The 144179-nt window shown below is 35.6% G+C and overlaps 9 protein-coding genes and 1 long non-coding RNA gene across 10 annotated transcripts; 4 read left to right on the plus strand and 6 right to left on the minus strand.

Moving 5' to 3' along the window:
- Positions 1 to 12184: 12184 nt before the first annotated feature.
- LOC141706523 (apoptosis inhibitor 5-like protein API5) lies at positions 12185 to 20333 on the plus strand. The gene is made up of 16 exons (XM_074509253.1): positions 12185 to 12383; positions 12501 to 12662; positions 13386 to 13485; positions 13573 to 13638; positions 14056 to 14153; positions 14254 to 14328; positions 14953 to 15102; positions 16414 to 16479; positions 16562 to 16627; positions 16854 to 16964; positions 17298 to 17384; positions 17468 to 17574; positions 19169 to 19283; positions 19382 to 19447; positions 19518 to 19621; positions 19694 to 20333. Exons 1-16 carry the CDS (start codon positions 12297 to 12299, stop codon positions 19896 to 19898), a joined length of 1665 nt encoding a protein of 554 aa, XP_074365354.1. The 5' UTR covers positions 12185 to 12296; the 3' UTR covers positions 19899 to 20333.
- Positions 20334 to 23347: 3014 nt separating this feature from the next.
- On the plus strand, positions 23348 to 27834 carry LOC141706524 (sodium/calcium exchanger NCL-like). The gene is made up of 7 exons (XM_074509254.1): positions 23348 to 23755; positions 24691 to 24876; positions 25500 to 25681; positions 26203 to 26348; positions 26422 to 26701; positions 26786 to 27088; positions 27391 to 27834. The coding sequence occupies exons 1-7, from the start codon at positions 23386 to 23388 to the stop codon at positions 27637 to 27639; spliced, it is 1716 nt and encodes a 571-aa protein (XP_074365355.1). The 5' UTR covers positions 23348 to 23385; the 3' UTR covers positions 27640 to 27834.
- Positions 27835 to 28804: 970 nt separating this feature from the next.
- LOC141706525 (uncharacterized) lies at positions 28805 to 30970 on the minus strand. The gene is made up of 5 exons (XM_074509255.1): positions 30350 to 30970; positions 30130 to 30246; positions 29591 to 29760; positions 29322 to 29499; positions 28805 to 29207 (listed from the first exon to the last, which is right to left on the minus strand). Exons 1-5 carry the CDS (start codon positions 30962 to 30964, stop codon positions 29049 to 29051), a joined length of 1239 nt encoding a protein of 412 aa, XP_074365356.1. The 5' UTR covers positions 30965 to 30970; the 3' UTR covers positions 28805 to 29048.
- A 5193-nt stretch (positions 30971 to 36163) lies between these two features.
- On the minus strand, positions 36164 to 38156 carry LOC141706526 (transcription factor TCP4-like). Its single transcript, XM_074509256.1, has 2 exons — positions 36598 to 38156; positions 36164 to 36507 (listed from the first exon to the last, which is right to left on the minus strand). Exon 1 carries the CDS (start codon positions 37776 to 37778, stop codon positions 36636 to 36638), a length of 1143 nt encoding a protein of 380 aa, XP_074365357.1. The 5' UTR covers positions 37779 to 38156; the 3' UTR covers positions 36164 to 36507; positions 36598 to 36635.
- A 7348-nt stretch (positions 38157 to 45504) lies between these two features.
- Positions 45505 to 51692, plus strand: LOC141706527 (protein SEEDLING PLASTID DEVELOPMENT 1). The gene is made up of 9 exons (XM_074509257.1): positions 45505 to 46039; positions 47319 to 47533; positions 47893 to 48043; positions 48903 to 49094; positions 49241 to 49403; positions 49527 to 49759; positions 50475 to 50651; positions 50755 to 50871; positions 51252 to 51692. Exons 1-9 carry the CDS (start codon positions 45587 to 45589, stop codon positions 51549 to 51551), a joined length of 2001 nt encoding a protein of 666 aa, XP_074365358.1. The 5' UTR covers positions 45505 to 45586; the 3' UTR covers positions 51552 to 51692.
- Positions 51693 to 55708: 4016 nt separating this feature from the next.
- LOC141706528 (malate dehydrogenase 1, mitochondrial) lies at positions 55709 to 58904 on the minus strand. The gene is made up of 7 exons (XM_074509258.1): positions 58568 to 58904; positions 57733 to 57906; positions 57454 to 57622; positions 57299 to 57360; positions 57082 to 57203; positions 56442 to 56559; positions 55709 to 56090 (listed from the first exon to the last, which is right to left on the minus strand). Exons 1-7 carry the CDS (start codon positions 58808 to 58810, stop codon positions 55950 to 55952), a joined length of 1029 nt encoding a protein of 342 aa, XP_074365359.1. The 5' UTR covers positions 58811 to 58904; the 3' UTR covers positions 55709 to 55949.
- A 2382-nt stretch (positions 58905 to 61286) lies between these two features.
- On the minus strand, positions 61287 to 64386 carry LOC141706529 (uncharacterized). Its single transcript, XM_074509259.1, has 4 exons — positions 63928 to 64386; positions 62778 to 62875; positions 62594 to 62659; positions 61287 to 62233 (listed from the first exon to the last, which is right to left on the minus strand). The coding sequence occupies exons 1-4, from the start codon at positions 64332 to 64334 to the stop codon at positions 61479 to 61481; spliced, it is 1326 nt and encodes a 441-aa protein (XP_074365360.1). The 5' UTR covers positions 64335 to 64386; the 3' UTR covers positions 61287 to 61478.
- A 23922-nt stretch (positions 64387 to 88308) lies between these two features.
- LOC141706487 (uncharacterized) lies at positions 88309 to 91791 on the minus strand. Its single transcript, XM_074509229.1, has 2 exons — positions 91671 to 91791; positions 88309 to 88844 (listed from the first exon to the last, which is right to left on the minus strand). The coding sequence occupies exons 1-2, from the start codon at positions 91789 to 91791 to the stop codon at positions 88309 to 88311; spliced, it is 657 nt and encodes a 218-aa protein (XP_074365330.1).
- Positions 91792 to 93879: 2088 nt separating this feature from the next.
- On the minus strand, positions 93880 to 98031 carry LOC141706531 (protein DJ-1 homolog B-like). Its single transcript, XM_074509260.1, has 8 exons — positions 97903 to 98031; positions 97599 to 97799; positions 96462 to 96611; positions 96165 to 96347; positions 95486 to 95566; positions 94914 to 95114; positions 94679 to 94819; positions 93880 to 94327 (listed from the first exon to the last, which is right to left on the minus strand). Exons 1-8 carry the CDS (start codon positions 97924 to 97926, stop codon positions 94130 to 94132), a joined length of 1179 nt encoding a protein of 392 aa, XP_074365361.1. The 5' UTR covers positions 97927 to 98031; the 3' UTR covers positions 93880 to 94129.
- Positions 98032 to 128149: 30118 nt separating this feature from the next.
- Positions 128150 to 128892, plus strand: LOC141705153 (uncharacterized). Its single transcript, XR_012568225.1, has 3 exons — positions 128150 to 128284; positions 128444 to 128654; positions 128757 to 128892. It is a non-coding gene; the product is annotated as an uncharacterized LOC141705153 (long non-coding RNA).
- The last annotated feature ends 15287 nt before the right edge of the window (positions 128893 to 144179 follow it).

A 144179-nucleotide genomic window follows, 5' to 3' on the forward strand; every position in this document is an offset into this window, starting at 1 on the left:
ATTCTGTGGCACCCTTCTTCTCAACCAACAATCTCAAACCAATCTCCTAATGCAGCTGGCAAAAGCACAAGGCTTGACCCCTCTCCTTGATGATAACAAAAAGGGGGAGAATAAAAGGGAAGGGGAAGGAGAGCCCTCTACAAAGATTCAGATATCTAAAGTGCTAGTTCCTGCCATCACTACCTCTCCAATCATTCAAATCAAGGGAAAATCTGATGGAATTGATTTGATTCAGCTAGCAGCAGCTGAAATTCAAGTGAAAGAACAAAGGAGGAGAATTGATGAAGGTTGCAACTGTGTTTGGTTCTACACTAGACAAATCAACATCTGTGAAACACAGCACAAAAATTGAACCAATCAACATGGAGCTCATGCCAGTAGGGAGTCATAAGGATGGAGAAGCTTCTTCCAAAGAACTACAAGCTATAATCCTCAAGCCCAATGAAAGATCCAATAAGGACTCAACAAAGAATCCTTTAAAAGAAGTGGACTTTCCTCCTCCAAAAGATGATAAGAACAAGATTTTGGGCAGGAGTATTGCCTATCTCAAAAAGTCCATGGATGAGGCTGTAAGGAGAAATAGAGCTATTATCATTAGAGAGGGAAAGAGCATATGTGTGATGCAAGGACATCCCAAATTCTCAATAGCCAAGAAGGAAGAAGACAAGCAATTAAAGGCTGACAAAGAGCACAAGCAAAGCTTGAAAAACAGCTAAAGTCAAGCCAAGTTGAAGAAATGAAAGGAATTGAAGTCAGGGGTGAAGAAAAGATTGCTAACTTAGATGAGGTTCTTGGGAGCATATTTGGTGAAAATATGGAGGAAAGTGAGGAATGGCAGAAGGGAAACAGAAGAAAAGCCAAGGCACACAGAAGGAGTGAAGATAACCCTGAAGATACCAAATCTATATCTAAACCACTACCTTCCATACCTGAACCTTTTGTTGCTGATCCCTCTATAAATATCCATGGTGAACCAATCATTCCAAAGAGGAACCTATTGATTGGGACAACATCACATTGCCTACCTTTTTAACCACTCTACCACTACCAAAGAAACAGAAAAGAAAATCTAAATCTACACCTCCCCTAACCTCTAAGAAATTCACTCAAAAACAAAAACCTAACCCTAAGCCACCCATTTCTAAAGATGATTATGTTCACATCTGTGACATAAAAGAAGCTTCAGACATTAATCTCTATCTGGATGAGCTGGAGGAAGTAAGGGGAATAGCTGCCTACAGACAGCTACCAGAGAGATTGGTTTTCAGATATAAGGGAGCTGGGGAAAGAACATGGCCTCTCTACAGGATTCTAAATGAAGGCTACTCTACCTTGATCAGAGTCTTTTCAGCCATCAAAAAGGATTCTGGCTTTACCAGAACAGCCAAGACTGAAATTCTCAACAAGATTGCCAACATAAGGAAGACTTGGAGGGAACCAAATGCTTTGCCCAGAACCTTACTCATACAAGAAAGGGGAACTAAAATTCACAAATCACCTCATTGGTTGATGGAATTTAGAGATGACAAAGGAGTCAGAAGATTTTTTCAGACTTGAAGACCAACTCAAGATTGCCAGCAATGAAACTCTCAAGGAAATGCAATCTAAGTTGGATATCAGTGATGAAGATGAAGCTGAATTCTTCAGACAACTCCAACTCCAATTTGAGGAAAATGACAAAGGGCTAGGAAAGAAAACCAGGGAACAAAGAAGAAAATGATGATTTGCTCAGGCTAGAGGAGCACCCTTGGAAACACTGTAAATCTTCAATTACCTCCTAGTACATACACTTTTGCAGCACTTTTATATTTCTACTTAGTTTCAATTCAAATATTTGTTAAGTGTTTTGTTATCATCAAGTTAACCCTGAATTTATGCCTACAATTCTTATAGACATAAATAGGGGGAGATTGTTAGGAATATATGTGCATTAGTTTGATGATATGTTTAACAAAACACTTAAGTAGAAATTTAGTGTCTGTAGCCTCAACGGATAAGACCACTTTGGCTATCCGTTGATGGTGTAGCTTTACTTAGAAATAAGTCTAGTATTGTAGCATATTTCAGTCTCTGTATTTAAAATGTAATTCTTAGAAGTTGAGAGAAACTATAAGTCATGTTGACTACTAGATGATATGCAGATAGGAAGGCCAATTGTAAATATTTCATGCCTTGTAATTTTGTATAAATGAAGTGGTATCAACGGATGACTTAAAGACCTTCAACGGATGAGAAGCTAAGCTTCAACGGATGTCTCTAAAGCTTCAACGGATAACATCCTTCAACGGATGAGAGCATCAACGGATAAATGCATCAACGGATGAAAGCTTCAACGGATAACATCCTTCAACGGATGAAGTCATTAACGGATGAAAGCTTCAACGGATGTTCTGCTAATTAGCCGTTGATAAGTGGTAGTTGTACCTACAGACAGAGGCACATGGGTTGACAGAGAAAACTGAGATGTGGTAGCCGAATTTCAGGATCAACAGAAAAAGCAGCCGTTCTTCTTTAGTACAAAGATGCAATAGTCAACAAAGTACTGGAGTGAACATGAAAAGAAGCAAGTGAAGAACTTATTTTACTATTGTAATTTTATATTGTTTTTCACTTGTACACTTGGTAATATATAAACCAAGAAGAAGCTAGTAATTAGAGAGAGATTTTCCAGAGCTGTTAAGAAATATCTTGAGAGAAAATTCATCTAGTTTGTACTAGGATGCAGCTGTGATCAACATTGTTGAACACAGATTTTCTAATATACCATCTCTGGTGGAACAACAAATCCACCAGAAAAGTTTTTAAAGTTTGTTGTGTTCTTTACATTTTGTGTTTGAATATATATCTGTCTGCATTAGCTCAAAGCAATTCATACACTTGTTCATCTAGAACACACTGCTTTAATAAACTTCTCAAAACCTGAAAAAGTTTTGAGATTTACATTCAACCCCCCTTCTGTAAATCTCATTGTTAGTCCTCTAGGAATAACACTAACTAACCTTGATTAGGGTTTGTTAGTGGTTTTTACCTTATAATTAACCTTGACGAAGGTTAAAAGGTGATTAACTCCTGACACATAGCTCTGATTAGGGCAATTTAGCACCGAACGCTATCCAGTTCGCCTCACAACGGCCTAAAAAGTGAAATATCACTTAATAATGAATAAGTCATTGTGAATGTGTAGGTCTCTCCACAATTTATAATATGACTGAACCCAAAAAGGGATGAAAATACCCCGAGTCGCGATTGGACCATTCTAACTTCCACGAAAACTCGAGAAGTTTTCCGGAAATTGGGGCAAATGATATGGATGAAGAGTAATATATAAAGACACAATTAATGCTGAATTAATTGTGTCTTAAAGTTGATTGGTCAAATCCGTGATACCACGGACCAAAGTAGGTCGTCACGGGAATGACCCAATAATAGTCTTCATAGTCCGAGTAGACCATGACAGCAACGACCCAAGATGGGTTGTGTCGCCCACGAACCAAAATGAACTACATGATAGGCCCGCCGAAAAGACCTTAGAATGAGGTTCACAATGACATCAACGTCGTATCCAACATGAAAACAGACTCCTCTTATGAAGGATCAAGAATCTACCATCTTGAGGAGTCCTACTTACCATATAAGTAGGAGACTTGTCCATAAAGTCTCCCTACCCTAGTCTAACCCTAGATTCAACATCTATATAAAGGACTCTACCCCTTAACCAAGAAAATTACGTTTTGGCTTAGTTCACTTACATAGAGATACGTAGGCATTTTGTAAGGACCGAGTAGTCTCAAACACAAGCGCAACCATTGAAGCTCGAAACTCAACAACCCTAGCATTAAATCCAAAAGAAACCCTAGTTTTTATTCCACAATAATTATCTTTTGGGGTTATCATAATTCAAACTAAATCGTATAATTTGTATAAAATCGATCCGAAAATAAAATTAATATTAAATTCATTACAATGGTTCAACTATTTAAACATTCGCGGGTGATGGGTGTTCATATCGATTTATCTTAATCCAACATGATTCTACCACAATGCAGGGGGCAAGGGATTTATCTCTGCTAGTAGTATAACTAATAGAGGTATTTTACCGTACAAACTCTATTTTACCCATGCTAACTCTAATTTTTTTACCTTATATTACTAGTCGTAGAGCTAGTAAGGTTGTTACTTGTTAGGGATTCAAGCAATAAAACGCAACGGTAAAACAAAAAATTCGAATCCCTACCGCATGATCTATGTATCATGACCGAATAATTATGGAGAATTGATGTTTACCTTAATAAAACTTTCCTTCTGATTGTGATGAACCAACACAGCAGCTCTCCTTTCGAAAATCTGCTCTCCAAGGTATCCACACAAACATCCGATCGTCCAACAATCATCGGAGCCGGTACTAGCCGATTTGATTGCCTCTTTTCTCTCTCTCTCTCTCTCTCTCTCTCTCTCTCTCTCTCTCTCTCTCTCTCTCTCTCTCTCTCTCTCTCTCTCTCTCTCTCTCTCCTCTGTAAGATGTAGAGCTGCTAGAGTTTTTTAAAAAATGTGATATTTCAACTAAACCCTAAAAATTTACATCTTAATGTATATATAGGGAGAGAGGGGATTCAGGCCTAACCTAATCATAATGGGGTTCTAAAAGGACCCATTCTGATTTTGGATTTATATTATTATTAAATTCGAATTCTAATATATATATACAATTAATCAAATCTCACTTAATTAATTTAATAATTAAATTTGAATTAACAACAATAAAATATTTAAATTCATAATTTAAATAACACTTCGTTTTAAACGTTCTTTGTGTGTGACCCTTTAGGTTATTATTACGTTGGCAATAATTTTATTTTCTAATAATAAAATTATAAACAATGAGTGACATCTAGTAATACATCATTGTTCCCCAAGTAATAATAATAATTGGTGATTCAATTAAACCTTTCGTGAATAATGTACAGTGTGATATAATCCATTTAGCCTTATATTATAGATCAAACTCGAGGCATGCATTGTGTCATCCTCTGTTAACGTTTAATCCTTCTTTCCTTAATCAATGAGTAAACTATTAAACAAATCAGTATTTGAGCACGACCATGCATTTTATAGTCTTACTCAATCAAGAGCCCAGTAATATCACTCCTTTAATATAGGAGGGTTAAATCTCATATAGATCATTCATATTTCTCATACGATTCATAATATATCCAATGTCTACTTTTATTATTACCCGGTCAATGATAACTTTTAATAGTATAAAAGTATATTAATTCTCGTATAGAAATATAATGATTTCAGGTCAAAGGACCAATACATCATTATAACTGTGAGATTAACTTATGACACTTTGAACATGTAGTATCTCATAACGGGTCAATCCAACACCATGTATTTAATACATGTGCCTGTGTTTTGACTTTAGTATCACCATACCTATGATCAATGAGATGTGTTCATCATTGAACAAACAAACTAATCTCAACATATTTAGTATCATCCCTTAACAATAATACTTGACTATGGACCTTTAGGAATATCAATACAATTCTCATAATCTCATTTCTAAGTCATGTGCTTAGAGATATAGATTTACATATCATATTCCAAGGACATTTATTAATCTAAAATTTTATCGCAAAAAATAAAGATATAATAAATTACTAAAGAATAATCCATAGAATCATAATTAATAATCCAAATGTTTCATAATATAAACATAATAGTGTTGTCTCTAGGACACAAACACTAACATTACCATCACCAACCGTAGTGCTAGTAAGGGTTATACCCTACTCAGTAAGGGCCAAGGGCTAATAGCCCTATAACTAGTAGCAGCAAAGGCTTAAGCATGGTAATAAGAGTAAAGGTTTTACCCCTACTAACTATATTGCTAACAGAGGTAAGGGTTTCTACCTCTATTAGGAGTATAGCTAGTAGAAGAAAAAGTATTATCCGTACTAACTCTACCTTCATTATGGGTAAGAGTTTTATCCCTACTAACTCTATCGTTATTATGAGTAAGAGTTTTATCTCTATGAGTAAGAGTTTTAGCCCTACTAGCTCTAACTTATCATGTATAAGAGTTTTATCCCCGTTAGCTCTAGTTTTATTAATAATATCTTTTGTTTTACCCCTAATACTTTACTCTTACTAGCAAGCCCTACTGCAATAAGGGTAAGGGTAAACACATTACTCTCACTAGCCCTACCTCTAGTAGGGTAAGCGGCCTTACTCCGAGTAGATGTAAGATCTTTACACTTAATATCCCTAATATTGGTAAGGCAGTGGCTTACCCTTACTAGTCCTACTAGTAGCGACGAGGTCTTTACTTCTACTAGCCCTCGCTTTATCCCTCTAGCACTGTTTCCCTTGTATGGATAAATAATGAATCTGAATGTTATATGTCCAATATATGAGTTATGTAATTGTTAATATTGATACAAGTATGTCTTGTTAAGCTAATAATTCCCTAATTTATCAAAGTCTTATATATATATAGTTAAAACTTTGATATATGTTATTTACGTCCGGTTAAATTTATTTTACAAAAAATGTAAAAATTAAATATGAAAGCCGACATATTGAATACAATAATTGTATAATTCATTATATGAATATTTTTCCTGAATTTGGTCTATATAATCAAACATGATTAAAATTTTGAATATCTGACTACAATCAAACCTCTTTATAATAATAGAGTCGGTACCAAGAAAAAATATTATTTTAGCGAGTTTATTAAATTTACTAGGAGTAAAAATACTTAGTATCCTATATATCGGGATAAATGAAGATATTATTTTAGTGAAATTATTGGTTGTTATTTCATCGATAATTACAACTATATAGATTGTCGATGTTGTTCGGTGTTTTTTTGGGAACAAGTAAAAGATTCATTAAAATATTTAACCCACCCGGAACAGACCTCCGAATTTCAACTACAATCTGATTGTGAAATAAAAAATAAGCTATATAAATAACCATTTTATTTTCAAATCGCTTAGCACATAAAATATGCAAATTCTTCAATTTAAAAAGTATTACAATGACATCACGAATAATCTAACCTGCACCATTTATGAAACTAGTAGCATCATAATTGACCTTCACATGTGTATCATGTGTAGCCTAATATTCGAAATTATCAGTTACATCAACTTATATTGGACATAGGGCGGTCAATGGATCGGATATCCGGTCTGATCCGATCCGAAGGCTGATGGAACGTGTATGAATCACTTAAAAAATATCTGATCCGAAAAATATCCGATATGATAAGTGAAGACATGGATTTGATACGATTCGATCCGATTATATATATATATATATATATACATGTATTATAATCATAAAATGCTTAATATTTTTAATAAATGTACTTGACACTATATGTAATATAATTTCTAATAACCAAGGTACTAGGCATAGTGGTTTACTAAAGATAAATTATACATTGGTTGTACTTCTCCACTTGCATAAGTAGTACTAATAGGAGCTCCGGTATGTAAGAGCACCCGCAACGCATGGTTGCTTAGTGCCTCGGGCATTTGCCATTGGAGGAAAGAGAAGAGAAATGGGCAGTCCCTCCATGACGGGACTGTCCCATTTGATTACTTTAATATATATTAATAGCAATCATGTACTCAAAATCATCCAGCTTGCATTGCTTTTTCAGTTTACATCTCACTAATTACTTTTCTAATGTTAATATAAAGTAAACATTTCTAATACAAAACAGTATGTCAAATGCGTGATAAACAGATACATCGTCATCTACAAAATGACTTGGTTGAACATATCTTCCAGTTCCATAATAATCATTAATTTTTTTATATTGTAACATTTAAATTTATATTTTATTGTGTATTATTTTTATTTTGATATTTTTAAATTATATGTCGTACAAGTGCACACCATATATAACGTTTCTTTACCTTTTAAATTTTTTAATAATATGAGGCATTTTAAATTACGGGACCTTTTTTATTTTAATAATATTTTTAAAATTTTTAATTACTTTAATATATTTATTAAAATTTTAACACTAATAAATTAAATTTAAAAACAAAATAAAATCATTTTTAAATATATATTATATTAAGAATACAATTGGGTACTACAAATTATGGGAAGTGGGCTTCTACCATTGGATGGGTTGAGTCCACTTTTTTAATGAACCCACTTGGGGGTGAGGTGGCAAGTATTTGTTAGTTGGGAAATGAGAATTGGTTCCGGGCGTTGGAGCTGCTCTGCTCTAAGAGCAGCTCCAGCGGGTGGACATTTTCAGCATTGGGACGCGTAGGGCAAGTAAGATAAATGGCCATCTCCATTGTAAAGTTTTAAAAAAGTTGTTCACGGATAGGGAAGTGGGCATTGCCCATTTGATATTTTTATAATTTTAATATTTCTTTAGTGAACTTTTATCTTTGTTTTTTGGCTTTAAGTTACAATTTGCAATTTTTTTTTATTTTTTTATTAACTTTTTTAATAATTAATCACTTTAATTTCAGTTATTAAAATTAAATTTTATTTAATTAAATTAAAGTTGCATTATGAAATAGTATTAAACATAAGATAATATACAATATAATTAAAAAGTGCCCTACAAAATATAGAAAGTGGGCACTTGAATTGGAAGAGTTTGGCCATTATATTTCTCTTGTCCAGTTTTTACACTTGGCTTGTAGATTTTGATTAAAAACGGGAAGTGTCCCTTACACACAGTAGCTCCAGCCTCCAACGTGTGGACATTTACAACATTGGGACGCGTCAAACGACTTGGACAAGTAAAATAAGTGGTCATCTACATTGTAAACTTTTAAAAGAACTATCCACAGGGGAGTGGGCACTGCCCATTTGATACTTTTTATTATTTTAATTTTTTTAGTGAACTTTTGTCTCTCTTTTCTGTCTAGCTTTAAGTTACAATTTACAATATCTTTTTATTTTTTATTTTTTTAATAATTAATCACTTTAATTTGAGTTATTATAATTAAATATTTAATTAAATTAAAGATGCATTTTGAAACAGTATTAAACATAAAATAATATATAATATAATTAAAAAGACTCAACAAAATATAGCAAGTGGGCACTTGGATTGGAGGAGTTTGACCACTTTATCTCTCTTGCCGAGTTTTTAGACGTGCCCTGTAGATATAATGAAGTGTCCATTAAAAGCAGTTGCAGTGCAGGCCACTTGCTGTCTCGGGGCACGCAAAATGGTCACGGGCTTCAACTTTTCACCTAACACAACACTAGAACATTTGAAAAAAAGAGGGTGTGACCTCTGTACTGGCCGCATCCATTTGCTTACTTTTTATTATTTTATTAATATATTTCTGTCAAAACCGAAAAAGAATGATATGTACATAAAAGTAGTGTAACATTATAAATTGTAACGTTAATATTCTGTAAAGTAAATGTTAGTAACGGTAATATTTGTATCCCTATATATACATAACTTTCACACTCTTATTATTCATGCTCTCCATTTCTAAAAAAAATTAGACTAAAAGATGAATCCAAATAACACTCCTCCTACAAATTCTCAAAATTCCAACCCTCAATTTTCATATCCATATCAAAATCCCTATTTTCCAAACACACAAAATTATAATTTTAATTCTCAAACCACAAATTCTCAATATCAATTTCCAAATTCACAAAATTCTCAATTTCCTTTTTCGTATACTCAAAATTTTCCATATCAATTTTGGAGTTTATGAGTGGTCACAAAGGAGTTGCAACAATTATACTGAAAGCGGTTGCTTCATCTGATCTATGGATATGGCATGCATTTTTTGGAGTTGATGGATCAAATAATGACATAAATGTGTTAGAACGATCACAGGTATTTGATAAAGTTCTACAAGGTCGTGCTCTGGAAGTAAATTATACAATCAATGGAAATACTTATAATATGAGATACTACTTAATAGATGAAATATGTCTTGAATGGGCAAACATTCGTTAAAATGATACCACGTCCGCAAAGTGAGAAAAGAAAATTATTTTTAAAATATCAAGAAAGTCAACGAAAAGACGTCGAACGAGTTTTTGGTGTGTTACAATCTCGTTTCGCAATTGTACGTGGTCCTGCACGTTTCTGGGACAAAACATCTTTGAAAAATTATAAGAGCATGCATCATAATGCATAATATGATTGTTGAAGACGAGGGGGACACTTATACCACACAATTTGGTCCTTTACCAATTTATGATGATGCAACAAATGGTTTATCGCAACCAAATTTAAAATGCGTGATAAACGGACACATCGTCATTTACAAAATGACTTGGTTGAGCACATCTCGCAGTTTCATAATAGTCGTTAATTTCTTTTTATTGTACTATTTTAAATTTAATGTTTTCTCGTGTGATGTTTTTAATTTAATGTTTTTAATTCAGTTAAATGCATTTTGTTTTAATATTAATTTTCTTAATATTTAATCATTTTAATTAAAATAATTATAATTTAAATATTACTTAATAAATTAAATCACATTATAAAATATTATTTAACTTCAAATATAATATAATATGAGAAAGAATGGCCCCGCAAAATGTGGCAAATGGGCACTTGGATTGTAGGAGCTTGCCCACTTTTTTCCGTGTCCAGTTTTTCCACGTGGGCTGACCGAATTGACATAAAAAGAAGGAAATGGGCATGCAACATTGTAGCTGCTCTAAGGTTAGGGCTTTGAAGCCGTCACAAGTACTTCTAAAAACTAACAATCAAGCATACATTCCTGTTTATATAACATCATACTGAACTTGTCGGGAAGAGAATTAAAAGACGGCTTGTAGATTTTTTTGTTGATTGTAACTATAACATAGGCTATCACTCTGCATATTATGAATTTGTTAGTATAAGTGGTTTCAATTGATTTTCTAGAAGTTAAGGATTTTTTATAAAAAAATAGTAATGGGTCAGAGATCCGATCCGTCAATCCATGATCCTAACATATCCGGATATGGATCGGGCTGTAAAATTCCGGCTGAAATCCGATCTGAATCTGAATTCGGTAAAATTTAATGGATCATGATATTGATCTAGGCCGATCTGATCCAAATCCGATTCATTAACAACCCTACCATTAATTGGAGTAACAAATACCACCAAAATATGATCAATTTTTTTTTTGTGAGATGTGGGTTTTTGTGATTTTCACTAGCATCAAAGATTCGATGAGAGTCTTAATAATCTCCCAAAATAACATATAAGAGGTTGTTTGGTTAACAATAAAATACCTAGGAACTTGAAATACACATGAAGTGTCATTTGATGGAGTTGTTTGGTTAACAAATGTTAGAGAAGTTAAACTTTCTTGGAAGATTAAATACCCGTCAAACACAAGAAGTTCACCCAGCTAACCCTTGGCATCTTACACTTTCCACGATAAATAAGTACCCATATGTCAAACAAACAACATTTCCTACTTTCCGGCTATCCTAATTTCCTTAGAAAATACAACTTTCATGGTAAATAACTTCCTTTACAAACCAAACAAGCACTAAATCTTTTTCAAAAAAATTAACGAAAGCCGTAACAGCACACAAAAAAAGCTCAAAACAAAATATACTACCATTCCAAAAACATTGGCGCGAATTACAATGTTGATAACAAGGTACTCAATAAAATTAAATCCAAAAAGGATTAGATCTCGATTTATTGTTAAAACTGATAAATAGAAAAAAGTACGGGAAATCGAAGAAGAAGGGATAAAGATCGAAAAGTGGGGGAGTGGATGCTAAAATCCTAGATTTAAGAGTCAACACCCGTAAGCTTATCACAACGATGTTAAATGTATTTATTTTTAAGATGGTCAATATTTTTTTATTTAACTAGGCAAATGAAATTAAATTTTTTATCTCGTCAAGGTTCGGTTCAAATTCAATACTTTACACCAAGAATATTATGTTTTTTAATCTGTTTGCGATTTTACCATCATTTGAAAATAATTAAAAAATACGATATGCAACTAAAAATAACCACATACGCAACTTCTCTAAAAAGTACTGAATTTTTTTAATTGCATTTGAGGTTATTTGAGGATTTTGCCAAAAAATTAAAAAATTTGCATTTTTACAAAATAAAACTTAAAAAAGTCTTATTTTTACAAAAAAACGTATTTTTTGAAAAAAAAACTCAATTTATAAACGCCGGTTCCCAATTCCATACGTAACAAACAAAGCCCTAACACACTGTTCACTCAAAACCCTAACTCTCTCTGTTCATTATCACATCTCTCTCTCTCTCTCTCTCTCTCTCTCTCTCAAATCTCTCTCCAATGGCGGAAGCTTCCGAAGCTTCAAACGACATCGAGAAGCTCTACCAGTACGGCGAGCGCCTCAACGAAGCCACCGATAAGTCACAGGTAACATCTTATCTTCGTCTCTGTGCGTCTCTGTGTGTGTATCTACCGTGTATTCACCAATTGAAGTGTAATTTAAGTGAAGTTAGTGTTGATTGTTTGCAATTGATAATTAAACAGAACGTGAAGGATTATTTGGGGATAATTGAAGCAGCAGGAGGAAGTGTGAAAGCGAAACAGCTCGCGGCTCAGCTTATTCCTAAATTCTTCAAGTTTTTTCCGACGTTATCGGTTCAAGCTATTGATCAGCATTTTAATCTCTGTGAAGACGAGGAGCTCGGGGTTTGTACCTCCGCACTCGTTTATTTCGTTTATAAGTGCTTTAATGTTATGCGTGTATTTGTATATTTTTGTGTTTGTGGTTTACAGTTTCAGTTGCTTTAGCGTTGTGTATTTAATCGGTTGAATAGTTCCTTGTTCAGAATAATTAAGTTTGTGTGTGTGCAAGGTGTGTGTGTGTGTTTTCGCGTTTGTGATTCATAGTTTAATTGTCTAGTATTATGCTTTTAATCTTGTTAATAGTATTGATAGTTCCTTGTTTGAAAATGGTGTTAGTGTTTCTAATTCATACTTAAGTTATACTAGTATGTGATTAACTGTCCTAATATTTTTAAACTTCCTTGTTTGAGTCTAATTGAGGGTTTTGTGTTTGCATGTGTGTGTTTCATACTTTAATTATTTTAGTATTATGTTTTACTTGTGTTTATAATTTTGATAGTTCCTTGTTTGAGAATATTAAGTGTGTTTGTGTGTGGTAGATTATAGAGTTATCAGCGAACTGGTGTTTTTCTGTGATTAATTATGAACAACTTTGTGTTTGAACTTGTCCAGTCTATTTTGCTTTGTGCAGCTACAAGATTAATTGCTTAGATGGTAGAGTCAAGATAAGAGCTAGTTTTTAGACAGGGATTGTTTCATTTTTGGTTGTGCTAAAAAAATGAATTCCAATATTGTTTTTGGAAGATTATGTGAATTCTGGTTTTATGCATCGAATGTTTGGCTCAGGTGCGTGTTCAAGCAATTCGTGGACTTCCACTCTTCTGCAAAGATACTCCGGAATATCTTTCTAAGATAGTTGATGTGCTAGGTCAGCTGCTTCCAGCAGGTAATATGTGTTCTTTGTCCAACCCATTTTTTCCAATAATTGTTTAGACTGTTTTCCTTAATGTATACTTTCGTATTTCAAAATTAGGAGAAAATGTGGAGCGTGATGCTGTCCAGAAGTCACTTATGCTATTGTTACGGCAGGACGTGAAGAGTAAGTTTATTAAATGTGGTGGCTGAGAGCTTGTGGGATTCTATATGTTAATTTGTATAGGAATAGGTTTTCCGCATTTGATCATTTAGATTTTGTGGTGGGAATTCATAAATTTTGGCTGTATTAAAGTAAATTGTATCATGAGAAAGGTTTCTTATCTGGATACTCGTCTTCAACAATAGTCTTGTTTCATAAATAAATATACCATGGTATTTACTTTTGCAGAAAATAGGCACTTCGTAGTCTAAGCTTTTACTTTTGCAGTAGTTAGTTGCTTTGTTTTCCAAATTTGTACAACTTTTTCCTCCTTAATATTCTGATTTACTTTATTCCGCCAAATAAGTATATCAAGTCTTTTGTATTGTTACAATTGCGGATGACCACCTTATAGTTAATTTTGATGCGTCTCTGCTACAGCTTCTATTACTGTTCTATTTAAGCATGTTGGAAGTGCTGAGGAGCCTGGCAGCGATGAAACTATACGTGAGAAGGTTTTATGTTTCATTAGAGATAAGGTGAAAAATTTAATTGATTTCTTATTTATTCATATGCACACAAACGACATGCACATCAGTGTTTGGCTGTAAACTAACGCACAGTTGATAAACTCAATAGGTTTTTCCTCTTAAGGAGGAGCTATTAAAGCCACAGGAAGAAATGGAGAGGCACATAACCAATTTGGTGAAAAAGGTACACCTCAATTTGTCAGAATCTTGTATTCCTTGTGATGCCCGCACCCTTGAAGTAGTCATTTCCTTCACTGTTTAAGTACTTTTATATTACCCGGACTGGGATATGGGTGTAGATTAAAGCGTTGGATTCTTAGTTTCCAAGCTTTTTATATAACCCGGACTGGAATATGAGTGTAGATTAAAGTGTTGGATTCTTAGTTCAAATATTTAAGATTATTGGATATGGATCCCGTATTGGGCAGTGTTGCAGAGACTTGGCATGCCGGTGTAACATGTAGAGTTTAAGATATTCTTCTTGTGCTGCATGTTCTATAAATATTGTCTATTACCAATAAATTAGATGGACATATTGTGAAATGAAATTTAAAGGATAATTTGTAAACAAGTTGTAAAGAGGCCTTAGATCACATTTTGGACCCAACAAGAGGTTGAAGTGACATCTTCAACCTGAAGGATCTGACTCGTATTGCATACCCACACAGAAAGTTGTGTCATGTCTGACACGGTGTGAATGTATGATTGCAACGCTGAATAGTCCTGGCTTTTGGGCTACCAATAAATACTGAACTTTTGCCATGGGCATATTTCAATATTTTGACAAGTCAATTGCTTGCATGTGTAGAGCCTGCAAGATGTGACCGCAGATGAGTTTAAGATGTTTATAAACTTCTTGGGGAGCATGAGTTTATTTGGTCCAGGTGCACCAGCAGAGCGTTTACAAGAACTTGTTGAAATTATTGAAGCACAGGCTGATCTAGATGCACAATTTGATGTAAGTGTTTTATGTTTGCGGCAGTTATCATTCAAAATCATGACTAGCATTCTGGAGCAATACAATTTTATCAAACATGTTACATCAACACTTAGTCTATAAGCGATGTTCATTTGATTTTGTGAATCTATATTTTTAGAAGATCTATATTATTAATATTTTCATAGCTGACATAGTGACTTTCATAGTTGTTAAGGCGACGCCTAGGCGGTAAAAAACGGGTAGACGTCCGACCCGTCTTCCTTTTTAGTGGGTAGGCGACGCCTAGGGTCGTCTAGGCGGCTAGGTGACCGCCTAATCCGTCCAGATCCGCCTAGGCGGTCTTATTTTGACTTGGGCCAGCCCATTTTATTTTAGGCCCAGTCCAACCCAGTTTCATATTACTTGCTACAGGCGTCACTACTTAACCCTAATCAACCATCGATACAAAGAGAAGCGATATATTAGGTATTCTTCTTCTTTCTTCTTATCTCTTATATATACATACACATACACATACATATATATATATTCTTCTCTTCTTCTTTTCTTCTCTTTTCTTTTCTTTTACTCTTTTACAACGATGATGAAAATATTGAAGATGATTATGGTGAAATACCAAGTTCCAAGACAGCGTGGAAATAAAAACCTCCCTGATCTCGATAATTTTATCTAGTTTAGCTAAAGAAGTTGCTTGATTTGTATGCATCAGACCTATTTTCTTTTACCTACGCTATAAAATTTCACTTTTAGTATATAATTATTGCTACTCTATTTTATTATAACATATAAAATGTGTGTACATATAAAATATATACAATTTATATAGAAACCGTATAATCCGCCTAATAATCGTCTAGGCGAGCGCAGTGTCGTCTAGCCTTGTCATTACCTCTTAACAAGTATGGTGACATTGCTTTCATATTCTAATTGAACTTGTCCGAACATCCATAAATTACTTGATGACATTAACTACTGGTTTCTTGATGATATTTATTCTATTAAATTTTTATTTAGGTCTATAGAATTCCATTTGATGTGCTATCAATTTGTCTACTAAGCGATGTTAATTTGTTCTTTTTTTGAATATTATAATTTAGAAGAGGTAAAACACCCAGAAATCACTTGATGACATTAATGACTGGTTTTTTTTTGGGGGTAAATTAATGACTGGTTTCTTAATGATACTACATTCTATTAATTTTCATTTAGATATATAGAGTCCCATGTGATGTGCTATCAATTTGTCCGAGTCATAAATTGAATAATATTCTCTTGTGCTTCTAATTTGTGGTGTTTGAACCCGAATAAAACGTTTGCTTTCTGATATAGGTCTCAGATGGGGATCACATTGACAGATTAATAACCTGCCTTAAAATGGCCCTTCCTCTTTTTAAGGTATTGATGTATTGGAATTTTATTTTATTTGGGCTTATTCCTATGCGAGATACATGTTTTTAACCATGTTTTGTTTTTTCAGAGAGGTGCATCAAGTAGCAAATTCCTTGACTATCTGAACAAACACATAATACCTGTATTTGACAAGGTAATGTTTAGATTATCTCGTAGCCATTTTGATCCATTTCAAGTTCAATTATCCTTGGTAGTTTAACTTGTATTTAGGTTTTTTGTTCTTTTAGTTTCAGTTTTCTACTCTGATTGATGGACTTGTCCATCTGGTTATGTAGTCCACGTTTTTAATATCCATATCGCTGCCCTAGCTGACTAGTTCCTTTACATAGCTATGTATCTGATGGTTTTCTGTGTTTCAGTTCCCTGAGGAGAAAAAAATGGACTTGCTGAAAAACCTTGCGGAATGTTCACATCATGTATCACCACAGGAATGTCGTCAGCTTCTTCCTTCTATTGTTCAACTTCTAAAGGTTTGTCCAAGGCTGATTTGTTAGACGATACCAGTCCCAGCTACCCTCTCCCTTCCCACCCACCAGCATTTACGAACATGATTCTCATATACCCCCTCCCCTCCCCTCCCCTTTTTGTATGCTTAATATTTCGGAACACTCTCATCTCAGTAAACATCTAAATTAGAAAGTTGCTATTATCAGTTGCTTAATGCGTACAATCTATCTTGTGGGTCATTTGAGCGGATTCACTAGTTTTAGTCCTGATTTAAATATAAGAAATCAATTATTCTTAACAAAATTGAGTTTATTTGAATGTAGTTTTTGTTTACAATCATTTTCATTGTTTGTCAGAAATCAATGGTCAGAAAAAAGCTTGAGGATATGAACTTTACTATTGTGGAATGCCTGTTGTACACCTTTCACCATCTAGCCCACAAGGTAAGGAAATTGGTTTTTTAAATTAGGTGCCCTATTTTCTTAAAGATTTTTTTTATACATATGTATGTCGGTATCTTCTGCAGGCTCCTAATGCTACAAATAGTCTATGTGGTTACAAGATTGTGACTGGCCAACCATCTGACAGGCTTGGGGAAGATTTCTCAGAGCTTTTTAAAGATTTTAATGAAAGGTGCTACATACTATTCTGTTCTTTTTTCATTATCTTTTGCTGCACTTTTCTTTTATAAATGAACCACTTTTGTTCTATGTTAGGAAAGATATTAAACCGAAAGATATTAAGCCGGAATCTGGATCTTTTACAATATAACATGGTAGTATCACACAGTGTAAAGTCTGTTCTAATTAAAATTTCAATTCTTGGATTTCGTAAACTTCTAAATCCTGCCACTACTGAAGTCAACTCGATGGAATTTCAAATTTCGGGGTTCAGAGGTTCTCAAACTGTTGGTTTATAAGTTGAAATGTGGGGAAGAAATCCAGTGTCCTTCAATATTTTTTTGATATTTTATCGACTTGGATTTTTGAAGAGAGTTTTGATGAATGTTTGTGCCGAGGGATATATGTTTGTAGTCTGGAATATAAGCATGGCTTTTAAGTGGCTCAGTAAGGACATAGAAATTTGTAATTCAGAAGCCAATTACTTCACTCCTATCTATAGCAGTTGTTCACTGTTCTGGCGATCTTTTATCATAAAGTTGCCCATAGGAAACAACGAATCCAGATTATTATCGGAAGAGGGTATTTTTTTTTTAAAGAAACAGATTCAAGAAGAGGGCCAAGGAGCTAGGGAAGTAGACAAAATGGGTTACTTGAACGGAAACATGAAAGGAAAGCGTTTTGAGGTGTTGTTTGAATAAGGGAAAAAATAATCTTTTTTTCCTTGGAAGCATACAAATGCAGAGAGAGACAGGGACAGTGATTAGGGGTCTAACGCATGCTTGTAACTAAGAATGTGATACCTATGATCTAATTGAACCTGGTGTTTCTTGTTTCATTTCAATTGCTTGGTAACCGCCCTTTCTGAGCTATAACTTGAGAGTTGAGTAGAGAGAAATAATGGAGTGGGAACTGGAGTTAAAATGTTCCTCGTCATCTGAAATAGGAAAAGGAGTTGTTTTTTGAGACCGAAACATTCATTCGTCAAACAAAGTATACATATAGTCTAAGGCAGGAGAGATGAGGAAATTCATTCTCTCTTTTTTTTTCACCATAATATCTCCGCGATGTTGGGAACAGAGCCCTCAGTTAAGGAAAGAAAGTTAAGAGTTAAGAAGCTTCTGATAATGCTAATACATGTCCGACGCAGCTGGAGAAGCTTCATATTCTAATATGTAAGATTTTGACATGAAACTGCTTTTCATATCTATAAAGATCTGAACAACTTAATATCAACCCGTCAGGCCTTGTCTCACTGTAAAGTGTAACCTCTTCTCTTGGTGTTGGATTTTAATACGTAGTTAGCTAAAATTATTTTAAGCAAAGATATGATCTTAATATGTAGTTAGCTAAAAGTTTTCTGCAACTCAAGGCTGTAGTGTGATGCTTTGTCATTTACTTGTCTCTTTTATTTTTGGTTATGGTCAATTACACAAATTCAAATACTCACACGCCTTATACCACTGAGGTTTGAACCCTCAATCTCTTGCTTCCAAGCAGAGAGGGGTACCGTTAAGGTGGCTTTTACGCACTTGCTTTGATAATGTCCCTCTGGTTGGTTCTTTGACTTGATTGAGCAGTCAGCTCGGTGGTTGTTCATGATGCAGGTTAAGTACCATTGAGGTTTTAACTAGAGCTATGTTAAAGAAATTAACCCAAGGGATGACAGAACACAACAAGGACATGGCTGCTGCTAAAACAGACGAAGAAAAAAATATTGTTGTGAGTTATTACCACTTGTCTGTCAAAACACGGCTGTTCTGGACTCTTGTATAATAATACTTGTCCAGTTTATTAATGTAATTGGTTTTTATCTGCAGAAATTACAGAAACAGAATGCTACTGCTGGTCTCCGTAGTTGCAACAACATAGTGGCAATGACTCTGGTAAATGATTTATTATTGCTCTCTTTCCAGTGTTGTTTTGTATGCCTTTCTGACAGTCATGACAACTCAGCCCTTGCATTCGAAAATACCTGCATTCATTGGGGATGGAAAAATTAACTTGTCATGGAAAGAAGCCGCTAAACCTTCATCCCGATCATCTGCTGCTATCACAGGGTAAGGAGCTACAAATTTTCCCTTATTCTCCAGTGCAGAATGTTAGTTAATAACTTGTCCCTCCGAATGCAGCGAAAAACGTGCTGCTACTGCTGGTAATGGTTCTGGCGCGTACCCTAACAAAAAGGGTAGAGGTGGTGGTTTCCCACAGAATCAACTTGTAAACAGGGCACTAGATGGGGTACGTGGTGGTGGTGGTGGTGCTGGTGGTGGGAGAACCGGTGGAAGGGGTAGGGGATGGCGAGGCCATGGAAGAGGGAGAGGTTACCGTTACTAGGATTTTGGACTTTCAAGAGAACTTTGTACAACTAAAGAATAGTGACCGTATCCGTTGTATTTTACATTGTCTTGTCTTTTAGAGCATTGTTCAAACACAGATCTGTAGTAATCTAGGTAGTAGTCCAGCAGCATAATCATAATTCATTACAACTACTTATCAATCTAAATCTGATTTGACCCCAGTTTGTCGGCATGAATAATCTAGATCCATAAGCCCTGTGTGGAAACTACATTCTTTTCAGCGCAGCTTATGTCTTCTCATCACCGCCTACTGACAAATAGCACCTTCTGTGATACCTGGATCTAAATGCTGTAAACTAGTTACTACTCCCTTTGATAGTTGTCTCATTCATTTCTATACACTTTCCTTTTTGGATGTTTCATTTATTTTTATACATTTCAAAACTTTCAAAATATAGTAAAAGTTTTATAATGTACTCTTTCTCTATCACTGAATTATTTACATATTTTTGTCTTTCAGCTACTTTATGCCTACCTTTATTTCACGTTTCCGTGAAATATATACTCGAAACACCTATTATAAAAAATAGTTTTAAATTTTTTTTTTAAAAAAATTCTTTTTATGTATAAAAGTTTATATATTATATTTTTATTTTTAAAAAAAATTAAAATTATTTAGGAAACCATATTTTACGAGAGCCTTAAAATACGTGTCGATCACCTGTCACCCAATATAAACATCCGAGTGGGATGGAGAGAGTAAAAATTAATTACACTCACTTACATCCATTAGTTTCTTCCACGACACTAACCTTATATGTTAAATATTGATTTAATCCACAACTTTACCCACTTTTCTTATTTTCTTCCACAACATTTCATTTTTTCTTAATCTGCATGACCAAATCAAATGTATAGAATTTAACGGACAAAGCTGAGTATCAGATTTTACTTTTATTTCAACTAACTTAATCGTCTGTACAAAGTTTAGTCACCATAGTACATTTTGACTCTTACCTCCCCTAGAGATGGTAACGAGTTCTTGAAGGGTTCACACCACCGCAATTTTTGTATACTCCCTCCGTCTCGTATTATGTGTCATATTTCTTTTTATAGAAGTCAAATTGATCAACTTTTAACCAACAATTAAACATTACTCGTATATTATTTTAAAAAACTAAAAATTATATATTAAAGTAGATTAAATCTACTTTCCGGTGATATAATTTTTTTATTTTGTTCAATTATAAATTATTAATAAACTTCGGTCAAACTTAAGTCAATTTGACCGGCACAAATTCAAAGAAGACGCATAATATGAGATGGAGGAAGTATATGACATTTGACTTTTTTACACGCATGTTTAGGAGGTTTAACTAAATAGTTAAAAAAATTTTTTTGAAAAATTGTTTTTATAAATAAAAGTTTTGATCTCATATTTTTGTTTAAAAAAAATTTCTTAAAAATAATAATTATAAATATCAGGTCAACCCTAATAAATATGTGTGCCAAAAAATCAAACGTCATATATTAAAAAAAAGAGGAGTACGATAGAATGATGCATTATGTGTGGCCGTTTATGGTCCACATATATTCGGCGCCATGGGAATTTTGTAAAACGTTTTTAAAGTAGTTGAGACTTGAGGCGATGAATAAAATTTCATCTGCTCACCTATCCAAAGTTTTTAATATTTATTTCTTCTCGTTGACAAACAAAAAATATTTAATATTTATGCATAACATTTCAGAAATATTTACATCATATGTAATATTCCCTTTGTCTCATCCAATTTTTTTTTAAAAAAATATAAATTAGTAATAAAAAGTAAGAAATACAAGTAAATTGGCGAAATCGATTAATATTTAATATATAAAGTGAATATAGTGGTGAAAAATAGTGGGAATGGTTAATTTTCATATTATAAAAGTTTGCTATTTCAGAAACTTTGTGAAGGTAAAAAATGAGAGACGTTTTGAAAAAAAAACCGTAAATGAAATGAGTGAGACGAAAGGAATAATAAATTAGATACACTATTTAAATATTGAAAGTAAAGAAGAGTCACCGAGTCACGTATTTTTCGTAATATTTACGTCATTCTTTCGTAATTAATAAGAGTACTAGTAAACTAGATTATGAATATAAATTTTAATCAAAATCACATATTCAACGTTACCCTTGTATTTCAAATTAAAGATCGTTGCCGACATAATCTGAACGTTGAATTGATATGTAATAACTATTTCCCGTTATCATATTTGTGTTGAACATCTTTGTCAATACACACTTTTAATTGTTAATATTTTTAATTTTATATTAATATTAAATATAAAAACTTTAATGTATTAAAATACTCATAAATACGAATTCAACAAAATCACTCATGACTATATTTAATTTTATAGATTACACAATTTTGATTGTTAATTTATTTAATTTTGTATTAGTATTAAATATAAAAATTTTAATGTATTAAATTATTCATAAATACGAATTCAACAAGATCACTCATGACTATATTTAATCTTATAGATTACACACTTTTGATTGCTAATATCTTTAATTTTGTATTAGTATTAAATATAAAAACTTTAATGTATTAAAGTATTCATAAATACGAATTCAACAAGATCACTCATGACTATATTTAATCTTAAGACGTAAATTAATAGTCAATCACTATTTCAAATAGGAAACGTATAACGAGAAACAGTCCGGAGAACTTTTCAAGAAGTGGAGACCAGAGTGTGATAGGAAAAGACATGGATCAGAAACAAACAAAATTTAAAAAGAAAATACAAATATAAAAAATGGTACACACTTCCAAACGTCAAGTTGCTATTGAAAGACACTTTAATAATTTATTTAATTTTCAGATCCAACCTTTTGAAAAAAAGGTCAATCTAGAAAAAATCTAATAAATCGCATATCAAATCTACACATATAAATACAAATTATTAATCTTCCCTCAAATCTTATTTTACTTCAATTAGGCAGATACATTGCAAGATTTTTGAACACCGAATTTAAGATGCGAATCAATATTATATTTTCAAAAAACTTTATTTTAAACAATTAACAACACTCATATATTTAAGCTGTTAAATATTTAAACCCCTACAAAAGGAGCTAGATACACGGACAAGCTTAAATGCTTAATTACAACGAATTCTAGATTTTTTTAAAAAAATTTATCATAAATTTTAATATTTTTAAATTTATTTATAAAAATACGGTCAATATATTATCGCATACGAGATTATAGAGATGGTTGAAAGATTGCAATGTTGAAGAGAAAAGTTAATCGAAGTTGCAGACGAGATTATAAATATTATATATAGTATTTTTGAAAATATTTTCTTCAATATGGAATAGGTGTATTTTTGAAAAAAAAACTTTTTTTTAAATTATTCAATTAATTATGTATTCAGACAAGCTTAAGCATAAAGTATATTATCACTACAGTACATAAACAACATAAAAAACACACACTTTCCTTAACATCAACTTCACTTGACTAACCACCATGTCACCCACACTCCCTACTTTCTCTCTCCTCATCCTCCTCTTCTCTCTCTCCTCCGCCCGTCACCTCCCCAACACCACCACCACCACCACATCACCACCCTCAGATCTCATCTCCGATGACTCCACTCAGCTCATCAAACTCTTCACTGAGCCAAAAGTGTGTGAAGAAACGTACGGTTTCTTACCGTGCACGACAACAGTGTTGGGGAACTTGTTTTTGATACTAGGTTATGGATATCTCATGTTCCTTGCTGCTACTTATCTTTCATCGGGAAGTGAGCTTTTGTTAGAGATTCTAGGTCCTGGTATTGTTGGTGGTTTGTTTCTTCCTATTCTCGGTGCTCTTCCTGATGCTATGCTCATTCTCGGTACCCTAACCTTACTCTTTTCAGTTATCGTAGTTCGATAATTTATGTTAAGTTACCGGTTCTCCTGAAATCTCGAAAACTGAGTATTTAACATGATATTATATTATACTCCATTCCATTAAGTCAAATGGAGTAAAGTTTGACCGAAACTTATTAATATTTTATAATTAAACAAAATAAAACAATTACACCGGAAAGTAGATTTAATCTACTTTAATATACATTATTTAGTTTTTTGAGATAATATAAGAGTAATGTTTAATTTTTGGTTAAAAATTAGTCGATAAACGATATAAGATATTAGAAAATGCATTGACCGGATTTTAATGCCTTGACTGGATTTTAGATTATATTTTAAAGTAACACTTTCTAGCTACGAGTTTAAGTAATCAATTTACCTAAAATTTTAAAGTTTTTAAAGTGCTAGAGGAGTGCTGTACAGGATCTTATGTTATTTTAACAATATTATTGTTATGTTTAATGTTTGTGGTGTGCTGTTGTTTAACGAACTGGTGTGCGTTAGGCCTGTGTGCTTTAGGATGGATAGGGTTTACCATTAAATTAGTTTAGTACTTAATTGTGGTTTAGAGTGAGAGATAAATGTTTATTAAGTATTCGATGATTTGATTGGTTTAGTACTTGATTTTGGTTGAATATGGATTTGTTTTTGGTGAATGATTGACTTAAGTTTTGTATACGGTATTAATTGGTAATGGCAATGTAATGTGTTGACTGTTGCCGAATGCAGCCTAGAATAGGACATTTTACGAAGGATAGTATCTTATAGGCCCTCTTATTCCGTTGTCTCTTTTGTTGAATTTAGACTCGGTACTTAGTTTGGTTACTAACCAGTATTAGCTAGTTGAGTTTATTTTATTTATTTATTTTTTCCACCCGAGTTAGTATTTGTTCGTTTGATGTGTTGCGATTTTCAGTTTCTGGGATGTCTGGAACTGTGGAAACTGCTCAAGTTCAGGTTTCAGTTGGAATGGGATTGCTAGCTGGTTCCACGGTTATGCTTCTTACGGTGATATGGGGAACCTGTATTGTTGTTGGCAAGTGCGACATAGAAGACTCTGTTGCTATAGATGGGAAAGATACTAAAGGGCTTAGCTTAACAGGTTTTCCCTTTTATCTTGCTACGTTTTGTGGGATTAGTATATATGAAAGTTATTGACATGCTAGCTACTTTTTATATTCAACGTCGGAATCCTTATTGCTAATTGGTGATATTACAGTAAAATGTCAATTACTATGCCTTTGACATTCTAGCTAGGATATGTTGTTAGAGAACTGACTCCTGGAAATGGCAACTGCTGAAATAACTCCGCCACACACAGTATAATTGAAACTCCTATTTTCAAAAATTTACAACTATTGCATGATTCGCATATTGTTTGTGTTAGCATATTAAGAGTTAATCATATTCATAGTTAAGTTCAATAATACACCCTGACTGATTCATTAATCATTGAGAAAGCCATTTACTCGCACAGTATCTTAACATATGTACATGCTTCTTCAGATTTTGATAGGATGGCTGAAATGAATATTGATATGAAATTGAATACAGTAGTTTCCTTTGTTATGCTCTTTTATTATTGGCTTCTTAAGAGTCAGTACTATACAGACCTCTTCGGCTATTGGATAATTTTGATTGGTATTCTGCATCTTTTATTTTCTTTTTTGAATATTTTAGCAATTTAAGAAGCCCTGTCAATGAAAAGTTTCCCCACTATTGCAGGTTCTGGTGTTACCACTGACATCTGGACAAGCTATGCTGCAATGATAATGGCTATATCTCTTATCCCCTTTATAGTTGTACAACTTCCTCAGATTTTGCATTCAACTTCTGGTAGACATTTGGCAGTCTTGATTGCACTTATTATCTCTGTCTTGCTACTGATCTCATATTGCCTTTATCAGGTAATATTTTCATGTATGCCAAATTTCCTCATGTCTATTTGTATGTTTATATATCCGTATATGGCCTATACCATGTAAAACACATAAATTAGAATTATATATCCAAATTTATCTGTAATTTTGTGGGAGAAGTATACTCGAATTTTAAGTTTTCAACTCCTATTAATTCTGTTTTCAATTATTCCATTTGAATTGTATTAGGTATTTGACGTGAAAGAAAGAAACTGTAAAGTAACAAAACAGAATCAATTAATGGAATAATAGTATATGTGTGTGTATGTATTGCTATTATAGTTGTATAAGTTTCAGTTATGAATGCTTCCACTTGGATTTAACTGCATGGTCTATTCGTCTCAACTAATAGAAGAAAATTTGCATAATTTTTTTACATAATATTCTTGTGTAATTTTGTTTTGAAAAAGAACACATGTCCGTCCAAGTTGTCCACTATGGTAGCTACTTTTATCATCTATTTATACTGGTTCTACTTTTGGTTGACTTGATCTGTTTGTGTTATGCAGGTATTTCAGCCGTGGATCCAGCGAAGAAGGATCGACTACGCAAAGCATAAACATGTAATATCTGGAGTTCTAAAACATCTAAAAATGCGCGCACTAGGGAGGCTACTAACTGATCAAGGAGAACCTAACAGAGAAGTGATAGAAAAGTTAGTGTCCTTTCGTTACCTTTCTCCCTTTCGAAAAATATCCCTACTGACTTCATTGTGGATTCTGTTACAGGCTTTTTACGGCAATAGATACGGATCATGATGCATATCTTTCAGCTTCAGAATTGAGAGCCTTGATTGTTGGCATTCGGTTTGATGAGATAAATTTGGATGAAGAAAATGCAGCAGCAAAATTATTAAAAGATTTTGACTCATCGCTCGATGAAAAAATTGATCTGGAAGAATTCATCAGGGGAATCAAAAATTGGCTTGATGAGGCCATGGGCTTAAAGAGCTCTCCACATGACGGTGCTGGCGGTGAAACAATTAAGCACCTTACGCGCTATCATGAGGTATGGCGCACTCTGTCGTCATTCTTGTAATAATTCTAATCTTTCTGTGTTGCTCAGATTTCATGTCTTTGAGTGAATTTACAGCAAACAAAGAGAGATCATTTTCTTTTAGGGGACCAAAGTGATGAGGTTGTTGAGGGTGTGGAAAACCCCCAGTGGACGACCTTAAAAGCTGTACTACTGTTGCTACTGGGAGCTGTTATCGCAGCTGCATTTGCTGATCCTCTAGTAGATGCTGTCGATAATTTCTCTAGTGCAACAAGCATCCCTTCTTTCTTCATATCGTTCATTGCTCTTCCTTTCGCAACTAATTCCAGTGAGGCAGTGTCGGCTATAATATTTGCTAGCAGAAAGAAGTTGAGATCTGCATCTCTGACGTTTTCAGAGGTTTGTTTCATTGTCCATTTCCTAGCATATATTGCCGATTATTAGCACAGCTTGCTACAGCTCTTCACAGCAGTTAATTGATATATATTTTTTACCTACATCTACAACTAAAGCAGTGTACCATCAGATGCATAATTTTATGAATGTCTAGATGCTAGGTGTTAGGTTTAAACGAATCATAATTCGGAATGTTATGATTGCATAATTGGAGTGCAGAATTTTGACACAAATTAACTATATCAAATTGTTGCCTTAGTTCTAATGAAAATCTTCTTTCCTCCCTCTTCTTCTTTCGAATGCAGTTGTATGGAGCTGCAACTATGAATAATATTCTTTGTCTGTCGGTATTCTTGGCCCTCGTTTACGCTAGAGGGTTGGTGTGGGACTTCTCCTCAGAAGTGCTGGTTATCCTAATTGTGTGCATTGTGATGGGCGCCCTTGGTAGTGTCCGGACCACCTTTCCTTTGTGGACAAGTTCAATTGCGTTCCTACTTTACCCGTTCTCTTTGGCACTCGTTTACATTCTTGACTATATGTTCGGTTGGTCATAACTACTAATTATCTAATACCGTTGTGCTATTCTGTACTTCATCTTAAATGTGTGTTTGGGTGACAGTAGTCACGATAGTGACTAAGAAAAAACAGCTAGGATGTGTTACGGCAATTTTTGTAGATACAAGAGAGCCATGGCATCTGTATTGAAAACTTCTAATACTGTCACTGTTAATGAATATGTCTTTGTTGAACTGCCCATCTACTATATTGGATACTTTTACTTGCTAAGTTAGACCTGGTATAGTTGTGCATAAAAAGGTATCTTTAGTTTTATTTTCGGATGGAAATTCTGCGAAAAGCATTGATATTGTATTGCAGTTTTTTCTTAGAAACTTTCCGAATGAATGTAGTATATACCTAGGTTACTCGGACTCGGCTAGAAGAGTCCGAAACGGACATGTGTCCAAGTATCGGATACGACAACATTTTGAAAAATTTACATGTTTTTGGGCTAAAATAAGTGTCCATGTCCGAGTGTCGAGTGTCCGACACGGACTTGTAAAATTAAAAGTCCGAGTAACATAGGTATATATGGTAGGTTTGTCTCTGGAGTATAGATGAAGTGATGAACCTATAGATAGACCGTTGATGCATAGGAGGAGGTTCGTGTCGATAACAAGTAGTCTAGTCGAGGTTTCAGACCGTTTAGTACAAGTTAAGAGTTCAGGCCAATCTGACGGTTCGTGTCCGATAATAAATCGAGGGACATATCTCTTGTGTTCCTTACTAGATCCGTACCGACCACGAGTACTGTGTGTCCCATTGGCTAATAATTAGTCAGTTGAGCCCATGACCCATGTGAATATGTGATGTTTACACTTTGGCCATGCATTTTATCAAAATGAAAGAGCCAAGAGGATAAGTTCTCAAAAACTGACCTCTTCAACAAGTCTCTCTGGTCTGGACCATAAATCTACAGCACATAATGAAGCTCAGATTTCCTGACCCACCAGAACAAACACAGGACCAATCACTCAAAAATAATGTACATAATTTGGGCGTTTGATTTAGCTTATTCGAGAAAATAAGTGCTTATAATTTACCTCACCGGAAAACACTTATTTAGGTACTTTCGGATAATAAGTACTTATTTTGCTAAGATAAGCTGAATCAAACACAGTAGATAGTAAAGGTGACTTGTAAAATCTTTACTACAAGCTATGAAAATCAACCTGCATTTGCTTCATCACTTTCATAAAAACCCGAAAATTTAAGTTCTAGACCTTCAAATCTCCTCTTTCTAATGTGAGTAATCTCATATGACAGATATTTAGGGTTCTTCACACTCAACCTTACAAGAGATTCATCTCTCATTACCATACTTAAGTCGAATTTAAAAATTGCTTACGAAAATTGGGATGATCTAGACAGAATGACCAAGCTGGACCGAGAAAAGACTTGGCCTTCATAATTTTAAACTCAGATCAACATTTTCTACTACATCATTGCTGTTACTTTTGGTGACCGTTGATCGAGCATTCTGCGATGATGGCAAAAAGCTGAAGAATGGCTGCTCAGCTGGTTGAATTAGTCCTGGCAAGCGAACTGGATCATCTGGTACTCCCTGAATACTCATACGATAAATCTGATTATTATTTCTTCGAGATAAAATGAATGTTCAACTAGTATTCTGATGTAAGCTCAATAATCAGAGCAATGGCAATGTGATCAGGTATACCTGATAAGGAAAAGCATCAAATTCAGGAAGTTCTCGAATGCAAGGGTCTAGATAGGATGGAGAATCCTTTGGTATTGGAGGCGCCAGCGTGAGAAAGTGATTATTAAAGCCTCCGTTTTCTTTGATAATATTCTTCTTGTTGTGCTCAGGTATTCCTCTTGAACCAGAAGGCCCTTCTCTGAGAAGGGGAACGCGAAAACAATTTTATGTTACAGAACAACAGCAGTGGTATACTAAACGTGGGATCTACTTGTGAAAGTGTAGCTTACATTAGAACCGGATTGGCTTGTACAAAATCAAATGTACTGTCACTAATGAATGATGCTGGTTCATCTGTTCTAGGGATATGGGATGCATATGTGGGAGGAAATTTGCAGTTGAAAGAGGGGACTGGTGCATCATCGATAGAGAAGGGATACGATCTCTTTAATCCAGCCACCTGTACATCGTCACGTTCAATTCACCATAAGTGAACAAGATAGGTACTTATTTAAACTCCACCATTACCAGGAAAATTGAATGCAAAGAGTGTACACATCTTTAATCTTTTTACTAACTTCTATGTACTGCATTTGAATGCATTGAATTCACATGTTTAGTACCAATGTTAGGGTGGAAATTTCGTGTTCATGATGTTATTCGAGTGCTCTATAAGACTATAACTATATATCATCTAACAGATACATATTCATTTACATGAACAGTGGAAAGTTAGATTGCAGATGTTCTACTGCATGTGAAGACTAGATAAGCAAAGAAATGCAGTGTAGAAAAGTTGGACAAGGGAATAAGATCAAGAGAAGCTTACTCTCTCTTCCTCTGGCCACAAAAGCATGGATTTGTTACCACGATATCTTTGGTTTGAAGGGGGCTCTGTCTGAAAATTCATAACAGATGATGATGAAGTCCCTATTGATACATTCACCTGCAATTTTACACATTGTCATCTTCAGTCACAGCAAAAGGATCTACAACCCTACAAAAACTGACTATGAAACAATTCAAGAAACAAATTTGACAAGGCTAACCATGGAGGAAGGACAAGCTTCCTGACTCGGGTATGATCTTGGCATAACATCTGGCAAAGGCCACGCAGGGTTTTTGGTTTCAGAAAACAAATTTACACTTGGACGTAATGCACTGGATCCATAATGATCCGTCTTGAAATTGACATTCCCTTCAGGATTATATTCATTGTCCCATAACTTAGACCAACTACCACGCCCTGCGCTTGTAGTGTCTTGCCATCTCATTTCACATTCACCGCCATTATCAATTCTATTAGGGATCATGGGTGGCAGTCGATGTATCTTATTGGTTGAAGGGTGATCAATCGGAGATGTGGATGTCAAATACGCAGAAACATCAGGCCTGAAATTGGAACACTGAGAAGCCAAGCAAGAAGAGGAGTTACTAGGTGAAACAATTGCTCCAGGAACTTGAAAATTTGCATCTCTTTTTTGTTGCTCTTCCAATCTAATCTTCTCAAGTTGAGCAACACCAAGTCCTCTTTGTGGCACTTTCTTTTGCTTCAACTTTTTCGAAGATCTAGCAACACCACCACCAGTACAGCCAACACCACCACCAGTACAGCCACCAATACTAATGTTACTATACTTCTGGTTTTGTTCTTGTTGAGCCATTCTTGATTACAGCCATATATCTAAACTATATATCAATAAAAGCAGATTCTAATTCTGTTTAGGACTAATACTTAAGAGGTGTGACAGACCATATGTCCATATCTAAGATTCATATAGTACATTTTGAAACAAGAACAGCCTATAAATGAGCCCATAATTCAGCAAAGATTGTAACTTTATGTGAAATATTGTATAGAGGGAGAGATAAAGAAACAGAGTTTCTGATAGTTTGGGATTCTTCTGAAGAAGCAGTTGGTTAAAGCTGTCTGAGAGAGAGAATGATGAGATGAGATCACTAAATACATGGAGAAAACAAAACCATTTCAAAATTCAAAAAATAGAACATTGCAAATCTAACTCAAATAAACAGCATCTGTTTGAATGCCTATTTTTTCTCTGACTAGTTTATCGCCCAAATCCTAGCTCCACTCCTTTCCTTCCTAGACCGACTCTCAAGAATTATAGTACCATATCTCTCTCTCTCTCTCTCTGTCAGTATACCAACATGAACAATCTCTCTCTCTCTCTCTCTCTCTCTCAATATACCAACATGAACAATCTCTCTCTCTCTCTCTCTCTCTCTCTCTCTCTCTCTCTCTCTCTCTCTCTTCTCTCTCTCTCTCAACATGAACAATACATTATGCATGGTTTGCACAAACATATATACTCATAACAACACCATGACAGACCATCCCAAGTCAGACACATATATATCATGATTTTACAAAATCAAACTCACCCTTCCAAAATTAGTTAAATGCCAGCAAATCCAAACTTATATTACCTCAATCTGTTTTTTTACCTTTTAGGGTATGCATTATTCATGCCTTTGCACCTCTTCTTGGACCACTACCCGTAGTTCATTCCATTAAAATTGCAACTACATATTTATCTTTTGTCTGATTTCTTGGGAATCTCGAAATACCAAATTTCATGCACGGCTAATTTAATTTTTCATCGAAAACTTATGATCAGGCTAGGAAGCATGAGTGCGGGTGCGTGTTACGGGGATACGGAAATTCGGTAAATTTAAAATATGGGGATTCGGGTGCGGGGATTCGCCAAACATTAATACATTAAAAGTTAAAACTATATTTTTTTATATTTTTCAGGAGTTTCGGTCAAATTAAACTGAATAATAAATTATATAAGTTCATTATGAGTACATTATCGTTAATTGATAATCCAACTGATGCATTTTAGCATAGTTAATTGATTAAATGTTGAAGTATATGTATTATCTTGTCTCACTCGTGGATGAGAGAAGAATCCCCAAGAATCCGGTGTGCGGTGCGGCAAGTGAGTGAAGAATCCCTGCTTCCAGGATGATTTAGAACTAGCCGGAGCTGAAATTCTAGTAATAAAATTTTTACTCATCACCTGAGGCTTAAAAATCAATTTATACTGATTTTTAAAAACGACACGAGACTAGGAATCCGGAAATTAAACTAAGTTCTCGTAGCCGGGGCTTCAGCCTAGGTTAATCCGCGGTACTGCCATTGTTTACAACAGAATGCAGATCTTCCACTGACTGCTGAATATATGTTGTTGGGCCACAAATGGAAAATATACAAATGAAGAAATAAGGTTGAGCCCCATTATAAAGTTCAGTTACAAGAAGTGCCAATGCCACCAAAACTTAAGTCACTTTTGTGCTTCCTCGTTAAGCATTCCCATGGGGGATCCTATATTTTACCTCTGCAAAACCTAATGAATTATCTATATATTTCAAGAAATATGATGAAGGACAAATTCAGCCTATTTTTATATAAAATTAATAAAAATGACCGATTTCTAAAAAGTTGGCCAACTTTCGCTTTATATGAGATACCCAACTGTCAGTGGAGTATCCCATATATGAAATACCCAACTACCGGTGGAGTATCTTATACAAATTGAGATACTCAATTGACAGAGGAGCATTCATCGGCTAAAATTGGTCATTTTTTCAGAATGACTATTTTTGTTAATTTTTTTAAAAAACATACTATTTTTGTCATTTTTTCTCATAATTTCTCCGATTTTGAACCATCAACCTCTTTGATAACAATAGGAATGCCCTCTACTTTCACATTTCTTGAACCTTTGTCTAAACCAGTAGGCTAATACCAGAATAATGTATCACATTTAATTATTGTTTACTACTTATTTGAAATACCATACAATAACCATGAAATTTTATTTTTTTTATACTTTTTTTTGGCCGCAAGGTTGACTCAGTTAGTTAAAGAGGGGATAATTATCCGCAACCGAAGGGCAGCGGCTGCGGGTTCCCTACGGAAAAAAATTATACGGAAAAAAACCATGAATTTTTTTTCTGCACTCCTTTCTCTTTAGAAGGCATGTTTACAAAGTTCTACACTTTGTAGAACTTGAGTACATAAATTAGAAATGTCTTCAATCTCCAAAATACCAACTAGATTTACCCGAAAAGAGAAAGATTGATAAAATCAACTGAGTATTATTAATACAGAAGCAATAGATCCTCAAATGAGCAAAGCAGATTGAGTTTGCAAAATTATTGGGGACTTGAAGATGACAGAAAGAAAAATCAAATCTTTTAGCATTATACTAGGCACATGGATGATGGATATGCCTTTCTCAATGACCCCTCTATAGTTGTCCATAGTTACATATGCACAAAAACTCCTAAAATCTGAAACCAAAAAAAAAACCGTTCGATCTTACCAGGTAAATATTCTGAAAAATTTACAGCCTCAAGAAGTCCGCCTCCCTCAACGAGGCCTAAAAGAGTAAACCACTTGCGATTTACCATAGAATTGTAAAAATGTCCTTTACCAATCTATACAGTCTGCTATTTGCATGAAAATTGAATTTCAAATTCAAGTGAATTGTGCAGATCCTGAAATTACATTACCTGACTACATATATTGAAGTTTCATCAGCCTTATCAGAAACTTCTGAAACTAATTTATAACACAATTTATTGAGTCTTTATTTCACTGAACAAGTACTAGTACTTTCTCACTTCATAACTCTGCTTCTGCACATATATTATGTACTCAATAGAGAATACATCATTCCAGATAGGAAAAGAAACTAATTACCTGGCAGCTGTATTCAAAATCTGACTACCATGTTTTTAGGCAGTTAAAAATTAATTAAAGAAACTAATCACATGCTTAGTGAGTAATGCATTGATTAGTAGTGAATCAGGGGCTGGCTTGTGAAGAATGTTGCCACCTTGGAGACACATAGGTTAATAATAATTTACATTATTTAATCCTTTAATTTATAGTATGTGTTGATATCACAAGTGTTTGGGTTGCTAATACTATATAAAATATGATGGAGGCTGTGATAGATACTTCTCTAACATGTAGCTAGATGTCATTGAGGATTTAATATTATATATACAATCAACTCTTTAACAATGCCCCAATTACACAAGGAAAACAGATAGCTCCATTTTATTGTGTATCAGCTGGAGGATTAAACAAGTGAAATATAGTACAATCCTACTTAACTTTAATAATGGACAAGTTTAATATCTTTACAATGTTTGTCCAATTCTGTGCCCTAATCACTATCAAAGCAAACAAGTACAATTATTAAGAGTTAGAAGTTACTTATCTTATATTTATAAATCCAATCCTAATACCCAATCAAATTTAGCTCATGCTAGCCACTAGTAACAGACTTTTTGGCTCTTGTTTATTCACTAATCATGACCTTACCACTAGTCATACATCCAAAATGAATAAAAAAGTTCTAGTAGTCAAGTACTTTTTTCTATATTATATGTGCAAGAATATATGATATATAATTCTCGTAAGCTCTCCTCCTAACGTTATCTTGAGATTTTAGGAGAACCGTAACTTGAAAATATATATTGAAAATTTGAAACTGGTTCCTCTCCTAGTATCTTAGGATTAATATTGCAAGCTAAGACATGTTCCTTAAAAGATTTTTACTTTCTTCTGAGTTTGGAATGTTTCCTTCAGACAAAGTTAGCCCTAAAGGAAACAGTGAACATGCCACTGAAGAAATGGGAAGAGATGATATAGATACAAGATCCAAGTACATCTTTCTAGCATGTTGACACAAGTTTATATGCAACTATTTTGTTGGATGAGTGGTAGTTATCAACCATAAAGAAGTACCAACAACCTACTAAGCAATTGTCACCATCACAATACAAGTGAAGTGTTATATTTACATGCTTAACTTAATTTGATAATAACAGTAACAATAATAACAACAAAGATTACAAATTTCCAGCTAGAGGAAGAGCCTTTTGATAATTAGATGCAGAGATTTTCAAGGGTAGGGGACCATGGTTTGAGCAAGTAGCCAAGTACCCTATATTGGAGGTATTCTTATTCTATAATTGAGCTTGCTTTTAACACTTTTTACCTTTTTATGGCTTTCATTGGGTTCCATTCTCAATTCTTCCCTCAGCAGACTCCACTTAGCCCCACTTGTTCTACCTTTGGTATATCCCATCACATTCAAACCTCTACAACATGATCTTAATGCTCAAGTAATCTTGTTGGGGACCTAATGTTTCATATTCAAAACCTAAATCTGAATTTTGAAAGTAACATATGTTTCAACTCACAAGGATTGGTGTGAGAGGAATAAAAATTATACCTTTATGGATAATAAGGTTTCTTGTAAGAGCACAATCAGATTGTATGAATGTGATGAGGCTGGTTTCTACTTTGCCTCTTACTAATATGGTTGTCAATCCATCAAGAAAAGACTAAATCTAGATAAGTTTTAAATATTCAGGGCTCATATCATATATTCACTTGTTCACTAACTAGGCAACAAAATAGTTTCTGTTGATAGATAACAGTCTGCCTGCTTGGTTCTTTCAATACTCTTAGCAAAGAAAGAGATGTAAAGGACCATTTATTCAATCAGTCTAGTCTAGGTTTTCTGGAACAAGAAGTGTTGTTCCATTAAACATATAACTCTCTTATTCATCCACATGAAGCAAGAAAGCTCCATCTATATATCATTTGTCAATTTGACCATCCCTTAACATGGAAAATATCTTAAACATTTCGCATCAATATAACATCTTCGACATTTTTAAAAAAAAGGGCAATAAGGGATTGAAGAAAACACAACAGAAAATGTATTGGAAATACATCAGGTGCCTAATTTTGGGAACATCAACAAGTGCTTTAAGATGATGAAATGAACATGGTAATTGAACAAAGCAACACATTTTAGCAAGTGTTCCAGTCAAGAAAATGAGATTCAAACAAACAAGACAAGATGAAATACAAAGTCTAACAACAGAATTGAACAAACAGAGTGCAAATAGTAACAAAGTTAAGAGCTACATAAGCTCATTAACATCAAACTGAAATCAAACACAACTTAAATATAGAAATGTAGCTAACCACAATACGAAAACCTGAAAATGCACACAGATTTGTTCTTATCGCGGTAGCTGCCACTGAATAGAACCAACTTGAATCACTTCTTCCTCTCCATCTTTTTTACGAAATCAACAAGCTCCCATCACATTAGGCTTACTTGGATTTTACTTAACATACATTTAAGTCCTACAATAGAACACAATACAAAAATACTTAAAATGTATATAACAACAAAGTATTAAATTAAGTACTTGATAAATGTGAATCAAGAATCACCTGGTAGAGGAGAAAAAAATCAAACTTTCGGGACTAAATCAATGTGGAGAATCGGATGAAGCAGAGGACGGCTTGTCTGAAACGCGGTCATGCTCCTCCTCTTCGCCTTGAATTCGTGCTGGAACCCGAAACCCTGAGAATTCACCAGCAGAGGCAAATCCAATTCCGGACATTGTAGATGGATGATATGGAAATGATGAAGCTGCTTGATGATCATATGCTGACGGGTCTATCCAAGCACAAATTGAAGGTGTGTTACTGGACTGAAGGGGTCTCCTTTGTGAAAACAACAACTGAGTTTGGCCATACATTGCTTGCTGCTGCTGATGCTGTTGCTGCTGCATTGTTGAAGGAGGTGAATTAAACACGAATGCTCCTCCTTCAACACCACTACCACCAGTGTCTCCACTAGTATTCCAAGAAACCATTCTCGAGAACCTATTCATATCGTTATTTGGGGTCTCTGACCAGCCTGATCCATCATAAGTACTCATCTGATGATGAGTACCCGCGAAAAGGCCAGTAGTTTGTTCTTGGTTTTGGTGGTGAAGTAGCATTGGATCCTGTAAGGACTGCAGCGAAAGGCGTAAATCTTGGTTCTGATTAGTACTTCTTAAATGCTGTTGAAAATTGTGCTGATTAAACTGCACATTAGCTGCATTTGAAGTATTAGTATCTGATGCACTCATTGGGAAAAAGGACTTGATTGTATCCGCAATGGAATCAGAGTCCATCGATGCAGGCAAGAAACTCGAGTTATTGTGATCATTAGGTGGATGGTGTTGCTGAAGCTGTTGATGCTGCATAGGTTGATCTTGATTAGTTTGGTTTATTATAGGAACAGAACTTGTTGGTGTCCAGGCAGGAAGTTCCTCGAGCTCATCAATCGCGGCCTTAGCCTTCTTGATGAGCCAATCGACCGCCTTACTAGGGCGGTCGTATCCGAGGCGATCCTGGACATCATAGAACTGAATAGCAGTGTGGGCCGAGAGACGGACTCTTCTGTCTCTCGGCCCCTTTGCTGTACAGACTTTACTATGTCTGTCTTTTCGACCTGTGGAACGAACAATGTGGCCTCCTTGAACTTCCACAATTTCTCCACCAATGCTGCTGTTTGTGTTCCTTAAACCACCTAATCTTGAAGCTGTAGTTTGTTGATTTTGAGCTGATGAGTCTCCCATTTTACCTCGCAAACTCGCATATTCTTTCGAGGAAGAAGAAGGTAAGTAAGAGCGTTTCTTGAGGCCTTGTGATGGTGGTAAAGATGGTGTTTGTGCATCTAAACCACCTCTGTAAAGGTGATTAAATTCTTGAAAAAACTGGTTTTGAAAGCCATGAAATGGCTCTTGTTTTTCTTGGTCTTGTTCTTCTTCTTCTACAGGCTGTCTTGAACTCAAGATTTGGTTTAAAGATTGGTTTAGATTGTGTTGGTGATGGTTTTGATGGTAAGAATGAAGCTGAAGATTGTTTTTTTGAGGATCCAAACTCAGACCCTTGTTGTTTTGCTTTCCCTCTTCCAGCTTTTGATTCACAAAACTTGTTCTTTTTCCTACTGAGTACAACTACAAATAACACTGCTCTTTTCTCTCTCCTTTTCTCTCTTTTCTTGCTCCTTGTGTAACTGCCACAGCTCTGCAAATTTTTGCTGTCTCTCCCAAAAAGCCCTGCCATTCAACTCTCCATATTCCATTACTCTCCAAACATATAGACCCCAGACCCTAATTCATCTCTCCAGTTTAGACTAACCCATGTCCTTTCTTTGCTTAAAAACAGCTTTTTTCTTAATCTCTCTCCCTCTCTCTCTCTCAATCTCTCTCTCTCTCTAGTACTGGAGAGATGCTGTTTTTTCTTAATCTCTCTCTCTCTCACTCTCTCTCTCTCTCTCTCTCTCTCTTTCCTTCTCTCTCTCTCTCTCTCTCTCTCTCTCTCTCCTTCTCTCTATTTATCACTAGTACTGGAGAGAGGTGGGTGGTGGTGGAACAGTAAATATAAGGCCAGTACAAAAGAGAAATAAGGGAAATACAGAAGAAAACTATACTACACTACACTACAGAGGAGGGTATGTATAGGAAACTATATACTAGGAGTACTACTACTTTGTTTGGCCTATCAGAGCCTTTGATGCTACTGAGCAAGTGTGACAGTGTTTGGTCAGAAACAAGATTAAAGATTTTTGTGAGCTAATCAATGCCCTCTTGTTGCTTCTGTTTTTGTACACCCTCTCATCTAATTTAGTAAAATTTTCTCTTTTTTCTTCATTTACTCAGCTTATTTACTTTACACTTTACAGTATACCAGAACAAGTACTTGCATTAAGCTTTTAAATTTACCCTCTCCTTTTTTCTGGTTCACTTGACCAAGTACAACTATGACTAGTCTTATTTTTTCACTAGGTTCATTTGATTTAACATTGTTCAATGACCAAACAACATTTGTACTCTATAATCTACATGCTTTTCAAGGTTCACTTAATTCATGCTTGTTCATAATATTCCATATCATACGATGGTAAAAGATCACGGTACGTGACTATAGAGTTTCCGTGCATTCACATCAGAAACCTTGTTTTTTCATATGAGTGAACGTTTGTCTTATGTTGACTAAATGACTAAACACTATGCATGTTTGAGGGGAAATTTTAAGTACGGTTTGTCTAGTGTGTGCGGACACTAAGTTTTAAAATTAAAACTCTTCTTTTTTCTCGTTCACTTAGCCAAGTACAACTACGACTAGTTTTATTTTTTCACTAGGTTCATTTGATTTAACCTTGTTCAATGACCAATACAACATTTGTACTCTATAATCTACATGTTTTTCAAGGTTCACTTAATTTATGTTTGTTCATAATATTCCATATCATACGATGGTAAAAGATCGCGGTATGTGACTATAGGCTTTCCGTGCATTCACATCAGAAACCTTGTTTTTCCATATGAGAGAACGTTTGTCTTATGTTGACTAAACGACTAAACACTATGCATGTTTGAGGGGAAATTTTAAGTACGGTTTGTCTAGTGTGTGCGCATAGACACTAAATTTTAAAATTAAAACTCTTCTTTTTTCTGGTTCACTTAGCCAAGTACAACTACGACTAGTCTTATTTTTTCACTAGGTTCATTTGATTTAACCTTGTTCAGTGACCAATACAACATTTGTACTCTATAATCTGCATGTTTTTCAAGGTTCGCTTCATTTATGCTTGTTCATAATATTCCATATCATACGATGATAAAATATCGCGGTATGTGACTATAGACTTTCCGTGCATTCACATCAGAAATCTTGTTTTTCATATGAGAGAACGTTTGTCTTATGTTGACTAAACACTATGCATGTTTTAGGGGGAATTTTAAGTACGGTTTGTCTAGTTTGTGTTCATTGGCACATACTAAGAAAGTCTGATTCATAAGTCGTAAAAATTTTATTGGTGAAAATTTTTATGCACGAGATTCAATCATTATTAATGAGCTTTCCATCAATATTTTGTGGATAACTCATCGAACACAAAATTTTAGCATATGGTCATGGGCACACACTAGAAAAATCTTTTTAAGAAAGGTTGTTGAATAAAATTATTATTTCCGAAACGTTTTCGAGAGAAAAATATGCTCTGGAAATAACATTTTCGATAATTCTAAATAGGCCAACGACTAAAAAGATTGTAGAGAGACAAGGTAACTGTATTGATATTTTGGTAGTTGATAGATAGGGAGGGGGATAGATCCTTGAAATTCCAGCACCATTCTCTTTTATGAAAATGACTATTCTACTTGGCCTTTATATTTTCTCTTCCTTCAATTATAAAGAAAACACATTAATAATTTTGCATCTCTCCAATATTATTTAGTTTGACAAGTACGTCCTTTTTCTTTTGGTCTTTTATTCCCACATTTACAAACTTTGTGGTTGCTACTACAAGTGCCCCCACTTTGCTTCCTTTTGATTGCAAACCAAAGTTTATGACTTTTTGTTGGTCTTAATAAAAATATCTTGTCCGACTTTACATTTAAATAATGTATTTGTTAACAAACATATAATACTTTTTCTAAAAAATAGACATATAACATAACATGTATTTTTTTGTAAGGCATAAGGGTATAAAACTGGGCTAAATATCAAACTGGTCACTGAAAGGCGATATATCAATTTTGATATCAACACAGTGTCATTTTGATCACTAAAGTAATATCGTTTTTCTGTGGTGTGCCATGCGCACACACTAAACACCAAATTTTATAAGTTTAAAACACTTTGATTGGCTCCTCCTCTTTAATAATGGTGGACCCCTACATAAACAAAATTTCCACCAATCAAAATAAGTCAATTTTATAATTTTAGTGTTTAGCATGTGCCCACGGGCACACACTACAAAAACCCAAGTAATATAAATATCAAGTAGATATCTTCAGAAATACGACAAGAAAGTAAATATTATATTTTGTTAAGTTATACACATTTTCCTTCAACTCTACTATTAGGATTGTTAATGGATCGGATCTGGATCGGATCGGCCTTGATCCATATCCTGATCCATCGAATCTGGATCGGATTTTTGTCAGATTTTTAATAGCTCAATCCATATCCGGATCTGTTAGGATCACGGATCACGGACCGGAGCTCCGATCCGTTAATACTTATATTAGGACTGAGTCACTGCATTTTCACTAATTCTGAGCATTGCAGGTGATTGGTTTGAACCCTCAAATAGAAACAAGGCTCTTTTTATTCTTATACCCAAGTATATGTACATAATCCCAGAACAGTGACTTAAAATACAAGTGCTAAGGATTGAAATACCGGAGTACAATAAAGGTAAACTACTATCTATGTCTCTGTGACCTGCAGAGTGATAAAATGCTAAGAAAAAATAATATAAGTATATTATATATAATTTATTATATATATGTAAATAAATAAATAAATATATATATATATATTTATGAAATATAATAAATTATCCGGATCATTAACGGATTGGATCGACCTAAATCCATATCCGATATTTATTGGATCGGATCGTTACCGGATCAGATTTTTTTCGGATCAGATATTTTTAAAAGTGATCCATATCCGCTCCATTAGCCTTCGGATCGGACCGGATTTCCGATCCATTGACAGCCCTATCTACTATAACCAAATAAAAAGTTATGAACTCTGTTTTTTTAGGTAAAATATATAGATTTTAAAACTTTCATTTATTATTTATTTTCAATTAAGTAAGATAAAATAACTGTAAAATTTAAAATAAATAGTAAATATTAAAGAAACTAACATTAAAACTTGTTCATAAGGAACAAGTTATTAATTTCAATAAATTGTTATTAATGCTTATAATTTCAATTGAATGAATTGTAGCATATTAAAGAAACTAACATTAAAACTTGTTCACAAGGAACATGTGATGTCTAATTAATTAGAGTCATGTCCCCAAAAGTACGCTAGAAAAGGCAAAGTGGGAACTTGGACGAGGTAAATTTACTCGATTAGAAGAAAAAAGTTTAGAAACCTAAACACAAATTATGAGTTTAAGATTTAGTAATTTGTAATTAGTTGAACTTTTCAGGTTATGATATGACTGACTGAATCCTACAAAACTCATTCCTTTATTTCATGACCGTGTCTCCCCCGTTCTCCCAAACATTCGTGTTTGAGGCTTTTTACCGGAAAAAATAAAAAATAACTCGATTTGATAATTACGAGAATAATTATTCTTTATCAATAAAAATAAGTGTGTTATAAAAATAAATTTGTCCGACTTTTTTAAAAATATGATTCTAGAGCTAAATTAGACAAAATTTTCGAATTCAAATTATTTCAACTTTTTTTCTTTTCGGGAGATTTCTTAATTACGCATGTAATGGATTTTTAAGAGTAATGAAGGGAAGCTGCCGTAGAAAAATAAGTAATATATTTTTTTTCTCGGAGGAGTCGTTAGCACGCATCATGATTCTTAGGGATGTCAAACTAATCCGATTTAACGGATATTTGATCCGAAATTTGAGATTTTGGATATAACGAATCCAAAATTTTGGATTTAGATTTGAATTTGAATTTCTATGATACTGAACTGATACCTTATCTGAAATTTGAAATCCAATTCAAATCTGAAACCTGATTCATAAATAGGATACAATGTTTACTAAATATAGATTATATTTAATATTTTAGCCGTAAGACATAAAATCCACGTATTTTTATTTTATTATTTGAGTAGAGTAATAAATTAGTGTCAAGATTGTCATAACTTATTCATTTAATTATATTTTTAATCTCAACTTTTAGAATTTAAGATACGCTTTTTATATATTATTTGACATATATTAGGTTTTACTCATCATGTCGAACTAGTGCTATATAATGCTTTTGTTTACTTAATAATTTTTTTTCTAATTTTTGTTATTATATAAATGTAAATAATGGTGTTCATATATACCAATTAGATAAAATTTGACTATATTATTTATAATTTTGAATATCCAAAAAATACTGATCTGATTCAAAACTCGACGAATTTAAATATGGATAACTTAAGAGGACATTTGAAAACTTGCATTTCATTTCAAATGACAGGATTTGAGTTGTCATTTCAAATTCTCATGTTTATACTAATATTTGAATATCCTGAATTTCAAATGAAATCTAAATCCAAATCCAAATTTTCAACCAGATTATTTAATCAAATTCAGAATTTCAATAGTTTTCCAAACGGGCCATAAAGTTATTTGAATTTAAAGATGGATAAGAATCGACATGCTCTTTGTATCCTGCGTGAATGGGAAATGCACAAACTTGCCCTTTTCTTTTCTACCAAGCTCACCGGTATATATAAATACTAAAGCAGTTCCACGTTAAATGTCTTTATTAGCTTTTATTCCAGCATTTAAATTAAATATGCGATATTATAGTTTACGGTTTGCTCCTCAGTTTTTTAATGAGAAGTAAGTAAGTGATTAGGAGTTAAGTACTTTTATCCCATTTTTGGTGTGAAAGATTGTTAAATTTGCATTCAATAACACTTGCTTTCGCTCCTTTTAAAAACTCGAGAGTACGATTACGGAAGGAAGTGAAACTACTTTAATTATCCTCCACTTAGTTTCCTTCCTTTTTTAAATTTGGGAGCATGGCGTTACCCCTTCCTCTCGAGTTTTAATTAGGAAGGAAAGCAAGTGGTGGGTGATTAAAGTAATTTCACTTGCATTCATATTTGCGCTCCCGAGTTTTTAAAAGGAGCGAAAACAAGTGATAATGAACGTAAATTTAACAAACTTTCATTCTAAAATTTTCACTCCAAAAATGGGATGAAAGTTTAGTGTTGGGTGGAGTGGAAGTAAATAAAAAAGAAATGATGAAGTGCGTTGGGACTGAAAGGGAAAGGTAAATATAAATTTTGTTTGTAGTTTTTGAGTTGTCTCTTTCAAATATCTGCTGCCTCTTTCTTATTTATAAGCTTTCGCTCAGACCATATATGATTTGTATACACGCACACAAGGATTGATTTTTCTAATTTTAAACCATAAATTGGTTTAAAGTTGGTATCAAGTATATGTGGTGGGTTTCAAAAAAAAGTGTGGTGCGTTTATGCGTGAAATTATAATCACGTTCGGCTCATTTATAAAACGAATCATAAAATTGTAATTAAAAATTGGTTCGTTTGTGAAATGAATCAAATTTTTTTTTAGCTGAGCATCAATTTATTGGTTGTGGACCGGGTAATAAGTAATCATTTAAATATTCACAACACAATAAATTTATATTTATGAATATGTACGTTGTTCTTCTTTTTCAAATAATAAGGCTTATTTATCTTTAAAACGAGTATATGTTTTTCAAGAATGAGAGAGAATTGAACCAATGACTTGTGATTACAAGAAATAAACTCTTACTACTTAGTAATTGTTATACCCGACAATTCTGAATACGGCACTGTTTATACGACATGAAATAACACAAAAGATTAGTATTTTGTTTGTCTTTTTAGTCTATAACACAAAAGTACAAGAACACTTAACTACACAATCGAGATTTAGATCGGGATTTAGTGTGAATTTTGTATTTAGCCTTCGAGCACACAACACACCATGAATTATCTGATATAAATCAATAATTGTAATTAATACTTTTATAAATATATGTCGATAATAATAAATATATGTATATTTATTTTTGAAATATTATTTGATTTCATAATATTATATAAAACTGTGATCTAAATATATATTTCATATATATTATATTTTTTTACCCGAAAATTCTATATTTTTGTTTATTTAATTTATATTAATATTCAATTTAACATGAAATAAACAACAAGAAACAAAAATACACGAACCCTGTATATATCAATTTTGTATTTAATATTCCAGTACATAAAATACGAAAATATACTGCACGAACAAATGTCAAGTCTGGCCATCGCGATGTTACAATTTGATTTTAATTTAACGGTCAAAAAACTGTAAAATCGTTGTCAACTCATTTCTCATCGAAGGAACCAGAAGCCCATAAGCCCAGAAGCCTAATCAAGATCTCTGCCCTGTTTCACTGATTGTCCTTGGGCCTTAACATCAAGCCCGCAATAATTTTGGTCACCTAATTGTCCAGGCTCGGATAAGGCCCATATCGCTTGGTAACTTTCTTCAACCAACTCCAAGCCCAATATATCCACAAACCCGACACCAAACCTAAAAAACAGCCCGCATCTTAAAAATTCCGAATAAATTTGATCTCATAAATTTTCATTTTTATAAAATTATTAAATCTCGATAAATTAATATACCCGATTTCAACTTATTTTTCTTATTTATATATCAAAAAATATTATTTATATCATATTCGGACCGAAAAAATTATTTATTTTCCGAGAATATTCATTTATTTATTACCCTGCTTAAAAGTGTGCGGGTTCGGTTCTAAACTGAAACTCTGAACTCTCCACATGTTGCAATAAAAAGCCAATCTAAATTGTCAATTTTTGCCGGGAAAAAACGTCATGATGTCGTCATCTCCACCAGTCCCTCTCTCATCTCCACCCTCTCTACATCCACACCTCCACCTCAAACCTACTCCACCTTTCACAAAACCTTCGAACTTACGACTCCGTGTTCTAAGCGGGATATACTGGGTACGTTCTTTCCGTAGCAAAAACTACAAACGGTTCACTAGTATTAGTTGTTCAAATACAAGTCAACCAGAGATTATTTTACCACCACGACACCAGCACTTGCCTGATGGTTCCGAAGATTTCGATGTCGAGTTAGGACGGTTGTTGTCGTTATTACCGGAAGAAATGCGTAGTAAGATAAGCCAACACGTGGAGTATCAACACTTGATTGAAGTTGTTATGGACTTGGGACGTAAGCCTTTAGCTCGGTTTCCGACAGGCGATTATGTCTTGTCGGATTATCCCGTTTGTATTCAGGATATCCGACACGCTACTTCGCTGGTAACTTCGTTGTTTTTTCATTGCCATGATTTAAATAGATTTGTAATTTGATAATTATTCGATAGTGGTTGTTATTGTTGAACGATTAGTGCCAGAGGTACAAAAATAGTTCGCGTAGTAGTTAATATTATTTAGTTTTCGAATGACATGGCATTGCTCTATTTATAATTTGATTATTCAATAGTAGTTATAATTGGTGAAAGATTAGTGCTAGAGGTACCAAAATTAGTTCCCAAATGACATGGTATCGTTAGCGCCAGAGGCGGATCTAGGAATTTTCGTTTAAGGGGGTTCTGGGCAAATTTTGAAAAGGCACCTTTATATTTTCGAATTTTGAGGGGGCACTTCGTATATTGTCAAAATATAATGGTGAAAAACATAAAATTTAATTTTATGGGGGACACGTGTCCCCGCGGTTCCGCTTACTAGATCCTCCCCTGGTTAGCGCTATGGTTGAAGTTAATTGGTTATATCAAAGGTCAGTAATTTTTTTTGGGGATACAATTCGAGGTACCTAGCGTTTTCCGTTTGTGAATTCATGGGGCCATCTCATTTATTTGTGCTATAAGTTATAACCAATGGAGATTTGCGGAATTTTTCTTGTGGAAAATTTAGTTGGGAGAAGAGATTTTAGTTAAAGAGTGGATATTCACCTTTTGATGTTATGTGTTTAGTTTCTGTTAGTGTACTATCAAAGGCCTCTTTACAAAAACAGACTCACTACTCTTAGGTGTAAATGCATCGGTTATGTTTGGTTCTTTGCTTTGATTGTCAATTAGAGTAACTGATCAATGATTGTCACTATACTGATTTTTGTTGATCACAGTTATACAGGTTTCATCCTTGTATTTAAAGTGGCTTCTAATACACTAGGTAATTTTGAGGAGTTGTACACTGTATATAGTATGAACCATGAAGCACTAATTAGTTAACTAGTAGTTTTGTTCAGTACTACAGCTTAATATGTTGCATCTGACTATCTGATTAGATTTATTCTGCAAATTTTTCAATTAGAATGATTCATTTGAACGTCTACCTTGTTAGAGTGACCTTGTGTCACTGTATCAATTATCTGAAACACCTAGGAAAAAAGTTCTATATCTTGTTTAATCTTGAAAAATATACTCTAATCAAATCTCCGCAAAGATTTTGAGCTCTTGGTTTTAGAGTATATGAAAATTCAAATATAGCTTTTCCCATCTAAACCAATTGTAGAACTAATAACTGACAAGCTAGAAGGTAGAAATTATTTTGTCACACACTGTTATTTCTGCTACAGGTTGGTGACTTTGCTGTCGATAATCGAGCGGGAATTAGCAGAACTTTACACCGTATCAGTGCCATTAGAAACCGAAAGGGTGAAATAATAGGTTTAACTTGTCGGGTTGGTAGAGCAATCTCTGGAAGTGCCAATCGGTTGACGGATTTGGTTAGAGATGGGGCTTCGTTACTGCTTATTGGACCTCCCGGAGTAGGAAAAACAACAATTATCAGGTGATTTTTTTACTTTTCTTTTACAAAAGGCATTAAAGTCTAATGGTCCATGTTGGCAGAAATGTCCTTTCTGATATAAGTTAGTAAAATATCCATTCCCCCCATGTTATATAAAGTTCCAAGAATGCGGCTCTGTTAAGAAAAGATGCAAGATTTGTAGCTAAACCACACATTTACTGCATCTGTTCTTATATTTTAGTGTTGAATAGGACTATCATTTTTAGCTCTAAAGCACTGTAGATATTGATTGAACAATTTTTTCGCCTAGTTTAGGAAGATTGTCTATTCATGACTATCTAAAGAGCTGATATATTTGATACAATAATAGTTTTATGACACGCAGTTGTCATATTCTACAGGGACATTGCACGGATGCTTGCAAATGATTATGATAAACGTGTTATGATTGTGGACACTTCAAATGAAATCGGCGGCGATGGTGACATACCTCATGCAGGTATTGGTAATGCTCGTCGAATGCAAGTTCCTAACTCCGATGTGCAGCATAAGGTATAAGCAGGATCCTTCTCTCCATTACCAACTGAATATGAAAAATGCGCCTCCTACTAAATTGAATGCACACACTATAATAATTAACTATTGGGTAAGAAGGTGAAGAATTGAAATCTATACTTGAATTAGTGAGTTATGGTGCACAAAACATGTCTATAAAAACAAATCCTCAAAATAAGCCAGTAACATGCTGCCATGCTACTCGTGAAAACCCTGTTCCTCATGTTTGTTTTTTACCTTTAGAATCCATTAATTTTCTAATCCAGTCATTCTCTTTGTTGCAAGGTGTAGAACACCTTTTAACAGAGCCTTTTTAAATCTTAAGAAGGCTTTGATAGTTAGAGTATGGTAAAAGTCGGAAGCTGTAATGACCAAATTCCACAGAAATCAGCCAATCAGTTGCTAACATTTATCTAAGAACCAATATCCACGTGATTAGCAAATTGGGTAATGAGAACTTTAAATTCCCTTTTAATGCAGATTCTGTCTTCAAAATTCCCGGTGCTTGAACAATCAGCACATTCTTTGAATCTTGTATCTTGTCCACCATCCATAACTAAATTCTCAAAGTTTCTGTATCAACCCTGCAAAAGCCCCTTGCCACATAGCTGGAAGCGAGTTAGCCTTTTATTTAGCAGTTACCCACTTAATTATCTCAGCATCTGGGAAATTTGTGCTAGTTGCAACCCTACATTTGACACAATCTTATACTGAGAAGGTGGGAGAAAATAATAGAAGTTTAAAAAACGTACCACTCCGTTAATTTCTTCTTGATAAAAATTTATGCTATAGATTTGTGTATCTTAAGGTGTTGGCAGGAAACTCGTAGTTTCTTATGTGATCTTATATGATCTAGGTCTTGATAGAAGCAGTAGAAAATCATATGCCACAAGTGATAGTAATTGATGAAATTGGCACAAAACTTGAAGCAGCGGCTGCAAGCACAATTGCACAACGAGGAATCCAGTTAGTTGCAACTGCACATGGAATAACAATAGAGAACTTGGTGATGAATCCTTCACTGGAGATGCTTGTTGGAGGAATACATGTGAGTCATATACATATTTAATTACAGTGATACATTTTTTGGTAGAAAATGTACTTACTGCTCGTGTGAGCACAAATGGTCTTGCAACTCATTTCCACTTGACTTGACCGATGAATATAAAAATCTGATGATTTTGTATGTCACAGAGCGTGACACTAGGTGATGAGGAGGCAAGCCGAAGGGGTGTTCAGAAGACAGTGCAGGAGAGGAAGGGACCATCAACATTCACATGTGGTGTGGAGCTAATTTCAAAGGGCGAGTTACGAGTACATCGCAGTTTAGAAGCAACTGTAGATGCCATTCTTTCTGGTTTGTTCCTTTTGTCTCGAAGAGAATATTTTTACTTGCATAAAGAAATTGTTTTGTCATCTTCCATAAGTATCTAGCAATGGTGCCTATCTATCTAAATATTGTTATTCTTTGTTGAGGAAGGGCGTTCCCCAAATTATGAGGTTCGCAAGATAGGTCAGGCGATGAGTTACGAGATACCAAAGGGACCATTCAGTCATGATTTTCTAGACACGAGAGGTGGAATTGTTTCCGAAGATAATCTACAGATGGGAGATGAAATTCCTTCCCAAAATCAGTATAGTATTGGAACACACCAAGGCTTGGAAGAAAATTCTACTGAAGACGGGCCAACAATTCAATTGTTTCTTTATGGGGTAATAATCATTGTACCATGTCCTTGCAATATGTTTTTTATACAAGTGATATATCAGAAAAAGAACTTTCTACAATTTCCCTTATTGATTTTTTAATTCTGTATTTGTAGAGGAAACCAAGCACCGCCCTATTATGCATATCCTTATCTTTATTACCAAGAAAACAAATCATATAACCCATCTCTTCTGAGACTATTCTAATGATTAGGGATTTAATAAGTTTTAGACTTAATTAAAGCATCAACTGGAGGGAAGTTGTCGTGATGATAGCCAAATTCTAGAATGCTGATTCTTCATTAGTGTTTTCCTAAAATTTTGAGAACAGACTTTCCTTTTACCCATGAGTACGAGTTTATATTGATTCTCTTAAAGTTTTGGTCATATCATTTCACTGTTTTTTGGGTTAGGTTTGGAATTCATTTCTGTCTTGCTGTATGTTTATAGTAGATCATGTTTCTCCTTCCTTAAATAGTAAGATTGTATTGCAATAAGTTGGAAAACAATATTATTTCAGTACTTAGCATCCAAATTTGTACCTAATAAAATGCAGTCACAAAATGGTAATGTGTATAGCAGTATATTTTTTCATCAAAATATAATAATTTGAAGTCTTTCTTAAGAATGATGATGAATGATTTTATTGCAAAAAGTTGGCATTACTGCTTGGTAAATGTAGATGTAGCACAGGTAACTTATACAGTGGCAGGTATTGTAGATTGCAGAGGCTAGTGTAATTCAAGGATTCAAACAGTTAAGGATGCAGCATACAGTCAAATTTACAGACAACATCAGTGAAGCAGATGCACTACTTGCCCTGCAGGCCAAGCTAAAAAAGAATTCACGACTTCAAGCAGCTGCAAAATCTTGCGCAACACCTGTTTATGTCGCAAAGGTAGTTATCCGCGCTGTATTGTCGACGGTTTTGTTATGTTCTGAGAACATACTAGAAAGATTATATACCAGTTCTCATAGATGATTCTAACTTACATTCACAGGCTAGCTCAATGACGCAGTTAACAAAGGCCATACTAGCACTGATGACGGATTATGAAGATGGCTTTGAGAATTTTGCACCCGAAGTTAATGTGTTAGAGAAAATAGATGCATTAGAGGTGAAACAAAATTGCCTTTCTGCAATTTTTCTTTTCTGTACTTATAAATATAATTATAATATTTGAAGTTTGAAACCCTGTTCTATGAAATTAACCAATATATTTAAAAAAAAACGTTTCAGGAATATATTATATAACTGAATAGTGAGATAGTTGCAACCAAGAAACTACATCAGTAACTTTGTATATGGTGTGGTCTACCAGGAATCCCAGTTTTTTCCTAAATTTTATTGAAGACTCTTGTTAACTTAACAAGACTAAATATTGAACTCTGCAGTTCCATCAACTTCTTTTCCAGCCTCCCGTCTCCAGCTCAAATTTTTATCCGTCACAAATTAGCTTATCGCTTAAAGCCTAAAAATGAAATCATATCCTTACAGGAGGCAAGGATTGCAATTGAGCAACACGTAATTCTGAAAGGAGATCCAGTGGAGCTACTTCCTAGGCCATCCAACATCCTGTTACTACAAAAGGATCTCATTCGTAAATACAAGTTACAATGTGAGAGAGTTGGCGTGGAACCAGATGTAAGACTCCGTATCCTTCCATTTCAGGATGGAGGCACAGATATTATTGAGAGTGAGGACTCGGACGAGGAGTCTGAAGAGATTTTCAGTCTCAGTGGAGAATTAAATGGCTCGCCTTATTCTGTGGATAGACTACCCATCTTGCCTGATTAGGTATATTCCTTGTACAGTTGCAGGCTTGTTTTATATGGTGATTTATGATGTTAACTGGTATTGTTGCTTTATAAACAATATTGTTATTGTTATTAATATAATTATATTGGAACGGCGGCAAATTTGGAGCTTCTTTAGATTATCTGCTGCTCAAATATTTTGTCCGCGATATTTTATCCGTTTCTTTTTCATGCTAGCTTCACATGTTAAGCCTTCATTAGAGTTGCTGTAATAGATAATTAAGGTCGGTTTGTTGATTGAATGAACTATTTTTTCAACAACCCACTAAATCCAGCTGGAAAAGATGATGCACACACATTATGGGGCTGTCTAATGCCACTCTTCAGTAATTATCGGTTTAGAGATTCAAGTGCATCTTAAAGAATCCTCAGTAGCCACTAAGTTGAGAAAAGTCAATTCCATTTCAATATGGATGTTTATTCAGTCAACTAAGAAGATGGTGGAAGCCACAAATTATGATAAAAGTGATGTTATTCTAATCTTATATGTTATGTAAGGGATAGTCAAGTGTGCGATAGTGAAGTGTCTACTTGTTATTCGCTAATGTATCAGTGTTTATTTGTTATCCGTAAGGTCATAGATTTTATAAACTATAAATTTATATTGGTGGGGGTGTATATATATGCAATAACAGATTGCAAGTGCTTATCTATGAGTAGCACTAGCTAACCCTGGACTAATCTAATACTAAAGCCACTTATCTTTTTGCTAAATTAAGATTAGATTTTGACTTCTTTCGTGTACACGTAAGACTCATTTTCGTTGCAATTACTAGAGTTGCTCAAACAGAGGAACAGAACCTGTTAAGATGCTTGGAATGATGTGTTGGCGACGAGTTAGTTTAGCATGAAACTCTAGTAGTCAGTCCCCTTTCTCGCGTAAAAGCTATCAGGATACCAAAACGATCCTGACTAGTGACTACGGAGAAGATACGCGAGTTCTCAGTCTGCTGCATTATAGATAAGAAGCTTGATGTATGACTCTAGATTGTTTTGATAAGCAGCTTGATACATGCCTCTAGATTGTGGCCTTTCGGTGACTCAAGCGATTAAGAAATGTTCAGAATGCATGACAGGCCATTACATAAACAAGCTTCACGACACTACTCATTTGGCTTATGACTAGGATGAACAATTCTTTATAAAATCCAAATGTGAATCCTATATAGACATCGTTTTGTGAAACTAATGAGATGTGATTATATTACCACATTTCTAGGCATGCATTGGTGAAAGTCTTTATTTTGTTTTCTTTGTTTGCATGCTGATGAAAACACCATGGAAAAGGGCTTCCTCACAGATCAGCAAAGTGAAATACAATCGAAAAATCCAATTTTTATTTGTTTAAAGTTTTAAGATGAACATTATGTAATATGAAAGTGTAGGAGGGAAGGTTCAGATTCGAATCTTCTATAAACTCGAGTTCTAATACTATGTTAGATGACCGGTTGTCTCGTATCTTAAGCCACTAATGGGAAATTTCTATGATGCTCGGAGCCTCGGACTCTTCAGAAAATCATGCCATACCCGTGTCCACATTGACACCTCGACAGTTAGATCCGGATCCAAATGACATTTGGTAAATGGACACTTCATAGTCTATGTCTAATATTTTGTTATATTAACCCTTTAACTTTTGACATTATACCTATTATAAATTTATATTTATAATAAAGATTATTTTACCCTTGTTTTTCAAATTTTATATATTATTTTATATAAAATGATAGGTATTTGTTTATAAATATATCAAATATACTAATTAACGTGTCCAAATCCAAGTGTCACAACCTTATAAAACGTGTTCCCGAGTCTTTGATTCTAGAGTTCAAAGAATCGGACATGGACACTCTGATTTATTTTATATAAAATGATAGGTATTTGTTTATAAATATATCAAATATACTAATTAACGTGTCCAAATCCAAGTGTCAGAACCTTATAAAACGTGTTCCCGGGTCTTTGATTCTAGAGTTCAAAAAATCGGACATGGACACTCTGATCCGTGTCCGTATCCGTGTCCGATCCTTCTAAAAGAGTCTGAGCATCATAGGAAAATTATCCTCTGATTAAAGAAATGAAAATTATGATTTATTGTCAACTGAATGATATGTACATTGAAATGTGTTTGTGTAGGACTTCTTTTTGTGCACTTTACAATAGAATATGATGAGAAACAATTATCTGAATTATAAAATGTGATGAGAACTATGAGAGGGAGGCCTATATAAAGCCCAGCCATGCTACCTAAACATTCCCCCCAACATTCTCATTTTGTTACATTTATATCTAAGAATATTCAAGTTTCAGCTAATCTGAAATGGCTGGCCTGAGATTCTGGTTCTGCATGATACTAGTCTTGGCTTCAGTAACATGCTATGAAGCCCGTGTTCTTGAATCGTTTCAAACGAAACAGGCATTGGCTGAGACTGGTAGAGAGATCATACGAGTAAGCTTGCGAAAACAAGAAACAGGTAATGGAGGGTTTTACAGGACTAATCGGCTGAGCCCCGGAGGTCCTGATCCCAAACATCATTAGGTGGTGTTTACAAAGAAGACGCTGATGGAGTTGCTGGTGATAAATTTTCATGTGCTGGTGATAAATTTTCATAGAAAGGAGAAGAATAGAGATACTTATAACTTTTTCTTCTGTTTCTTTTTTTTTCAAGAATAGATGCCTTGATATATAATCACTTGAAAGTGATTGAGATTTAAGATATTGGTTGATAATAATAAGTGAAAAGTTATGAGTTATGACCATGTGCAGCTAAAAAAGGATTACCTTCAGGATATGTTATAAAACTCGGTTCTCCTCTGTTACATCAGTTTTAAGTACTCGTTTTCAACATCCAGAGTACTCACTTAAATCAATGCCGGTCAACCTTCGGTTTTCGAGAGTTAGCCGATGTTTAGAACACTGCCATGTAGGTTTTGTTTAACATGCACTAAGGCTCAAATTGTGCAACTCAATCCTCTACTACTATATTTTAGTTGTCGAACAAACTTATAATGCATGAAAATCTACATTTCAGAGCAATCTGAACACTCAATTTCAAGTACTCTAAAATTAAGATAGATCTGAAGTACATGTATAATAATATGCTTGAAGTGAAACTTGCATTTTACTCTCACGTGCAATATTGTTATGTCAAAATTTCATTCTCACACAAGCATAACCAAGTGCATATTCGAATATAATTGTCTCAACTGATAACATCTCATCCTGATAAGGGTCCGAATGATGCATATAATCGAACACCAATAATACCCCCTTTGAATTCACATGATACGGGTCCGAGTGATGCATATAATTGTCGGAACACCAATAATTACCCCTGAATTTTCACATGATCACCTGAGAAGCACTTTCTAATGCTTCAATCTGCCAACATAGGTCCTCTGCGGAAAGAAAGATCAGATGTAGACTATATAGTTGATTGATGGAGATATCGACAAGTCAAAAGTCCATGTAAGTTCTGTTGTAATGGAGCATCAATTTCCGGTTTTTCGTTGCAGCTTACTAAGAGTTGATTGTAGAACTTCTAGGAACTAAACTAAGGACAGCAAATTATAATACTAGTGCAAATTTATCTTGAAGACTTCTAACTGCCAAAATATAATTGTGCATTTACAAAGAGTTGAGGGCAGAACTTTCAGGAGCTACACTTAGGACAGCAAACTATTACTCTTGTGCAAATTTAACAAACTAACTGCCAAAACATAAATTGTCTGATTAGAGCCTCGCTATCCAACGACCTGCTCCAAAAATTGACAACAAACTTGACTAATGACTAGAAGAGCCTCGCTATCAAACGACGGTAACCATCCTTGCCATGGATACTTCTCTCAATGACTAGAAGAGTTCTTGCTCAGTATTCTAGTCATTGGGAGATCACAATAAGCCAGACTGTAATAATCAGTTCCATAAACAGAATATATATGGTTAATAACAAACAGCCTCCCCGAGATTTGCTCAATCACTATGTGGCACACTGACACGAACAATACAAGTGTTGATGTACTGGTTTATATTTTAACAATAGGAGCATTAGCTCTGATTCTGAACATCATATCTAGCGATCAACGTCTTTATGCTCAGAATACATCAAATAGTTGGCAATAATGACACTGTATCAATAAACACAGAATACCACTAGCCATGTCAATTTATATGTTTTGGTGATTAACAGGTAGTGTTCATCTCACCATATTATTAATGTATGTTTCTTTGACCACCTCAATACTGATGTTTACTAAAACAGCAAAATCCTGTGCCCTCTGGGAGCAACACACTCATCAACTACAATGTCGGTAAAAATTTGAAAAACCAGAGGCACATTAAATGGTGGTGATACTCAAGACTCTAAGAACTCAAACTTCAACTCTGATTAGCAAACTTGATACCCTTCTCAATTGAACTTTTCAATTCGGGTAAGAGAGCTTCCAATCCTTGCTTTTCGTAGTCCGAAAGTGCACCCAGTCCAAGGACTTCCTCCACACCGTTCTTTCCAAGCCTCACCTGCAGGGCAAGACAAAATGACAATATTAAAACTCGAATATGAAGAAAGTCGGTGACATAGATGTGATTCTACTTTACTGGAAGAGTTGACACAGAGTAAATGGAGAAACTATAAATTCAAAGGATCACAAAAATTGACTATGTAGTCAGATTAAGCTAGAATCCAAGTGGGATGCTATTTGTGAAAAAAATTGCAAGAAATATTTCAGTTTGATTACAGAAAGACATCAAATAAACAGGTCATCACATATTATTTAGCCATTTATTAGCCACACGTTATGCAAGAACAGTCAAAAGACCCTGCTTACTTCACCATAGTTCTTTAAAGGAATTTAAACAAGAGGATGGTACCTTAGATGCAAAAAAGGGTAGCTCAGTAATGCTTGACTGTACAAATGAGCATTCAACAACATCTGGAACTCCATTAAGTCCCTTCAAACAAGCATCAGCAAATAAAGCTCCTGCGTAACTGTAGAGACATAAACCAATGTTACGCATTTTAAAATATCTTTACATGATGTAGAACAACATTTAAAACGCACCAATAAAAAAAATATGATGAAAAAACAATCTTAAATTGGAGAAGAGGAGAAAGAAATTGCTTAGAATTTCACAAGTACTTGCAAAACATCTACCTCAACTTAGAAGCAGCCTAACTACTCAAGTTTTTAGATTTCTACACTCTGACTTACCAGTTATCACCACTATAATCTACACTTCAACTGCAATGCATTGCACAAAACCAAACATATAAATGGAACTCTAGATAACTCTTCAACGGACTGACATATTTGCTGCTACACATAGTTCTATCTAAGTCATGACACAAACTCTAATAAAAGCTCTATTTGCATAAAATACCAACTAATCCTTAGGCACACGTGCAAAGTTGCATATTGGTAGAATATTTTTTATTACTGAAAGGGGTCATCAAATATATATATATATATATATATATATTTCTATATATGTATATATATAAATCACTTACGCCATTGAGAGTGTAGCTGAACCCTTTCCAGCTTTGGCTTCCACAACTTCTGTCCCACCATCTTGTGTACGCTTTGTGAGAGCTGTTAGTACTTCGTCAGACAAGTTCGCTGATGGAGTAGCCTGTTGGAAATGACATACAAAATAATAATAGAGTGACGATCAGAACTATAAACACTAAATTTTACAAAGAGAACAAAACAAAACGAATCATGTACCTGTGAGAACAATGGGAGAATAGTAATGCCCGCATGACCACCAACAACCGGCACATTTACCTCTGAAACAAAAATTGCAAGTAAACAAATTAATCTTCAATGTGATAGCAGTTTAGGAAATCTTAGAAATCATCAATTAGTTTCAGACTATATACCTGAAACATTAGCATTGGCTTTTCCAGCATAAAAAGTCTTAGCCCTAACTACATCAAGTGTAGTCACCCCAAAAAGTCTCTTCTCGTCATAAGTCCCTGCTTTCTTGAAAACTTCAGAAGCAATCGGGACCGTAGAATTGACAGGATTACTGATCATATTGACAAGAGCCTAAAATTCAAAGAAAACATATATATCAACAACAAAAGAAGCTACACATTTTAATCATTTACAAAATAAAGAAATTCAAACTTAAAAAAGGACAGAATAGAAACACGCACATGGGGACAATACTTAGCAATTGCTGTGCACAGCCCTTTGACAATACCAGCATTGATGTTGAAAAGATCATCACGAGTCATACCAGGCTTTCTTGGAACACCAGCAGGAATAATGACAATATCGCATCCCTCAAGTGCCTTACCTAGCTGATCTTCACCCACATAACCAGTAACCTGCAACACCCGATTCATATATTAACAACTATCCTATAAATTTTAAAAATCAAATCACATCAACAACTCTTAAACATAAGGGTAATTATATCCCACATTTGCATCAAGGTTTTGTTTTAACTTTTAACTAAATGATAAGATTACTTTTTTGATATTTAATCGAGATTTAATGTATGTAAAGCTAATTGAAGCAAAAGATATCGGCAGACTAAGTTATAATAATCAACAAAGTAACTATTATCACATATCAATTAGTTATAAACTATAATAATCAATGAAGTAACCATTATCACATATCAATTAATTAAATTAACAAAAATGCAGTATAAACCCTAATTTATGCACATGTACATAAAGTATAGGGGAGAGAGATTCACAGGGATAGATGGAAAGGAAAGAGAGACAGAGGAGGAGAGAGATAAGGGAGAGATAGGGAAGAGAGAGATTAGAGAGGGAGAGAGAGGGAGATAGAGATAGAGAGAGAGAGAGCCAGAGCGGGAGATAGAGAGAGAGAGAGAGAGAGAGAGAGCGGGAGATAGAGAGAGAGAGAGGGAGGGAGGGAGATTAGGGAGAGAGGGAGAGAGGTCAAGAGGTTAGGGGGGAGAGAGAGAGAGAGAGAGAGAGAGAGAGAGAGAGAGAGAGAGAGAGAGAGAGATTTTACCTCAGATCTAGTATTAATATGACTGACGTCAGCGGCAACACCAGGAGTCCCAGCAATATCATAAAGAGAGAGTTGAGAAACAAGAGGATTAAGTTTCATAAGAAGCGATAAAGGCTGTCCGATCCCACCGGCGGCGCCCAAGACGGCAACTTTACGGTGCGGCGCAGATCCCGATGAGAAACTACGCCCATTCAATTGAGCTCTTCCTTGCTTAAGCGAAGCTTGAATTGTAGATCTCAACATCTTAATAACTTTGTGTAGAGAGAGAGAGAGGGTTTTAGGGAGAGAGTGAAAAATGAGGGAGAGAAATGGGAGGAGAGAGATTTATATAGAAACGGCGGACCACAGTGGAAAAATAAATTAGGGGTGGGGTGAGATTCCCGAGGTGCGTGTTGCCTTGTCAACCTAGATATTTTAATTAATTTTTAATTAATTATTTAAAATGTTGAGATTGGCTTTTGTGTTCATTTATTAATTTATTAATTCTTGGAAATAATATTTATTTCATAACATGATTTTGTTGTTAATTTATTAGTAGTTTCTAATTAAGAATAAATTTCCTGGTGTTTATTCATGAATGTGTCCGGTTAACTTAACAAGTAACAATATTTTGAAAAGAATTACATGACCCGGTTGAATATTTTGAGTGGTTAAAAATTTATCTCGGACGTTTTAGGTTCGAATTTGATCTTGGTTCATCCCACAAAAATTTATGTTAAGAAATATTCATTAATAAGGTTATAAGTTGTATTTGTCAAAAAAAATATACTTAAATAATAGTGTTAGAATTAGTTACTTTTCGGTTTGAAATGGGCACCGTTCTTTCATTATCGGCAAATGAAAGCTGTCACATCCTTGAATTTTCATTTTCATGATGCACTGGCTTTTGTTTTCGATTGCTATGTACCCCAAATTTATTTCCTAAATTTTATTCTAAATTATGTGACATGCACGTGACGGTTTTTAATTTAAGGACGCATATGTGGCAGTTTTTAATTTATTTTAATTTAAGGACGCATATGTATGCACACGTGGTCCATATTATGATTAGGAAACTTATTACTTAAAAATTTAACCCATCAGCATTTGGGAAAATTTAACCCATTAGTATTTGTGGAAAATATTTGAGGTTTTTGACATTTTCCTCATTTATAACATGTTTTCATGTTCGTTTATGTAAGTTTCCGATTCAGATCAAATTTTATCCAAACTATATCTTTTAAGTTTCAATTTTGCTGACCTCCTAAATTTGTGAAAGCCATGTACTCTCATTTAGGTCTAATCATTCGGAAAAAGATGCCAAATTTTAATGACAAACGTTTACAAACTTGTAAGGCCGTCATTTGAGGTCATTCGAAGGCCGGCTTGAGAGCTCGCCAGACTCAAAATTATTTAAATGAGCTTGACTCAATTTATTTAGTTAAACGAGTTGAGTTTGCGTATATATTTCGGCTCATTCACTTGAATGACTCGGCCCGATACGATTTGATTCGTGAAATTAAACGAGTTCAGTTTAGTTAGAGATTTAGACTCGATTAACTATAGAATTAAATTAACCGTCTTGCCCGACTTGTTTAATTAAACGCGTCGGATGAACTTGACTCTTAAAATTAAATGACAATGCTTTCGATTAGTTAAATGAGTCGGCTCAACTCAATTAACATCTGCTCCAATTACACCCGATTTATTTAAAATTTGGCTTGTTCGTTCCGAATTTACAACTATTTTGACTTAAATTTTATATTATTCTGAAAAAGCTTCAAGAAACATGCGTTTCTGCTTTTCTTTTAGCCCACACATTTTGCGATTTAAAATGTCTTACTTTATTCCCCGAAGCTGTTGAGGAGATGCCACTAAAAACGCTTTTAAAATGAGATTGTTCCACTTTTTCCGTGAAGAAAAAGGTGAAACAAATTACTCATCATTTTCCTTTTAACTTTCTTCTCCTAACCTACACAGGTCATCTAGTACTTCAACTACTCAGCCAAGAAAATAAGCATCAGATACTCGCAACAAAACTATGAAGACAAAGTATCACGGTCATCTTACCTTTTCCGATCGGCCGATAGACCGATAAACTGACACTAGAAATCGAACCCTCTCTCAAAGAAGCTTAAGACCTCGACCGAAAAACATCGCAACTTTTTTGCTAGGCTGAAAAATTAAATAACTGTATTCACCTAATCACACCTCTACCCTTATATGCCAAGGAGATTCCAGCATATACCTGAAGAAGAGGTGCTAGGCTGCTAGCTCCTCTGAAAGAGCAATCAAGACTTGAAGACTGACCAACTTTTACAGGCAACACAAATCTAGAGACAGCAAATTCTACATGTAAACAAAATACATTGGTTCTTCCAAAAGGCCAACATGTTTACAAACTACATTGGTTATCAATAACAAGGAAAAAAACAGCAGCTGGAAGCCTGGAACCCAATAACAAGAAAATATACAAGTAGCACAGCAAGATTCAAGTCTGCTCGACCATTCCAGGTATCGAGATTTAATAAGAATAACCAAGCAAGCCAGTCTAAAATATTACATCAAATCAATCCTAAACCAAAATACCCAGCAGAAAATAAGAAAATAACATACAGCTATTAAATGGCATATGCCGTATTGACAAAAGGGAAAACAACTTCAATTGCAGCATCAACAAAGGATAAAAACTGCAAACTCTTAGCCAACTTCAAGTTCAGCTAAATATACCACTACCAACTTAGTAACCAAATATTATAGCAACACATCTTTTGACAGTAATATTAAGAAGTGCCATTACAAACAATACGTACCAAACATATGAGCCAAAAGAAACATCAGTCTTACGAGTGCCACATCATCTTACAATAACTCTAGAGAAAAGAAGCTCTACCTACTAATGCTTCCCTAAGGGAGAATCTTTACAACATGATTATTGATAATTTCTTCCAGGCATATCCCTTTCAAGCATATCTTGGTTCTGATAGGAATTTCCATCAGCAGGCCTGTTTGCTGGGTAGTTCTGGTACTGGCTGTTTGGTCCAGGGCCAGACTGCTGATGATAACCTTCATTGTTTGGCATATTTCGGGGCTGAAAATTGCCGGCTCCGCTGTTTGGAGGCACTCCACCTCCCATGTAGTTTGGAGGTGTTCCCATGTTATTTGCACCCCCTAGGTTATTCTGAGGCATTCCCCCCATATTATTCTGAGGCATTCCTCCCATGTTTGAGGGACCTCCGCCATATTGAGGACCTCCCATATTTGGTGGGGCCCCCATGCCAGGTGGCCCTCCCATATTTGGTGGTCCTCCCCTGCCAGGTGGCCCTCCCATATTTGGGGGACCTCCCATGCCAGGCGGACCTCCTCCCATATTTGGTGGACCTCCCATGCCAGGCGGACCTCCCATATTTGGTGGACCTCCCATGCCTGGTGCCCCTCCCGTATTCTGCGGCCCTCCCATGCCTCCACCTCCTCCCATATTTTGGGGGCCACCCATGTTATTAGGACCAGGACCCATCCGGTTCTGCTGCATGTTCTGATTTCTTCGTTCATAGTTTCTTGATCTATCAGAGTTGCGAGGTCGGTCATTTCGCCTATTTCTATCATTTGCACGGGCATTGTTTCGCACCCACTCCTCATGATACTTGGCATCGTATGGCACGGCTACTCCATTGATAAACGGTTCCCCTGGAAATAAAAAAAATTAAAACTCTGCAACATAAGAATATACATTATAACCCATAGATAAAACACCCGTTGTCAAACAGCAAACACCTTTCCAATTTTTTAAAACAATTGTAAATCTTAGTAAACTAGATATGTAATAAAGTAATGAAATACAACAAGTATTTTGAACTATCAACCAAGTGCGGAGCAGCTATGCTCAGCATGAAAGATATCAGGACAAGATTCCAATTTAATCTTATAATACTAGATACAAAATCACCAAAAAGGTACAAGTCCTTGAAGGATAACAGCTTATACTCGTGCTGCTAAAAAGATCTAAAAGAAAAGCTATAGCTAACAAGCTTCCCTTAAATATTTTACCTCCATAATCTTTATTTTTCACATCCAGGTAGGAATCAGGAAGCACCCATCGAACTTTTTCCATTTCTGGAAATGGAAAAGAAAAAAAAATGTTTAAAACCATATCGAACAAAGGACAAAAAGAAAAAGTAAAGACATCTAAATTAATTTTGCAAAAGAAATAAAGACAATTAATATCAATTACCTTTCAACTTGTAAGTAAGTTCTTCAGAGATAAGTGCTCCAAATGCATAGTAATGTTTAGTTGATACAGAATAAATCTTCATCCTTGCTTCTTCCTCGCTACAAAACAAGCCACAGAACTTGCATCAAACTATCACTACATACTGTATATCAGAAAAGCTTGATCATAGACAGTACTAAACAGAAAAATAAAAATACACTTAAATAGCAATAAAAGCATACTCTAGATTACCAATAGGAAGTACAAACAAGAAGCTACAGTAGATAATAAACAATATCACTTCTAAACATTCACACACACACACATAAAACCAATTAAACACATTTTCCAGAGCCAAGTAACTACAATCTAACAAAATTTCCCATTACAAGTTAATTCTGGGGAGGAATAGTTTATACCCCGAACATAAACGACTCACAAACTAAACAAGTATGCCAAGACAATATAACTTCTTAAATACTAAACATAGCTGACCATGCTCTGGTAACTACTATCTAATTTTGCCAACAATTTGTTATTTCACAAAAACCTCTATCTTTTTCAGAAGGCCACATTTAACATAAGCATCACTGGCGCACACAAATTAAAACAAATTAAATATTAACAATTAGCTAAATTAAATTAATCAAATAAAATATTAACAATTAAATGATACTCATTTAGAATAAAATCAAATATTTTGACAGAACACTATAGCAAAATCATTCCCAAACACATTATCCCCCTATACAGCCACAATTAAGCCAACAACTACACCAAACAACAACAAAAATTCAACAAACATACACATTCCAGAAAAAAACTAGAAAAAATGTTAATAACAATATCACATCCAATAACTATAACTTCTAGCCGCAAAGACACAAACTTTTTAACTTACGGAAATACAATTAAACATATATACACACACACAAACAATATAATCGAATACCTAAAACATTATCTAAAAAATGTTGATAGCAATATCGTGCCTAATTAAAACATCTTACCGCAAAGACATAAACTTTATAAATAATAGAAAAGTAATTAAAACATATATACACACACCTTCAAACAATATAATCAATCGAGACTCAAAACTGAAACAATATCGAAATAATCGAAAATAAAACACTATCGAAAAACTCGAAACCGAAACAATATCGAATACCTGCCGACGACAGTAGCAAGCGTCTTGATATAACCATCAATAATTTCATCTCTCGTAACATCACCTTCCGGCTTCTCAACAACAACCAACCAATGCTCAAAATCGCATCCATCGAGCAAGATCGTCTCTTTCGGGGGGCGATTGGAGAAATTAGGGCTCGAATCGTTGAGAGACGACGTCGTTTGGCGAGTCGCGAAGCATCGCACAGAGGGAGAGAGACGCGCGAAGCTGTGCGCGACGGCGGCCAGAGGACGGAGACGCGAGAGAGACGAGAGAGATGAAAGAGAGGAGAGAGATGGGAGAGATTGTGAGGGAGATTTAATGGAGAGAGATGTGAAGGAGCGAGAGAGGAGAGATGTGAGATGGCGCTTTGAGAAGAGAGATGTTGAGAAAATGCGAGTCGCCATTTCTAGAGAGAGAAGTGATAAAACCCTAGGATGGAGTGAGATGAGAGGATGGAGATATGGGTTTAGGTTATTTATATAATGAAATTATCTTTATTTTTCTCTTTTTATTTTATTCTCTTTCTATTTCTAATTTCTATGTATTTAAATTAATTTCATTATCAAGTTATTTATTATCACTAAATTGGTTCTAAAATACTCGATTTTATTGGTTATTCCTGATTCAGTCTAATTCGATGTTTGAAATTCGATAAATCACAAATATTTTCTTTTGCCGGTATATTACGAATAACTTAGTAGATAAATGGAATTTTATTAAATTTAAATAATTATGAAATATTGAATATGATAAATATGTTTTAAATTAATAATAAATATTTAAAAAAGAGTACTAGATTAAATATAATAATATAGTAAAATACCCTGAATCTTTCCGATTAATACTTAATTTAGTAATTTACCGCTAACTCCGCTGATTAGTTCTGATTACCGATTTTTACAAAATTATCAGTAATAATAATAAAAATTGAAATATTATAAAATTTTGACTAGATGTATATTGTTAAAATTTATTTTTAAATATAATTTTGATAAACATTAAATGATAGAAAGGTGTTATTGACAATTTAATTCGCAATCATTAATATTTCATCAACACATAATTATATATTATGGTTAGAGATAAAAAACCCAGGGTGTATTTATTGCTAGGGTTCGTGACCATCAAGATTCTCTTTGACTACTCTCGTGTTTCGTGACTCGATATGCCTTCACAAAATACCTACGTACCTTGCTCTATGACAAGAATCAAGTCAAAAAACATAGTTCTTATTTGTGGGGTGAGGCCGCTTGTATAGGCAAGGGATGCCCTGAATTGGATTAGGGTTATGAGACTTGGTGGACAAGTCTCGTATTTAAAGTGAACTTTGGATTCCTAATACGTAGGAAGCAAATTACTTGTTGGTTTGGGTGTCTTGGAGGCTACTCAATGAAGAATTATATCCTCTATTGGATATACTTAATGAGCTATTATTTTACCATATTTATTAATTGTGCATTTAATAAATAATCAATACTTTGGGCCTCATTAATCGGGCTTTGTTACGGGATTGTATCGGGTTTAATTAATTCAGCATTAATTATGTTTCTAGGCTAATTTTAGGCTCATATCATTTGCCCCCAACTTTTACGAAACTCGGTAAAAATTTCGCAGAAGTTAAAGTTTATACCTTTTCTGGTTATCATTTTTATCGTAAAGGGTGGAGCGACCTACACATTTACAACGATTCTCCCTTCAGGATTCATCCCTGTGGGCTTCCTTAATTTTCCAGGATTTTTTTGGTATATTCTGGTATTTTCCATGATTTTTTCCTTATTTTTTAGGAATATTTTGGTACTCACAAGTATTTTCCTCAACTTTTCAGGAATAATTTTTCCCAAAAATAATTTTTGGAAATTATTGTATAAGTTTCCTGAATTTTTGGGATTTTTCCTTAATTCTCTGGATTTTCCCTAATTTTCAGGATAATTTCGACCAGGATACATCACTAATTGACCATGTATCATGATCGATTTCGACCAGGATTCTGGTCGACTTATAGCCAATTTTGACACTCTGGTCGAATGTATTTTCGACCAGGATACATCATTAATCGACTAGGATTCCGGCCTCTTTCGACTAGGATTCTGGTTGACTTTTGGGACATTCAAACACCCTGGTTAAAGGAATTTTCGACCAGGATTCCGCCCCCAAATCGACCAGGATTATGGTCGACTTTTGGGCTTTTCTACCATCCTTTTCGAATGAAAATTCGACCAGGATTTCTCCCTCTTTCGATCAGGACTCTGATCGATCTTTAGTATTTTCTATCACCCTTATCGAATGAATTCGACCAGGATTCCTCCCGCATTCGACCATGACTCTGATCGATTTTTGGTATTTTCTATCACCCTTATCGAATGAAAATCCGACCAGGATTTCTCCCCCTTTCGACCAAGACTCTGCCCTTAATCGATCAGGATTCCTGATCGATTATTAGTCTTTTTAACTGTCATCGAACCTTCTAGATTGTTCTAGATCTGTCTTTTTCATGGGCTTTTCTATTTGGGCCTTGCCTTAATGGGCTTTTTGTCGATTCATCTTCCCCTTATTGCTATATAAGAGTGGTGGGGAGTGGGATTCCTCATTTCACTACTCACTCAAAAAATTTCTCTCAACTCTTTCATTAGAAAGGCAATTTCCGGCATTCTCTCCCGCCGTTGCTCCACCATCTTCAACCTTTTTCTGCATTTCAAGCCTCCTTCCCAAGCATTTCAATGGCAGATCGTGATCTTGCTAGGCCGGCCAAGATGAACACTTTCAAATGAGGTACCCTCATTCAAATTTGCTCTCCATATGCATCTCTTGTTGACATGATTAATGCTAGGGGGTGAATACCCTTCCCTTTTCGACTTAGATTCTTATAACCACAATAACACCTTTCACGAACTAGACGGTAGAATAAGAAGTTATAATACTTTATACAGACTTCCTTCTTACCTTAGGATTACTCCGGCCACCCTTGGTGATAGGACTTGTAATTGGGAGGGGAATACCATTTTTATTTATCAAGGAGCCCTAGTTGTTGGCCTTAGGTTTCCCTTTCATGAATTTATTCCCTATTTTTTCTCAGATGTTCAAATAAATCCTTGTCAACTCCCTCCAAATGCATGGAGGAATATTTTTTATTTTATGGTTTTATGCATTAGAAATAACTTCCCCCTTTCCTTTCCTCTTTTTAGATAAATATTCCAATTTTATAACAGCCCTTTAACCCAACCGGGCTGGGTTTTAATCCGCCAAAAGCCCAGGTGTCCTCATATTTTTTATGGTAACTCAATTGTTGAAAATAACCCAAAATGGAGAGATGAGTTTGTTAGGTTGACATGGGCTGAAAGTGATTGGGCTACTCTATTCCGTAGGCCCTTTTGCAAGGTACTTAACGGTAGCCCAGTTAGTATCAGGCTAACCGATGATGAGGAAGTTGTCTGTCAAGCCCTTAGAGCGGATAATGGCCAAACAGATACCTAAACTCTTTTAGAGGAATTTTCCTTGAAGAAAGTTAGTTTTTTTCAGGCCACTGATAAGGGTAACTTTACATGCATTTTTCCTTTTTCTTCCTTTTCCTTTATTTTTTGTACTTTGTTATAACTTAATAACTTAATCACTCATGGATTTCAATGTTTATGTCTCAACTTGCGAGGCCATTAACAACATTAACAGGCCCACAACATGGCAAATCAGGTCGCCAAAAGAGGGCCAAACTTAATAAAGACCCAGGAGGCAAACCTGACGACCCTTCATTCTTGAAGCCGCATGTCCCTGGGATTTCTTTGGGAGACGATGTGGATCCCCCACTCAAGGGGTATGCTTACAGACCCAACCGGGGCTTTAGAAGGAGTGATACGGTGGTTGGGTCCACCAAGCATGCGGAAGATTGGTCCTATCACTCTATCACTCCCCATGACTATATTGACATTGTAACGGTGAGTGATATCGAGACCATTGAGCATCTGGGCTCTCAAGCCCAAGCCTCGGTAATCCATCTGCTATATATATATTCTTTCTTTTTACTATAGTTTCTTATCGAACCTTCCTTCTTTTGTATAGAGCAATATCTTTTTTCCAGGCGGCACTTCACCAGGCTAGGTTCTGGAAGGGAAAGTCTGATGAATTTGAGAATGAGATGAACAAATGGAAAGAGAGGTTTGGGGTTCTTGAGAAGAAGTTGAAGAACAAGGACGAAGAGTTGTCCAAGGCCCATGCTGAGCTGGTAAAGCTTTGGAGTGATAAAGAAACCCTTATTAACGACTACATGGATTCCCAGAAGTTCAGGAACTTGATGGAGATTCACGATGAGGGTCTTTACCCCATCCAGTTCACTCAAGGATGGGATGTTGCGGTGAAGGCGATGATGGATAAGCACCATGGATTGATAGAGGCCAAGGATTTCATTATCCCCGAGCAGCCAGAAACCGAGGACAGCTTAGACGCTCTTTTTAACTCTCCCATGCAGGAAGATCGCATCCTTGATCCTAGCACTACTTCTCATTCATCCTCTCCAACAAAAAAATCAGAGACTTCCACTGATGCAGAGGAAGGGTGTAATGAGGGGGAGAAGGACAAGGATGATTCTACGAGGGATGAGTAGAGCTTTTGCTTAGCCTTTTATGGCTTTCTGTATTATCTTATTGTACTTCAAACTTATTACCCTTTGGGGTTTATTTATGTTATTTCCTTTTTCTGCATTTCTCAAACATTTAATAATTATCTCCCTGCTTTGCTTTCTTGTCATACACAGCCTTCCATTTAAGTTTTATAAAGCATCACTTCAACTCAAGAGTATGACTTGGTTTTTCAAAGCTTAGTATTCAACTCATATTGTGGTATTTCAAGACCTTTTATAAATGGGTCAAACCTCAATAACTACAAACTGGAATATAAATCCTAAAGAATCGAAATGACTTAACAAACTGGAATATAAATCCTAAGCGTGCAAAGCTTCATGGTGCTTTTGAACCTTGTTGCTACTTTAATAAGCAAGCACTTCCTTTTCAACGAGCTATATATAATAAATCTTTAGATTTTGAGCATGCCAAGTCCTTGGTATTTCTTCTCCTTCCATAGTCTTCGACTTGTAAGATCCTCTTCCTTGAACGCTCTTAACCTTGTATGGCCCTTCCCAATTTGGGGCAAGTTTTCCTTTTTGTCCAACTCCTGATGCTTCAACCTTCCTTTAGACTAGATCTTCTTACTTAAAGAACCTTTCTTTTACCCTCAGGTTGTAATAAAAAGAGGTTTTTCCTGATACTCCACGATCTTTGCATGTGCTTCATCCCGTCCAGGGCTAATCTTTGGCCCTCCTCGTTTTTCTCAGCGTTGTATTCTTGGATTCTTGGGGACGAATGTGATATCTCTACCGATACGACTGCTTCTTCCCCATATGCTAACATAAATGGTGTTGCTCATGCCGTGACTTTGCAAGTGGTTCTATAAGCCTAAAGTACTGGAAGTGTCTCATCTACCCAGTTATTCCTGGACTTTTCAATCCTCTTCTCTAATCCATCCAAAATAATTTGATTTTTCACTTCTGCTTGCCCATTGGCTTGAGGATGAGCTACGGAAGTGAAGCGCAACTCAATTTCATTTTTCTCACAGTACTTTCTAAACTCCTCATTATTTAATAGTGTTCCATTGTCAGTTACCAAGATGCGAGAAATTCAATATCTGCACATGATGTTTTCCCACGAGAATTGTGCAACTTACTTGGTGGTAATCTTGACTAAAGGCTTGGCTTCGATCCACTTAGTAAATTAGTCAATTGCCACAATCAAGAACTTTCTTTGAGCAATAGCCATAGGGAAAGGCCTAAGAAGATTCATTCCCCACATAACAAATGAGATTGGGGAGTTTATGGAAGTAAGCATTTCGGGTGGTTGTCTTACTACATGGGCATGCTTCTGACAGTGATCACATCTTTTCACGTATTATTTGGCACCAACCATCATTTCTGGCCAGTAGAAGCCAAAATGAGTAACTTTGTGGGCTAAGGCCCTGCCCCCCAAGTGTTGGCCACATATACCTTCATGTACTTCTTTCAGAGCAAGTCGGGCCTCGTTTGGCCTGAGGCACCTTAGATAAGAAATTACTAAAGGCCTTTTATAAAGAATCTCATCAATCAAATAATATATTAAGGCTCGTACAGACAATTTTCTTGCCTCAACTACATCACTAGGAATCCATCCGATTTGTAGATGATCCTTAATAGGATCTAGCCATGACCCTTCAAGCCCTATGGGGGCAACTAGTTTAACATCTATGTTTCGTGTTTTTAAAACATGGAAGTACACGCTTTCAGAACTTTCTTCTATTTTCTATGAGGCAAATTTGGACAATGCATCGACCTTAGCATTTTTCTTCTCGTGGAATGTGCTCGACAATGGCACTCATCGAATTGAGTCATCACAACTCTCACCAAGCGTACATACTTTGTCATTGTTTCGTCCCTTGTTTCGAACTCTCCCTTGAACTGGGATATCACAAGTTTCGAATCTCCACAAACTTTCAAATTATTAACCCTCAATGTTCCTGCTAGGCCAAGGCCCGATATTAGAGCTTCATTATTTGTAGTTGGAAAATCTAACTTCATAACATATTCAATCAATAATTCACCGGGGTTTTGTAAAACTAGCCCTACTCCGCTCAAATTTATTTTTGATTCTCCATCAAAATAGAGAACCCGAAATTCCTTGTCCTTGATATGCTCTCCTACATTCTCCTCTTTTTCCTCCATGCCCTGAGGTACAGTATCTCCCTGCCCCGACTTCTTGGTTGAGAATGGTACATTCAACCACGAAGTCAGCCAAGGCCTCGGCATTTATCGTCGTTCGCGGCTTATACTTTATGTCAAATTCTCCCAGCTCTGTGACCCATTTAATCAGACTTCCACTGACCTTACGACTGTGAATGATGTTTGTCAAAGGCTGATTTGTCAGTACTTCAATCTTATGGGCTTGGAAGTAAGGACGCAACTTCCTCGAGGCCATCACCAAGGCTAAAGCAAACTTTTCAATAGTCGAATAACTCAACTCAGCCCCATAAAGAATCTTACTGACATAGTATATGGGTTTCTGGATTTTAAGTTCCTCTTTAACCAATACGACACTCAAGACTTTTTCTGAAACGACCAAATATAAGTACAAAGTTTCATTAAGAATTGGTTTGGCCAACAGTGGTGCTTGAACCATGTATTTCTTCAAATCATCGAATGCCTCTTGGATTTCATCAGTCCATGCAAAGTCTTTTACTTTCTTCAAAGCCTTGAAAAAAGATAAACACTTATCCCCAGACTTGGAGATGAATCGACCCAAAGCTGTAACTCTACCAGTGAGTTTTTGAACATCCTTTACGGAACGTGGTGGTTCCATGTCCAAGATGGCCTTTATCTTGTCCGGGTAGGCCTCAATTCCTCTTTTGAAGACCAACAATCCTAAAAAATTTCCGGATCCAACTCCGAAAGCACACTTAGAAGGGTTTAACATCATTTTGTGGTATCTCAGGACCTCAAAAACTTTCCTCAAATGAGATATATGGCAAGTCCTCACAAGACTCTTGACTAACATGTCATCTACATATACTTCCATAGTTTTCCCAATAAGATCTTTAAAGATCTTATTTACCAATCTCTGATAGGTAGCCCCTACATTCTTGAGACCAAATGTTATTACAAGATAACAAAAAATACCAAAGTCAGTGATGAATGATACCTTTGGGATGTCATCCTTATGCATCTTGATCTGATTGTAACCGTTGAATCCATCCATAAAGCTTAGCAACTCATGACCCGCAGTTGCGTATATCAGAGTATTTATCTTTGGTAGTGGGAAACAATCCTTTGAGCATGCATCATTCAGATCAGTGAAGTCCACACACATTCTCCACTTTCCATTAGCCTTCTTTACCATTACAGGATTCGCTAACCATTCCAGAAATCGTATCTCTTCAATGAAACCAGCCTCTAAGAGCTTCTCCACTTCTTGCTTGATGGTTTTATGCCTTTCAGGAGCAAAACTCCTTTTCTTCTATTTCACGGTCTTCCGATTAGAATCCACGTTCAACTTAAGGGTGATCAACTTTGGGTCTATACCTGACATATCCGTTGTCGTCCATGCAAATACATCATTATTCTCTTACAAGAACCTTACTAATTTCCTTTAAGGGGCTCCTCCAACTATGCTCCAATGAAAGTTACTTTTTCGGGGTCTTCGGGAGTCAACGGAACCAGGATCGGGTCTTCCGCCGATTTTCCTCGTTTCTCATCATTTTCACGAATATCCAGATCTTCAATAGGCAAGACATGCCCCCTATTCCATCTGTCCTCATTGAGGCTACATAACAGCTTCTGGCCATTTTCTGGTCTCCCATTTCTTCTCATATTCCGTCTATCGTTGGGAATTTGATCACGGAATGATAGGACGAGGGGACTGCCTTGAAGGCATGTATATCTGTCCTTCCCATGATCGCATTATATGTTAATCCAGCTTTCACTACCACAAAGTTCAACATCTGCGTGGCTTGTCTTGGCTTCTTACCCATTGTAAGAGGTAGATTAAGTATCCCTTCTATAGGGCATTCGACTCTAGCGAAACCATATATCAGCATATCAGTTGGGGTTAATTGGGAATAATTGTAACCCATTATAATAATAGTATCATAGAGTAAGATGTCTACCGATGCTCTATTGTCTACCAGGACTCTCTTTACCGGGTTGTTCCCTATTATGGGTGTTATGACTAGGGGATCGTTATGGGGAAACTTAACCCCTTCTAAGTCTAAATCATCATATACCATTGTTCCTCCTGTCCTAACCCTTTTCGAAGGTTCCCCTACTATGTGCATGACTTCTCTAGCATAAGCTTTTCGTGAGTTTTTAGACAATCCAGCAATAGTTGGTCCTCCAAAGATCGTGTTTACCACTGACCCTCGGGGTTGAGGGTTTCGCCCCTGGTCATCTTGATCCCTCCTACGATCATCGAAATTCCTTCTTCTATTGTTATTTTTTTCTCCTTTCTCCTCATCTCTGGTATGTTCAGTCTTCTTTTTTGAATAAGGAATTCAATTTCGTCTTTCGGTTGTCGGCACTCATCTGTGTCATGACCAGTATCCTTGTAAAATCTACAATATTTGCTTTTATCTAGCTTAGCAGGATCAGCTTTCAAGGGTTTAGGCCAACAAACATCCCTTTCCCTCTCTATTTCCATTAAGATTTGACTTATGGGAGCATTCAGCCTAGCATATTCGGTAACTTTTGTCCAGGTCCCCCTCTCTTGGGTGGTGAATCGATATATTTTTAAACTCTAGGATACTTGTCCTTGGCGTTATATTATTGGTTTATTATCCTCTTTTTCCATAAGCGGGCTCATTGTCTACTACCGTCTTCCTCATACTTTCCTCTACCTTGATATACTTCCCAACCCTATCTTGGAGCTGCAACATGCTCTCAAGGGGTGCTTAGCTAAGGACATCTTGAAAAATTTGTCTTTAGTCCCTTGTCGTAGTGCTATCATGGCTACCTTATTGTCAAGATCCGGGACCTTCAAGGCTTCCTTGGTGAAACGATTCAGAAAATCTCTTAGGGATTCCTTCGCCCCTTGTACAATACCCATAAAGGATGCTGAACTTTTCTCATGCACCATGCTATTAATAAATTGCTTGATGAAAGCTCAACTTAAATTCTTAAAAGATCTGATCGAGTTTGGGGGTAGACGACTGTACCACCTTTGAGCCATACCCGTCAGGGTTTGAGGAAAGGCCCGTCACTTAATTGCGTCATTTACGGGCTGTAACAACAGGGCGTAACATCCTGACATGATTAGCTGGGTCTCCAGTACCATCATATGCTTTGATAATGGGCATCTTAAACTTCCTTGAGATGTGGGCATTCATTATCTCTTCAGTGAATGGTGAGTTTGGATCATCAGGATCTCCTGGGGCATTAAATCACTTGGATCAACCCTTGGGGCAACAACCCTGCATGGTATTAGATCATCCAGGTCTATGATTGGAGAAAAATCTCCCTGTCTCGCGGTAAGTGGAGGTCTTGAGGTCAGTTGCGCCTCCAGCTTGCGCTTCGGCCTTTGGATCTCAGATTCATGAGCTCTGATCCTCTCTTGAACATCTTGGGGATTCGTCCCTTGAGTGCTTCCGCTGGTTGGTAATAGGCATTGGTTCTTTACTAGCACGACTCCTCCTTGAAGCGATCTCGTCGTCCGGTGATTCGGAGTCCATATCAGAATAGGGTCCAGAGAACTCTCGACACTCTGGGATAAGAGTCAAGCCACGTATATATTGGGGCGTTCGTATGTTAGGAAATGAATAACACACAGAGGGGGGGTGAATGTGTTTTACTGTTTTTGAGCTTTTCTTGAATGTTTATGATTGAACAAAGTAAATTAAATCTTGTAGTGAAATGTGTTCATGCATAAATTAAGCTTGCAGAAAATAAAGAACACAGATCTTCAAAACTCACTTAATTTTATATTAAAATTAAGACTGATTTGCTACAAAAATTTTAGGTTCTTTGTTGATAAAGAGCTTAGCTTCTTCTTGAGAGTGTTACACGAAATTTGATCTAAATTGTTACAACTGACTAAAGGACCAGTGTTAACTTTATAATTCAATTAACTGCTGGTTTACACAGTGTACAATAAGACATGCTATTAGCTTTTCTAAACTGTCACTTGTCATTTCTATATATAGAAAAGTAGATCTTCCATTTATGGCTTAGCATATCTTTAGCATCCTGTGATAATTTTAATCTTCCTCTATCAGTTAATCTTCACCGTTGATCTTACACATTCTTCAAGCTACTTTTTATAGACTTGTCAATCCAGCTGTTTGGATTATTTGTTAATTATTAATCTTGAATATTGAACTGGACTGTGATTTTGTACTTTGAGAATTTTACTCGAGATCTCCAATTAGGCACATAGAGATCTTGACATCTCGATAAGTATAATGACTTATCGAGATCTCTAATGCTCTAGTGAATTTGACTTATAGAGGTCTATGAGTTCTCGAATGAACCTTTAGCTTGTCGAGATCTCTCAACATCATGTCTTCACTTTGTCTTTTCGACAACTTAGAGTTCTCTAGTGAATTTTGACTTATCGACATCTCTGAGTTCTTTAGTAGACTTAGACTTATCGATAACTCAGAGTTCTCTAATGAATGTAGACTTGTCGATAACTCTGAGTTCTCTAGTGAAGAAATGACTTGTCGGTATCTCCAACCTTCATGTCTTCTTGACTAGTCGATATCTCTCTGAGTTCACTTGTAGCTTTCCTGACTTCTCGATAAGTCATTTGGAGTTCTCGAATGACTTCTCTATAACACTAAATTTATGACTTGTAGAGATCCTGACTTAGAATATTTTTATCTAAACAGATTTATTCAACTCCAAGCTTCTTCAAAATTCTTCTGAGGCATGATCTTCTTGATCTTCTTCCAGATAGAATCCTTAGGCTTGATACTGTTTCAGGAAAAAGACTCCAGTCTGCTCCTTTACATTTTTATAGACTTTAAATGTTATAATTGCAAAATACAAATTAAGATAAAAATACAACTTACTTAGGGTTGACAAAATGCCTTAGTCTTGTTCAAGTACAGACATGTCTTTTACAACAATCTCCTCCAATATGTGAGAAGATTACTTAACACAAATTCATGCATGTTAACAAGACTAACCCCAAGTTTAAAATGATGGAAGATAAAATTAATACATAAAGCTTGATAGAATTACAACTTGTACAACATAAGTATCGGGTAAAGACAGTTTTTGTGTCTGCTTCTTCTCTAAGTTTATCCTTCAAGTGGTCAAGAATTTCAAGTTCTTCTATGATAGGTGTTCCACTTAGAGCTTCTACAAGTTTTTGGAAATTCTGCTCATTCCTTTTGCTTTCAACTCTTCAGATCTTTTTATGTACATATCTATTTCTTCATCATGCCTCATTTTTCTTTCTTCAGCTTCAAGCTCATTTCTTTTCTTTGTTTCCTCCCTTACAATCAACCATTTAGCTAGAGATGATCTACATGCCCTTGTAGCAGTATCCCTGTCCTTTAACAAACTTATCACTCTCTTAATTTCTATGGGAGCCAAAGAATCCATTAACTTTTTGTTTAGAAGATTGAATGTACCATCCTCAAAATAAATTCTAACTTCTCTCAAGGATACAATCCAGACTCTAACAATTTTCTCAATTAGATGTTGGAAATAGTCTTCATCTGAGGTGCACCAATTTAGAGGTAGAAAGTCAGATTCTTTAACATGATTCAAGATGGCCCTTTCAGTGACTTCTCCTTTCTTTGTAGGCTTGACTTTCTTAGGTTTTCTCCCAACAGATTTGAGCTTGAATTTTAGCGAAGGCTTGGCTAAAGGTAGGGTTGTCATTTTCTTGAGATTAGTTTGGCTTGAGGTGATTGGAATTTTTAGGAAAGAGTTGGCTGTTTGTTTATACATAATTTTGGCTTAGATGGTTGGGAAGGTTTAATGTTTGAGATAGTTGATGTTGTAGCTTGAGCTGAGGTTTGAGTTGGTTGTGTTTGGATTTTTAGGGTTTTCTGAGTTTCTGTATCATCATGAGACTTTCTGCTCATCCTCTCACCTCTTCTATTCTTTTCTTCATATTTCTTGTCATTCTCCTTCTTCTTCTCCCCACCCTTGCTACCAGATGGTTTACTGAACTGACTAGGATTTGAGCCAGAAGGATTTTGATCATTTTTCTTCTGCTCATCATCATCCAAGTCATCCTTGTTGATTTATGTTTTGGGAAAGTTGACTTCTGCATTTTCCAGATATCTCCTCACTAGCTTTATCATTTCCATATCATCATTGTTCTTGTTTTTCTTAGCTCTTAAGCTAGTTCCTATGATCATGACAAGCTTCTCGTTGCTCATGACACGGTGTTTGGGGATATTGAAATGTTTGAATTGTTTGGTGGTTGGACAGATGTTTGCTATACCCTTGTTTGGCTGTAGATATGCTTCAGGAAAGGCAGCCACTTGAGCATCTCTCAATTCAATTAATAGCATGGTATCTTCACGAGTTATAACTCTAATTTTACTGATAAAGATATCTAACTCAGATGCCCTCCTTAAGATAAGGTAATTTAGGGACACCTGCATACATCTGCCTGTCATAGAGTCATTTGCATTGATCACTATCCTCTTATGCAAAAAGTTGTCCTGACTGACCATGGTCACTCTTATGAAATTAATTGTCTTGTCCAGGGCCTTCTTGTATGTGAAGTGATTATTATTGAGAGAAGCTTTTAGAGCTGTGAGTAGTGCATCAAACTCTCTGCTCAAACTAGGCCCTTCAGCAGCCCTAATAAGTCTCTCCATGACAAGATCAACTTCTTTAGATTTCTTTTCAGCACCCTGGACTTGCTGTTGAGATGACTTTGATCGTGTCAAACTAGCCTCTATCTCCCCCTTAGTCTTGTTGACAGGCATTAGAAGGGGAGTAGGGATTTCAGGCCTTACTTGTTCAGGCAAAGAAGGTAGTGGTATGTTGAGCTTACCCATGATGGCTCCCAAAGCTATAGAATTCTGCATTTGAAGATGCTTATGTGAGTCCACCAGGGTTTGGATATCTGTTTGTTGACTCTTTATAAGAGATTTCAAGGCTTGAACTTGTGCAGTGAGAAAAGAGTTGGAGTCTCACAATGTTGAGAATTGACCTTATAGAGACTAAATTTACAGATTTGTTGAAGTGGATCCAGGCTGATAAGAGCTGCTAGATGTGCCAAAGTGTTCTTCTACAACCTGTTTGATCCCTTCCATTAGCAAATCTGAAGGCTTATATCTGCTCCGGTGAAGTTGATCCAACTTGACCTTGGTCTCATTTGAATGAGTGATTTATTTCTGGACCACTGTATGGAGATTGACGAAGGATAGTTTGAGTTTTTTAACTTCCTTCTCAATAGAGGCAAGATCCATCCTAGCCATTTGCTCAGTAAAATGCCTAAATTAAGTAGATATCTGCTCTTGAGATGGTATGATCTTGTCCATTTTCTCATTCACCGGTTTTTTGATTCTGTCTTCATGTCCAGTAAGCTTGATTTCAAGAGCCTTACCAAACAGATGAAATGTTTTGAGTTGAGCTTTGTATACATTTGTGATGGCATCATAGACAGCTTCTCGACTCAAGTCTTTTACATTGCTGTCCTGAATAGTAACATACTCTTCTCTGAATTTGGCCAGTACTTGATTCATCTCCAAGGAAAAATCATCAGACAGCCATGCATGCACATTTCCATCTTGCTCAGCATCATTGATAATTTTCTCCTTTTGCTCCTCAACCTCTTCATTGTAAGCAAGTATAGTAGCTTGATAGTCCTGGTTGTTCATATTTGAAGTTAGGAGAATGTTGTGAGATGTTGGTTAGTCCAGATATCTGTTCTACTAGCAGATCATCTACAGAAGCTGGTTGAGAAGCAGATTTTTGCAGCCACTGAGAGAGTATGTGAGGTTGTGAGGTGGATGGTTCATCAGAAACACCTTTGACTGGGGTCACAGTTTGACTCACAGATTGCTCTGTGGTTTTGACAGTGTGTTGTTCTCCACTTGTAGTGGGAACCTCCAGTTGAATTGGAGGGGAATTGACTAGGTTACTGTCATTTATACCAGCCTCAAACCTCGTGTGTCTTGCAACACACTTGCACTTAAATGTGCTATACTTGCCTCCCCTAAGACAGGATCATGGGCAATTGTACTCCTAGTTTCAACTGCCAAGGCAATTTCTGCTAAGGTTGTGAGGGGAGTTGTCCCTACATGAGGAACCTCCAATTGAATTGGAGAGGATTTAGATAGCTCCCCCTCAGGAGTACTACCCTCAAACCTTTCAGTCTGTGAAGACTGTTTTGCACATAAAGGTGCATTAGAAGTATTCATGGGGTATTCAGTAAAAACTGATGAATACCCCATGTTTGTGATGGTGTCATCAAGGTCTACCTTGGTGCTCAGTTGTGAGTGTTGGCAACTCCCCCTGAATGAATGTGGGGGCTTCAAGAGATGTGTCATCATAGTGTGTGCCTTCTTCATTTCTCCTACCATACACTTGAATTGCTTCTCGTGCTGGCTGTGCAGACTCACTACTGGTTGTTTTTACAATTGCATCATGTTTGAAGGATGTAGAGGTGGCTAGAGTGGTTAGCTTAGGTTGTTTACTTCTTTTGGATCTTTTGACCAGAGGTGATCATTTTTCAGCTATCTCCTCACCACTCTCAGATATTGCAGTAAGGTTTAACCCCTTTCTCTTCTTTTTACTCACCTCATCCTTTTGAGAAGATGAAGTGGTTGGTTGCCTAGCTTCTAAAGGTTTTGAAAAAATGGTTGCAGCTTGGGAAGATCCCTATTGGTGTTCATGTGCTTGTACTTTCACAAGTTCAGGGATCATAGCTGAGTTAGATTGTATGTTAGATCTCATGTCAGGCATAGGATAAAGGTAAGTCCTAAACCTCTCCAACATAAATGGAGTAATTTTCAGACTTACATTTACCTTATTCATATTATTTTGGACACTTGCTTACAATTGCCTATTTTTGTGCTATCTATTCCATTCAGTAAGTGTATGTCTGCTACTTTATGATTTAAAGTGGACATAATAAATCTAGGGAAGAAAATTTCCTTACCTCTAGCTGATAAGGGCATTGTTAGCCTGGTTGCGAGCTCTTCCAGAATCAACAGACCAACATTCAAGTGTCTGTTGTGGGCAATTGAATACACCAGCTTTGGCACAACACTTGAGAAGTTGTCATATCCTGTTTTTCTGCAAGTAAAGGCCCTTACCACAGAGTCAAAGATGAAAGACCACTCCTTCCTCAGATTGGTCATGTTTAAGCTTAAAAGGTTGATCCTTCCACCACAGTTTATGAAGTCCATGAACTTAGTCAGTTCATCAAGAGTTGGTACCTCCACTAGATTCTTAGTTGGCAGCCCCAAAGCTCTATTCACATCTTTGTCATTGAATTCTATTAGTTGGCCTCCAATTGTGCATGTCACTACCATAGAGAGAGAGTTGTTGTTTACATCAGTCCTTACTACAGTTGTAGTCCAGAATTCATGCAGCACATCTAGATACAATACTGGATTTACAGTCAAAGCTCCTGCAAGATAAGATTCAACCAACAGTTTCACAAACCCCTTGAAACTATCAAGGGTTTGGTTTGCATCAGTAAAAGAAAGATAATTGGTTCATTTCTCTGGGATAGATGTTCTTGTAACATCTAGAGCCATTGTTGATTGATGAGAATGAGTGGGTAAGAAATTTTTTTGAGAAAGGATGAAAAATGAGAGAGAAATCGGTTTTGGATTTAAAACTAGGTCACTTTAGATCTCGAAAGTTGTAAGTAGGCGTGTGTATCGAGAAGTCTGGGTATTTATAGAAAAAAGTAAATGACTAGTCGATAACTCAAAAATAGACATTTGGAGTTTGTCGATCGAAAAGTTGTTTTAAGAAATGAAGTACATATCGAGAAGTCATTTTAAATTATTCTTTTAGAGAACTCAAAATTGACTTATCGAGATGTCAAATAAATACTCAGTTTGTCCAAAAAGTGGACTGAATTAATTCCAACTTTTATTTGAATAAATTTAAAATAAAAATTAGAATAAATTTTCCAATAATATTTTACCAAAATAATTTATTAATTTAAATTATCTCAGTTATGAGTTATTGATAAGTCAAAAATTGTATTTGTAGATAACTCTGTGAACTATCAGTACTAGAGAACTTTTCAAGGACTTATGGATAGGTCATTTTTAAGCCTATCGAGAAGTCACTCGAGAAGTCAGTAAATTGACTTATCGAGGACTCACTCGAGAAGTCCTAAAATGACTTGTCGAGAAGTCAATTTTGACTATCGAGAATTCAGTCTTCTATATACTTTTGGTTTTTGTAATTCTGCCTTGTGCTAATTTTACATACTAAGAATGTAAATTAACAATTGAGCAGTTTACTTAGAATTTGAAAAATTCCAAGTTGAATTTTAATTTGTAAAACAAATATGCAGAGATTTCTGAAATATTTATAATTCATATTTCAGTTAATTTCCAATTAAATCAAATTAATTTTGATTTACTGGAGATTAATCTGCTGCAAAACATTAGTTGAGTTCTTGCCTTAGGATGAAGAACTATTTCACCTACAAATCTAGTGAAAGTTGCTTCATCCAAAGGTTTAGTAAAAATGTCTGCTAATTGCTTTTCTGTTGGTAAAAAAATGAGCTCAATGGTACCATTTATAAAATGGTACCTTACATCAATGTGTTTTGTCCTAGAATGATTAACTGGATTAGCCACTATAGATATAGCACCAGTATAGTCACACATAATTGGAATTTTGTGTAACACTAGGCTATAATCCATTAGCTGATTTCTAATCCCAAGCACTTGAGCACAACTACTTCCTGCAGCTATGTATTCAGCTACAACTATAGAAGTTGATACAGATTATTGTTTCTTGCTATACCAGGATACAAATCTTTGTCCAAGAAATTTACAGCTTCCACTGGTACTCTTTCTATTAACCCTGCATCCAGCAAAATTTGCATCTGTCTAACCAACATCTTCAAAACTAGTTCCCTTAGGATACCATAATCCCAAGTTTGAAGTTCCCTTTAAATATCTGAAGATCCTCTTTATAGCCATCAAATGTAATTCTTTTGGATTGGCTTGAAATCTTCCCATCAGAATCACTATCAATGTTGAGGTTTTCAAATGCAAGGTTTTCAGCTCCATTATCATCAAGGCATTCCAAGCCTGGATACTTGTCATCATCGAAAGTCACATCCGTGCTCTCCATAATCTTCTTTTTGATTAATCACATAAACTTTGTAGGCTGTTCTTTCCAGTGAATATCCCAGAAAAAATTGCTTTAAAAACCTTAGAGTCAAATTTTCCCACATATTCAGAGTTGTCTTTCAAAAGGTAACACTTGCTTCCAAACACATGAAGATGTTTCACAATAGGCTTTCCTTTAGACATGATTGAGGTGTTCTAGCAGCTGAGAATTCTTGAACAATGCCTTTGCCTTTGCAGAATTCACTCAATGTTGCATTTCTGAATTTTGTTCCACTGTCACTTCTCAATCTTTTCACACAATTATAATCTTCAGCCTGTTTTTCTATCTTCTTGATGTGCTCAATTATGATATGTGGAGTTTTATTTTCAGAATACATAAACTCTACCCAAGTGTATCTTGAGAAATCATCCACCATCACAAGTGCATATTTGTTCCTTGAAATTGATAAGACATTTACTGGCCCAAACAAGTCCATATGACTTAGTTGCAAAAGAGTACTTATAGAATTCACAGTTTTTGACTTGTGACATGATCTCTTCATTTTTCCTCTCTGACAAGCTTCACAAACTTCAACATGAGCAAACTCCAGTTTAGGCATGTCTTTTACCAACTCCTTTTTGACCAAGGTGTTAGTTGCCTTGAAATTCAGGTGAGACAGCTTTTTATGCCAGAGCTTACTTTGTTCTTCTGACGCCTCGGTGTAGAAGCAACAAACACCATCCTTATTTATCGAGTCAAAATCTGCAACAAACAGGCTACCTTTCCTTGCTCCTTTCAGAACAACTTCACCAGTTTTTTTGCTGATAAAAGTGCATTCTTCTTTGTTGAATAAAGCTTCAAAGCCTTTGTCTGCAAATTGGCTAACACTGAGAAGATTCACTTCAAGACTAGCTACCAGTGCTACAACATCAATGACAACATTTTTAGAAACAATCTTGTCATATCCCATTGTGAGTATTTTACTATTGTCTCCAAAGATCACCAATGGGCCAGCTTTCTCCTTAAACTGTGATAGCAGGGCCTTATCAGTTATCACATGTCATATGTCTGGAACATCCACTGTCGATGATCCATATGACTTTCTTCACTTTGCCCTGCACACAATGAGTTTTAAGCGTGTTTAGCAACTCAAGCAGTGTTGGGTACTTTCTCCTTGTTAACTGAATTAGCAGAAGTAGAATGAGTAGTTTCAGATAAAATAGAGCTCAATAACTGTTGTGCATTTTCCCTATCTGATGTAGACCCAATTTTTGTTTCTTTAAGGTCTACTCTCCATTTGTGGCAACTCTTCATCAATTTCAAGTTGCAAGGGATGCAGTCAAACTTGTCACAAAATGAGTAGGGATCATTTGCGTTTGCTTCATTGTATTTGCAAGCTCCTTCAGTTGGCTTGCTAACTGCCTTTTTACAAAGGTGGGTTAGGTGATTCACAGAGCCACATTTTTCATATTTCTTTCTTGGAGCATCTGCAACATAAACAAAATTGTTGCTTTTGTTTATCCCTATTTTTCCATTTTTATTTTCTTTTTCTTTCTTGCATCTCCAACTTTGGTTTTTTAAATAGGAGTCTTGGGACTTTGTTTGTTCATAAGCTTCTCTTCAGTATTGGAAGACTGAACTGATTCTTCAGTTTTCTTCTCTTTATCCTCATCATCAATTTCTTGCTTGATAATCAGTTCTTCTTCACTGAAGTTGACTTCACATGCTTTGAATATAGGTGCATTAACCTCTTTCAAAAAGGTTGGAGCATTTTCTGTTTTCTTTGCTTTCCCTTTGTCACTTACAATCTTCTTTTTGTCATTCATGGCATCATAGTCAAGGCCAATAGCAATGTTTGCACATGGCTTATTCTTCTCATGGTACTGTCCGACCAGTTCAGATGCATTTCTGAAAGATTTCATCTTCACTTCATTCTTTTCCAGCTTCTCCCTTAGCACTGCTTCAATTTCATTTGCACACTTGAGCTTGTTCTTTAGATATGCATTTTCCTATTTTAAAGCTTCAAGCTCCACCAACAATAATTCAGTTTCTTTTTTTCACTTTCAAGCTTCTCATTTATCTTTGTTAATCTGCTAACTTCTTCATTAGCATCAACCATGCTTGTGTGAATGTGAAACATTTCTGTGCTTATCTTTTCAACAGTTTCCTTATATTGATTCACATTTAAATCAATTGTGGTAAGAGTTGGTACCTGTGATTTAGATGAGGATGATTCTCCTTACTCTAAGGCTATGAGTGCATAATTACCAAATTCTTCATCTTCATCATTCTCAGAGTCATCCCAACTTTTACCCTGTGGAATATAAGCTTTACTTTGCTGTTTCTTCAGAAGAGCTTCATACTTTGCTTCTAGTTCAAGATAAGCTTTGTCTTTCTTTGCTTTCTTGGGAATTCTGTAGCAAAGTGGCCTAGTACATCACAATTGAAACATCTTATATTAGATCTGTCAACAGACCCAGTTTTGTAGCCATTCTTGCTATCAGAATTGTACTTCCCTTTTTCTTTCCAACTACTATCTTTGTTGAAAGACTATCCTTTACTCTTAAAGTACCTTGGATTCTTTACTTTAATATTAGAGAATTTTCTAGCCAAGTAGGCCATTGAATGATCAAGCTCATCCAATTCTTCAAGAGTGTAGAACTCATTTTTTTCCAATTCCATAATGACTTGTTCCTGTGAATCATTTGTTCTTTGCTCACTTGTTGAGGCAACTGGAGTTTGAGATCTTGATTCATCATTAGATATCCACAACATGTCCTTGACCAGATCTCAATGATTGCCTTTGAATCATCTCTAGTTCATATATTTTAAGAATTCTATATAGAACTTCCAGTGTTATTCTGCTCAAGTTTCTCCCTTCCCTGATTGTTGAGATTTTCTGTTCCAAATGATCAGGGAGATTAAGCAAGAACTTGAGGTTCACTTCTTCAGCTTCATAGTATTTGTCATGAAGTTGCAAGTCATTTATCAGCTTATTGAATCTTTTAAACACATCAGTAATGCTTTCCTTTGGCTTTGACATAAAACCCTCATACTGTGAAATCAGTATTCTTCTTTGGTTTGACTTAACTTCCTCAGTTCCCTCACAGAGTATCTCAATCTTTTCCCATATTTGCTTGGCAGTATCACAGTTGACAATGTTGTTGTACATCACACTGTCAAGTGACTCAATCAATATTAACTGCAAACTACTATCTAGGGAAACTTTCTCTTTTTCAGGCTCGGTATACTCAGAAGGATCTTTTGGAGCATAATGAGCTGGAATAACCATGTCTCCATCTGTAGATTCCTCAACTCTAACCATAGGAATGAAGGGCCCATTCTTGAGGATCTGAATGTAGAGGGAATTGGCCATCCTGATAAACAACATTATTTTCTTTTTCCAAAGAGTGTAGTTAATTTTGTCAAAGGTAGGAATTTTGATGCTACTGATTTTCAGTGTATTCATTCTTCCAAGATCTTGAATCTATTTACTTTCAGATTTGGCTCTGATACCACTTGTTAGGAAATGAATAACACACAGGGGTGAATGTGTTTTACTGTTTTTGGGCTTTTCTTGAATGTTTATGATTGAACAAAGTAAATTAAATCTTGTAGTGAAATGTGTTCATGCAGAAATTAAGCTTGCAGAAAATAAAGAACACAGATCTTCAAAACTCACTTGATTTTATATTAAAATTAAGACTATTTTGCTACAAAATTTCTAGGCTTTTTGTTGATAAAGAGCTTAGCTTCTTCTTGAGAGTGTTACAAGAAATTTGATCTAAATTGTTACAACTGATTAAAGGACCAGTGTTAACTTTATAATTCAGTTAACTGCTGGTTTACTCAGTGTACAATAAGACATGCTATTAGCTTTTCTTAATTGTCACTTGTTATTTCTATTAATAGAAAAGTAAATCTTCCATTTCTAGTTTAGCATATCTTTAACATCCGGTGATAGTTTTAATCTTCCTCTGTCAGTTAATCTTCACCATTGATCTTGCACATTCTTCAAGCTACTTTTTGTAGACTTGTCAATCCAGCTGTTTGGATTATTTGTTGATTGTTAATCTTAGATATTGAACTGGACTGTGATTTTGTACTTTGAGAATTTTACTCGAGATCTCCAATTAGGCACATAGAGATCTTGACATCTCGATAAGTATAATGACTTATCGAGATCTCTAATGCTCTATTGAATTTGACTTATAGAGGTCTCTGAGTTCTCGAATGAACCTTTTGCTTGTCGAGATCTCTCAGCATCATGTCTTCACTTTGTCTTGTCGACAACTTAGAGTTCTCTAGTGAATTTTGACTTATCGATATCTTTGAGTTCTCTAGTAGACTTAGACTTATCGATAACTCATAATTCTCTAATGAATGTAGACTTGTCGATAACTCTGAGTTTTCTAGTGAAGAAATGACTTATCGATATCTCCAACCTTCATGTCTTCTTGAGTTGTCGATATCTCTCTGAGTTCTCTTGTAGCTTTCCCTGACTTCTCGATAAGTCATTTGGAGTTCTCGAATGACTTCTCTATAACGCTAAATCTGTGACTTGTAGAAATCCTGACTTAGAGTATTGTTATCTAAACAGATTTATTCAACTCCAAGGTTCTTCAAAATTCTTCTGAGGCATGATCTTCTTGATCTTCTTCCAGATAGAATCCTTAGGCTTGATACTGTTTCAGGAAAAAGACTTCAGTCTGCTCCTTTGCATTTTTACAGACTATAAATGTTACAAGTACAAAATACAAATTAAGATAACAATACAACTTACTTAGGGTTGACAAAATGTCTTAGTCTTGTTAAATTACAGGCATGTCTTTTATAACACCGTCCTTGTGCTTCGCTCCGGTTAATGTGTCCACTTCTTCCAACCTCAGGGTATAAGGGCATCCCGTAAAGGGGGTTAGTGGCCACAATCGTTGAGTACTCATACCCAACAGGTTGAGGGTTCACAGGTGCATGTAGTTGTTGAAATTGGGGATTTGTTCCTTGTGGTTGGGATTCAGATGCCCCTGCCGAAATCCCTCTTCGAGTGGAGGCATAGGTTGTGTGCGGGGGTATCTTCACCACCGATGAGATTGTTTGGGTCGTCCCAGCCGACATTCCTTCAGGGGCGTTGCTTCTGCTCCGCGTGTTCATCATAGTTGTTGTTATACTTCCCCACAGACGGCGCCAAATGTTAGGGATAAAAAACTAGGGTGTATTTATTGTTAGGGTTCGTGAGCTTCAAGGCTCTATTTGACCGCTCTCGTGTTTCGTGACTCGATCTGCCTTCACAAGATGTCTATGTACCTTGCTCTATGCCAAGGATCAAGTCAAAAAACGTAGTTATGATTTGTGGGGTGAGACCCCTTATATAGGCATGGGATGCCCTGAATTGGATTAGTGTTATGGGACTTGGTGGACAAGTCTCAGATTTAGAGTGTACTTTGGAGTCATAATACCGATATGTAGGAAGCAGATTCCTTGTTGGTTTGGGTGCCTTGGAGGCTACTCAATGAAGAATTTTATCCTCTATTGGATATATTTAATGAGTTGTTGTTTTACCCTATTTATTAATTGCAAATTTAATAAATAATCAATGCTTTGGGCCTCATTAACTGAGCTTCGTTATTGGACCGTATCAGGTTTAATCAATTCAACATTAATTATGTTTTTAGGCTAATTTTAGGCTCATATCAATTATTATTTACCATAATATGATAGACACCTTGACTTGATAAATATATAAAATGTTATCTTAATTATCTTTTACTTTTTTATTTGTTTTGTCCACGACCACAAACTAAGCCAAAACTTTAGTTACGTTTTGTATATGAAAAATACTAGAGGCCTCAAATATTATTACAATTTTTTTTCAAATATTTTATAACTGATAATTTTTCTCATAATAATATTAGATCCGCATGCATCCTAATTAAATTTACTTGACATTACTTTTTGCATATACTCTATTCCAAAACTCACAAGTAACACATTTGAATCCAAAATGTTTCAGTTAGGTCACTCTTAAATTTATTCTTAAATATAATATAACTCTTAATATCACTCTTAAATATAATATAAATTATTAAATTTAGCAATTTAGTGTATATTTATCTCTAACAATATTTTTTATACTCACTCTTTATTCAATTTTATATTATTAAAAATAATTTGAAGTCATTAAAGTACAAAATAAAATAAAAGAGAGAGAGTATATCTTACTGATTTACATAGTAGAGGTTCTTAGAGCAACCGCATCGTTGGGGTCACTTCCCCTGCCCCTACCGACATAATTTGCCACCTCACCCCGAAGTGGGTTTGTGGAAAAAATGACCCCAATCCATCCGGTGCAAAGCCTACTTTCCACATTTTGTAGGGCCTCTAATATTATTATGATGATATATATTTAATAAAATGATTTTAAATTTGCTTTGTTAATATTAAAATTGTAATAATTAAATTAAAGTGATTAAAAATTTTAAAAATATTATTAAATTAAAAAACATGTCCCAATAATTAAATACATCATATTATTAAAAATCATGAAATAAAAAAGAGCATACAAGAAAATATTAAATTTAAACGTTATAATAAAAAAATTAATGATTCTCATGAAACTGCGAGATATGCTCAACCAAGTCATTTTGTAGCTGACGATGTGCTCGTTTATCACGCATCTGCATACTATTTTGAATATATGTTTCATACGGCACATAAGGTTCTTCACCTAAGTTTGGTTGTGATACGCCATTTGTTGCATCAACATAAGTTGGTAATGGACCAAATCGAGTGGCACATGTGTCCCTTTCATTTTCGACAATCATTATGATGCATGCCCTCATAATTCTCCCAAGATCCACTTTGTCCCAAAAGCGTGTCGGATCACATATAATTTCAACACGGGACTGTAACACACTAAACGCTCGTTCAACATCTTTTCGTTGGCTTTCTTGATATTTTGAAAATAATTTTCTTTTCTCACCTTGTGGACGTGGTATTGTTTTAACGAATGTTGCCCATTCTGGATATATTCCATTTGTTAAGTAATATCCCATATTATAATTGTTTCCGTTGATAGTATAATTTACCTTTGGAGCACGACCTTGTAGCACATCATCAAATATTGGTGACCGATCTAAAATATTTATGTCATTATTTGATCCAACAACTCCAAAAAATACATGTCATATCTATAGATCAGATGAAGCAACCGCTTCCAGTATAATTGTTGCGACTCATTTACGACCATTCATGAACATTCCTTTCCATGCTTTTGGACAATTTTATCATTGACAATGCATGCAATTAATGTTGCCCATCATACCAGGAAAGCCACGAGCCTCACTGTAATACCCTGTAATTTTTGGAATTCGATTAATAATAGAATAATAGTTATCAAAGGATTAAAATTTGATAAAGACTAGGATTTAAGATTGAATTAGACCAATGAGCCTAAAATTTGGATCAGATTCTAATATGGATAACTTGTAGGTCAAGATATAGGGTTTTGTATCGTTATAAATAGATCATATTCATCTTTCTCGTTTTTATTCATAAAATTCGTAGGGCTCTTCTCGACATAAATCAGCAGTCTTGTAAAATTCGTAGAAAATTCATCGTAAGTCAGAATTCAGTGATCCTGGACTTTTAGGAAATCTCTTTTCGTTCTCTACAACTTTCGTGTTTCGTATTTTTCAAGATAACGTCGTCTAGAGGGTCAAAAAGGCTATATTCAGATCTGGTCAGGCTTTGAGATAAGTTTTCGATCGATCCTGCTAGTGTTTTCGAAATTGTGTCTTATGTGTATATATTTGATTATCGAAACATGGGCTAAGTGATGATATATTTGAAAGTATTATATGTTACAAGTATACGTATTATTGTATCTCTGTGGTATCTAGACGATAATTTTGGATCTCTGATTTGTGTCATGATTTGTGAAAATATCGAATAAGAACTTATGACCGTAGTCATCGGATTGTAGTGACAATTTTCAGAAAATTTAGGACCGTTATCACCGGGTTGTAGTGGTCGTTGCATGGATTATGGATTTTGAATTATTGTTATTTATGTGCTATGTGTATCGAATAAGAATAAGAATGTGTATCGAAAGTGTTTGTTTCGTATGTCGTTATCGTATCGTATATATCATTATACTTTGTGTATATGTTACTTGGCCTACTAGTTTGATCAATTGTTTTCTTGCTGGGCTGTATAGCTCATTACTTACAATTTCAGGTTTCGCCTAAGATTTCGAGTTGGATAGCATTGAAGTTCGAGGATCTTAGGATTGGAGTATATTAACTTCAGGACTTCCGCTTTTAGCTGCGTTTTTGTAATTGTGACCTTTGTAATTGAATTTTGGATTAGTAAATTGTATCTTCTTTTAGTTTTTGTATTTAGAATTAATAGTCCGGAAGTGCGGGCTGTTGCAGTTGGTGTCAAGAGCAGGTTGTTCTTCGAAGTGTATTAGATATGGGACTAGTACATTCTCTAGGATGCGTTCCTCTGGACCATAATTTAAGTTTGACCTATAGAGATTATGGAGCGTAGACATATAAGATTGTTGTGAATTTGGGGACCAAATTCTTTTTAAGGAGGGTAATATGTAATATCCTATAATTTTTGGAATTCAATTAATAATATAATAATAGTTATCAAAGGATTAAAATTCGATAAAGACTAGGATTTAAAATTGAATTAGACCAATGAACCTAAAATTTGGATCAGATTCTAATATGGATAACGTGTAGGTTAAGTTATAGGATTTTGTATCGTTATAAATAGATCATATTCATCTTCCTCGTTTTTATTCATAAAATTCGTAGGGCTCTTCTCGACATAAATCAGCACTCTTGTAAAATTCGTAGAAAATTCATCGTAAGTTAGAATTCAGTGATCCTGGAATTTTCGGAAAGCTCTTTTCGTTCTCTACAAGTTTCGTGTTTTCCAAGATAACGTCGCCTAGAGGGTCAAAAAGGCTATATTCAGATCTGGTCAGGTTTTGAGGTAAGTACTTTTTGACTTACTTTTATTTTTGGGAAAAATTTTGATACTCTGATTTTCGAATTTCGTATAAGGTATAATAATTTTGTTTCGAACTGTATAAAAAATAAGATACGAGAATCTTTTGAAACCTAGTCTCTACGTTTTCGAACCCATTCGTAATTTACGTTATAGTTCCGGAACTAGCCTTAGATACCTTTAGTAGGCGCACGAGTGTGCAACTTTAGATACCTATTAAGGGCGCGTAATTATTGAACTTTAGATGCCGACCACTGGCAAAGTGTGGTATAAAAAATAAGAATTAGATGCCGGCTACTGGCAAAATGTGGCCGTAGATCAAGACTGTGGTATTTATAAGAATTATGGTTTCGTTCTGTTTTATTCTGTTATAACCTGTTATAAATCTGCTTTATTCAGTTTTAAATTCTGAAATTTAAAATATAAAATTTTGGGTTGGATCTATTCTTTTAGAAATTTTTTTACAAACTTATTATTGTTTGAAAAAAATCATTTTATTTAAAACACCCATTGTTTTTCGGTTAAATAGTTAGTCAATTTGTACTTGTTGAGTTGTGTAGCTCACCCCTTTTAACATTTCAGGTTAGGAATTTGGAGCATATTAAGAATAAGGAATGTGAACTATGTGAATATTTGTGCTGCTTAGTTTCATGCTATTTGAATTAGAACAAAGACTTTATTTTTAGAGAATAAATTTGATTATCTGTTTAGACAATTATTATCGGATTTGTGGAGCTGCGTCTCCGTTTTTATGATTTTTATCATTGAGTTTGACCGCTGCTTTGACCTTCGTGATATATTTGAATTATTGAATTAGAATCTATTTTATTTAAGTTTTGGTATTTAAAATTAATAGTCCGGATATGCGGGCTGTTACACTCACCCATCTATAATAGACGTTGCATGTTATTTGAGTTCGGTTTTCATAAGTATTCACCCTCAAAAATCGTAATTACATTGGATACGAATTTCTTCAAGCATTCAACCGCAGTACTCTCTCCAATACGAACATAATCATCAACAACATCAACAGATACACCGTACGCCAACATACGCATTGCGGCAATGCATTTTTGTAAAGGTGGTATACCTTTTCTTCCCACTGCATCAATCCTCTGTTGAAAGTATGTATCAAAATTTGAAATAACATCCACAATACGAAGAAATACATGTCTTAGATCAATAATATTTTCGTGACCAAAGGCAGAGACTTGGGTTTCGGGAGAATTTTGAAAATTGATAGGTGTTTGTTGCGGAGGAAATGGAAACTAATATAGAGAATTTTGAGGATATGAAAATGGAAATTGAGAATTTTGAGAATGTGAAAATTGGTATTGAGAATTCGGATTTTGAGAATTAAAGGTTAAATTTTGTGGATTTGGAAAATAAGGATTTGAATATGGATATAGAAATTGAGGGTTTGGATTCTGAGGATTTGAATTTTAATTTGAAGATGGGGTAATATTTGGATTCATCTTTTGCTAATAATTTTTTGTGAAGGAATGTGAATAATAGGGATTTGAGAATTAGTATTTATGAATTTTCATTAAAAATGTGCATGAACGGTTGGTTGCAATTGCAATTTACACAGAGATGTTACTACTGTAAAAATGCTGCAATCTTGACACTCTTAAAACACTCTGCCTGTGTTTTAAAACGAAAAGAATGAACAATGTAGTCATCTTTTACATACAGCTCACTTAGCTGCTTCAAGTCTTTTGATCAAAAAGTCATGGTGTATGAGACTGTACCAGTGTCACTTGATAAACACCTCACTCAACATTGTCAGCAGGTGTTGATGCTTCTGCAAATATGCTGCATAATTATTATTTTTGCTTAACAAAAGATTAGATAAAACCAAAGAGAAGCTGTACTGAGAAATAGAACAAGATCTATAGTACAAAACTTCAGTCTAGCCAAACTTTAACTACACCAAGTCACACCATCACAGAAACAAAACTGGATACTAAGACTACCTGCCAAAGACTACAACAGAGTAGTAATCACCGATGTTTTCCTTAACCAATGTCTTAATGTTTCTAATAATCGACAAAGTGCCCATGAGAGAGAGAGGGAGAGAGAGGGAGAGAGAGAGAGAGAGAGAGAGAGAGAGAGAGAGAGAGACTCACGACGATTCAGTCTTTTCCTAGCAGCCCATGAGCACTTGTATTTACTATTTAGTAGTCCAGAACCTTTTGTTTTTAAGCAAACACTTCAAAAACCATTGTGTCCAGATATGCTGCCGTATTCTTCATGCGAGATATCAGTGTTCCTCATTGATATTTCACTTAACTCGTACCTCCATTTTACTTGTAAACCGCAGCTTTACTTCTGTAAACATGATTCACCATAGTTCTGGCATTGTCCTGGGTGCAAAGCAAACAGAACACGTATTAACGGAGTTAAAAGCCTCGCTTATGTTATGGTCCTCTTTCTAACCACGAGTCTATTAATCTCACAAGCTCTCTTCTGTTGTATAATTTTCAAGCCTGAACAAAGGTACATGCTATGTTATACTAAATAACTCTACCATCTAGCTGTAAAGATCAGGTGACTAGTACTTCTTACCTTTCCGTGAAGGGACTCATCTTCTGTAGGTGGCTGCTCGTTCTTGTTGCATCTTCTACGAGCACTTCCAAGAGGAGAGCAACTTTTAAAGATTATATATTCTTTTTAGGTCAACTGCCATCTCTGTACATACTATTGGGCGAAATGCCTCTGCAACGACCATATATACATAAAAGAACTGATCCTGATCAGTCCTTAACATTAACTAAAACAGATGTAGAAGTAATCAACCCTATAGGCTATAGCAGCATTCTGCTCCTCTGATAGTTATTAGCCGAGAAGCACAGAGGCTTGACTTCTGTATTCATTTGAATGTGTCATCAACCTGGATAGAAGGTATTCTGGCATTTGAAAGCTTGAACCTAAGCCAAAGTCCCAAACTATTACTATAATCTAATTATACGTATCTCACATAAAACGTTAAAGAATAGTTCTGAACTACTCAAAAGCGCTCCAAAAGATAAGGAATCAAGAAACATGATGAACCTCGGTCTCATGAACAGATGTCAACAGAAGATATATGCAACCATCGCGGCTATAAATAATCTGCACCATTTGTCTAAAGAAGGGTGAAAGGATGATGACAAATAATGAAATTACATTAACTGTATATTTTATTCATGAAAGACCTCCATTTTATCAAGGTTACCTCTGAGTGCAGAAATAACTGAGATTCTACTTGCATCGGTGGACATCTAAGTCCAACTGCACAACCTATATATAGTACATTGTATGACAAACTCGGAAGTTTCATCATAAACATATGTATAGCATTCATTGCAGTACAACAAAGGGGAAAAAATAGGCTTGTTCACTGCTACAGGGATATTAAACCAGCATTGCCTTGCACAGCTCTAATGCTTTATTGCGGCCAAGAAACTTCTCCACTATTATTAGTGCAAATTCCAAGGCAGATCCTGGTCCTTTGCTAGTTATTACATTTCCATCAACCACGGTCCTATGTTCAACCATACTTTTATCTGACAGCTTCTCGATCATTGGGGGAAATCCTGTTGCTTTTTTTCCCTGAAAATAGTAAAAAAACAAACATTTTTATCAGATAAATGAAGACAAACGGATAGTCACGAATCAACAAAATTACTCTATGCTCCTGGAAACATTTAAGCTCGTATTCATGTATATTCCCAGTTTTTCTTATGACAGCACCAAGCTACCTAGTCATATTGGTTTTGGAAAACATGGTCTGCTCATCTCTTCATCCGTTTCCTTTTCCTTTTCTAGGAAAAGAATTACATCAAATTAGGTCACAAGATGAGGAAACCCTTGCTATTACAGAAATTTATATGATAACTTTAATCTTTAAACATAATCCTATAATGTTTTGCAGTAAAACGCTAAGATGGTAAGAGACAATACTGTGAGTAAGCCATGTGGCTCCAGAACCCAACCAGGGGATGCACAGATAGCTCCATAAGGTCGATTCAGTTCCTTCTGCTTCTTTAGTAATCCGATGAGAGTTTCTGTGCTCGAGAACTTTTTAGCCCCAGGAAGTCCACCCTGCATATATGCAGAAGCAGAAATTAACTATAATTCTTGGTTTAATTAAAGATTTAAAAAATTTCTCATACTTTAGATATGACATAACACTTACTGGCAACACAATCAAATCATACTGAAATTTGGCAGCATCACCAATGAGCATATCTGCTACTATTTTCACTTTTCGTCTAGCCGACACTTCCAAAGTATCTTCAACTGATGCAACTGTAACAGTTGCTTTAGCTCGTCGCAGTACATCGATGATTGAAAGGGCTTCCATCTCCTCAGAATCATTAGCTATAGGTACAAGAACCTGATTCAAAGAATTAAAACCATTGATCAGCCAGATGAATATACACACATTAATATGATCGTGCTAGACTTGCACAACACAAACAGATGAAGTGCGCATACCATAAGTTTAATGCCTGAGTTTATGCGTAAATGTGTGTGTCTAAACTTTTCAGTAGTATATTTCCCTACTTTAATGTGTCTGTCGTCGCATCTTGAAGAGAAAATTTGAACAGATTCAATAAACAGGCTGGGAATAAAGCACTAACATTATGGTGACTAGTACTTAAATTCTTACAGAGAAAATTTGAACAGATTCAATTAACAGTCTGGAAATAAAGCACTAACATTATGGTGACTAGTACTTAAATTACACTTGCATACAAGTAATACCTTGGGACAATCACTGTAAGTCCATGGGATTGAATTTAGCTCCGCCACAGTATATTCATCTCCAGGATTGGAATGCATAACCTGATCAGAATGTATAGAGCATCGTCAAAGAATCTCTTAATAGAAGATTAAAAAAAAAGATGAGCCTAATAAAGATACGCCATACCATATCACAAAAAAGAATCTGGCATAAAATACATTAGTGTGACCCAAAACCTTTAAACGAACTGGTTTCAATGGAAATTATAAGAGCTTAGGATTCACTCTTTTCAAATGTTGTCAGGTTCTTTCTTTTAAGTCTGACATCTTATCGGCATCCAATTAACAAGATTCTAACTCACTTTGCAAGACATATGAGCGAAGGCCGGAGGGAACCTGCAATTTTCCAAAAGATTTTTCTCTATCTACAGAAAGGTAAGACGATATCTAAATAATTGAGAAAACTTGCAAAAGAAATATAATTTTGATTTATTAATACCACAAGTTATATTTTAGTCTTAAATTCTCACTCAACATATTATTCAATAGTTAGAAAATTTCGTTTGCAGAGGAGTTAAGGAACCTATCAAAACCAAGAGGGGCATGAGCACAGAACTCGAGCAGGATTATCCGTAAATACATGAAAGTGGAAGGCAATATTGCAGGATAACTAAGAAGAAATGACCAGAAAACGAAGTACCAGTGGTCCTCTAACTTCATCAGCTTTTTCTTTCCCGAACAGACGCTCTACTAAAGCAATACCAAGCTCCATAGTGGTTCCAGGTCCACGACTAGTTATAACGTTCCCATCCTGCACGACTCGTGATTCCACTGTGGTTGCATAAGCAGACAGCTGCTCCATCACTGATGGATGGCAAGTTGCCTGTCCAAAAGCAAGCATCTAAATGACTACAAATTTAATAATCAAGGAAATTGCGACTCTAATATACATCATACAATCGGAATGTAGCACAAAGTGAGCATATCAAAGTATTACTTTTAATCCCTTCAACAAGCCCCATGGTCCAAGAACCACAGCTGGAGCTGCACATATTGCAGCACAAAGTCGTCCCTCTTCAGCCTGCTTCTTTACCATGCTTTCCAAAATCGCGCAGTCTCTAAGATTGGCTGCACCCGGCATTCCACCCTGTACCAAATAAGTGGAAACATTTAGTAGTCAAGCTGATGATTAATCCTGCCTAGATTGTCCCAAAATGTGAAAATCCCAAATCACTTAAGTCTGTGAATCATATTCATATAAAACATACTATCTTTTAGAATACATGAGAATTAAAATACAGCAATTACATAAACTATCATTGTTAAAGTATACTTGCAAATAATCAATACTAAAACAATACAAAAATATCCAATTTTCCAATTACATCTGCCTAGCAACTTTTAAAACCTTCTGTTGAGGCAATTTTCATATCCAGAGTTAACCGAAGCAGAACAGTTCAAATCTACGTGCTGAACGTAGCTTTTAGAAGGTAAAAACAAACACCAATCTAAACATTAACATGGTCCATTATCGAAATTTGAAAAAGGTACTAAAATCTATTATACAATTGCAATTTCCTAAGATAATTTTTACATATAATAAAGAGTCACTCATTGCAAATTTACATATAATAAAGAGTCACTCATTGCAAATTTGACTCAAAGTGATCATCAATTAACTTAACTTGTTCATTCCGATAAATATGAAAATTGAAATTAACTAAAATTGGTAAATTGTAACATACGATTGTAGAGCTCGTTTTGGGCTTCAATATGCTTACTAAAACTTTCTATTTGCCTCACCGAATCTTGATGAAATCTGATTTTGATTCTTCCTACTTGAGTTATTTTTGAGATTTTGAAGATTAAAAACGAGATTTCATCATGATTTCATGAGTCAAATAACAAGTTTTAATAACCATATTGAAGCTGCGAATGAGCCATATCCTCACGTGTTAACATTTTTCGATTTTGGCTAATTTCAATTTTTGAGTTTAATGGAACAATCAAATTAAGTTAATTGTTGATCATTTTAGTCAAATTTGCAATGAGTGACCTAACTGAGTTTTCCGGACTCAATCAGTCACCTACTTATTTAACCCTATATAAAATCGCGTAAACGAGAGAAACATACAGGCAAGGCAATGAGATCATAACTAGTATCAACACAATCAGAAAGCAGAGCTTCAGCAACGATCCTAACACCATGCGCCGCGTAAATTCGAAGCTCTTTCTCCACAGAAGCCACCGTAACAAGAGTTTCAGCTCTGCGCAAAACATCGATGATCATGGCAGCCTCAACTGGCTCAGTGCCATTAGCGATCGGTACTAAAGCCTGTAACAACAAATAATCATACACGTAACATTAAAAATATAGCAACAATTAAAAAAAATATTGTCAATGTATTTGAAAATGTTTGAAAATGAGCTTAGCTTACTTTTGCAGTTCTTGGAGATGCCATGTTTACAGATATCCACAGTTAGTTTAGTATGGAGTTGTAGTCGTGGTTTACAAGACAACCACGAGCAAAGTAGTTTTTTTTTTTTTTACAAATATCGCTTATAACCTCACAAATGAGTATCTTTTCTCAGAAATCTCGGGGTGAGCGAGGATCGAACAAATGAATATAAGAGCAAAGTAGTTTGGTCCCCAAATAAAGATCCCCTTAAATTTTTTAAGCCCCAATTTAAGGGGTATAAAAGTTACCCCGTACCAACCATTTCTTTAGGGATGTACCTTCCAATTCTTTACTTTTCAAAATTTTCCAAAAATAATAAAGTTTTTATAATATAAAACCTAAACTCATCCACTGCTTACCTCCACTAAACTCACTTTATATATAAAATATTAATCAGTCCCACCACTTTACTCATTTTTTAAACTTTCCACCACTATTTTATCATTTTTTCTTAAACTCCTTATCCAAACCAAATGTAAATAAATGGTTGGGACGGAGGGAGTATAATTTTACATATTTTTTTAATTTTTTTTTAAAATTAAAAGTGAATATGAATACTTTTCTTCAGAAAAATAAAATTTTAAAAATAATTTATAAAATTATTATTTTTATTTATTTTAAAATATATGTAAAAAATCAAAGAAATTTATATTTTGGGACGGACAGAGTTTTTTATTTTTTTAGTAGCATAATAGCCTTGCTTGAACCTGGACTAATTATCCACCGCCATGAGTCCATGACACACGTGAAATCATGGTCCATGAACCCCCTACTGGACCCGTTCGACCCTACAAATTACGACCTTTCCTTTCTTTTGGCATTGTCAAATTGATAATTCATATACAAATCCGCCTCTATACGTATCCGGATTCGAAAATTTATATCGGTATTTGAATCCGAAAATGTTTTAAAGATAATATCCGGATTCGGATTCAGCGGATACTATCCGGATATTATCCAGATCCGAATCCGATTTTTAATTAGTTTTTTTATTTCAATATTAAAAATTCAAAATAATTATAAAATATATAGTAAACAAATATAAATTAAAATAAGAATTAAAGTTATTTAATCCTATTTTAATTTATTCAAAACATTATTTTTTATTTATCTTTTTAATATCTTTTTATTTATCTTTTAGCTAAATTAGTGAAAGTAGGGTAACATTCATCACACAAATAGTGAGTATGACTACTTTGATTTGTATGAATTTATGTATAAAAATTGGCATTTTCCTATTTTTATTTAATTTTTTAATTTATTTTACAAAGTAGTTAAAAATGGGGGAAAATAATAAAAAATGGAAAATTAGTGAAAGTAGGGTAACATTTATCACACAAATAGACTTGGAATTAATCAGCAGGTATTTTGAACAAAAGCAGTTTTATCTTAAGACTAGCAGGTTTATCTCGAACTACTTTTTAGTATTCGAACTATTTATTAACAAATATAGAAAAATTAATATCGAATTTATTCTAATTTGTTTTAGCAAGTATTTATATTTTTGAAAAAAATAATACCCCAAAATAATTTTTGGTTCGATAAGGAAACGTTGGCTCATTAAAAATCGAATAAAACGAATCGTTTAGAAAATATGGGTACACGTTGGCTCTTTGTGTTGGTTTCGTGTATATTTCGTGTACAGCACTCTCACACTCCGGCGCGCTCTCTCTCCGGCGGCACTCTTGTTCACTCTCCTCTCCTCTCAATTAGGTACGAAATCCCCAATTTTCATTTCAATTTTCAATTAGGTATTTTAATTGGTTTGGAATTGATTGCCGGAGCAAATGCATATTGATTAGGTATTTCAATTATTTGATTATATGAAGGTTGTTGTCGATAAGTTATGATGAGAAATTGATTTTCGGTGATAACAATTTGATGGATATTGAAAATTTATCTATTGAAGTTTGTATATTCGAATCGGTAAAATAGAAATTTAAAGGAGATGTTGCGTATTGATTTGATGCGATGACAAGTAGCTAAGGAGGTAGTAATCGGTTTGCTTTGAATATTTGTTGGGATGCATTCTTGTGTTTTGTTTAATAAATTAAGTGATATGTATGATGGTATTTTAAGTCCACATTCTCAGTAAATCTCCGTAGAAACAACTCACAACATCAACAAACAGTTGCTTGAATGAGGTACACATCTCCTTGAAGAACTCTCTTCCGGGGAAAGGCCTGAAAGGCAAATTGGTAACAAGCATTTTCTACTCTAGAAATGCATTTCATTAATTGATATATATTAAACAAACGGCTCCGTTCAGAACGGCTCCGTTCTGACCTGAACGGCTCCGTTCTGACCTAAACCGCTCCGTAATCATACTTATCACTATGTACACGCCCGTCCAGCCACAGCAAGCTAAAAATTTTCAATTATGATGTGGACCTTGGTAGAAAAGAGGGAGCAAATTGTAGACAATTAAAGGATTTCAGTGCATACCTTGATATCAAAATCTTTTCATTTATGAACTATACACTTTGCCGCAAAATTTCTTCTCAAATCTTGTTCAGTGTAATCCACTTCACTCCTCTTCCTCCTTGTTCCACGAGCAGTTATCAATTCGCTGCGGAGGTGGAGGTCCCTTGTTTCATCAGTATCCCTTGTTTCATCAGTCATTTTCTTCCTTTGATATGTCTTTTTGATCGGAGGAGGTCGTCTCTTCTGTAAGGGCTGTAAGGGCTCAATGTGCGGCTCGGGCGCATACTCCTCTAAGGGGGATGTGAAATAATCTGATACGAATAAATATAAGAAGTTAGTCTTTGACATCCAATATTACAAAATAATAAAGGACATTAGAAGGAATGACAACAACCATTCAATTCTTTTTCCATTACAGGCCGCATCTCATCCCTTAATGCAGATGCATCTTCCGGATTGAACCACTCCCGGTCAAACTGAAATCAGACATACAGTATAGATTTTAAATGTGTGTTTATGAGTGTGTGAGAGAGAGAGAGATTAACTAAGTACCATTTGTAAATGTTCCATTTTGAATCTTAGAGGTGCCTGCTCAAGGAAAAGCCTCATCATGTGCATTACAAAATAAGCACAATCATGTGAATTCGGCTGTTGGGGAACCTGAGGGGGAATCAAGAAAGTTAAATTACAGAGAAACACAAAATTTAAGGCACTCCGGCGCATAGAGATTTTACCTCAACTACTTTTCTGCTAACACGTGGTATAGTTGTATTTGCTCCATTCATATTCTTCCACAATATTTCCAAAAACCTACATTAAAACTTTCAGATTATAAGACTGACTGCAGATATAGCCTACTCACTGCATATATAATCTATTACAAAGAATTAGTTAGCGAAAGGCCTCACTTCTTACCATTCAATTATATCGAACACTTCATTGCTATTGTGAGCTGACATCGAATCCATATGAAGAACAATTAGACCCAAGTTTTCTTCCTCGTGAAGGAAGCACACAATTGCTAAGCTATAATGGCGGCTGTGTATAATATAAAAAACAAAATTAAAAAAGTTGTTGAGCATGGAGGAAAATAGAACTTTTCATGCATTTTCTAGTCAGCTGCTTTAGTTACAAATGTTCTTCTGGGTATGATGACTAGTTAAATATTATTAGTTACAATTTTTCAAGAACGTTTTAATATGAATTTTAATAAAAATTAAAATTGTGAAATTAGATTTAATATAATTAATATAATTATAAAAACTTATTTTCTTACCATTACACCTTAGGCCGACCCCCGTTGTAATTAAAATATTAATTAGGTCAGAACGGAGGCGTTCATTTTAGAACGGAGGCGTTTGTTTAATATTGGAAATAAAAATTCATAAACTAATTTGGAATTTTTTTTTCTCAAAAGTGGACAAGTATTATGGAACGGACGGAGTAATTCTCTTAACAATCATGTGATTTTTATGAGACTTTTACATGTGTTCAATTCTAAAATGACATTTATAAAAAAACGACGCCGGTCTTTAATGTGTCTTTTTATGCATTTTCTAGTCAGCTGCTTTAGTTACAAATGTTCTTCTGGGTATGATGACTAGTTAAATATTATTAGTTACAATTTTTCAAGAACGTTTTAATATGAATTTTAATAAAAATTAAAATTGTGAAATTAGATTTACACCTTAGGCCGACACCCGTTGTAATTAAAATATTGAAAATAAGTTTTTATAATTATATTAATTATATTAAATCTAATTTCACAATTTTAATTTTTATTGTGGTTTTGCCCCGAAATCGCATGTCTTCGATTTTGAAAATTGAAAACCACAACCGCAATTGAACCGTTGGTTTTGATTTCGGTTTTAAAAAACTTGGTTTGGTTTTTAACGGTTCATAAATACATTATAAGACTTTATACAATTTTATCATTTAGCAAAAAAAAAAGAATATGATTGATACACGCGGGGAATATTGAAAAAAAAAAGATTGATTGATTTTTTTTATTAAATATGTTAATATTAGTTAAATATTATCTTTATCACATACACCATTTTTGTACATGTTTTAAAATGTTTGTGTTAGAATTGAACACAAACATATAATTTGATCTCCGCAACATTATTTCCTCTTGCTGCTGTAAATCAAATATCTTTTTCTCAAAGCTAGTTAGTTTGAAGCTAAGCTGCCCATTTCCAGTTTCTTTTCTCGAGATTTGATCAAAACTATTCTTGATGTCAGCTAGTAATTTCCCCTTCAAGACTTGATGCCACTCCATCTCCTGCAATTGCCCTTACTCCCACTGAGGTTGTTGAAAGAACAAATGGCTACTTGCAAAAGACAACATGCAAGGAACCTTGGAGAAATTTCATAAGTGGATTTAATGTTGAATGAGCTAGTGTTAGCAAATAAAAGAAAAAAGGTAGAAATCAAAGGGTTGAAAAAAGAGAAATTGGTTTTAATCGACGAAAGGGATTGCTTGATCAAAGAGGTTAGGAGATTGGAATCCATGAACTGAGAGAGGACCCCTACTAGTTAGTAAGGGTTCAACAGTTGGGTTTGTGATTTGGACCCCTGGTGGGATTCGGATCCGCTAAAAAAATATCTGAAAATTTTTAACGGATTCGGATACGGATATGGATTTAATACTATGTAAACGATTAATGATAATCATGTGTTTATTATCGAGTAAATAATGCTAATCATGCGATTATTATTGAATATATATTATTTTATATAAATAATATTATTCGCTTGTTACTGGATCGGATCCTTACCGGATCAGATATTTTTTTGATGGAACCATATTCGTTATTTTTTTGATGGAACCATATTCGCTGGATCGGATCGAATCGGATTGGGTCGGATCTCCGATCTATTGGGAGGCAGACGCAAAACTAAATATTTATTAATTAAAGTGATTAAAATTCAAAACATGAGATTGACAATATTTTTTTAATAAATTCAAATATTTAAAATTAGAACGAGCTTGTTCGGTGAAATAAGGATGATTAGCATAACATTGACAATATTAATTAACAAAATAATATTGATAATTAAATTAAAATAATATAATTTGATAGGGAATAATATTATTACAAATTAACAAAGTAGCATAACATTTTGTTAAACTATATGTAATATAATATAATATAATAATTGTTAAACAATTAAAGAACATTGAATGAATGATTTTGAAATTATTCAAATAAGGGAAAACGAATACACACATCGCTCACACAATCCTCACACACATCGCTCTCAATTCAGCTCTCTCTCTCTTTCTGTGTGTGTGTGGTACTCTCTCTCTCTCCCTCTCCCTCTCCCTCTCCCTCTCCCTCTCTCTCACACGCATGTTAGTGAAATTGAAAATTTGTGTTGGTTTGTGCTTTTTGGCTGTTAAATGTGTAATTGGTGTTAATGGCTTCTTGGGCTTGAAGTGCCCTTGAGAGCTTCTTGGGATTTTTGATTATATGTATGTATGTATGTATGTATATGTGTATTTTCAAGATTTGAGTTTTCGATTTTTGGAGATTTTTGTTTATGGTAGTGCTAATGATTGTATTGTGCTAATGGTGTGCTTAACTGCGAGGAATTTGAAAAACATGTATTGTGATGATGTTTTAGTTTGTTAATTTTTCGGCTTTGATGGATTTACGTGTATCTTGATTTTAAATTTTTCGGCTTTGATGAAGTTGCAATAAATGATTTGGAATGGTTAATTCTTGATAATGTGAGCATGCGATTGTTGATGTAGAGTGGTGGTATTTATTGCAAAAATGGTATTCAGAAAATGAGTGATGGAAAGGGTTTCTTTCTGCGCTACAGGAGTTTATATATCTGGAAATACTTAAGTCATTGGGTTTAATAGATTGAACTTTTAGGTTAGGTTTAGTGATATTTAGGGTAACACTAGTTTTTTTAGCTATTAGATACCTGAGCTTCCAGTAGGCAAGTAGCAAACGTAGAAATAAGATATAACAAACATCTTTAAGGACGAAGTATCATATATTAACACTTGAAGTATTAATTTAGTTAAAGGAAATTAGGTTCGGTTGTATATGAATGACGGAATATTTATATAATTCATTCCAAACAATGTTGCATATTTATAAAATTAATTCCGTCCCATATTTAATATTTCCAAACAATATTTATCGAATATCGCATGATTATCATTAATGTCGTCCCATAGTTAAATTTATTGCACAGGCCACACAGCTTTCACGTGATATAAATGAAATTGTTGAACAAAAATTTTTATGCAGTAGTTTTGCTTTTGATTTCCATTTAGCAAGGTTGCATTTGCTTGTAAGTGTGTATCCTTGTATCTGAGAAGCTTTGTTATATGCTTGTGTTTGATGAAGTCAAATTTTTTTACCCTTTTACAGTTCACGTGCATCTCAATGGCATACATAATAAGAAGTCTTTATGATGAGCTTGATGAGAACTTTCAAAGACATTTAAATGAATCAGAAGATTCTAAATGTCTACTGAATCTGCTAAGGTTTCCAGCAGCAGATTTAATGCCTTGTCTAGTCTCTTATTTTCTTAAGTTCTACGATAAGAAGGATAATGTCTTTGACTTTAATGGGATAAAGCTCTGCATTTCCTTGGAAGATGTTCTATTTCTGACAGGCCTGCCCATTGACGGCGAGGCGGTTATTAGTAGTGAAAGCAGGGACCGTGATGGTTTTAATCGGGTTTTCCAACTACCAAGTGAGAAAACCAAAAGTAACAAAGTTCTGAGAAGTATAGCAAAAAATGTCAGCTTGGATGATGAGACAAGGAAAAAGGTTGTCCTATTGTTGACCATTACTTGCTTCATAGTGCCCTCGTCTAATTCGGGGAGAGTTGCCACAACTTACCTGCGCTATATTGAGGATCTTGGTCGGGTGGACTCATTTGCATGGGGCGCGGCGCTGCTAGCCCGTCTGTACCATGCCATTGCCGAGTGTCAAAAAGGAGACGAGGGCGAGGTTCAAAGAACTGTGAAAAAGACTCTTGACGGAATTTCTTGGTTAATACTGGTAAGTTTTAAAATTTGTAATATAAAACTACGAATTTGACAGTTGAGCTATCATTTCTGTTGACTACGAATTTGACAACTTTTGATAGAGCTTTTTCATATTACGGATCCCGAAGCTCCGGGAGGCGCTTTCCCTCTATTTGAAGCTGCCCATCAATTTGAATGTAGAGCAGTTGCATGTTCCCTTCATGCCCCAGATTGTTGAACAGCTGCAGAAAATGTCACACAATCATAGAGCAGATTTTGAGGCATTCAAGGGCGTCCTGGATGACATCTTTCTTAATATTTCACATAATGTAAGTTATAAACAGAATTACTTCTATTCACATGATGTAACATCTTTCTGACTTGTTTGCTATCACAGGATGTTGAATGGACTCCTTATGCCAATTCTGACCATCCACAAAAGAAGTTTGGAACTCGCAGTGGTCCAATAATTTGCAATAATTTTGTGGTTCACCATAGGCTAGATATTGCATCTGGACAGTTTCCGGTTTTTGAAAAATATGATCTTGCGAGTCTGAATTGGCAGCCTCATAAAATAGAGTTCAAGAAGAACTGCGGTCCCTGTCAGCAAGACTTTAAGAAGCATTACGAGAAGGAAGTTGATTGGTGGAAGGCCAAAAAGTTGGCCGAGGAACTTATGAAAGAGAAGACTCCCAATGACAATGAGGAGGGAAGACCAAGGAGTCCCATTTGCACCCCTTCCTCATCTCGCATATGCTCACCCACACCTTATGACAATATGAAAGAGGAAACTCCCAATGACAATGAGGAGGGAAGACCAAGGAGTCCCATTTGCACCCCTTCCTCATCTCGCATATGCTCACCCACACCTTATGACAATAAGGAGGACAACCCTGTAACTGCAGAATTTCAGTGGAATAGAAATGAGGAAAGGTACCTTGCTCTTCTAAAAAAACAAAGTTTTACTAGTTTTTGGTGATATCGTAATCTTGTGATATCGTAATCTTGCTGCTCTTCACATGTGTTATTGCAGTAACAATATTACAGATCCTATGACAAATCCTATGAGACTTAATGTCTTGAATAGTCTGAATCCGGATACCTTTGTTAATGCGGATGTGATCATATTATACATAAGGTAAATTCGGTTTATGTTCATATAGTTTTTTTTCACTTCTTAATCCGGATACCTTTGTTAGTTCGGATGTGATCTCTTTTTACATAAGAGTTTTTTTCTTTTTTTTGGTTAGGTATTTGAAGAGGACTGTATCTTCAGAAAGAGTTTCAAAATATCTACTTGAAAACTCATATACCAATACAAAGATGGAAACTGAATTTGACAGTGTATCTCTCTCTCTCTCTCGCTTCTTTATTCAATCTTTTATATAAAATATCCACCGAAATCCGGCGGAACCTTATTTTTTTTCCTTATCCTTGCTTTCAACAGGGTGTCTCCAAGGTAACATTAACAAAAAAATTGTTGCTGGGAGGAAACTGTAATCAATACTCATACATGCTATTTCCAGTCTTCAAATAGTGAGATTTCATAAATTGCAAAAAAAGGTTTTTTTTCGGAAAAATGCTAGGAATTTTAGCTTATTTATTAAAATAAGTCAATTTTTGGAAAATAAGCTCCCAAACACCCCCATTACTTAAATAATTTTTCTGTTTTATTTTCGGGTGTCATAAATTTTAACCTTTGTATAGAGAAATGAAAATAAAATAAATTTAGTTAATTGACACACCATTTCCAAATTAAATAATTAAACGACATCCCCTAATTATAGAAACTTAATTGAGGTATTTGCAAAGGACTTTGATTATCAAAGCCCTTTGCAAATACCTCAATCAAGTTTCTTATCTTAAGTTTCCTTAGTAAAAGTCGTGTGTCATGTTTCATTTTAATGGTTTTAGTAATTAAATATTTTTTTTACAATAAACATTATAAAAAAATAAAATGTTTATTTATTTTTATAATTAGGGGATGTCGTTTAATTATTTAATTTGTAAATGATGTGTCAATTAACTAAATTTATTTTATTTTCATTTCTCTATAAAAAGGTTAAAATTTGTGACACCCGAAAATAGAACAGAAAAATTAAATAAGTAATGGGGGTGTCTGGGAGCTTATTTTCCAGAAAAGTTGACTTATTTTAATAAATAAGCTAAAATTCCTAGCATTTTTCCGAAAAAAAACCTTATTTTGCAATTTATGAAATCTCACTATTTGAAGACCGGAAATAGCATGTATGAGTACTGATTACAGTTTCCTCCCAGCAACAATTTTTTTGCTAATGTTACCTGGGAGACACCCTGTTGAATGCAAGGATAAGGAAAAAAAATAAGGTTCCGCCGGATTTCGGTGGATATTTTATATAAAAGTTTGAATAAAGAAGCGAGAGAGAGAGAGATACACTGCCAAATTCAGTTTTCATCTTTGTATAGGTATATGAGTTTTCAAGTAGATATTTTGAAACTCTTTCTGAAGATACAGTCCTCTTCAAATACCTAACAAAAAAAGAAAAAAACTCTTATGTAAAAAGAGATCACATCCGAACTAACAAAGGTATCCGGATTAAGAAGTGAAAAAAAACTATTTGAACATAAACTAAATTTACCTTATGTATAATATGATCACATCCGCATTAACAAAGGTATCCGAATTCAGACTATTCAAGACATTAAGTCTCATAGGATTTGTCATAGGATCTGTAATATTGTTACTGCAATAACACATGTGAAGAGCAACAAGATTACGATATCACAAGATTACGATATCACCAAAAACTAGTAAAACTTTGTTTTTTTTAGAAGAGCAAGGTACCTTTCCTCATTTCTATTCCACTGAAATTCTGCAGTTGCAGGGCTGTCCTCCTTATTGTCATAAGGTGTGGGTGAGCATATGCGAGATGAGGAAGGGGTGCAAATGGGACTCCTTGGTCTTCCCTCCTCATTGTCATTGGGAGTTTTCTCTTTCATATTGTCATAAGGTGTGGGTGAGCATATGCGAGATGAGGAAGGGGTGCAAATGAGACTCCTTGGTCTTCCCTTCTCATTGTCATTGGGAGTCTTCTCTTTCATAAGTTCCTCGGCCAACTTTTTGGCCTTCCATCAATCAACTTCCTTCTCGTAATGCTTCTTAAAGTCTTGCTCACAGGTTCCGCAGTTCTTCTTGAACTCTATTTTATGAGGCTGCCAATTCAGACTCGCAAGATCATATTTTTCAAAAACCGGAAACTGTCCAGATGCAATAGCTGGCCTATGGTGAACCACAAAATTATTGCAAATTATTGGACCAATGCGAGTTCCAAACTTCTTTTGTGGATGGTCAGAATTGGCATAAGGAGTCCATTCAACATCCTGTGATAGCAAACAAGTCAGAAAGATGTTACATCATGTGAATAGAAATAATTCTGTTTATAACTTACATTATGTGAAATATTAAGAAAGATGTCATCCAGGACGCCCTTGAATGCCTCAAAATCTGCTCTATGATTGTGTGACATTTTCTGCAGCTGTTCAACAATCTGGGGCATGAAAGGAACATGCAACTGCTCTACATTCAAATTGATGGGCAGCTTCAAATAGAGGGAAAGCGCCTCCCGGAGCTTCGGGATCCGTAATATGAAAAAGCTCTGTCAAAAGTTGTCAAATTCGTAGTCAACAGAAATGATAGCTCAACTGTCAAATTCATAGTTTTATATTACAAATTTTAAAACTTACCAGTATTACCCAAGAATTTCCGTCAAGAGTCTTTTTCACAGTTCTTTGACCCTCGCCCTCGTCTCCTTTTTGACACTCAGCAATGGCATGGTACAGACGGGCCAGCAGCGCCGCGCCCCATGCAAATGAGTCCACCCGGCCAAGATCCTCAATATAGCACAGGTAAGTTATGGCAACTCTCCCCGAATTAGACGAGGACACTATGAAGCAAGTAATGGTCAACAATAGGACAACCTTTTTCCTTGTGTCATCATCCAAGCTGACATTTTTTGCTATACTTCTCAGAACTTTGTTACTTTTGGTTTTCTCACTTGGTAGTTGGAAAACCCGATTAAAACCATCACGGTCCCTGCTTTCACTACTAATAACCGCCTCGCCGTCAATGGGCAGGCCTGTCAGAAATAGAACATCTTCCGAGGAAATGCAGAGCTTTATCCCATTAAAGTCAAAGACATTATCCTTTTTATCGTAGAACTTAAGAAAATAAGAGACTAGACAAGGCATTAAATCTGCTGCTGGAAACCTTAGCAGATTCAGTAGACATCTAGAATCTTCTGATTCATTTAAATGTCTTTGAAAGTTCTCATCAAGCTCATCATAAAGACTTCTTATTGTGTATGCCATTGAGATGCACGTGAACTGTAAAAGGGTAAAAAAATTTGACTTCATCAAACACAAGCATATCACAAAGCTTCTCAGATACAAGAATACACACTTACAAGCAATTGCAACCTTGCTAAATGGAAATCAAAAGCAAAACTACTGCATAAAAATTTTTGTTCAACAATTTCATTTATATCACGTGAAAGCTGTGTGGCCTGTGCAATAAATTTAACTATGGGACGACATTAATGATAATCATGCGATATTCGATAAATATTGTTTGGAAATATTAAATATGGGACGGAATTAATTTTATAAATATGCAACATTGTTTGGAATGAATTATATAAATATTTCGTCATTCATATACAACCGAACCTAATTTCCTTTAACTAAATTAATACTTCAAGTGTTAATATATGATGTTTCGTCCTTAAAGATGTTTGTTATATCTTATTTCTACGTTTGCTACTTGCCTACTGGAAGCTCAGGTATCTAATAGCTAAAAAAACTAGTGTTACCCTGAATATCACTAAACCTAACCTAAAAGTTCAATCTATTAAACCCAATGAGTTAAGTATTTCCAGATATATAAACTCCTGTAGCGCAGAAAGAAACCCTTTCCATCACTCATTTTCTGAATACCATTTTTGGAATAAATACCACCACTCTCCATCAACAATCGCATGCTCACATTATCAAGAATTAACCATTCCAAATCATTTATTGCAACTTCATCAAAGCCGAAAAATTTAAAATCAAGATACACGTAAATCCATCAAAGCCGAAAAATTAACAAACTAAAATATCATCACAATACATGTTCTTCAAATTCCTCGCAGTTAAGCACACCATTAGCACAATACAATCATTAGCACTACCATAAACAAAAATCCCCAAAAATCGAAAACTCAAATCTTGAAAATACACATATATATACATACATACATACATACATACATATAATCAAAAATCCCAAGAAGCTCTCAAGGGCACTTCAAGCCCAAGAAGCCATTAACACCAATTACACATTTAACAGCCAAAAAGCACAAACCAACACAAATTTACAATTTCACTAACATGCGTGAGAGAGAGAGGGAGAGGGAGAGAGAGAGGGAGTACCACACACACACATAAAGAGAGAGAGAGAGAGCTGAATTGAGAGCGATGTGTGTGAGGATTGTGTGAGCGATGTGTGTATTCGTTTTCCCTTATTTGAATAATTTCAAAATCATTCATTCAATGTTCTTTAATTGTTTAACAATTATTATATTATATTATATTACATATAGTTTAACAAAATGTTATGCTACTTTGTTAATTTGTAATAATATTATTCTCTATCAAATTATATTATTTTAATTTAATTATCAATATTATTTTGTTAATTAATATTGTCAATATTATGCTAATCATCCTTATTTCACCGAACAAGCTCGTTCTAATTTTAAATATTTGAATTTATTAAAAAAATATTATCAATCCCATGTTTTGAATTTTAATCACTTTAATTAATAAATATTTAGTTTTGCGTCTGCCTCCCAATAGATCGAAGATCCGACCCAATCCGATTCGATCCGATCCAGCGAATATGGTTCCATCAAAAAAATAGCGAATATGGTTCCATCAAAAAAATATCTGATCCGGTAAGGATCTGATCCAGTAACAAGCGAATAATATTATTTTTATAAAATAATATATATTCAATAATAATCGCATGATTAGCATTATTTACTCGATAATAAACACATCATTATCATTAATCGTTTACATAGTATTAAATTCATATCCGAATCCGTTACAAATTTTCGGATATTTTTTTAGCGGAATCGAATCCCACCAAGGGTCCAAATAGGGGTCCAAATCACAAACTCAACTGTTGAACCCCTACTAACTAGTAAGGGTCCTCTCTCAGTTCATGGATTCCAATCTCCTAACCTCTTTGATCAAGCAATCCCTTTCGTCGATTAAAACCAATTTCTCTTTTATCAACCCTTTGATTTCTACCTTTTTTCTTTTATTTGCTAACACTAGCTCATTCAGCATTAAATCCACTTATGAAATTTCTCCAAGGTTCCTTGCATGCTGTCTTTTGCAAGTGGCCATTTGTTCTTTCAACAACCTCAGTGGGAGTAAGGGCAATTGCAGGAGATGGAGTGACATCTATTTCTGGAGTAGAAGTCCTGGAGGGGAAATTACTAGCTGACATGAAGAATAGTTTTGATCAAATCTCGAGAAAAGAAACTGGAAATGGGCAGCTTAGCTTCAAACTAACTAGCTTTGAGAAAAGGATATTTGATTTACAACAGCAAGAGGAGATAATGTTGCGGAGATCAAATTATATGTTTGTGTTCAATTCTAACACAAACATTTTAAAACATGTACAAAAATGGTGTATGTGATAAAAATAATATTTAAATAATATTGACATATTTAGTAAAAAAATCAATCAATCTTTTTTTTTCAATATTCCCCGCGTGTATCAATCATATTCTTTTTTTTGCTAAATGATAAAATTGTATAAAGTCTTGTAATGTATTTATGAACCGTTAAAAACCGAACCAAGTTTTTTAAAACCGAAACCAAAACCAACGGTTCAATTGCGGTTGTGGTTTTCAATTTTTAAAATCGAAGACATGCGATTTCGGGGCAAAATCACAATAAAAATTAAAATTGTGAAATTAGATTTAATATAATTAATATAATTATAAAAACTTATTTTCAATATTTTAATTACAACGGGTGTCGGCCTAAGGTGTAAATCTAATTTCACAATTTTAATTTTTTATTAAAATTCATATTAAAACGTTCATGAAAAATTGTAACTAATAATATTTAACTAGTTATCATACCCAAAAGAACATTTGTAACTAAAGCAGCTGACTAGAAAATGCATGAAAAGACACATTATAGACCGACGTCGTTCTTTTATAAATATCATTTTAGAATTGAACACATGTAAAAGTCTCATAAAAACCACATGATTGTTAAGAGAATTACTCCCTCTGTTCCATAATACTTGTCCACTTTTGAGAGTTTTTTTTTCCAAATTAGTTTATGAATTTTTATTTCCAATATTAAACAAACGCCTCCGTTCTAAAATGAACGGCTTTGCTCTAAAACGAACGCCTCCGTTCTGACCTAATTAATATTTTAATTAAAACAGGGGCCGGCCTAAGGTGTAATGGTAAGAAAATAAGTTTTTATAATTATATTAATTATATTAAATCTAATTTTATTTTAGAATTGAACACATGTAAAAGTCTCATAAAAACCACATGATTGTTAAGAGAATTACTCCCTCCGTTCCATAATACTTGTCCACTTTTGAGAATTTTTTTTTTCAAATTAGTTTATGAATTTTTATTTCCAATATCCAACAAACGTCTCCGTTCTAAAACGAACGGCTCCGTTCTTACCTGAACGACTCATTTCTTTTTGAACGCCTCCGTTCTGACCTAATTAATATTTTAATTACAACGGGGGTCGGCCTAAGGTGTAATGGTAAGAAAATAAGTTTTTATAATTATATTAATTATATTAAATCTAATTTCACAATTTTAATTTTTATTAAAATTCATATTAAAACGTTCTTGAAAAATTGTAACTAATAATATTTAACTAGTCATCATATCCAGAAGAACATTTGTAACTAAAGCAGCTGACTAGAAAATGCATGAAAAGACACATTAAAGACCGACGTCGTTCTTTTATAAATGTCATTTTAGAATTGAACACATGTAAAAGTCTCATAAAAACCACATAATTGTTAAGAGAATTACTCCCTCCGTTCCATAATACTTGTCCACTTTTGAGAAAAAAATATTCCAAATTAGTTTATGAATTTTTATTTCCAATATTAAACAAACGCCTCCGTTCTAAAATGAACGACTCCGTTCTGACCTAATTAATATTTTAATTACAACGGGTGTAATGGTAAGAAAATAAGTTTTTATAATTATATTTATTATATTAAATCTAATTTCATTTTAGAATTGAACACATGTAAAAGTCTCATAAAACCACATGATTGTTAAGAGAATTACTCCCTCCGTTCCATAATACTTGTCCACCTTTGAGAATTTTTTTTTTCAAATTAGTTTATGAATTTTTATTTCCAATATTCAACAAACGTCTCCGTTCTAAAACGAACGGCTCCGTTCTTACCTGAACGGCTCCGTTCTTTTTGAACGCCTCCGTTTTGACCTAATTAATATTTTAATTACAACGGGGGTCGACCTAAGGTGTAATGGTAAGAAAATAAGTTTTTATAATTATATTTAAACTAGTCATCATACCCAGAAGAACATTTGTAACTAAAGCAGCTAACTAGAAAATGCATGAAAAGACACATTAAAGACCGATGTCGTTCTTTTATAAATGTCATTTTAGAATTGAACACATGTAAAAGTCTCATAAAAACCACATGATTGTTAAGAGAATTACTCCCTCCGTTCCATAATACTTGTCCACTTTTGAGATTTTTTTTTTTCAAATTAGTTTATGAATTTTTATTTCCAATATCCAACAAACGTCTCCGTTCTAAAACGAACGGCTCCGTTCTTATCTGAACGACTCCTTTCTTTTTGAACGCCTCCGTTCTGACCTAATTAATATTTTAATTACAACGGGGGTCGGCCTAAGGTGTAATGGTAAGAAAATAAGTTTTTATAATTATATTAATTATATTAAATCTAATTTCACAATTTTAATTTTTATTAAAATTCATATTAAAACGTTCTTGAAAAATTGTAACTAATAATATTTAACTAGTCATCATACCCAGAAGAACATTTGTAACTAAAGCAGCTGACTAGAAAATGCATGAAAAGACACATTAAAGACCGACGTCGTTCTTTTATAAATGTCATTTTAGAATTGAACACATGTAAAAGTCTCATAACAACCACATGATTGTTAAGAGAATTACTCCCTCCGTTCCATAATACTTGTCCACTTTTGAGAAAAAAAAATTCCAAATTAGTTTATGAATTTTTATTTCCAATATTAAACAAACGCCTCCGTTCTAAAATGAACGACTTCGTTCTGACCTAATTAATATTTTAATTACAAAGGGTGTAATGGTAAGAAAATAAGTTTTTATAATTATATTAATTATATTAAATCTAATTTCATTTTAGAATTGAACACATGTAAAAGTCTCATAAAACCACATGATTGTTAAGAGAATTACTCTCTCCGTTCCATAATACTTGTCCACCTTTGAGAATTTTTTTTTCAAATTAGTTTATGAATTTTTATTTCCAATATTCAACAAACGTCTCCGTTCTAAAACGAACGGCTCCGTTCTTACCTGAACGGCTTCGTTCTTTTTGAACGCCTCCGTTTTGACCTAATTAATATTTTAATTACAACGGGGGTCGACCTAAGGTGTAATGGTAAGAAAATAAGTTTTTATAATTATATTTAAACTAGTCATCATACCCAGAAGAACATTTGTAACTAAAGCAGCTAACTAGAAAATGCATGAAAAGACACATTAAAGACCGATGTCGTTCTTTTATAAATGTCATTTTAGAATTGAACACATGTAAAAGTCTCATAAAACCACATGATTGTTAAGAGAATTACTCCCTCCGTTCCATAATACTTGTCCACTTTTGAGATTTTTTTTTCCAAATTAGTTTATGAATTTTTATTTCCAATATTCAACAAACGCCTCCGTTCTAAAATGAACGACTCCATTCTGACCCAATTAATATTTTAATTACAACGGATGTAATGGTAAGAAAATAAGTTTTTATAATTATATTAATTATATTAAATCTAATTTCATTTTAGAATTGAACACATGTAAAAGTCTCATAAAAACCACATGATTGTTAAGAGAATTACATATAAACAATTTAGATATACCTCCATCGACCGTTTCATTGGAAAAATTTACATAAAAACAATTTAGATATACCTCCATGTCAATTTTAGCTGGGGCTTCAGCTTGAGTTTGAGCTTTAGGCGGATGTATAAGTTTAAACACGTGTGGCCTCTGCGGACCTTGAGCTTCATCTGCGCCTCAGCCGGCGCCGTCGCCACCGGCGCGGTTTGTGCGAAAGCAAATGTACTCAATACCTACAGCAATAAGATATGCCAACATAAAAAGCCCTAGTAAAGCACAAATATAGACAACAACAAACAAAGGCAAAGACACACCCATGTTTATCAAGAAGAAGAAAAAGAGGAAATCAAGAAGAAGAAGAGGAAAGAACCGAGGTTATGTAATCGAGGAAAGAAACATAATGAGCAGGTTATGTAATCGAGGTTAATTAGGACCTTTTCCGCTCTAAAATAAAACCGAGACACATAACAATGAAAACCAAAGTGTTATTGTCTTCAATCTTCTTCATTGCAGATGTACTTAAAAATCGAATAAAACGAATCATTTAAAAGATAATTGTCAAAATTGTACAGATAATTGCAATAATTATCCAATAAAGGATAAATACCAACTAAAATGTACTTATCTCGAATTTTAAAAATATTTTCAACTCTTACTCAAAATAAAAAAAAATAAAAAATCGGCTCCAGCGAATAAAATATTGGTAGTGTGCATGAGTCAATTGTCTTCGTTTTTATTACTCCCACCGTCTAATTACATGTCCACCGATTTATGGTACATTTGGTCAATGTGTTTATGGTACCTATGGTTCTAATAATTATGGTACCTATGGTTCTAGGAATTATGGCACATATGGTCCAACGATTTAGGGTACCTATGGTGCATTCGTTTGGTACTTACGGTCCCATAAGTTATGGTACGTATGGTTTGACATATGGTGCCTATGGTTCTACGCAATATGGCTTATGGTCACCAGCCTTATGGTGCATATGTTCAAAATAATTATGGGACTTATGGTGCTTTATACCTTGTGTTTTACTCTTAAAAATATACTCTCAAACACTTCTCGTGTTCAACGTTATTTTAGTTCAATGTTAGCCACGCGACTTTGATATTTTACAAGTCAGAGCCGCGTGGCTTGATGAACCATAGCTACCATAAATTGATGAACCAATGGTACTCATGGTACCTATGGTCCCCTGATTCAGGGTACCTATGGTCCATAGAATTATGGTACCTATGGTCGTGTGTTTATGGTTCCGTGTGTTAGGCCACACACACTGTAGAAGGGGGTTGAATACAGTGTATAGTACAATCAGATCGAACTTTAATAACTCGAGTAACTGAAAAATATAACCGTTGGACACCTGTCAGACATGCAGTAATAATGAATAGTTAATGGGCATGGAGAAACAGTAATCATTACTTACCCACTTGCAGTTTTTCAAGGAAAAACCGTTCCACTTACCTAGTAATTCCATTAATCGAGGTAAATCAGTTTTAATTCAAAATTTAAACTGTTCCCACTTATTCAATTATTTTCACTGCAACACCAATATTCTGAGAAAAATTCGAGTGTGAGAATGACCAAAATAAATCAAATAAACAAGTACTGATATGATAAGATCAGAACTTAATTTAAATCAAAAATGAAATGGTCATCAGAATATAGATATATCAGGATTTATCATGCATTGAAATTACAAACATCTCAGAGACAAAAACTTGCAAAAAAATAGAAATTCCATTAATATATTAAGAGAATACATTCATGAAATTTAAATTACATCAGAACTTTACAAGATTGTCCTAAGCTTCTAAACCTAACATCAACAGCCTTTGTCCTAGCTCAAGAAGCTGGGCAAGGCTGACGATGAAGAAAAACAGGAAGAAGAAAATAAGTTATTTCTTCTTCCTACTCTCGACAAACAGAATAGCGAGTCTGATGATTTGCTCTAGCTGACGGAGAGCTTCCCGCCTTTCCTCCTCCAATCGCTCCAGATGGCGATGGTAGTCCATGTAGAAGAACAGGAGGTGGGTGAGAACCTCCTGGGGAACTGAGTCCCAGATTTCATCAGGAATGGCAGTGACGTACCATTCCTGCTGCCATGCTTCACAGCTCAGCTCCATGTTGAATGTTTCATAGTTCAAAAACATGTTGTAATTGACCATGGTTTTGTTGGTATGAAGAAAATGAAGGTGAGTTTGTGAGAGAATAATTGATGTGTAGGCTGTTATGAAGTATTTGTTTATATAGGCAAGAGAATGCCAGGAGACGCAAGGAATTTTAATGCTGATAGGTAGAATTAATTCTACATCGTCTCCCTAGACTTGGAAAAAGAAAAACAGTCATTGGAAAGGTAAAACAGGGTTTAATGCGCACAAGAAACAAGTAAAAATTAATGTGCATGTACGTGTACCACTATCCCTAAATATATTGACTGTTAATATTCCGTCCAAACATATTCTGATTTAAAATGAGACTGTTTTTAGATTTTATCCACAAATAAGTCAAGTAAATGATCAGAATTTAATATCAGAACTTAGACTTATATCAGAACTTAACAGCTATCAGAACATGATTTCTTAACTCGAAAAATGAATGCCTATCTTTGTAATTCCTCACACAAATTCTGATATAGATTCTTCATAACTTAATCATCAGAACGATCAATCAGAACTTGTCCTTAGAAATTATGCAATCTGACACATAAACTGTTCATCTAAAATAACATAGATCACCACAGTAATTTTCATTATTCATATGGAGTGTTTAGTGTGTGCATTAAGCTAAATATCAGACAAAGAGTAAAGTCTGATTCACATCAGTACATCTTAGAAATAAGGCATAACTAAAACTTTACTAAAAACCTGTCATTATTTTGAAGCCTACTATTGAATGAGTTCATGCTTGAGTCCACCTCAACTGTTTTGTGCTAATTTTGTGCATCTTTTTAAATTCCATTGTACAGTGGCTTCTCAGTGTAAGTGAGTCACGACTGCTTATCAGAATTTATGCTATTATCAGAGTATTTCTCCAGTAATCATAGAGTGTGAAAAGTCACCAAGAAAATATTTTACTTTTATGATGCATATATACTTAATACCAGCAATGCACTTGGGTCGTCCCTTCCACATTTTTACTCTAGATCTCAAAGGAGTACCTGATTTTAATCCTTGATTCTTTTTCTTTTTCTTTTGATAAGTGAGGTTTATCAGCACTTAGTACATTCAACAGATTTACTAGCATCAGAACTTAACAGATGAGAAGTATTATTCTAGTTTGTGACTTAGTAATAAGATAGACAAAGTAAACTCAACTAAGCTCAATATCAGAATTTGCTTGTGTCAATAGATTTCCACAGAAATAATTACTTCTAACATGGGATCCCTAGTTTATTAAAGACTACTGGGTCAACATCTAGCACATGTATTCTCATAGGATTGAATAGTTACATAAACAGTCATATCACTATCAGAGTTTAGAAAGTCACATCAGACAACAGTCAGTACTTAAACAATTTTCAATTAAGCACAAAATACACAAAGAGGGTAATTTATGTAAATACTGATCATAAAGTCTGATGCATCAGAACAAAACTAAGCAGGTTTAGAGAAAGAACCTGAAACCATTCCAAGTTCATTTACCAATCTTGTAAATGTAACTTCACACAGTGGTTTTGTGAAGATATCTGCTAGTTGTTGATCTGTTGGAACAAAGTGCAATTCCACTGTACCTTCATCCACATGTTCCCTTATGAAGTGGTACCTGATGCTGATGTGTTTTGTCATTGAGTGTTGAACTGGATTACCTGTCATAGCAATAGCACTTTGATTATCACAGTAAATAGGGATTTTAAAATATGTTAACCCATAATCCAGTAACTGATTCTTCATCCAAAGAATCTGTGCACAACAGCTTCCTGCAACAATGTAATCTGCATCTGCAGTTGATGTAGAAATTGAATTTTGTTTCTTGCTAAATCAAGAAACCAATCTGCCTCCAAGAAATTGGCAGCTTCCACTTGTGCTTTTCCTGTCAATTTTGCAACCTGCAAAATCTGCATTTGAGTAATCTATTAGTTTAATATCTGATTCTCTGGGATACCACAATCCCAGATCAGCTGTTCCTTTAAGATACTTGAAAATTCTTTTCACAGCTGTCAAGTGAGGTTCTCTTGGATCTGCTTGAAATCTTGCACAAAGACAGGTAACATACATGATATCAGGTCTACTAGCAGTTAGATATAGTAGAGAGCCAATTATACCTCTGTAATCAGTAATATCTACTGATTTACCAGTATCCTTGTCCAGTTTTGTTGCAGTGGCCATGGGAGTGGATGCACTTGAACAATCTTGCATTCCAATTTCTTCAGCAAATTTCTGGTGTACTTAGTTTGACAAATAAAAGTGCCTTCTTCATTCTGCTTGACTTGAAGGCCCAGAAAATAGCTTCTTCATTCTTCCACTTTCTTTGGCTCAGTCTGAGAAAGAAAAGAGTTGTAAAGACATTCACTTGAAGTAGTTGTTCTAGTTCTGACACCTGCATTAGAATTTCCAATTATCAAATCAGGTGTATGTGATTTAGTCTACTTCCTTGAAGATCAAAGGTAACTAATCATTATAATTCCCAAGCCTACATGCTTACTAAATCGTCATGACACATAAAAAACCTCGAATCAACAACAGACTCAACAACACAATTGTGAAACAGTCTCATATCCCTCTAAATGCTAGCAAGAACAGGCAGTGCTAATGCAACTCTATTACCCCCGGGAGAGATGTATAGCACTATTAAAATTCCGTACAGCTATGTGATCAAAGGAGCTTGATAAGGAGCTAACTAGTAGAGTTCAACAGGGGTACTTTTGTTAGCATCCTATGATGACTTTGAATACAAATTCAACTTGAATAGAATAAGTTCATCTAACTAAGACATACATGTTTTAATAACAGACATAAAAAGACTAGACCATAAATATGTAGAAATTTAGTTTCTGAACCAAGCACAAAGAATAATTTGACAAACTCCTTCTCCCATGCCTTTGCTGTTGTAGTCATACCCTCCCGAAGAGAACCAAACTCAAAACCCATTGTTTTAGACATCCTGGAAGAAATTTCCTTAAGCGCAAGGAGTTTAGAATCAATAGATCCAAGGGACTGTTGAGTGTGCTGGAAGGTACTAATGAGCGAATCAATTTTAGTTTGGAGAAGCTGTAAAGATTGAGTGTTACTCTCAACCTGCTTGGCCAGAGATAACAATTGTGGAGAAGAATCAGACACTAGTGGAGGTGTAGGAAATTGCGTAGTAGGTTGAGATGATGATGTTCCAATACCAAGACGCAAAACAGGAGTACTATAACCCAATTGACCATCAGAAGAAAGTTGTAACCTATTTGAAGAAAGAACTTTTGAGCCAAACATCTTAGTAATTGAGACAGTCTCATCAGATTTGACGATAACAGATGAATATCCTCCTAGACTCTGAGAAGATGCTTGAGAGTTTTCACTGGACTCACAATTGTAGGACACGCGATGTTTCTTGGGCGAAGTGACTACTTTGGATTTCTTCGACTTGCGTTTGCTGCTTAGATTCACCATTGTTGAGGAGTGTGTAAATGAATTGGTAGAAGTGTAGAAGAAGAGTAGAAAATCAAGAAAAAAGAGAAGAGATGGATTTATGGGGAAGTGAAGTAACGGCTTATTATGCATGTAAAGGCGGATTATACATCAACATTATACATTAAAGAGTAAAAAGCATAAATGTGACTAAATTTTTTATAAATTCGCAAAATGTTAACCCGGATTTGAAAATGACAAGTTGGTGACCGAACTTATTTTCCATCTTTTGAATGGTGGCGGTCGTCAAGTGCTATTAAATATGCGCCGTTAACTAAATAAAAATGTACCAAATTACAAGATGGTGGCTAAACTTTACCCGATTTTTTAAATTATTGGCTAGACAGAATAATTTATTATTTTATAATTGATGTACATGAAAAAGATATTTTTTAGTACAAGTTTAAGACCTATACAAAATTTTCACGTTTCGATTTACTGCAAAAAAATAATCTAAAAATCCAATAATAAGCGCAACCACTTTATAATTAAATAATAAAATTGTCCAAATCATATTATAATTACAATATTTTTATTTTTCTTAGAATTCTACATTATTTTAGTAAAATAATAAAATTGTTTGAATCATAGATAATTACAATACATGTGTTTCCTGTAGACTCTATATAATTTGTTATCGATATATAAAAAAAAGTTGAAATAATTTTGCAGTTTAGTTTTTTTTGTAAATTAATAAATAAATATCTGTTGTATGTTAGTGTTTTGTTTTTCAAAGATTTTTGTGCTTGTGCTCTGAGAACAGAACAGAGCTTGTGTTAGTTGTGTGTTAACAATCCTTAACATGCCTCTGTTAGTACTTTATTGGGTGGTGATTTGTTGTCAGGTTTGGTAGAAAACAAGAGACTATTAATACTTGTGTAACTATTTTTCTTTTTTCTTATGATTGGTCATCTTTTTTCAGTGCATTCTTGTCTTTGTACAAGAAGGCAACTTTTGTAGAGACAACCAATAGGGGAACTAAGGTTTTGTGTGTAGAAGTTTGGCGGTTGCACTAGAGATACTCAAAGGAAGATACTCAAAGGCAGTGCAACTGCCAAATTTCTACTTATGAGTTCACTGGGGGCCGACTTCACCCAAAGGCATATAAGAGAAAGTTGAGTAATATAAGAGAAATTTTTTAAAATGCATATAAGAGAAAGTTCAGTAATTAAATCTGATCCCTGATGTTGAATATATTGTTATTTGTTCAACGCCCTATTAACAATGAGTCTACTGAGATGAGATTGTGCTATTATTATTTATGAAGAGTTCATAAATTTTATCACTAAGATACTTAACGGACCAAAATGGAACTTTACACTGTTAGTTTATATTTCTAATATACATTATACATTATGATAGAAATAGCTTCTGCAAAGCTGTTTCTGTTGGATTAATTATTTAATCTAAAAGTGTTTAATTGTTTTGTTATTTACGTGTATGTTTTATTTGAATAATCAGTGTGTTTCCATGCCGCTAGAATAGATCAAGTGTTTCAGTTGGTTTAGGAGAGTCGTGGAGATAAAACAGGTATTCAGTTCCTGGTTTATCGTGGCCACCTTTAACATTTAAATCATTTCAGTAATGTATTCAGTATGTATGTTTTTAGTTTGAATAACAATCTCAGCTTGCAGAGACTTATTGCTTGAGTAATCGTTTAGTATTTTAGTTGATAGCTTTGTTTTCATCCTATATCTGGTATCAGAGGCTACACCATGACCACTTTCAACCTGAACACTGATGGCAACCACCAAGGGAAAGGAAAGCTCATTTGGTCTGAGTTATCCTATGCTTACCAGAACAAACTACACGGCATGGGCCATGAAAATGCACGTCTTTATGCAGGCCCATAGCGTGTGGGAAGCTGTAGAACCTGAAGATCCCAAGACGGCGGTTGAAGACAAGGTTGACAAGCGAGCACTGGCCATAATTTACCAGGGCATTCCTGAGGATTTACTTTTGTCGATTGCAGAAAAAACAAATGCCAAAGAAGCTTGGGACGCGATCAAAACAGTACACCTGGGTGCAGACAAAGTCAAGAAAGCGAAGGCTCAGACTCTAAAATCAGAGTTTGAATCACTCACTATGAAAGAGACTGAATTACTTGATGATTTTTGTATGAGATTGAATGGCTTGGTAACAAATATCCGAGCCCTGGGGGAGACAATTGAGGAAGCATATGTGGTTAAAAAACTCCTTCGAGCTGTACCCACCAAGTTCCTACAGATAGCGTCAGCTATTGAACAGTTTGGCGATTTGGAGAAAATGTCTGTTGAGGAAATAGTTGGATCTCTTAAGGCCCACGAAGAGAGACTGCGTGGCAAAACGGAGAATGGTGAACAACAGCTTCTTCTTACAGAGGAAGAATGGATTAAGAGGGAGAGCAGAGATGGCCAATTGTAGAACAAAGATGGTCAGTTGTTATTCACACGGGATGAGTGGTTAAAACGGGGAACCAGAGGGAACTCTCGCAGCACAAATGAAATCAGAGGTAGAGATGGTGCTAGAAGTGGACGTGACAGAAGTAAGGTACGTTGCTTTAACTGCCTTGTTTATGGGCATTATGCAGCGGAGTGCCGTAAACCCAGACGAGATAAGGAACAAAGAAATGAAGTAAACTTGGCTCAAACAAATGATGATGAACCAACGCTCCTCTTGGCAAAGTGTCAGGACGTCAAGAATGAAGCCATTTTTCTAAATGAGACAGCTATACAACCGAAACTCAGCAGGACGGATACTGGTAAAGATGGTGAATCGAGTGTATGGTACCTTGACAACGGGGCCAGTAATCACATGACTGGTCAACGTTCAAAGTTTAAGGTGTTGGATGATAACGTGACAGGGGAAGTTAAATTTGGTGATGGGTCTACCGTAAAGATACAGGGGAAAGGATCTGTTCACTTCACCACTGATGATGGCAAGGAATGTGTTCTTAAAGAGGTATATTTTATTCCAAGTTTGTGCAATAACATAATTTCCTTGGGTCAATTGTCTGAGAACGGTAGTAAAGTTATTATCAAGGGAGAGTACCTGTGGATATATAATGAAAGGAATGTTTTGATAATGAAAGTGAAAAGATCCATGAATAGACTGTACAAGGTGGTGATTAAAGGTACTAAGGATGCTTGTTTGTTGACGAAGGCAGATAACATAACTTGGTTGTGGCACTCACGACTGGGTCATGTAAACTTTAACGCTATGATGCTTATGTCCAAGAATAAAATGGCATCAGGTCTACCAGAATTTACTCACCCCAAGGACATATGCAAAGGATGTTTGATGTCTAAACAGACTAGATGTCCCTTCCCTTCACAGACTCAATTTACGGCCAAACAACGCTTGGAATTGATCCACGGAGATATTTGCGGACCAATCTCACCACCAACACCATCAGGTAACAAGTATTTTTTGTTATTTGTTGATGATTTTAGCCGTGCTATGTGGGTTTATATGCTTAAGGCTAAAGACGAAGCATTCACACATTTTAAGAGGTTCAAGATCTTGGTGGAGAAAGAGTCAGGCCAGGAGATTAAGGTTCTCAGAACAGACAAGGGAGGTGAGTTCTGTTCAAATGAATTCACAAAATTTTGTGAAGAAATGGGCATTGCTCGACACTTTACTGCACCGTACACTCCACAACAAAATGAGGTTGTGGAGCGACGTAACCGAACTGTAGTGGCCATGGGAAGAAGTCTGTTAAAGGAGCGAAATATACCCTCATATATGTGGGGAGAGGCCATTAGACATGCTGTGTACCTGTTAAACCGTTTGCCAACTCGGGCACTCGTGGGAGCAACACCATATGAATCATGGACAAATACAAAGCCACGGGTAGATTATCTCAAGGTATTTGGCTGTGTTGCTTACATGAAAATTCCTAGTGTGCACACAAAAAAACTTGACAATAGAAGCAAACGTGTTGTCTATCTTGGAAAGGAAGCTGGAACGAAGGCATATCGCCTGTTTGATCCCAACACAAGGACTGTGCACATCAGTCGAGATGTAGTTTTTGATGAAGCACAGGGATGGGACTGGAGTGAAACAGAAGGAGATGTTGCAGAGCATTCATTCAGCCTACCTGGTGCTGAGTTTGCAGAAATAAATGAGGAAGAAAACTCTCAATTCAACAACACGATGGAGGGTGATGAAGAGGAGCACCACACTCCTCAATCTGCAGAACCTCAATCTGCAGAGCCTCAGTCTGCAGACTCTACTACAAGCCAAGGAAACAGGACTGGTGGTCATCTCAATATCGAGGATACTTACGATGGGAGTGAGCCACCACGTAAATTCAGACTTCTCAGTGATGTTTATAATGAGACCGAGGAGACAGAATTGAACGAAGAGCTTGCTGATGAGCTACTGCTGGCTGGCATTGATGAACCAGTAAATTACAGTCAGGCAAGTAAAGAAAAATGTTGGAGGCAGGCCATGGACTGTGAAATTGAAGCAATAGAACGAAACAAGACGTGGGAATTAACAGACTTGCCGGCTGGACACGAGGCGATTGACTTGAAATGGGTGTACAAGATTAAAAGGGATACAAACGGTGAAATTTTGAAGCATAAGGCAAGGTTAGTTGCAAAGGGGTATGTTCAAAAATATGGTGTCGACTTTGAAGAGGCTTTCGCTCCGGTAACAAGGATGGAAACAATACGTCTCTTACTTGCATTGGCAGCAAAAAATTCTTGGGAGGTTCATCATTTAGACGTGAAGTCAGCTTTTTTGAATGGTACACTTTATGAAGAGGTGTATGTAAGTCAGCCTGAAGGTTATGTGAAGGATGGACAAGAGCATAAGGTTTACAGGTTATTCAAGGCGTTGTATGGGTTAAGACAAGCTCCGCGAGCCTGGTATACTCAGTTAAACAAAAGTCTTGAGAAGCTTGGCTTTACAAAATGTCCTCTCGAACATGCTGTGTACACGAGAAAGGAGGGAGATGAATCATTGATCATTGGTGTTTATGTCGATGACTTGATCATTACAGGTACAAAGGTGACAAACATAGCTGAGTTTAAATTGCAGATGGGTAGAGAATTCGAGATGTCAGATTTGGGAAAATTAAGCTACTACCTTGGCATAGAAGTTGATCAAGGAGATGGCTATATCAAGTTGAAGCAGGTGGCATATGCAAAAAAGGTACTTGAGAAGGCAGGTTTATCTGATTGTAATTCAGTTAAGTTTCCAATGGAGTCCAAGGTTCAGATGCACAAAGACGAGAAAGGAAAGGCAGTAAATTCCACAGAGTTTAAAAGTATGGTGGGTGGCCTGAGGTACTTGGTTCACACACGCCCAGACATTGCATACGCAGTGGGGGTGGTGAGCAGATTTATGGAAAGACCCGCTATATTACACAAAAATGTTGTTAAGAGGATCATGAGATACGTGAAAGGGACACTAAATTATGGTTTAGTGTATACTGCAGGTCGAGGAGACTATATGTTGTCTGGCTTCTCAGACAGTGATCTTGCAGGAGATGTCACGGATAGGAAAAGCACAGGTGGTATGGCGTTCTATTTGGATGAGTCACTGATTATATGGGTATCTCAGAAGCAAAGGTGCGTTGCATTGAGTTCGTGTGAAGCTGAGTTTATGGCTGCTACTGCTGCAGCATGTCAAGGAATATGGTTGCACAGTCTACTGAGTCAAATTACAGATGTCAAGGCTGGTCCAGTAGTGATTTACATCGATAATAGGTCTGCTATCGATTTGGCAAGGAACCCGGTGTTTCATGGTCGCAGTAAGCACATAGACGTGCGTTATCATTTCATACGTGAGTGTGTGGAGAAGGGGTCTATCATCATTAAACATGTGTGTACTGAGTTGCAGCGAGCAGACGTCCTAACGAAGCCCATGTCTGTTGTCAAATTTGAGAAGATGCGTGCTCTGCTGGGAGTCAGGGACCTTAATCACTTTTAGATTAAGGGGGAGTTTGTTGGATTAATTATTTAATCTAAAAGTGTTTAATTGTTTTGTTATTTACGTGTATGTTTTATTTGAATAATCAGCTGTATATGTGTTTCCATGCAGCTAGAATAGGTCAAGTGTTTCAGTTGGTTTAGGAGAGTCGTGGAGATAAAACAGGTATTCAGTTCCTGGTTTATCGTGGCCACCTTTAACATTTAAATCATTTCAGTAATGTATTCAGTATGTATGTTTTTAGTTTGAATAACAATCTCTGCTTGCAGAGACTTATTGCTTGAGTAATCGTTTAGTATTTTAGTTGATAGCTTTGTTTTCATCCTATAGTTTCCAGATTATCCTAATGATTTTACGAGGGCTATTTTATCTAGATACGCATATTTTGATATCGCAATAGAAGTATGTTAAATCAACTCTGTTCTTCTGCAATTTGATGTTTATATTTATTTATTTTTTTGCTAGGCAATAAAAATTTCAATAAAACATACTGCAAGAGCATTATACTAGGGCATTCCCCAGGGAGACGGGAAAGAGTAACAGATTACTCCATCTCCAAGCCAAATATCAAACTTTAAACATGTAAATGTTCTTATCAGTCTAAGAACATCAGTACATCAGTCTATATTATCCCTAACAGGTGCCACATTAAGAAAGCTGATTTTCGAATCTTAATGCTAGGCCATACAAGATTATGCCAAGCCACAGGGGTATGTCTGGTTCTTATACTCTGCCAAATGTCCGTAATTCGAATGTTTGTTTGATCTTCCCATAGGATTTTATCAGCATGACCTACAACAACAGTGCTAAGCAAATGTCTCAATTCAATCATGAGAATATCAGATAAGCACGCAGATGTCTTTATTATGGTAGGGGGCTTCATTACAAGAATTGCAGAAAGACTTGGTGTCTTTAATCGGAAGAACACAAATCTAGTAGTGCCCGGGCGTACTTTGGGGAATTAGTTGAAGAAGTAGATGGGAACGTGAGGATCAAGGAATGTGGACGGGAGCATGAGGCATCATCTCCGGTCGATGAGGATGGTACTAATTTGGCGGTTACATCTCATCCACATTCATGTTGTTGTACTGGTCAATGCCCATCAAGGCAACGCATTGAAGACCTCCATGTCAAGATTAACGAGTACTTTGCCTTTTTCGGGTTCACATCATCATTACCATGAGTCAGGGGAGTTGATTTCTCGAGGACGAGCAAAGGTTAAGTTGGGGGTATTTGATGCATGACTAATTTATAGATATTTTACTTCATGTTATGCTTCTTTTAACCTTATTTTGTGATGCTTTAGTCCTAAATAATTAGTACTAGTTGTTACTTAATTTAGATGGATGCTAAGTCTTGATTTTCTATGTTTATAGGAAATTATGAAGAACAAGGTGCAAAAACAAGAAGAAGAAGAAGTTGATAAAACAAGGAAGACAGTGGCACAGGTGAAGACAGTTCAGGACCTAAGCCTGAGCTCAGGGCCTGAACCAAACAGTGGCACAAGGGAAGACAGTCCAGGGCCTGAGCTTGGTAGATCAAGGCCTGAACGGAACAGTGGCAGAAAGAGCTTATAGCTCAACTGTGGTCTTGGCCTAAACTTGTTAAATTCTTTATACACTTGCCTCTATGTTGCTATACTTGTTAGTGAGATTCTCAACAACAACTATGGTATGACAATCAATGTAGGGGGAGAAGATGTGAGGATATCAGAAGATGATCTAAACGAAGCCTTGCATTTTCCGAGAAATAATCTAGTGGATCCTCCAACGCAGCAAGAAATGCTACAATTCTTTCAAGGAATCAATGCAACTCTTGAAAACGGACAGTTCCCTAGACATTTCTACAAGAACCACCTACCGAAGGAATATAATTTGTTCTTTTCTATCATTACCTACACAATGTCTTCAAAGACAGGTGGATGGTCTGGAGTGTCAACGCTGATAATGAAGTTGGGAATCTCCATTGCACAGAATAGAAGGATAAATTTTGGACATGTAATAATGAGGGAGATTGTGGCTCACCAACGGTTGAACAACACATACTGCATCTATCCCAGATTCTTGCAGATTGTTCTCAGCTCAAGTCTTTCACCAGAACAAAGAGGTACATTCCCTGCAGATTTTTCCAGTCCTCCATTCATGCCCCTGAAGCTCGTTGTCCAACTTAAAAATCAAGACGATTACCCAAATTTACATGAAGGTATCCCGACAGCTCATATGCTTAATGTATTCAATGCTTTTGCTCAACAGGCAGAAGCTGATGCTCAAGCAATAGAGGAGCAAGAGAACGAGGAGCAACTGGATGAGGACACTTCTGATTCTGAAGAAGCTCCAAGTGAAGCTCAAGGAGAAAACCAACCCATTCTGGAACAACAAATTCCACAAGATCAAGTCATGGAAATTTGCTAAACATTATCACTAATTTATTTTTTAAACCTGAGCATATGTCAATGTCGCGGATGGAACTACTTGGAGATTTTCAACGAGTGTTCTGAATAAGATGAATATTGCAGAGTTGTTTGTGTTTAACAAGAAGGTCATCACCACTGGCAGAAGAGAGAATGAGATCTTCAGAGACATGATTAAGGGATTCATCAAAGGAGTCTCACCTCAGGCCTTCACAATTCCATTTGTGGTCAAGTACTTCTCAGACAACAGACTTCAAAACATGACTTTATCTGAAGAAAATCTGGAAAGGACAAGGGTTGATTGGATGAGATTCATAGAGGCAAATCTGAGATGCAGGGGATCCAGAAGAACAGATGCAGATGTTGCAGCAGCTGAATTCCTTTATGCATACAGATTGAATTACACTCTCAAAGAGACTTCTGAGAGAGAAATGAGGAAGCAAGTGAGAGAATATGCACATGGTGTGTTTATTGATGGAGTGGATGAAAGCACATTGATGGTGGATAGTCCAGCAGTTGTAGTTGAACATGAAGGAGAGGTGGCTTTCAAGGTCAATGACAAAAAGGTTAAATTGTCAAATTTTTCGAGAAGTGGTTCGGAGTATATAAGGAAAGCCATTAATCTCATCTGTAAAGAAGACAAGAAGGCCATAGCGCCTGATGTAATGAGTATTCCTATTTCAAACCACCAATTTGATATTTTTTCCTTTTGGACAACTTCTCATCTACTCCTCCACATCTTTTTTCCATAACAATAGAAATCTCATCATTATCCACCATTGTCTCATGTTTGTTTGAGAATTGCTGAGATTTTTCCAACTCCACAATCTCCACAACTTGGTTGGGATTGTGGGGATTATTAATTTTCTTCGTGCAAAGTCCAATCTGAAGGGAAAGAAACACAAGTCTAAGCAGGCTGGACACAAGGCAGTGATGGATAATGAAGCAACCAAGAAGTCTAATGGCTGGGAATAGTGGGAGCAGTAGTTTCTTAATTTTTGTTCATCTATTCTGCCTAGTACAGGTTCATTAATTTTGCTCAGTATATGAGAGATGATATAAAATAATATATATCTCACATAATAAAACCTATTATCAGATTTCAACAAAGTATGTGCACATCTTTCTCATAAACACATAAAGGTGACAACTAATCGACATGGCTCCTCCAATGACATTCAACTCTGGCAAGTATTCTGATTTACATTGTTTTATTTGAATATGGTAAACTAGATGAAATGTCACTGCTTGAATTTGTGTGTGTGTGTGTGTTTCACCCCTCGGCCTGGAAAGGAAAAAACAAAGAGAATGCATGTGTTCGAGAACTCCTTGAAAAAAATACTTTAAAATATAACAATTACATCTAAATAAATTTTTTTGTATCTTTACTTTTGGTTGACCCGTGTTCGTTTCCTGGTAACGGAACCAAGTACACTGTCAACAGCATATCCATAGTCATACGAGAGCTCCTTCAGGGGCGGTATGTTATAAAATGCGAAGAACACAACCCGAGCTAGCTTTGCATCATGATGGGTGCTCAACATGCACTGCACAAATAAATTGGGTTGACAGCTGTGATTGATGAACATAGCGACATTGCCACTATTGCCGGCATCTAAGCAATACTCTGGTCATGTGTCCATATCTTCATTATTGACCATGTATGAAGGTAAAGACACATCTCTCACTCGCTTCTGTCTGCCATCTAAGTCTTTCATCTTTTGTAGACAGTCTATGCCAAATAGATAATTATTCTCTGGATCAACATCAACATCGGATTTCCTCCTCAATTTCCCAATATAATCGATAACGGGGGGCACCAGAAGGAATAAAATCCCATGATCTAACAGCCCATCCCTTCTTTGCAGTACGAAAAACCTCAAGCTGGTAGCTAAGTCCCTTCTGAGAAGTTCTGTTGGCACACTCAGGACCACATCCACAGTTTGGCACACATTTGAACACAACAGCCTTTGAATTGGATCAAACTGAATAAATATGGTCAGATTGGTTTTCTCTGACCCTTGAAATAATCTAAATAAAACAATTACATCTAAATAAATGTTACCATTGCATAATCAATATTTATGCAATAAAATAAATCAGAATTAGAGAGAGCTTAGATTAACTGCAATCTCCGGGGGATAACATTTGTAGCTGGGAATATTAATATCTATTTCATATCATTTTAATTCAACACGCTCTATCGGATTTAAATTTATATTTTAACTCAGCATTTTCGATTTCCTTTAATAGTGAGGTCGAGAATGAAAAAGAAATCAAAAATGCTGAGTTAAAAGATCGTTCAAGTAGGGGTCGTATAGAGGTTCTTGATATTTATATACAGGGTCCACTTCATGGATGATCTTGTGGTTAAACCTATGTCAACTATTTCTAGTATTGATTGTAGTGTTTTTAAAAAAATGTCCACAAGGAAGAGTTTGTGTTTATCTGATAATTCCTCAGCAGCAACCATCAAGCTATAAACAGAATCCTTGTTGAGTATACACTTCAACTCTAACATGCCTTCACCACAACCACCCAAAGATTTTGGGGGACAAAGGATCCTACCATCTTCATGCGGTTTCCGCTGTGTTGTGGATTCAAATGATCTTTGTGACTAGTTTCATCTGGTATGCCCAGTGTTGACTTTGGATGACAATCTTCACCATTACTACTAGTTTTATTTGACTTGCCGGATCTTTTATTTGACTCAGCTACACCATGCATGTACGGAGAACCTAGGTCTTTAAATTGAAAATTAACTTTCTTTTGAGGCCCTTGTAGGCAGCCATCACGGAACTCCTGACAACATATCAGGCAAAGATCATACTCACATTGGTTAATATGGTGAAGCCGTTGGAAAATATGGGTATAAGTCCCATATTGGTAAATATGGTGAAGCCGTTGGAAAATATGGGTATAAGTCCCATATTGGTAAGTCATATTTTTTGAGTATTATGACTAAAAGATTTGTGAGATATGATGATATTTTCTTAATAATGGAAATTATTATTTTCCATTAGAATTTGGCTCAAATATTATGGCATAGATAAATTTGATTTTGTTTCAGATTAATTGATATGGTATATGTCTTGATATATTTAATCTGATTCTGTTTCATATGATTTATGGAATAGAGTAGCTTGCAAGTATTACACCGATTCCATAATTAATGATATTTAATTATGGAAAAGAGTAGCGCACAAGTATATCTACACCTATATAAACACCTCTAAGGCGTTAGGGTTAGACACACCAAAAACATATTCGCCTTTAAACACAAAACTCTCTCTCTCTCGGTGATAGTTTCGTACCCGTTCAAACTCGCTGAAGGTGCTCGTTATCCGTAACGCCGCCGCTACCTCGTTTTATCCTGGGAGGCTATCGACTCGCACATACGGTGAGAGGCGAAATAGCTTTAAGGAGACAGTTTCAACTGGACTCGAGGATCTCTCTTCTGTTTATATCTTTTCTTCCTCCGTTTGATTTCGTTTACTAACGCACACATTTGTTTGATTATATGTATTAAATTCACAATCTTAAAGCTATTTATTTTATATACATATGTGACTGATACATCTGTATCTGCTTGTTTTGTTGAGTAACAGATCGATGGAGAACCAAACTGTGAACGATTCGATGAACATGACGGCTGATCCCAACGCACAGATCACTGGATCTGATGGGGTTCACCAGCAGCCGATTAACCCTAACGCACGGATCATACGATTTGATGGGGGTCAAACGCCTGTTGGACATGTGCATTCGGGACATGTGCCTGTGGGACACACTTTCATTGGACAGTTTAGTGTTCCTCTTGGACAGATATCGGCAGGATTCACTCCTCCGATCATACCTGCGGTGCCTACTGGTGTGCATACACCTGTAGTACAGACGCACGTACCATCTGTTCCACATGTGGTGCCTGCTGCACCTGTTATGCCAACTGTGCCTGCTGCACATGCTGAAAAACCTGAGAAGTTCAACGGAACGAACTTCAAACGTTGGCAACAAAAGATGCACTTTTATCTGACCACGTTGCATATGGATCGCTTCCTTAAGGAAGAACCACCGTTGCTCACTGCTGAGAGTAACATGCAGACTGTGTATGCTGCTGATGCTTGGAAGCACTCCGACTACATCTGTCAGAACTATGTGTTAAATTGTTTGTCTGACCCGTTGTATAACGTATACAGCGCGAAGCCAACAGCTAAGGTCTTATGGGAGTCACTTGACCATAAGTATAAAACCGAGGATGCTGGGGCAAAGAAGTGGATTGTTGGCCGCTTTCTTGATTATAAGATGGCAGACTCTAAGACTGTGGTCAGTTAGGTGCAGGAACTGCAGGTGATCATTCATGACATTCATGTTGAGGGAATGGTCATAAGTGAGTCTTTCCAAGTTGCTGCTGTTATTGAAAAGCTTCCACCTTGATGGAAAGATTTCAAGAACTACCTTAAGCACAAGCGAAAGAAGATGTCTATGGAGGATCTTATTGTTAGACTTCGTATTGAAGAAGACAACAGAGGATCCGAGAAGAAAGTTAATGTTGCCACTGAGAAGGCAAACATGGTGGAACATGCTCAAAGCTCCAAGCCCAAGAAGACTAATTCTAGTAAAGGGGCAAAGCTGGAACCCAAAGGAGGGATTTCGAAGTCGAAATTTCAGGGGAAGTGCTACAACTGTGATAAAGTTGGTCATAGGTCTTCTGACTGCAAGAAGCCCAAGAAGCCCAACAAGAAGAAAGAAGCAAACATGGTAAAGAATATCTCCAAGGATATGGGTGATATAGACCTCTGTGCTACGGTCTCTGAAGTGAACCTGGTCGGTTCTAATCCACGTGAATGGTGGATTGATACTGGTGCTACTAGGCATGTTTGCTCAGACAAGACAATTTTCTCTAGCCTCAAAGCTTCTGATGCTGGTGAGAAGCTCTACATGGGGAATTCAGCAACTTCTACCATTGAGGGTGAAGGCACGGTGATCCTGAAGATGACCTCTGGGAAGAATCTGACTTTGAAGAATGTACTTTATGTGCCTGATATTCGCAAGAACCTTGTGTCTGGTTCTCTGTTGAGTAAGCATGGCTTTCGCATTGTAATAGAGTCAGATAAAGTAATTTTGTCTAAGAGTGGTATGTTTGTAGGCAAGGGTTAATTAACCGATGGGCTTTTTAAGCTCAATGTAATGTCCGTTAAGGACGATAATGAAATGAAGAATTCTTCTGCTTACTTGCTTGAGTCTCCTAATTTATGGCATGCTAGATTAGGACATGTAAATTATGACACTTTACGACGTTTAAGTGCAAAAGAATACATACCTAAACTTACTATCGATTCAAAACATAAGTGTGAGACTTGTGTTGAGGCAAAATTAACGAGATCATCATTTAAACGTGTGGAAAGGAACACCAAAGTGCTAGACCTAATACATAGTGACATATGTGATTTAAAATTCGTTCCAACAAGAGGAGGAAACAAGTATTTTATTACATTCATTGATGATTGTACAAAATACTGCTATGTATATTTGTTGAAAAGCAAAGACGAAGCTATAGATAAATTTAAAATCTATAAGGAAGAAGTTGAGACACAACATACTGAGAAAATCAAAGCGATACGAAGTGATCGTGGAGGTGAATATGTTGAACCATTTGGAGAATTTTGTTCACAACATGGTATAATCCATGAGGTCACTGCACCATACTCCCCTCAGTCAAATGGTGTGGCTGAAAGGAAGAATTGCACTCTGAAAGAAATGATGAATGTGATGTTGTTAAGCTCTGGGCTTCCACAATCGATGTGGGGAGAAGCCATCTTAAGCGCAAATAATATTTTAAATATTACGATGTGCAAGAATAAGGATGTAAGTCCTTATGAAATGTGGAAGAAAAAGAAACCAAGTTACCAACACCTGAAAGTGTGGGGGTGCCTTGCAAAGGTACTGATCCCTACACCGAAGAAGGTGAAGATAGGTCCTAAGACTGTGGATTGTATTTTCATCGGATATCCTCCACACAGCACTGCATATCGGTTTCTTGTTCATGAATCCAAGATTCCTGATATTCAAAAGAATACCATTATGGAATCAAGGAATGCCTCATTCTTTGAGACGATGTTTCCCTGTAATCCTGGAAACCAACAACCTACGATGTCTAAACGATCTCATGAGTCTGTAGATGACGATAATGAGAGTGACGAAAGTAAAGACGAAAATGTGGGGGTAGTGAGAAGGAGCAAAAGATAACGAACGGAGAAATCCTATGGGTCTGATTTTATGACCTATTTGCTCGAAGAAGGTGACCCAAAAACTTATAAGGAGGCGGTTACCTCACCTGATGGGCCTATGTGGAAAGAGGCCATCAAGAATGAAGTTGATTCAATTATGCAAAATCATACTTGGGAATTAGTGGACTTGCCAACTGGTTACAAACCATTAGGTAGCAAGTGGGTTTTCAAGAAGAAGTTGAAAACTAATGGCACTATTGATAAGTATAAGGCCAGACTTGTAATTAAAGGATACAAGCAACAAAAAGGCCTTGATTACTTTGATACATATTCTCCTGTAACGAGAATAACGTTCATACGGATGATGTTTGCTATTGCTGCAATGCGTAATCTAACTGTACATCAAATGGATGTGAAAACAGCCTTCCTAAATGGGGACATAGATGAGGAAATCTATATGGAACAACCCGAAGGGTTTGTTGTCCCAGGACAAGAAAGGAAAGTTTGTAGATTGGTGAAATCATTGTATGGTTTGAAACAAGCGCCTATGAAATGGCATGAAAAATTTGATGAGGTCGTGCTGGCCAATGGCTTCAAAATCAATGAATGTGATAGTTGTGCCTATTACAAGGATAACGAGAACAGCTATGTCAAGGAGAATGACAATGGCTATGTCATGATGACGCTATATGTAGATGATCTACTTATTGCCGGAAGCAATGATAAAGTGATCAAATCTACCAAGGACATGTTGAAATCAAGATTCGACATGAAAGACATGGGACTAGCAAATGTAATTTTGGGAATTCAAATTTCTAGAACATCAGAGGGTCTCGCATTAAGTCAACCACATTATGTTGACAAGATCCTTGAGAAGTTTCTTAAGGATGACTTTGAGAAAGCTAGGACACCTGTGGATATGACTTTGCACCTATCCAAGAACAAAGGTGTAGCTGTTTCCCAATTGGAATACTCGAGGATAATTGGTAGTCTGATGTACCTCATGAGTTGTACAAGACCAGACATTGCATACTCAATTAGCAAGTTGAGTAGGTTTACGAGTAATCCGGGAGCTGATCACTGGAAAGCGATCATAAGGGTACTAAGGTACTTGAGGGGAACTCGAGACTATGGACTGCACTATGGCAGATACCCAGCAGTATTAGAAGGATATACTGACGCAAATTGGATATCTAGCAAGAAAGCACTTAAGTCTACGAGTGGCTATGTGTTTACATTAGCTGGAGCGGCAATATCATGGAAATCCTCAAAACAAACGGTGATAACTCATTCCACGATGGAAGCTGAGTTTGTGGCACTAGATAAATGCGCCGAAGAGGCTGAATATCTACGTCAGTTTCTGGAGGATATTCCAAGATGGCCAAAGCCTGTAACTGCAATAGGGATTCACTGTGATAGTCAATCCGCTATTGGCAGAGCACAGAGCACGATGTATAATGGAAAGTCTCGTCATATACGACGACGACACAGTTCCATTAGACAATTGATCTCAACTGGAATTATCACTGTAGACTATATACCATCAAAAGATAATATCGCGGATCCACTAACCAAAGGGTTATCAAGAGAAGTGGTTGAGAAATCATCGAGAGGGATGGGCCTTAAGCCTATTGCTTAACGGCATCATGGTGGACACCCAACCATTGCTGACTGGAGATCCCAAGAACTTGGTTCAATGGGACAACTAAATCATGATGACCAAATCACTGTGGGGGTAACCCCTGGCCTGTTCCTATGATGAGGAAACAGTAAGACCTGTAAGGTACGAGGTTAAGCTTTGAGCTTTTAATGATCTTTGATGAATACATGGAGCTCAGGAGTGAACGCATGGAATTCAGTTGAGTAAACGCGGGTTACTCTATAAGATAAAGATCACCTATATGGGAGAGAAGTGGGGCCGCTTCAAAGGAGAATTGCGAGGCACAATTCTTTAGAAACTTCTGCAGAACCAGGACGATGTTCCATGGCCAAAATGGACATACTCATGAGAGCTGAACGAGTCAGAAATGATATAGTGATAAGTATATCATCGTTTACACAAACGGTCGAACAGTTCAAGGACAAGCACGTCTACTGTCTACCAGTAAAGTCGGTATGCTTACTCGAGCGAAGGTTCAAGGAGCATTCTCTACCTATCGTATGCTATATCTGATCGAAGAAACTATCACCAAGTCAAACTCCGTGTCTGTCTGTATGTCTGATGTGTGCTACTAAGATCACCAATCTCACCCATATGGGGGATTATTGGAAAATATGGGTATAAGTCTCATATTGGTAAGTCATATTTTTTGAGCATTATGACTAAAAGATGTGTGAGATATGATGATATTCTCTTAATAATGGAAATTATTATTTTCCATTAGAATTTGGCTCAAATATTATGGCATAAATTAATTTGATTTTATTTCAGATTAATTGATATGGTGTATGTCTTGATATATTTAATCTGATTCTGTTTCAGATTATTTATGGAATAGAGTAGCTTACAAGTATTACACCGATTCCATAATTAATGATATTTAATTATGGAAAAGAGTAGCGCACAAGTCTATCTACACCTATATAAACACCTCTAAGGCATTAGGGTTAGACACACCAAAAATATATTCGCCTTTAAACACAAAACTCTCTCTCTCTCTCTCTCTCTCTCTCTCTCTCTCTCTCTCTCTCTCTCTCTCTCTCTCGGTGATAGTTTCGTACCCGTTCAAGCTCGCTGAAGGTGCTCGTTATCCGTAACGCCGCCGCTACCTCGTGTTATCCTGGGAGGCTATCGACTCGCACATACGGTGAGAGGCGAAATAGCTTTAAGGAGACAGTTTCAATTGGACTCGAGGATCTCTCTTCTGTTTATATCTTTTCTTCCTCCGTTTGATTTCATTTACTCACGCACACATTTGTTTGATTATATGTATTAATCGCAGATTGTATTCACAGAAGATTGTCATCCAAAGTCAACACTGGGCATACCAGATGAAACTAGTCACAAAGATCATTTGAATCCACAACACAGTGGAAACCGCATGAAGATGGTAGGATCATTTGTCCCCCAAAATCACGTGAAGATAACTGCTGAGGAATTATCAGATAAACACAAACTCTTCCTTGAAACTCCTGGACAACAGTGCTCCTGTTCAGATTCAAAACGTGAAGTTGGCTCTGCCAAGATGAATTTACTGAAGGCCGTATCTCGAGAAGGTCACAATTGGTTACACAATAGAGACGAGGTGAGAGGGAGAAAGGGAGGGAGACGAGGTACAGTATTAATGAGAGGGAGAAGAGGTATGAGAGGGAGGAGTGTCAAAACCACAAAAAAACACAGCCAATGCAGAATTATTGTATCATCAAATCCAATATATATTAAGTAGGTAAAAAGTAGAAATGCTACTAATTTACCAGATTACATATATCACTACATGTATTCTCAGGAACAGTAGTGCAGCTGCTAAGTAAAACTAGTTTGGAAAAATCTATCTGGAAAAAAAAGTTAATCAAAAACCAACCTATCTGGGAAAAAAAAAGTTAATCAAAACTAACCTTGGTTGGGTTTACAGTGGTCTCGTTTCCAGGTGCCTCTAGCGGTGAAGATGAAGAAGTAGCCATTGTATATGAGAGAAGACTGGGAGACGAGGGGTGTGTGTGAGAGAGAGAGAGAGGGAGAGAGACGAGGTGAGAGGGAGGAAGGGAGGGAGACGAGGTACAGTATTAATGAGAGGGAGAAGAGGTATGAGAGGGAGGAGTGTTTGAAAATCAAAATTGTTTATTGACTCGATTAATTATTTGGTTGTTCGGCTGTACCTGTACTGTGTAAGATTAGTGAATAATGTCCTGTTAAATGCATTTTAAATTTTAAATGCTTTTCCTCTTTTCGGATGGTAAATATTTTTCTAAAAACATGTAGTGTGAATCAAACCCATGTTTGAATTGAAATTGAGATACTCGTGACCGATATCGTCACTAGTACATCATGGAAACTGATGTGGCACCTGTTAGGGATACTCGTGACTCAATCCGGTTGTACGCTTTAGACATGTCCAGCTTAAGAGCCATATGACCTTCTTTTCCAAATTTCTTTCGTTTCAAGTAGTGCAAAATTTTGAAGGAGGCCATAACATTGTCAGAAATCAACCTACCCGACAAGAATGCACTTTGCGTTTTCGATATAACTGTTTCCAATACTTTTTAAGCCGATTCGCTAGCACTTTCGTTACAATCTTCATCACTACGTTGCATAGAGCAATCGGTCTTAACTCTGTCAATTTACAGGGGTTCTTTTTCTTAGGAATAAGAACGATGTTTGTGTTATTTATTCCTCCCATTAGCACACCTGTCACCATAAAATTTCTAACCATATTTTACTGTACAGAACACAGCCATTGTTACATTACTCACATTCATTACTCACATATATATATACGGCTGCCCAACTTTCTCAACTACTCTAGCGGAACAAAGTTAAAACCTAACAATTTACTGTATGTGATTACCTTAAACCCATAAATTATAACGACCATAAGTTCCAATGGGGGCAGAATCCTCACAGAATCCTCACAAATGGGGGCAGAATCATGAAAGTAGTAATAGCATATAACGTAATTAAATCTCATTTGCACACTTAGTTATTTGAATCTCTTGACATGCCAATTCTATATAAATATAATTAAATCATCTTTGTTTTAAAAAAACAATAATAAACTCTATAATGTGACAAACACTCTAAAATGATAATTTTTATCGGTCAATATTATGCATTACTCTAAAATGATAATTAATATCACTTTAGAAGGGTTTACTGTATCATGCATTGAATGTCAAGAGATTGGATGTTCATCTCTAACCGTGTGACTCCTCACTTCTGTGTGTGACTCCTCACTTCTGTGTGACTCCTCACCTTCTCTGATTTTGTACCTGTATATATACATGTACTCAAGATTTGTTTCCCATTACTTAATTTCCTTATTCCCAACTAACTCTCCAAATTCATACTGAACATGGATTCGAACTCTCCAAATTCCGAGATCGATGAATATAAGGAAAAACCGTATACTTTACTAAAAGATGGGATATTGAAGATAAAAAGATGGCAGCCTAAGGTGTCCATTTTGTCCGGGTAAAAAGGAACAAGTCTACGGAAGAAAAGATCTTCTTCAAGATGCCCAGGGAATAGGTTCATCCTCTTCATACAAAAGAAAAGCTAAAGCCAAGGCCAAGCATCTCGCGTTGGCAGCTTACTTGAATGAAGAAAATGATGATATGAAGAGGCAAAATGAACATGTTGCTGTTGGATCTGCACGGTGTTATGCCCAAAATTTGGTATAAACTTTGTTCGGGTCAAAACCGGGTCAATTGGTCAGAATTGGGATGTCGGTGCCTAAAATTAAGGAAAAGATAAGGCATTTATTTTACTACAAAGGAAGAAGGCGCGCCCTACAGGTATGGGGAGGCGCACCCTTATGCATACGAAAAGAGTAATGTTGGCGCCTTACATAATCAAGGCGCGCCCTCGTTGGTGAAGGAGGCGCTCCCTATTGATATATGAAAAAAGGAGTTCAACTGATTTTTAGAGCTATCCCCTAAGGTATTAGGGCGCACCCTAAGTGAGAAAAATAGCTTGGATGGGACTTCAACATGGTTACTTGGACGGGTTCTTTGGATGATTCTCGGAAGAGGGAGATTATTATTACTAACTTATTTGATGCAGGTACTCTATTGAAGAACTCCTTCCTGTAGCATATCTACAGGAAAGGCGGTGTCTGTGGTCGGAGACCTCCAGGGGTATGCCTGGACTGAAGGCCTCCTCCTGTAGTCAATGGGTGTCCTCATTGGGGATGTGGGGTAAAATCTGGTGTGTGCTTTGGGAGCTCTGTCTCTGTAGTCAACGGGTATCCTCGTTGGAAGACTTTGGAGTATCCTGCACTTTGCACCCAAAAGCTTGGGATCACTTGTCCTGCAATCTGGTAGGGGCTCCTTATCGGGGGGCAAGGATGCGTCCAATATTTGAGGTGAACCACGGCTATACCTGCGTCCACGGACTAGAGAAACAGCTGGTAGCGGAGGGTTATCCTTGGCCAGGGAGATGCCTCATCCGTGAAGTCTCGAAGCCGCGGACGAGCCTTGGACCTTTGTGGTTGGGCCTCATCGGCGGACATTCCTAAAGCTAGTAGAAGATGATTTCTAGTGGGTTTTCCATTGGGCCTCGGGATAAGAAATCTAAGCCCATTAGGTTTCTTGTTCCCCAAGAACTACGTGGGCTTGATTCCCTATAAATAGGGATACATAGGCAAATTGCAAGGGGGGAGAAGCGAGAGCCTAATGAGCCACCACTAACCTTAAGCAATCTCAGCCCCCAATAATCACCACCACCAAACACAGTTCATCTTTTTCGACGAATACTGTTCATCGGATCCACCGACTATTGTTCATGTTTCCGACGAATAATCCGGCTACGAACCTCAAATTTTGTTGTTACCAAATTCCTCCGTCAACAAATTGGCGCTAGAAGGAGGGGCTAATCAAGATCAAAATCTCAGGAGGAAGAGATGTCTCATCACGATGAAGGTTCTTTGACGCAAGAATTGAAGGATAGCCACGGAGGAGTTGCATACAACGGCCACGAAGGAGATCCGTGAATAACTGTTTTCGGCCAGGGGGGTCGAAGGAGATTTGAATGTAGTATTCGCGGCCACGAGGGAGATCCATAGATGATGAAATCCAGCCATGGAGGTTAAAGGTTGCAGCCATAGCCACGAAGGAGCAAAGTTGGATGGAAAATTCGGATTTGATAGGTTAAGCGATTTACTTACACTGTTTGGGCCGTATCTCGAATTCCGTAAGTCAGATTTGGACAATCTTACAGCCTACGCGAAGCTTATTGAATTCTCTTTAATTCAGAGATGATTTGGCTACGAGAATCCAAGTTGAGCAGCCCGGAAACAGAGGAAAACAGCTGCGAATTTTTACCAAAAAATTCTATTTGGTTTAGAAGATTGCAAGAAACCTATTTGGTTTAGAAGATTGGGAGAAACCTATTTGGTATTGAAGATTGGAGTATCCTATTCTAATTAGAAGATTGAAGAATCATATTCGATATAGAAAATTGGGGAATCATATTCTAATTAGAAGATTGAAGAATCTTATTCCATTAAGGAGATTGGAGAATCCCATTTCAACAAGAAGACTGAAGAATCCTATTTAATTTAGAATATTTGAGAACACTATTCAGTTCAGAGGACTTAACCAGGAGCAAATCTGAGGAGGATCGGGAGGAGAATACTTGAAGAAGAAGGCATTACTACCATGAGCTAGTCATCGTCGTTAAGACGATTCCTCGAGGTAACACTCGACTAGTTTTGTTGTATTTTCCATTAATTGTTTCTGGGACTTGTGCAGGAAGAATATTGTGAAAGAGATTTAGCACGGAGGAGACCCCCACAAACACTTCAAACGCGCCTTGATGAAGACATCCGAGGCCTAGGAGACTTCCAACATATTTCAGGAGAGTTCGCTAATTGGACACGTCCGTCCCTCTAGGACGCGTCCTCCAGGTAACATTTAAAGTTCCATATTAATTATATTTCTTGCAGGTAGGAAATCTTATCTGGGAAAAATCTCATGATTTGCGAAGCACAGTATCACGATCTATTAAGGCGCGCCCTCTGCATGTGAGACATTCAGTGGAAAATTGTCTTCCCAGGGCGCGCCCTCAGAAGAAAAATCTATGAAAGTTTTCAATGAAGATGTCTTAATGATCAGATAAGTCTTGTGTTGTAAACAGAGGGTTTAAATGGGTTATTTCAATAAAAAAAATCTTTTTACCGACGGTATTTCAAATATATGGGGTGTTCAGCCATATACTCGGGGTGTTTATCATGATTGGGGTGACATTCAAAATATTGGGGGTGCTCATAATAATGGGGTCCTTAATAAAAATTTGGGGGTGTTAACAATACAGGGGTGTTATACCATGAACTATATTTGCGATAAACAGGGGGTGTAAGTATATAGGGGTGTTATATAAAGAAAGTGGGGATGTTAACCGGGGGTGTACAGAATATATGAGTGTTAAAAAAAACACCGGGGTGCTCCAAATATTGGTGTGTACTTTATAGGGGTGTTCTTTAAAAAACTGGGGGTGTACTTTATATCGGGGTGTTTTTCGATAAACTGGGGGTGTATATAATATAGGGGTGTTCATCGAAAGTACAAGTCCTATTCGAATGATTATATATACTAAGCTCTTGTTAGAATTTATCGTTCCAGGGGACTTGTCTACCCAGCTTTCTTAACTTACTTATATACAACATATACAGGGAGAATAATAACATAAAATATTTCGTACTTTGTACTTTTAATAAAATCGTAGTTAAAAGTAAACCTGTGTGGGTTTAGTAACCCCAACCGGGGTTAGTCTTTACTAGAATTTTCTTTAGTAATCTAGAATATAAATTAAGAACCCAA

Source organism: Apium graveolens, chromosome 2 (assembly GCF_009905375.1).
Source record: "Apium graveolens cultivar Ventura chromosome 2, ASM990537v1, whole genome shotgun sequence".
In the NCBI taxonomy this organism is placed as follows: domain Eukaryota; kingdom Viridiplantae; phylum Streptophyta; class Magnoliopsida; order Apiales; family Apiaceae; genus Apium; species Apium graveolens.

Bases quoted from the DNA above. Each gene is read 5' to 3' on its own strand.
- LOC141706523 (XM_074509253.1), top strand. From the start codon at position 12,297: ATGGCGGAAGCTTCCGAAGCTTCAAACGACATCGAGAAGCTCTACCAG. The intron at 14,154-14,253 runs GTGAAAAATTTA...TAAACTCAATAG, and splicing joins TATGTTTCATTAGAGATAAG to GTTTTTCCTCTTAAGGAGGA. The intron at 17,385-17,467 runs GTAAGGAAATTG...TATCTTCTGCAG, and splicing joins TTCACCATCTAGCCCACAAG to GCTCCTAATGCTACAAATAG.
- LOC141706524 (XM_074509254.1), top strand. From the start codon at position 23,386: ATGTCACCCACACTCCCTACTTTCTCTCTCCTCATCCTCCTCTTCTCT. The intron at 24,877-25,499 runs GTTTTCCCTTTT...CCACTATTGCAG, and splicing joins TAAAGGGCTTAGCTTAACAG to GTTCTGGTGTTACCACTGAC. The intron at 25,682-26,202 runs GTAATATTTTCA...TGTGTTATGCAG, and splicing joins TCTCATATTGCCTTTATCAG to GTATTTCAGCCGTGGATCCA.
- LOC141706525 (XM_074509255.1), bottom strand. From the start codon at position 30,964: ATGGCTCAACAAGAACAAAACCAGAAGTATAGTAACATTAGTATTGGT. The intron at 30,247-30,349 runs GTTAGCCTTGTC...GTAAAATTGCAG, and splicing joins AAGCTTGTCCTTCCTCCATG to GTGAATGTATCAATAGGGAC. The intron at 29,500-29,590 runs GTAAGCTACACT...TCCCCTTCTCAG, and splicing joins CAAGCCAATCCGGTTCTAAT to AGAAGGGCCTTCTGGTTCAA.
- LOC141706526 (XM_074509256.1), bottom strand. From the start codon at position 37,778: ATGGGAGACTCATCAGCTCAAAATCAACAAACTACAGCTTCAAGATTA.
- LOC141706527 (XM_074509257.1), top strand. From the start codon at position 45,587: ATGATGTCGTCATCTCCACCAGTCCCTCTCTCATCTCCACCCTCTCTA. The intron at 49,095-49,240 runs GTGAGTCATATA...TGTATGTCACAG, and splicing joins TGCTTGTTGGAGGAATACAT to AGCGTGACACTAGGTGATGA. The intron at 49,760-50,474 runs GTAATAATCATT...CAGGTATTGTAG, and splicing joins TTCAATTGTTTCTTTATGGG to ATTGCAGAGGCTAGTGTAAT.
- LOC141706528 (XM_074509258.1), bottom strand. From the start codon at position 58,810: ATGTTGAGATCTACAATTCAAGCTTCGCTTAAGCAAGGAAGAGCTCAA. The intron at 57,623-57,732 runs GTGCGTGTTTCT...TTTGAATTTTAG, and splicing joins TTGCTAAGTATTGTCCCCAT to GCTCTTGTCAATATGATCAG. The intron at 57,361-57,453 runs GTATATAGTCTG...TTTTTGTTTCAG, and splicing joins AGCCAATGCTAATGTTTCAG to AGGTAAATGTGCCGGTTGTT.
- LOC141706529 (XM_074509259.1), bottom strand. From the start codon at position 64,334: ATGGCGACTCGCATTTTCTCAACATCTCTCTTCTCAAAGCGCCATCTC. The intron at 62,876-63,927 runs GTATTCGATATT...CTTGTTTTGTAG, and splicing joins CTTGCTACTGTCGTCGGCAG to CGAGGAAGAAGCAAGGATGA. The intron at 62,660-62,777 runs GTAATTGATATT...TTCCATTTCCAG, and splicing joins ACTTACTTACAAGTTGAAAG to AAATGGAAAAAGTTCGATGG.
- LOC141706487 (XM_074509229.1), bottom strand. From the start codon at position 91,791: ATGCGTATGTTGGCGTACGGTGTATCTGTTGATGTTGTTGATGATTAT. The intron at 88,845-91,670 runs GTGAATACTTAT...TAAATATTTTAG, and splicing joins TGTAATTACGATTTTTGAGG to ATCGGTCACCAATATTTGAT.
- LOC141706531 (XM_074509260.1), bottom strand. From the start codon at position 97,926: ATGGCATCTCCAAGAACTGCAAAA. The intron at 94,820-94,913 runs GTAAGTGTTATG...GCATATATGCAG, and splicing joins ATGATTTGATTGTGTTGCCA to GGTGGACTTCCTGGGGCTAA. The intron at 94,328-94,678 runs GTATTGTCTCTT...TACTATTTTCAG, and splicing joins AGCCACATGGCTTACTCACA to GGAAAAAAAGCAACAGGATT.